We start from the raw sequence: 119387 nt of genomic DNA, 5'->3' as shown, positions 1-119387 counted from the left end.
GGAAGTTTATTTTTACAATAGCAGCGCAAGCTATGTAGGTGAACGGTAAACAAAATAAATGCGATCCCAAAGTCAAAGGCAAAAAGAAAAACAAAAACCCACAGCATACATATACATATACGTATGTTAATAATTGAGCATATTTAACACACAAACACATTTAAGCACGACTTTGCGCTAAATAAGCCTGTGAGCGAGCGAGAGGGCATGCCCGTTCCCGTTGCCCGACAGTTGAGAAATCAAATGCGAACAGCTGCCGCCGCGCAGTCGCTGTCGCGAGCACCTGTAGCCGTAACAGCGAGAACAACAACAACGCTGGCGTTAATGGCAACGTCTTCGTCTCCCATTGTTGACAGTTACGTTTGAAATGTTAAGAAAAACAGAAGCCGCAGCGGCACAAAATCCGATAAACTTGTTTTCAAACAACGGAAGAAACTGGCTGCAAAAAATAAGAAACATACAGCACTAAGCAGACAAATAGAAGCGATCAATTTAATAAGCCAAAAATTCATTCATACATACATATGTATGTATATATATATATGTAAAGCTGTGGTAGTGAAAAGTATATTTATGTATATAGACACTCTTAAATACAAACTAAGCATAAATATGAGTATGCACATATCTATAGTTTGTATTTAAGCGTATCTATTTGAAGACCTCGCACTGTACACAGTTATTTCAAATAGTCTCAGCAACGGTGCTTAGGCAGCTGGAAACGGGTATCCAGCCACTAGCACACACACACACCAACACAAACATGTTTACATTCTAATGCATCTTGGGCTGATTGGGTAGTGCGACCCTCTAATGAACGCTAGAAATTACCATTTGCTTGGCTTACATAGCGCTAGCTTTTTCTTATTGGCTTGCCTATTCCTTTTTATTCTATATTTACACTCAATGCTTCCAGCAATTGCCTTGAGAGCATCAGTCAGCGGCTGCGGCTGCGGCTGCGCCACTTCCACAGTCCACGAAAAAACATGATCGTGCCATATGTGTTGGCATAAACGAACAACGGACGAACAGCGGCAAAGAAGTTAAGGAAGACTTAAAATACGGTAATTCATGCTTTCTATCTGTACACTTTTCACTTTCTAGTCTAGGCAGCTTGCAGCTAAAAATAAAATACAGGCAGCCATAACAATAACACAGGCAATGACAATAAATTTGGAGACTTAATGCACATACATATACGTATAAGTCTACATACATACATATGTATATACTTACATACATATGTATGTGTGTGGGCTTGTAGAAGTTGCTGCTGTAGTTTTTGTTGTGTGGCTATATTGAGTGTTTTCATATTGCTTGAAATATCCAAGTGCGAAGGTGAGAAAATTAAAAAAAAAATTGGAAAGCAACGTATGTATGTATGTACATATGTATGTTTCTATTTGTGAAAAAATAATATTTCTTAAAGCAGCAAAAACAATAAACAGCAGCAAAAAGAAACAAGTCCACGTTTTTGGCATTTTTTTGTTTGTTTGTTTTTGTATTTATTTTAATTTTACTTTGAATAACTTATTTTGCCATTTGGCGCTTTCAGTCACACACACACACGCGCGCATGCTCAGCCGCAGCGAAGCCATTGACATTGAGCTGTCTCTGCTGGCGTCGCTGCCGACGCCGCTGCCGCTGCCACATTTGGCCGTTGCCATTTTGAATGAAACAAACGCGAAGCTTTGTGCGTTCTCTCTGTCTCTTTCGTTTGTTGATTTATATTGAATTTTAACCCAAAATGTACATGTCGTAGAGTGTGTATGTGTGTGCGTGTGTATGTGTGTTCGTTTTTATGGTCTTCAAACTGTAACGATCTTCGAATTTCGAACAAACGGAAATTGACAATGTTGTGATCTAAGCTCTGACTAGAGATGACACCAGAATCTAGGGACGTCAACTGTCTCTCTCTCCCTCTCTTTCGCTCTGCCGCTTTAAAAGGCCTTCCATCCGACGTTTAACTATTGCGCCTCAGGAAGCAAGCGCAATTTGAACTCCCCATTTTGGGCCCCTCAAATTTTTGTAGACTTTTTTGGTTCTTTACGACAAATCAAACAGAATGTCGTCTCTGCGTATGTGTGTGTGTGTGTGTGTCTGTGTGTTTATTGCAATTAAGACATCCGTTTGCATTTAGGCATATGACATTCGATTGATACACTGCAGGTGAACAGCTTTTCAACTATACTTGAGGTCGGCTTGCACTAATGGTTATTAATATGGAAATACAAATTGAATTTAGTTGCCTAAGGAGTTGGATTGAAAAACATAAAAATAAGTTAAGTTAGGTGTGAATCATTTAATGTTGAAATGTACACATGGAACTCGGAAACTAATAAAGCTACGTAATTAAAATTTGATATATACCATCTTTTATGTCTTAAAACCGAAAAATATTTAAAAAATTATAATAAGCATCAATTGTTGTTTAACTGTACCATTGAACTCAGGAACTATAGAAGCTGAAGGCTTGAAATTTGTTATAAAATGCATTAAATATCTATAAACCATAAATATATGACTCAATCTAAGAATCCAATAACCATCAGATCAAACAGTTCTTAATTTAAGGTGCCCATGGAATCGGCTGAAAATGGTTTGCACCTGAAAAATCGAAAAAAAATATATCATTTTAGATAGAGTTCAGCTTAACGCATAATAAACAAATTATAATTCATATCAAACAGCTATAAACTGTAGCGTTATTCAATTATGATGCAAATAAGGTATTGCTTAATAGATTCGCGAATTACTCAACTATAAAATATGGCCACTATATATAATGATAAGCCTCAGCTAATCACACCCATTGTATTGGCCCTCCATATGCATGGTTAATTTATTTCATTCGCTAATTATAATTATGGGCTTTATCTATTCAATAAAATATTGGCAAGAGAGCAAAAAAAAAATGGGAAAAATAAAACAAAGATAAGCCACTAACGGTACTGCAGGTGGAAGACTTTCACTTGCTAATCAGAATTTCGGTGAACGTGCGACAGAAATCGACGAAAAAGCATTTTCTATAATTTTGTTCAATTATTAGGCAAATTTTTGCGAAAGTCAAGTTTTTTTTACCGTTCGATCCGATGTGATCCGAACTGAGACAGCCATAGCTGTATATGTAGCTGTATTTGTATCTTTATCTGTGTATCTGTATCTGAAGCTGAATCTCAAATTGTAGTCAGCTGCAGTAAAAGGCGTCGCAAACGAGTTACGTCTGGAGATGTGCATCGAAACGAACGAACTCAACTCAACTCTCCTCAAACAGTTGAAGAGTTCAAAGAAACCGTTAAAACGCAATCAAACAAACACACACATAGAGAGAGAGGGAGAGCGAGAGAGAGAAGCACATGCATAGCGGAGAGGCTTGCTGGAGACTTGTTCGAGCTGCAGCTACCCTGTAACTGGGATCAATAGATCAATAGTTTAATATGATTATATAATTATATAAATGATTTGATCTATTCTAAGTGCATTCGCCTCTCAGTCAATCTCTCTGTCAGTCTGTCCATCCATCTCTCTCCTCCAATTTGTTTATTCATCTATCTGAAATTGTATATATGTATAGATATACCCATCATCATGGCTTCCTCGCATTTGCATATAAATAGGTATACCCATCTGCCACTTTGAATGGGTATGGAATATCATAAATGCGATTCATCCAAGCAAAGTAGCTTTACTCCATCCCCACGCCCACTTCCCTGTGATATAATCCACAGTTATGTAGTTCATTTGAGTCTTATGGAGCAGTTTCATGTGAAGGGCCTATAGAAATTGTATTAGCTGGAAAAACCTTAAAGCTAACAAGTGTTTCTTAGAGTCTCCCTGATATTGTTAACTATTCAGTAGAGCTCTAGACATTTATATCTATATTGTTCTAAAGGAACTTGATTTTAGGCCCCAAGTTAACGAAGTTTCAGTAAAATTCGTAATCTATGTGGCACGACTCATCGATAAGTCGATAACCACGCAACGGCTCTGAATCATGGGCGAGATTAGAAATACGTTTGACGATACCAGATAGGGGATATTTTTTTATAAATGTAGATGAGTTAAATGGAATTTATTCATTTGATGTTGGGGAATTTTCGAGAATTTGTGCAATGAGTTTTCTGGAGCGTGACGCCGCATTGCATTTCCATTTCCATTTTCATTTCCATTTCCATTGCGAGAAGAAAAAGAAGAAGATAAAGACGAAGAGAAACGAAGAGCTGAATGCGATCCATTCGCTGCATTATTCATGAGCCAAGCTGCAGCTGAAGAAGAAGCAGCAGTAGTCTCGACTATGGCCAAACCAATGCGTATGACTCATCCAAAATAACAGGAAAAAATCGTCTGTGAAGCAGACGGATTTTCCCCCAAATTTTTCAACAACAGTTGGGAAAGTGACACGTGCGCCTCTTTAGATATATATATGTGTGTGTATATATATAGTATTTGACTTGCCAAATACCCTGTAAAGAGGAGTGTGTGCCAATGGGCATAAGAAGCTGACAGTTCAAACGCAAGACTTGAACCTGAGAGGAAGAAAGATAGAGAAAGAGATGGAGAGGAGAGAGAGAGAGAAAGAGATGGAGAGGAAATAGAGAGAAGAGGAAAGAGCAAGAGAGAGAAAGAGAGAGAGAGAGATCATCATATACTATATATTTGACTACAGGATATTTCCTAGTCCGGCATGCCTTGCCACTCGTAGTATTCACAAAAAAAATTTTGGGTAATTTTTGGCGAGTTTTGGCAATAAAGAAAAAAAGCCTCAGTTGTTATGGTACATGCACATATGGTATAGGGGTGAACCACCCTACCTAGGCGCAGGCACATGGCACGCACGCAGGCTGCTTAGGGTGGTTGCGATGGGTAACGACAGTGAGAAGGGTCGCCGCAACCTTGAGCCGGCCTTTGTTTTCTTTTTTTCGTTTTTGGCCTAAACTCATTGACAATGCAGACAACGGGGTATATTGACTATGTGTGTATGAATGTAACAACAGGGGGAGTAGGAGGAGGCGCACAAGGAGAAGCAGGCAGCAGGTTCGGCAAAGTGAAGAAGGTTTCAAGCTAAAAAAGCTTGTATACGTTTCAAGTGTAGCATCTATCTAATTGCGAGGTGACTATGGAAAGCAGAGCATTAAAGAGTCGAGCATACCCGTCTCACATAACACTCTGAGTTGTCGTTCAGCTTGGGCTTGTCTGAGGGTTGAGGCCGCGCGTCGCAATGCACACCCTGTGCGTGCAGCGGCACAAATTGGGCCTGGGTTAACACAACATGCAAGCGACTCGATATCGTGGGCGTCGCAGAAACAACCACCACAAAGGAGCAGCACCGCTAGCACCAGCAGCGGCGGCACCACAAGCACAATGGACGAGAGGGTGGCTTGGATCGGCGATAATCAGCTGTTGTTGCAAATGGGCATAAGCCAAAGGCGAATCATCAATGAATAATGCAAGCCGCAGAGTAATGCACTATGTATGTATGTATATAAGTATATGCATATGTACATATGTATATGACTAATCGGGCCAAATGAAGTATTATCGCAAATATGGGCGCGTTCTTCAACATTTCGGCTGGATTCGGCGACAAAACATAATTATCGCAAAAGTATATATTCATATATATATATATATATATATATATATATATATATATATATATATATATATATATTAATACATATACATACGAATGTGATATATGGCTGCAATCGCTTTAAATAACAAACTCAAGTGGAGCGAGGCAAAAAGAAACGAGATATTAAAATCAGTTTCTGGAATACCCTAACAGAGCATACTTATATGGTGCATGCCGAGCTTATACATGTACAGCTTATAAATATAAATAAATTAATAATCGATTTAACACTTTAAATATCTGCGTATGAAATTATGCGTAAATAACAGTTTCGTCCTTTACATAAATAACAATTTCATTAGGATTTTAAATAAATAACAAATTAAAGGGTATTGCAACAGCGACTTGGTCAACGCATGATGCGCTTTCTTCTTGTTGCTTATTTTTCGTCAAGTATCGCGTGCAGGCGCGTCTATTGGCATATGATAAAAAAATAAGAATGAAACAAAGAGCAGACTCGATTGACTACGCAACTCTTTGATGGAAATGCACTCAAAGCAGACGATGGAGAGACGGTGACAGGGAGAGCAAGGCGCTGTTTGGTTTTGTCATGCGGGGCCTTGGCCCCGGGAGTGTTAATTTATGGCAGTTCAGAAGGGCGTGGCGCCTGCTTGGGCTGGGTCTGATTCTGAGTCTGGGAAGTGCTTCCGTTGCTGCCAAAAAAAAACAATAAGAAGAAGAATGAAATGAAATAAGAAAAGAAATAAACTGCAGCAGCAAAGGGTACAACATAAGAGATAATTGCTGCAATATGCGGGTGAGAGAGAGAGAGAGTGGCGAGCGGAAGGGAGTCGCTGTCACTGCAAAAACCACACGGGCACACACCTATATAAACATGCACACGAATACATACGTACATATGTACATACATAAGTCACCATATTATGAGTCATAAAAGGAATTGCAAAATACTTTTTTTTTATGGAACTGGCCCCACAACTGCTATGCAGGCAAACTCACCTGGAAACGTGTGTACATACATATGTGTGTGTGTGTTTGTGTAGTCTCTGGTTTCATTATTTATAAGCAAGTACTTCCAAGTACGCAGGTGTTTTCATATCGCAGAACTATTAAGCTGCTTATCAAAAAATACGAAATAGCTGCAAAAATAAAACCGTCTGGGTTAAAATATTGGTGCGCTTAATAAAATGCCAAACATTCCAAACATTAAGAGAGTCATTCAGCTTAAGCGAAAGGGCGACAGGGCGAGAGAGCGAGAAAGCTTTCTAGTTCTTAAGCTGTTGTGTGTGGGCTGCAGATTTATGATCCACACTCTCACAGGAAGCTCACATGCACGCTTACATGCAGACTAATTTGTGCGTATGCGTGTGCGTATGAATGCCTGTGCGTGTGTGTGCATGGGCGCTGATCAAAGAGACACTCGCTGCGGAAACGGAGGCGCATTAAAGAGGCCAAACACGTTCACAGCACTAAGAAAATAAAAAGGGAAAAGCTGCATACATTTATATACATGTATGTAAGCATGTATATATGTGTGTGTGAGTGTGTGTCCATACATAAGGTAAAGTCGAAGACCGGCAAAAATTACATTCACATCGTGAAATTCGTTAATATTCAATAGGGACAGCAGACGATGCGCGGCTCCAATAAGTCAGACGGCACACGAGAGCAAGAAGCAAGTGGGTGAAAGAGAGTGGAGGAGTGAGTGCTTGTGTGGTTTTAGGATATGCCGGCAGGTAGACGGCAATGTACATATATAAGCCATTTGCATAAAATATATGCATGCATGCATGTATATGTGTATATAAATATATGTGTGTTTGTTTAGTATACAATAATGAACAACTCAAAATGGACATGACAGGCGACAACGATTTAACTGAGGATGACTACGAGATTATGTACATGATTCGATGTATATATGTATGTATATATATAAATATACTTCGAACGCCTGTTGTGCACATACATAAATGGGTGTGTATTTTCCGGCGCTTTGGTAACCTGCGCTCACACCCACGCACAAAACAGGCAACAAATACATAAATATATATACTATAGATACATATTTACATATGTATGTATATATATATATATATGTAAATATATGTATATATAAAGTATAGACATGCATAGATAGAGTCATAGAGAGCAGGGCGCGGTAAGTTCAAGTTCAAATCTATTTGTATTATTTTTCTTGCCTTTTGAGCGTTTTCCGGTCTAGTCTCTTTTCATGCGGGTGCGGGTTTGTGTAAAAGTGTGGCCAACTATGCTGGCACATGTATGTGTGTATTCATGCTGGACTGGCCGCTGAGCGTAGCTAAAGCGCATGCGCCCACACTAGCGAGTGCTCTCGCTCTCTCTATGCTGAGTACTCTCGCGCTTAGAAAGAGCAGCTTACCAAAATGCAATGCCAAATATGGTTATAGTACGCTTGATGCATCAATCGGTCTCTTTTGTTCTGATTTACATTTTGCAACTCCCCTCCCCTCACCGCCATTGCAATAGAGTAGAGAGCTAATGATAGACAGTTGAAGCTCAGTTCAGCTGTTTGGCTCACAATTGAGTTGCGGTTGAGTGAGTGATAACTAAAGCGATGCTCAAGTGGAGGGGCTTGGTTGCCAAATGTGGACCATATGTGAATACATTCGTATGAACATAATGGGCTTTGATCAATTGTCCATATGGTCTTTGCCTCGCTCTAGTCTAGCCCCCGCCGCCTTTCTACCTCTCACTCTGGCCCCATCTGTTCATCTAACGCTACATTAAAAGTGAAAACCATTTGCGTTGTGTCTAAAAAAGGGCATGAACCATTTTTCACATCACAAAAAAGTCAAAATAAAACGAATGCAGAAAAAAAAAACAAACTAAAAGTTACACTAACAATGCCGCTAACTTTAACGGTATTGCAACCCAGCTGCGTGTGTATGTGTATACAGATGCTTAGCATATCTCTGTCTTTCTCTCTCTATCTCTTTACAGTTAGCATAAAATGCAGCTGTCAGTTTCAGTAAGTGTTTTTAGCATCCCATTTAAGCGCATGCGCACTCTCTCTACCTATCTATCCCTTTCACTCTCTCTCACTCACTGTCTCTCTCTCTGTCGTCTATGTAACGCTGCCTTTTGACAGCCGCTCTCTCGTGTAATGGCTAAGTGGGGTTGGCCAGCCTGAAATTCGCCGCAAATTTTGTGCCCAAATAGGGGCAATTTTTGGTGATAGGGGAAATGGATGACAAACAAAAAAAGGGATATTTTTTTGTTATTTTGAGCGTTGCTTACGCCTGCGCTCGCTCTCACCATTTTGCTTTTGCACTGCGCTGCACGTGCAATTTTTCACATGTGTTTGCTATGCCCTTTGCGCCATTGCGCTGACATTTGCCGGCCGTCTCTATAAATGTGGTGTGTGTCTGTGTGAGTGTGTGTATTTGTGTGTGTATGTGTCTTTGTATGCATGTCATTGTCATTGGTCTTAAGCATGCGAATTGTGAAGGTTATCAAGTGGTAAGCAATTTCTACAGTCTGCTCCTTTGCCGCTGCCAGAGAGCGTATTATATGTATGTGTGTATGTGTATGCATGTGTGTATATGTAGAGCGCTTTTTAATTATGTCATTTAGCTTAAGCAATAGATACAATTTGATTTGAATCGATTGATTTCGTCTTTGAGTCTGAGAAAGGGTGGGGCAGGGACTGAGAGAGTGCAATACAGTGCAGGTGCGAGGGAGACAGATAGCCATAGAATTATTTAGTCTTTCTTCAAGCTAGAACAAATAAAATAAAAATAAAAAATCTGAAACAAATAAAAAAAACCATGCCAAGCCAACAGGTGCTTCAATAAAGTCGAGAAAAACTAATTTGAGGCAATTTTCATGCTTGATTCAAGTTCAATTTTCCAATTTCAAGCACTCGTTGTCCTCGCAGCGATAACTATCGATTAGCGCGATAACGATAACAGCCAAACATATGAATACGACAAGCTAATTAGCTGGAGCGAAAGAGATAGCGAGCTATGTGCGATGTAAATGTCTAATGAAAAAAAGAACATAAGAAAAATCAACTTAAAATTATTTTTTATGTTTGCCTTTCAACAGAAATGATTTATTATACATAAATGTTTATAAATATGTGTATATATAAGTACTCTTTTATTTGTTTATGTTGCGTGATAAAAAAACAATATAAAAAAAAAACTAAATGGAAACGCATTATTGACGCAAAAGTTTTCTTCTTTTTTTTTACCCACGTAGTTGCCGGAGCAAATATCTGGCCATAATTTGATAAGGCTAGATAAACGAACCCTGGCTGGCAGTCAGACATACAGACATGCATACATATATATATATAGGTACTTTGATGTACGTATGTATGTATGTATGTGTTTTATTTGGCAGTTGTTTGGCTGTTTCTGCTTGAGCAACAAAACTGAGAAAAAGAAAAAACATATTCAAAAATTGATAAGAAAAAATAAATCGAAACATGAGATCATGCTTTCAAGCATATCTATAGGGCCTGAGACTTTATAAAAGCAAATTCATACATATTTAATATTGAAAGCTCTATATACATATATATAAATTTCTATGCATAGTATTTTATCATACATAATCTCAATCAATCTATATCCTTTAGCTTTTATATCTATAACTTAGTTCAACGTTTTTTAAAAGATATTTTATGTTTATTTTTTTATAAAAAAAAATATTATGAAAAATTAGTTTATTCATATACAAAAAATATATTAACCTTTTGTAAATTTTCAATAATATTTTTAAAATATTTTTAAATATTATTTTTAGTTTTTTATATATATTTTTTAATAGTATTGCTATTATTTGTTTTTAAAATTAAAATATTAATTTTTAATTTTAATATTTTGTATATATTTAAATATTTGGTTTACAATTAAAAAATAAAAATAGGAAATGCTATTTTTATTTTTAAATTCAAATATTATTTTTTTCTTATAATTTGTGTTAATATTTTTCCTATATGTTTATCTTTTTCATATATTTTTATTTATTTATATATTTTTATGATAAATTTAATTTTTATTAATTTTTTTTTCAATGTCTATATGTAACTCTAGCTACATCCAAAAGTTTTCTGCATATAAAAGGCTGACTTAAAATAATCTAATGAAATTTAAGTAAAACGGGTTCAGGCGAACGAGAAGTACCGAAAAGTCAACATGGGGATTACGTAGACGCTAAAATAGGCGAAAATGATATGATAGGAAATCTATGTATTACTGGGAAGTGTGTGACCAGTGGCCATCATAATTGGCATTGGCCATCTAATCGCAGGAGTCGATAAGATATGGGGTACGGCGGGCAGGAGGAGGGGAGGCGTGGTGGCCGGGTTGGGGCGCCTTGTAGTGGGGCTAAGTGTTGCCTAATCACATGAGCTTTTCATGGCAAAGTACCCAGCCATAAGGTGAGCTATAAAAAACGGAAACTGATTAGAAAAAACAGAACGAAAACCTATAACATTTGATAAGAGTCGATTTGCAGTGCTTGAGGCGCTACCTGGCTGGGTGTGCAGTGGGTACAACTTAGCCCTGACTCGACATGTGACACGATACAATAACAGCAACAACAACGAACATGGATTCGATACTCCAGGGGAACTTTCCATTTTCGTCTAACTGAGCGAACTGATCGAATATGCACTGTGCCATATATTATGGCCACGACTGTATCGTTTACTTTGGGCTAGACTGGGGCGAGCTTTGTCGCGCTGTCAAGGCGCAGCAACAAAGCTCGATGTCTTTACACTAACGGCGCAGCATTAGTGGGCATGCTTAGTGGAGACAACTTAAGACTGAATAAAATAGAGGAGCTTATTTGACATTTACAGTGCTGGCATAAATATTATTACTTTCAGTGCAGTAGGTATGCGTATGAATGTGTGAATATATGAATGTATGTATGTATGAATGTATCAATTTTTACGGGCTTTTAGTCCATCAGTGGTGAGCTGCTCTAAGTATATACACATATGTATGTCATATATAATCTACATATAGTATGTTATGGGTCACTAATCGATCAATATTTATCGATCCTAATCATTTTTTTCATTCTGTTAGGCTTACATAAGAAAAATACATTTTGTTTTTTTTTTATTTATTTTTTATTTTTATTTATTTTTTTTTTATATAATATATATAAGTTTTCCCAAGTGTTTTTTATATAGAATGGTTTTTGTTTTAGAGAAATTCGACATAAACATAAAATTTGAATATATATATATATATATATATATATATATATATATATATATATATATATATATATGTATTGTTTTATGAAATGCACGCATTGGAAGTTCCGAGCGCTTTTACCAATTTTATATATACACATACATATATATATATATATATATATATTTATATGTGGTAGGTGCTCTATTGCCAGATAATAAAGTAAATAGTACTACTGATCGAAAGTTCAGTCAGTGGAGCACCGAAAATCTATATATATATCTATATATATACAGATCGAATAGCAAGAATGTAAAGAATATAACTAAAATTATTTCTAAATATCTTTATTCCTCTCTTCCTCCCTCTCTCTCTCTCTCTCTTAAGTTCCTGCCCAGCAGTTGTTGCATATATAGAACTATATAGATGTATATCTGGTGTTCATAAAAATAGTAGTGCTGCACCGCACAAAACAAACAATGAAAAGAAAGCTCCGTTTTTGTATAGAATTTTTGCAACCAAAAAAAATATCTAAATTAAAAATAATATATGTTAATTTGAATATTCATTTCAAATTGTTTTCAAATATTGATTATCGCTAAGTTTTGTTTTGAGACTCAGTTGCTCTACTATTTTTATGAACAGAGCTCTATATATATGTATATATATATCTGCTTCTTCCTTCTCCTCCTTTTGATTTTCTTGGTTGATCAGCAAGACAAAAAAAAAAAAACAGTTGTGTATGTCTATATATGTCTGTATGTTCATATAGTTTTTAGTTGAATATTTGAACTGATTTTTTATTATTATTTATTTTTTTTGTGTTTATTTTTTGCTTACTTTAAGTGGTTTAATGGATATATAATGGAGCTGTTCTCTGTGGATTTGCATTCAGTATGATATATATATATATATATAAATATATATATATATATATATATATATATATATATATATATATATATATATATATATATTTTTTTTTTTTTTTTTGTTTTTGTATATGGATATGTTTCAATCGCAATTTATTTTGAATCGGAATGGAATTTTTAGTTTGTTTAAAAAAAACATTTGATTTAAAAAATTTTTTTTATAATTTTTTTTTTTGGTATTTATAGAAATATGAAATTTATAAAAAAATTTATGTTTTATTCTTACAAACAAAGAAGCTAAAAAAATTGAAATGAAAAAAAGGAAAATTATTGAGAAATAATTCATATAGTAAATTTATAATATATATATATATATATATATATATATATATATATATATATATATATATATATATATATATATATATATATATATATATATATATATATATATATATATATATATAGATAGTATATAGACATATATTTCTTATATTTATATATATATATATTTAGTATTTTAGTATTTTCTTAGCTTCTTCCCTTTTGTGTTTTGTGTTTTCTTCATTTATTATTTATTATTTTATTTTTATTTATTTTTTTATATTTATTTCTCGTTTAGATTTTAGTTTAAATATCACGGCATTCAGCTGAGGTCTGATCTGATCTATGTATTGTTTTAGATGTGCTTCGCTTTTTTCTTAATTTTCTTTATGGCTTTTTGCTATGCGTTTTATCAACAATTATTGATAGAATGACGAAAAAAAAAAACAAAAATGTTTTAATATTATAATAATATCGATGGAACCAATTGAACTGAACTAATTGAACTAATGCGATTCATTCATGACAATGAGACGAGCTGCGAATTGCCGCTTAATCCCAGGATTAATCAAATCTGCACAGCGAGCAACTCTGAAGCTTTCAGTGCGCTTTCGGAGCGGTTGCAAGCTTAGATCACTGGGTTGAAAATGTTGAACTAAAAGGAATTCTCAGTGTTTAGGTAAAAGCTTCAAGATGCCTTCAAATAGTTGACAAGTTTTTCATATAAAAACTTTAGTTCTTAGGCTTAGACTGACAGCTTTCGCACATAGCTTAAGAGTCTTCACTTGTCGACTAGCCGAAAGCTTTGCTGCTGAAGTGGCAGCGGAGCTTTGCAGAGTTTATATATATATCGAAAGCTTGCACAAGTTGTTGTTAGGTGCTAGCTGAGCTTTTAAATTGCAGAAGCTTCAAGCTTTGGGCTGTACTGGAATTCAATGGCTGATGACAGCTTGCAGGTGCTTGCCAGCTTAGTTAAGGATTGGCTTGTGAGCTTGTGATTAATCCGTGGCTTAAGTGATTCCAGCCTCGTCCCATTTGATACTTAAAATAATAAAATGATAAAACAAGCACCGAGCTAGGGCTGATTGTTGCTGTTGTTGTTGCTTTGTTGTTGTTGGTTTTTTTGGGAATTAAGAAGGTTTCTCGCTGGTCGGAGCTGCATTGGCGCCATCTGTTGTCGATTGCTTGAACAACTGCGTGCAGATGCGCCGCAAGTTGAAATTGTCACCGATCAGCGTGGCGTGCCGCATGAGACGCGTCGCCGATGGCCTTTGGATTAACTCTCACAAATTTGGCATGCCATCAGTGCCGCAGACTGGTTCACAGTTGGAACCGGAACTGGGACCATCCACTGTTACGGGCGCCGCACTCTCACTGAAATGCATCAGATTCGTCTCCATCATGAGGCCGTTGCTAAGGCTCAGCGGCGGCGACGACTGCGACGGCGGTCCTTCCATCGAGAGACGACTGTTGGTGCTGATGCTGCTCAGGCTGAGCTGATCGTCGAACACATCGATGTTCACCACTGTCGCCAGCTCGCCGTCGATGCCCACAGCGGCGGTGTTCAGCTGCGGCTTTGTCGCCAACAAGTTGCAGCCAGCAACAGTTGCTGCTGCTGCAGCTGCAACAGTTGCTCCTGCTGCTGCTGCTGCTGAAGTTGTTGTAGTTATTGTTGGCGGTGGCGGTGTTATGCTCATTGGTTCCGGTTCCGGTTCCGGTAGCGGATCTGGTTCCCTGTGCAGTGCGGTATTTGTATTAGCATTCGGATTGCCGCTCAGACGATTGGGCTTTGTCAACAATTTGTTGACGCTTATACGAGTTGTTGTTGTTAAAATGGTGTTGTTATTGTTGCTGCTGTTGTTGTTGTTTGCCAGTCCATCCATTTGATCAATGCCAAAGAAGTTGCCTGCGTAGAGAAAATAATATGTAAATAATATATTAAATTGTTGTAAAATATTATTAATTATTGTGTAAATTACTTAGTTTATGCGCAATTTGTTGTTACAATTTGATAGTTGCAACATAATTGTGGCCACATACCAAATTTCAGCTCTTTAGCTTTACTAGCGACTGAGTTCAATGGGTCTGTTGGGCGAAACTTTGCTATACAAGGAGACTAGAGACATATATTTGGCATCCTCGGAGTCTATGATATACATTAAGCCGGTCTCACTTCTCTCTGCTTAATTTCTTTACTAGAGATATGGATATTACTTGAGTTCTATATGATATAGTCATACTATCCGATTACAGGGTATTCCGAGAGACTTCCTATAGATATTTTCACATACACGCACACAGAAAAACGTTCCTTTTTATGGTAGTTTTAACTAAAATTGCATTTATTTAATTATACATATTTAATTTAATTAATTTTTAGTTGCTTTTTTGTTTTCGTTTTCCTTAATGTTTTTTTTTTTTTTGCTTTTTTCCCATCAGTTAAAAAATCATAAATACTGCAAGTTATATATACAGAAAACTATTTTTGTTTTTGTTGTTGTCCTTTTAAATTTGCTTGTTTTTTACATTATTTCAAAAGCTTTGCCAAAATGATCTTAACAATTGAAAATCAGAAAAACTTATTAGAAAAATACTAAAATAAAAAAAGTTTAAGTTAGATTTTTTCCTTTGCAATTGAAATAAATAAACAGAAGAAATATATATATAAAAAAAATAATATTAAGAAAATATATATTTATAATTTAAGCAAAGCGCCAAAAAAACGAGTTGAGTTTTGTTTTTGTTTAGTTGTTTTGAGAGCTTTTTGTTTGGGAGGAGTTTTTGTTGCAGTTTTGTGTGTTGTTGCTGTTGTTGTTGGCTGGCGTTATAGAAACTTAACGAAAGCAGAACTTATGCTCTGTACACAGCTGCAGTGAAACACTCGCAGCGTCTACAGCGTAGCTTTTATTGCGCTCAATTGCAGTGAAGAGAGCAGCGCAGCGCTTAGAAGAGAGCAAGGCAGCGCAGCTTTCTTTCCGCTCAAGTGCGATGAAGAGAGAGCACAACTGCGTAGCTCGCTAGGATCAAGTCTACAAAAGTAGTTGAGTTCGCACAGAGCATTTACATAGATTGTGGCATTGGACAGTGTTGTTGTAGTTTTTTCTTTTTCTTTTTTTTGCATACAGTATCTTAAGCAGGGTTGCTAGCAGTTAAATGTGTTTGTGTGTGTGTGAGCAAACGGTTTTTTTATACAAATTGTAATTCTCTTGCCAAATATTTTGTTTTTGTATGTATGTACATCATTAAAATTAGAGCTTTTTGAATTTTTTTTTGATTTTTTTTTCGTTTTGCATAATTCTCTTACATATTTATTTGTTTATGAATAGGTGTATATATATATTTATATATATGTTGAGTTTTTTTTTAATAGCTAATAATATAACTTTTGCACTTAAAAATGGTTAGCATACATTTTTTTGTCGGTTTTCTTTGTTTGTTTTTGTAAATTTAAACAAATTGCTACAAACGCGTTTTTTTTGTTGTCAATAATCACATAGTTTTTTTTTTGTGTAGTTTTAGTTTTTTATATAATTTTTTTTTTTGTAGAATTTTTGCACACTTAGAAATTGGGCTACATAAACATATGTATGTATGCATGTGAGTATGTAGTAGTAGAGAGATAGAGAGAGAGAGAGAGAGAGGGAGTTGTGTGCGGTTTTTGCTATTTACTTAGGCTCTATGAAGGTTGGGCTTGGGGTGGGCATAAGTGCAAGGAGCGTGTGTTTGTGTGTGTGTGTGTGTGTGTGTAACGCGAATGTTTGTTGCGCTATTTGACACTGCGCGGCAGCAGCGTTTGTTGCTCTGCCGGCAGCGACATCAGCTGCTGCGCCTGCTGCTGTTGTTCTTGTTGCTGCTGCTGCTGCTGCGGTTGGTGTTGCGTCGACTGCAACTGCGACTGCGGCTGTTGTCCGGCCATCTGTGGCGTTGCCGGATTGGCATATAGATGCCAGAGCACCACGAAACTGAACACGCACAACAAACATATTGCTAATTCTTATCTCTTGCGACGTTTCGTCTTCTTCTTTGTGGCACTCGGCTGGCCTGTGAGCTGCGCCACGCCCAATCCCAACGCTGTGCTGCCGACACTAGCTGCAGCCGCTGGCGTTGCCAGTGCGGCCAAATGTTGCGTTGTACCAGCAGCAGCAGCAGCATCGCTCGCCGCTGCCGTTGCAACAGTTGTTGCTGCAGCCGTTGTTGCAACAGTTGCACCACCACCCGCCGCAGCGGCTGCCGTTGTTGTTGCCGTTGCTGTTGCCGCCGTCTCCGCGCTGCTCTCCTCCGCCGACGATGTGGACGAAGACGTGGCCGCCTCAATAGCCGCTATCAAATTGATTTTATGCTCCAGCTTCTTGGTCTTCAGCTTGGCATGCGACGACGTGGTCAGGTTGCTGGCATAGATGATATTATCATCGGATGTGGTCGTCGGCACAGGACCTTCGCTGTCCGTGGTGGTGCCGGAGTGCGGCGCCGTAGCGCTGCTGCCAAAGTGTAGCAAGTCTTCCGGCAGTGTGGCAACATCAATATCAGCATCAGCATCAGCGTCAACATCATCATCATCAACATCATCAGCATCAGCATCATCCTCATCATCGTCAGCATCAGCCTCAGCATTGAGCAACTGCTGCTGCTGCTGCGATTCACACATGCTGATGCTGATCAATGGACGCAGTTCCTCATCATCTGCTGCTGCTGCTGCCGCTGCCGATTGCTGCTGCTGCTGCTGCTGCTTGGCGCGCTTGTGCTTCTTGCTCAGCTTTTTGGGCTCCTCCATGAGCAGCAGCTCCTCGGAGCCAGACGAACTGTTCGTGCTGCAGACGGACTTGTGCATCGCACTGGCCGCCTGCTCCTGGCCCGCCAGCAGCTGCAGCTGCGCGTACTCGTTCTCATAGTGCAGCGAGCCGCACAGCGCCAGTATCAGATTCTGTTCGGTGAAGCCGCGCGGCGGCGGCGTTATCTTGCGCGGCATTGCCCCAGCACTCTCCTGCAGCGGACTCTCAAAGTTGATGAGGCTCTCAGCAGTGGCGGCTGAGGCTGCTTTGGCAGCGTCTGCCTCGTCGTCGTCGAGCACCTGCAGCGGCGCCAGTGCCGGCAGCGGCGGCAACGTTTCCAGCAAAAAGTCATCAAAGTGACTCGGCGGCTCCTGCAGCGGCGTCAACAGGCCTGGCAGCAGCTTCTCGCCCTGCCGCTTGGCATTGAGGCTGGGTAAATCCGCTGCTGATGCCGTTATCGGCGGCGTCGTCGTCGTCGTTGTTGTTGCTGCTGCTGCTGTTGCTTGTGTTTGTTGTTTGTCGTGCGTTTTCCAGGCGCCGCTTGACTCCGGCATTAGCTCCAGCACCTTCACCTGGTAGCTCACGGTGTCCTTGTCCTTGTCCTTGTCCTTGCTCTTGGCTCCTTTGCCCTTGACCAGCTTCGCTTGCTCTGTTTGCTCGGGCTTCGACTCTGCCGCTTCCGCTTCCTCTTCCTCGTGCTGCTCCAGCTCCTGCTCCGTTTCCACATGCAGATTGAGTCCTTGTGCACTGGCACTGCTCAGCATTACGGCTGCTATCGCTGCTCGCTTGGCCAGCAGCCCGTCTGCATAGTCCAATTCCTGTTCCGTTTCCTCCTGGTCGCTTGTTGCCTGCTGCTCCCGTTCCAGTTCCCGTTCCTGTTTCTGTTTCTGTTCCTTGGCTTGCTTCGCCTTTAGCTCCTGCTCTGCCTTAAGCTGCGTCTGTCGCTTCAGCTCTGCCTCCTGCGCCTCCTTCTCCGCCTTCTCCTGCTGCCTGCGCTCTGCCTCCTGCTCGGCCTGCTTTTTGTCTTTCTTGTTGCTCTGTTGTTGTTGTTGTTGTTGCTGTTGTTGTTGTGCTGCTGCTTTGTTAGCCTTGTGCTTGGCCACTTTGGACTTTTTGTTGCTTGGTTGATTGGTTTTTAGGGACAGCGTCGAGCTAATCGATGTCTGCAGCTCGTCCTCGAGCTGCTGCTCATCCTCGCTGATGGCAGTTGTTGTTGTTGTTGTTGTTGCTGTTGTTATTGCTGTTGCTTTGGCAGTTGTTGTCGCTTTGTTATTGTTGTTGTTGTTGCCCTTGGCTGGCTTATTGAGATGGGAGAGCTCAGCGAAACGCTGAGCCTGCGCCGCATCCTCGGCCGCCGCCTGAGATTTCAATGATTTCTGCTGCTTCTCCTTCTGCGTGATAACCTCATCCATTTCCTTGGCTATCACGGGCACAATCAGCTTGTTGGCCAACACCACCGGCGGCTGTCCCTGTCCCATGCCCTGCCCGGCGCTCCGGCCCGTCTGCAGCTCCAGCTGCTCGCGCTGCAGCTGCTCTTCGTGACGCCGCTGCTCGGCCAGCTCGTCGCAGAATATGGCCACAACGGGTCGGAAGAACGCCTCGTCGCAGTTCTCATGGATGACACAGTCCTCGGCAGCCAGCTGGCCGACAACCTCGTCCAGCATATCCGTTTGCAGCTCGCCGCTGATGCCGGCATGCACGTCCGTGACGGTGCCCAAGGGATTTACAATTTTCTCGATGCGCGGCGCGGCAGATGGTGCGGCTGCTGCTGGCGTTGCCACTTTGGCATTTAGCTCGTAGCTGCAAATGTTGGGCAAGACGCTGGCCAATGCCGAGATGGCTGCAGCACTGTGTGGCAACTCCTGCATCGCCAGCATTGCTGTGCTCGACTCCTCCTCGTCGGCCTCGTGCTCGGCCAGGGCGTCGTAGTAGCAGACATTATCGCCAGCTGCTGCTGCTGTGCTTGCTGCAGCAGCAGCAGTGATTGCCGCTGTGGCAGCTGCAACAGTTGCTGCCTCAACAGCTGCAACATCTGGGCAAAGGAACGCGACGACGTTTACGGACAGCGCACAGAACAGAGAAGAGAAGAGAAGAAGAGAAAACAAATTATGAGAAAAGCGCATTTCGCATTTTGCATTTTGCCAAAAAGCCAAAGGCCAAAAAAAATTTTCTTTTGCTTTTTTTTTCATTTTTTTTTTGTTTTGTTTTTAATTTGAATAAATTTGATTTATAAATATCGAATCTGGTTTCTTTTTGGCTCTTGTTTTTAGTAAGCTTTACGTGTTAACAAAAATTATAGAAAAAAACGAAAAACAAGAAAAGTTAACTAGAAAATGCAAACGGCATAAAAAGAACGCTTTAAGCTAAATGCAAATGGTAAAAACAATTTTTTTTTTTATATTTTTAGTGAACAAATGTTTTGCTACGAAATTGAATTATATATATATTTATATATATATATATTTATATATTTTTGCAAAGGTTTTTACTAGTGTTTTTTTTAATGCAGTGAGTTTTTTAAGCGTATGGAAAATTATATATATATATATATAAATATATATAAAAAATATATTATATATATATTTATAAAAATAGAAATAAAAAGTTGTTTTTTTTTTTTAAAGTTATTTATATATTTTTTATGCATTTTTTTTTGTTATTAGTTTAACGAAATTAAATGGCTTTGGCTTTTTTTATTTAAAAGTTTTGATTTTAATTTTAATTGAAATTGAATATTTTGTTTAGCAAGTTCTTTCATGTGCTCTTTCTTCTCAACTGTTCTCTGTCTCTTTCTCTCCTTCACACTTTTGCATCTCCATCTCTCTTTCTCTCTGTCTTTCTCACTCTGTGTATCTAACGCTCTCTCTCTCTTTCTCTTTCACTCGTACGCTTAGATTTTGTTTCATTTTTCAAGCATTCCAAAAAAAGTAAAATGAGAAAAAGCCCAAAAATGTGAAACGCCTAAAGCAGGAGAAGTCGCTCAAGTAGAAGTAGAAGCAGAAGCAGAAGCAGAAGAAGAAGAAGCAGACCACGATGATGTGTAGAAGCAGAAGAAGAAGAAGCAGCAACACGAAGAATAATTGATAGATATTTATGTCGAAGTCATTTCTTATGTATGCAAAATTGCACTTGAAATGCTTGTGGTGGGAAGGGGGAGGGGTGGTTAAGTTAAGTTACTTGCTGAAAGCGCAATTGTTGTTATTGTCTTTGTCTGGCATATGCGTGAATTGGGCTCTCTTTCGCTTACAGTGGGCCCTGGCAAAGCGGCCTAAGCAACGGAATAGCAATTCAGAGAGAAATTGTGCAAATACAGTTTACAAGTAGATATAGTATATAAGCCAATTGCTGTGCGTGAGTGTGTGTGTGTGTGTGCTTGTGTGTGTCTGCAAAAGTTGACAAATTTTCAATTTTGATTAGCTTAAATTAAGTTTATATTATTAAAATGTTGTAAACTTTTTCGTTTCCTTCTTTATTTTATACAAATAGGTTTTATATATGGCAAATGTTGAAGGCAAAATTTAGGGTGACCATAGCTGCGCAAAACACCAGAAGAAAAGAAAAACAGCAACAACAACGACAGATACAGTAAACACTTGTAATGTAACAAATAATTATATTCAAATTATTAGATGAAAAAAAAAAACAAATTTTTATATAATAAAATTTTCTCTTTAATATCTAAAAGTTTGCATTAGCGAATGCTCACTGTTGCTAAGACTTTGGGTAGTTGAATTTATGGAATTTGGAACATAAATTCAATAGACGACACACACACACACACACACACAGGCACACACACACATACATGTGGAACCAATGAAATGACATGATATGCTAGGTGCATAGGGCTGATATCGGGTAGTATATATATGTATATGGGGAGATATATCTGTATATAGACTGTAATTGCAAACTGTTGCAAAAAGGATAAAAGATAAAAAAAGGTGAAACCAATGCCAATTTCGTGGTGTTTTTTTTTTGTTTTGTTTACGATTTTTGCCAATTTCAAATTTACATTTCTCATAAAGCGTTCAATAAACAATAAACAATAAACAATAAACAATAAACAATAAACAATAATAAAAAATAATTACAATAATATAATAGTAATACATTCAATGAAACAATCAATTTTAGAGGCAACGCTTATCAAAGAGGTAAAGCTTAGCTAGCGATAAACGATAACGATAACGATAACTATATTAATAATCGATTTTAGCAGAGCGCTCAAATGTAATATTTATAAATAGGAACATTACGCTATATATAACTCTTTATACGTTGTCAAAAAGAGTTACCAAATCGAATCACATTTGAACACGATATATATAAATATATATATGCTTGATAGTTGAGATTTAAATTACTATATAGACTTACCGGTCTCGCGACGCGCTGCCATCGTCGAGGGCGACTCGCGCATGGCATCGGCCAGATCCTCCTTGAGGCGCATGTCGCCGTGTCCGTAGTCCGAGTCCAAATGTCCATGTCGGAAGCGATCCATCAGCTTGGGGCTCTGCTCAATGCTGCCTGCAGCAGCGAGTGGTCAAGCACATTTGTAAATGAGAAAGAGTTTTCAATTTCTTCCCAGTTCAGAATCGCATTTCATTCACTTACTGTACGAACCGGACTCGATGAGCACCGGCACGCCGGCACGTGCCGTGGCGGCGACGCTGGCGCCACCAATCCCGACGCCAGCTGCGCCCAGCGGCATGTTCAGTGGACTGGAGCGCTCGACGGCGGCAATAATTGCACCACCGCCCGCTGCACCACAGCCAGCTGACGTCGAGGGCAACGTTGTGGCTGTCGTCTTGGTAACGCCTATCTCCACAGCCTCCGCATCCACGTGGTTCAAATTGGAGCTGCAGCAAAGCAAAGGTTAAAGCTTCAATGATACAATGAGAGCAGACGTGCTCTAGTCGAGAGTAAAGCTCTCAAATCTAAACAGAGTATTAGAAGAACTATAATCCCCACCCTGAGCTCGTTGATTCTACATATGCAGAATAGAGAAAAACCAGCAAAAGCCGAAAGTGCTCGACTAGCAGATACCGCGAGCCCAGCTTAGAGCTATGCTCTGCTGCTTGTTCACAATAAACTTTCATTCTAAATATAGAACGTCCTCAAAAATCGATAGTAAAAAGTTATCGAAACAACAACTCTTACAAGAACATATACTACAAAGATCCAGTCTAGACTGCCAGAGCTACTTCCGTCTGTTACCTCTGCACAGCTGCCTGATACCCTATATAATTTGTATTTGCCGAGAAATACGATCTATGAAGTGATAGCTTCGTCTAGGCTTGTCCCGCGACTCTTACCCGCTGGGCGTGTTGTAGTTTTTGAAAACAAACTGCGGTCCCATCCAGAGCCGACGATGGGGCCCGGCATGAGTGATAATTTCGACTTGGGCCAACCAGCTCTCAGGTCGTTCGTCGGGCTCATCGAAATGATGGGCGCTGTCCATGAGGAGGCTGGCATGGCGATCCTTGATCAGCCAATTGTCCAGCGCTAGCGGTGGTATAATTTCATGAGATCCATCCTTGCGTCGGCCCAGATTCCACTGCGCCTTGGCCTCCACCTCGAGCTCAATGGGCGTATCATCACAAATCTTCTCTTTGGCAACATCTGAAAGGGCAAAGGGCAAAACTCATGTTAGGAACTGTCTGAACTACGTCGAATGCAAGTCGGCAGCAACTCACTTGAGGCTAACTTCGTGTCCAGATCGTACTGTATGAGCGCCCCATGGCCGGCCATCACGAATAGCGAATCGACTGCCTTGCGCTGGACGCGATGCGGCGCCTCGCGCGTCGCCGTTGGCGGCTCCAGCAGCCAAGAGCGCGACTTGGCGAAGGTGGCACAAACGCTCAGCGGTTTGCCGCAATCATCCGACAGCGAGGACAAGCGTTGACGCTGATGGGAGCTAACGCCACTGCCACTGCTGCCGCCGATGCCAGAGCCAACGCCGCCGCCGCCACCGCCACCTGAACCGCTGCCCATTGTCGCACTGCCTGGCGGCGAGCCGAGCACAAATGGTTGGCGCAACTGCGCCAGCGGCTGAACAACAGTGGGTCGTGGGAATGGCGGCAATGTGGGATTATGGTACGGCTGCAGTGACTGCACAAACGTGGTGCTCTCCGAATGGGAGATGGGCGAACTGGAGCGTCCGTCGGCGCCCAGGCCGGCGCTGCGATGGAAACGCGACAGCTTGTTGACCACATGCAGCGAGGTGTGGGTGCGCACGCCCATGGCGCCGCCGTATGGCGTTATCGGGAAGACATGGGTGGTGCCGCGCAGCGTGGATACGGCCGCCCAACGGGAGTCTAGCGAGAAGGCAATATGCTGCACCTTAGCGCTGGTATCGCCGCGATGCAGCACATACAAATGATGCACTGCAGCCAGACTGGAGCCAACAGGATGGGGCTGGATGCGAAAGACATGGAAGTCGTGACCACGACGATCCGCTGTTAGCAACAGCATGCCAGAGCTGTCGAATTCCATGGCAACCAGCGCCTCGCTATGCGCCACAAAGTGGGCAACGATTGGATCACCCGTCGAGCCAAGCGGCGTGCCCGTCGTCGGGCTATAGTCCTTGATGGGATGCTAAAACAGGAAAGCGAGCTGAATGCCTTTCTGATATCGTGTATGGCAGCGTGCCTTGGACTTTACCTTCACATCTATAATGGTCACCACACCGGATTGCTTGCCATCGGCACCGCCTGTGGCCGAGTCGAAGCTGCTGCTCTTGGAGCTGTTGCCACTGCCGGCACTGGTGCCGGTCAAGCCGGCGGCCACCTGTTCACCCAGCTCTCGCAGACCCTTGCCAAAGGATTTGGCTGCATTTAGCACCGTCGCCGTATAGCTAGGGACTCCCTCCCCGTCGCATCCACCGCCGCTGCGCTTTGAGTGGAGCAGCTTGTGCTCCGCATACGCTAGCCAACGTGGTCCGAGCGCTATGGGATTGGGATTGATGCTAATGAAGAGAGACCGGGAATAAGGTTAAAGCATCCTTGAAGGAAAGAGATGTGAAAGCTCTAACTTACCCCGGACTGGGAAAGCAGGTGGTTATGGTTAGGCGATCCTCCAGAGTGCGGGCATCAAACACGGCCAGACGCTCGTGAAAGCTGATGACGACCGCCGAGCGATTGGCTTGAATGTCCAGCACCGGATTCTTGAATTTGATCGTCTTCACCTGGACGCCCGTTTTCAGCGAAACAAAGTTGACCGCACTGAAGTGGGAGGCGCCGGCGTGCGAGGGATTGCCCAAGCCGCCGCCTGTTAGCCCCGAGGAGCCGCCGCCACCAACTCCGCCGGAGTACTGACCACCAGAGATAAGATTGCTGGCTGCAGCGCTGCCGCCATCGACGAGGGCCACCAAAGGTCGCTTTTCGGCAAATGCATCCACTGGCTCGTCGGCGCGTCCGTTGTCATCGAGTGCGGTGTTAGCGGTCAGCGGCGTGGGCAGCACACGCAAAGCGGTAACGACACCATGGCGCCAGGACAACACCTCCACGGCCTCACCGTTGGCAGGTATTGCCCAGACCTGAACACCTAGGCCATAGCCGAGAATCAGAAGCAGTGGGGGTGCCGCATTGCCCTCTAGCTCCCAGTCGTCGCCAAAACGAGGATCGCTCACATCGGCGCTCGTCTCGAACCGGGCCCAGGTGATCGTGTCCTTGGGATCCTGCACCGGTTGATGAACCAGCGTTACATCGTTAATGAATCCGATGGCCGAGTCCAATATGGAGCGATCGCTGACTGTTTGTGGCGGCACCATTGCCGGCATGGACATACCTCCTCGCAGTCCGATGGTACCGCCTCCACCTCCGCCGCCGCCAGATGCATGATGATGAAGATGATGGCTGTGATGGCGGCGCGGCGAATCCGCGGACATTGTCTGTGTATGTGTGTATTTGCGACGGCTGTCGCCCGTCTCAGCTGTTTCGTTCAATCAAAGTGAGAGAGTAATTGTAGAGAGAGCGCGTCGTTGTCGCTCGCTCACTCGCTCGCTTAGCTGGAGGATGATGATGATGGGTGACGGAGACGGTGACAGGCTGTCTGTCTGTGTGCTGACTGCGCTGCCGCTGCGGCCTCTGCTCGTGTTTGTATGCGTTATTGCCCAGCTGTTGTCAACTGCAAAATAGAAAGCAAAAAAATAAATAAACAAACTGCAAGCACTCTCTCTATCTCTCTCTCGCTCTCATTTACGCTCTTAGCTTAATGCAATACACACAAACACAAATACTTTTCGTCTCTCCATTCGTTTTAGTCCGCTCTCGGTTACATTTCAATTCCATTTCGTTGCGTATATATGGCTTTTGCTTTGTCTCAATCAAATGCTTTTAATCTTTGCACACTCGTGTGCCAGGCCCTGCTCCTCCTTCGCCTACACCCGCTGTTCCCATCAGCACTACCCGCACCCCTTTTAAGTTTTATTAGCGCATTACGTGTTTTTTCTTTCAACTTTTTATTTTGCCTTGCACACACAAATGCGAGGGGGGCGACAGCGATTCCATGGGGCGTAAATTAAGTGCAATGAAACAAATATATGCATACACACATACATATAACTACAGTACACGCCACGCAATTGAACAAATGTATTAATTTTAATAAACAACGTCAATAGCCACTAGCGTAGGTAAAAAAATAATAAAATAAAACATTAAACAAAGAAACGGCAATCTAAGCAAATTGGTAAACAAATTTTTGTAACGTGCTTTTATTATTACTCTAATATATACATATGTATGCATGTATGTCAAGAGTACATATATATGCACGTTAAGCAACCCGTAGTTATCATCAGACCACAGCAGCAGAAACAGTGGAGCCAAAAGAAACGAAACAAGCACAAAGCAATAGCAACGGAAAAAAAAAAACACGAAAATGCAAAGACAAGCTTTGAGTGCGAGCGAGATGCAGCGAGCAACAGCTGTACGAAACGAATACCCAAATAGCAACATTATCCATTAACCCATATGCAGGCCAAGTGCATGTTTGTCACACGAATGATTTTCTTAATAGACAAGAGGTTAAAGGTTGTTTCAACAATTTGTAAACAATTTGCCAAATTGTTGCTGCCAGTTAAAAACTGTTTTGCTTATCGCTTCGCTAGCTTATCGTGCCGATAAAGTCGTTATTTTTTGTTACGAACAAAATATTCCATAGAAAGTCATTTAACCCATTTAGATGCACACGTGTAATAATTGCGTTTGCTTTTAAGAGCTGACACTTGTGTACATACATATGTATGTATACATACTGAAACAGATTGTTTGATAAGCTATTATGACGTATATATAAATATGAAATCATATAGTGTAAGAGCCAATCCCACAAGCCAAAGATCAACATTGTGAAATAATATATGCATATGCATGCACATATCTACATACAGATGTATGTATGTAGATATGCACACATATAAATTAAGACCGCGTAATAGGGCGCAATGAAATTTGAAGCAATTCAATAAATAAATTAATTGGTATATGACATGAAATACGTACTGCAAGATACGCTATTTTTACTTTTATTTATTTTAAAAAAATTTGAACTTTTTGTGCAAACTGGAAATATTTACTGTTATATATAAACATATAAATGATAATAAAATGTATATTTATTAAAATATTAACCAGTTTCTGGAACGGGTTCAACTTCTATACATGCAAACACAAACAGTTGGATTTTATAGGGTATGCAGCGCACGATATTCAACAGATATACAATTGCGCACAACAGTAGGGGTTAAAGTTAAGCGAAAAACTATTTTTATAAAGCGCATGACGCATTGCAAAGTTGATTTGAGTTTAAATGTGTTGTGGCTCTTTGTGTTTTAAGTAGCTGGAGAGGAGAGCGCGAGAGAGAGAGAGAGAGAAGAGTGAAGAAGTAGGAAGACTAGCACAGGGCACAAAACGTTGCATTCCTTAATTGACTTGCGCACACGCGCATCAGCAGCAACAATAGCGCTAGCAATGCCAACTAAAAGCAATGTCACGCACACATAAACAGCAGTGTGAAATATATGTGTGTATGTACGTGTGTTTAAGTGTAGCTGCATTCAACAGCAACAGTTACCTCTCTACACGACTCAACAAATCCCTCTATCCCCATATAGACCGCAACGCACATTGTCTTTGTTTTGACATAGGCAGCAAAATAAAAGCAACAACAAACGTTGACCGTTGTCTGCGAGCTTTTTGCTTTGTGTGCCACGGATGTGTGTGTGTATAAATTGGTGTGTCAATGTTAATAAGCTAGCTAGTCAGCAAGTTGAGCCAATGGTTCCGTTCGTTCGATTTCTTTGTGCACGCAAAATCAAACACATACACACATTCAGCAAAAAGCTTACTTGTTTATATATGTGTGTGTTATTGTTTATGCTGTTCATTGCCAAAGCCACTTGACAAAATCTACGCAAAGCGATTTTGGTAGACAAAGAAAATCACAACAAAACGCAATACACACACACACACACGCACACAAACGCAAACTTTTGTGAACAGGTGTTACTATAAATATACATGCACATAGCATTTCAAAAGCGCACGCAATTCTGTGGAAGTAGAAGAGAAAGAGAGAGAAAGTGAGTAAGGAGTGAGGCAGGACACAAATTGAGCAATATGCAGGGGCCTCATATCCAATTTGAAGTGGATTATGTGAACACTTGTTTTTAAAGGAGCTTTCGAATGCGTCATAGTACAATCAGCGAAATAATCGTCCAATTCATAATTGAAGAAAATTAGAAAAATGCAAGAAATTGAATGATCAATTATTAATGGGCAATTATCGATAATAAGAAAACATTTAAATTGATTATAGTTCAATATTATAAGTATTAATTAAAGGAAAGAATATAAAAGAAAACATCAACAGGTGCACAATCGTTTTCCAATCCATATATTAATATTCGTATAAAATTTTAATATTTTCATAAATCTATAAAAATGCTCAATTTAGAATTTAGAATTATTTTATAAATTTTACATATTTACCCTTCTCTTCCTACCCCTTCCTCTTTTCTTTGCAAATGACTTTCATTGCTTTTTCAGATCACGTACGAAACACACGAATATTAACTGAAAGCACAATAGGAAATGCGCTCAAGAGCTTTGCACTAATACATGCGCATATACACCACTACTAAAGCAAGCTGTTGCCAACTTATTTGTTTTAATTCATTTTTGTTGTGCCTCTTACTCACTTGTTTTGCACTCATTCTTTTCTCGTAAACATTCGCACTCACAAAAAAAATATTTGGCAAACATTTTGCGGTAAATTTCAAACAATTCTCAGCAAGTGCAAGCCAGAACAGGATGATGAAAGTAGGCAAGCGTTAGAGTGAGTGTGTTAGCATCTTAGGGTTTTGCAATTTTGTATACCAACAAAAAGTAAAATCCATTAAAATATATACAAAACCATAAACAATATAATTTAACAAAATGCTACAAAAATGGTCGCTGAACTGCGATTTGTGAAAAAATAAAAATAAATATAAATAAACGAAATACAATTATTGTGTCATTTGCAATGCATGTGCTGTCTGTCTTTATCATACCAATGCCTTCTTTTCTTCTTGTTCAATTGCTTTATTTTTAGTTGCTGCTGCTAATAATTTTTGGAAACAAAGAGACCCCCATAGCCCAAAAGCAATTATCAAAATAAGTAGAATCAGAGCACATAGAAGAAAAAACAAAAACAAAATGAAGTAACAACAACAAACACGCACACACATACCCCCGTCGGTCAGCTGCAACAAAATGTTGTTTTTATACTCTTTCTCCTTTTATCGCCTCTCTTTACACTAGCAAAGCGTCATGCACAGTGTTACAAAAGCATATGAATATAATAAGCTAAAGTAAACAAAATATTTATACGTTTTATATTTCATAAACTCCTATGTTATAAAAATATGTTAGTGATTGAGTTATAGATAAATAGCTCAATAAAATCAAATATATTATCACGATTAAATTGAATTAAAATTTAAATCAAATATGTATTTGCTTAAGAACTCAAACAATAAACTTATTCTATGATATTCATTTAAGTTAACTTCACAGTTTTTTAAAACTAGTTTATCAGTCTGGCTTTTAATTAAATGTATTCAATATTTACATATGTGTATATTTGTGTACCAATGTGCCAAAGTGTTTCATTATCAGTTCGTTTCATTTGGTTGCGTTTCGCTCTGTTGTCCGTTGTCTGTCTAACGCGCAGTGCTCGCTTATATATAAATATATACATGTATGTATGTATGTATATTTGCGTATCTGCGTGTATATCAGTGTGTTGATTGTATATGTGTGTATATATGTATATTTTTTGAAAGCACTGCGAATTTAAACAAAAAAAAAAACACAAAACACTCATTGCTATTACACGAATATAACGGATATATGTGACAAATACATTATGAAATCAAGTAATGCATATATATGCAAAATATACACGCACACGTCGCTTACATGGCTTTACTAAAAATGTAGAGGTGGGCCACACGTATACAAACAAACACATACATTCATATGCCTGTCTGTCTGTGTGTATTTGTGTGTACTTGAAAGAGTTTCGAAAAGCGAACAGATAAACAATAAACAAAAAAAATTGCATAAAAATAACAATTTGTTTTTCAATACAAATTTTAGTTTTTTTCCCATTTCATTTATTTCGCGCGTCAACAAAAAAGTTAAAAAATAAAAAGATATGAAAAATAGAAGAAACACAATAGCAACAACGGCAACAGTAAACTTACCACTTGACGCTGCTGCTTCTGCTGGCGTTGTTGTTACGACGTCAAGAAACAGTTGAGAATTGGTGGATAGCAGCAGCAGCAACAGCAGCAGCAGCAACAACAATGCGAGTCTGCTCGTTCCAGTTCCGCACGTTCCGCTGCTCAACTTTTTCTTTCGTGTTTTCGCTGCTTATAACTGAGGACACAGTGGAAGAAGCAGAGTAGAGCGCACAAAAACAAAAGCAACACAAACAAAAATCATATGTTTTCAGCTGTTGTTGCTATTGCTGCGTTGCTTTCTTCTTCTTGTTTTTATTGGTCTGTTTTGTTATTATTGTGTGTTTGAGCTATTTGCTGTTAATGTTGTTGTTGCAGTCGGCAGCAGCAGCAACAGTAAATTGATTTAGTTTTTATTTTTTGGCTGGCAACAAACAAATTGCGTCTTGCGTTCTTCTTTGAACTCTCCACCGCCAGCGACTGTTAACGCCCACACAAAGGCAAGCGCACGCACACAATACACACACACGCTGCAGCTGCAAACGCAAAGTCGAGCTTAGAAACAAACTTTCAAGTGCAAAGCTCCGAGTTTGTTTGAATTGTGTCAAAAAAAAAATGAATTACGAAAAAAAAGAACGACAACAGCCGTCGCTACTGTTGCTGTTGCTGTTGACGTCGCAGTCGTCGTTGCTGCTCTGGTTTGTTGTTGCTATTGCTGCTGCTGCCTCGCTCGCACCCACGCTTACCACTCACACTTACACACACGCACACAGCAGAGAGGCTGCTGACTGCGACGTCTGCGTCGTACGTTCTTTGCTGTTCGTATTCGTTTTTTGTTTTCTGTTTTCGATTCAGCTTCTGCCTCAGCTGCTGCTGCTGTTGTTGGTGTGTTGTTGTTGTATCTTGCTGTTGCTGCTGCTTCTTGCTAGCACACAAATTTACTGCGACATTAAAATTAAATCTCTGTTGCGTTCTTAATTTCTTTTGCTTTTAATTTTGCTCCACGGATTTGTATTTGTTTTCCATCAAGTGGTGTTGTTGTTGTTATTGCTGCTGCTGCTGCCTATTGCGCTTTTAATCGATTTCACTTTTTTCCTGCGTTTTTCTACTGCTGCTGCTGCCCGTGCAGCCAACTACTAACGCACAATAACAACAAAAAAAAAATTAGATCGAACAATAACAAAAAATATTTGTTTTTTCTATTATTTTTGGCTGTTGTTATTGAGCCAATTGCTTGGTTCTTTTTTATTAGTTATTTTATAATATTTTGCACACTTCCACACAAAATTGATTTGTGTTGTGTTGTTGTGGCGCTGTCGTCGTTGCTGTTGCTATTGCTCGAAACGCGTCCGCAGTGAATAGAGCTGTAAGCCTCTGGCCGAAATAATCGATTGCACCGATACTCGCTGTTGACTGCTCCTATCGATAAGGTGCTGCAACTTATCACGCAATTTGAATTCAAATGTTATTATTTCTTTGTTTAGTCAGCTTTGGGCTCATAAGTTTAAGTAACACAATGCTAAAAATATAAATTACTTCTTATTTTTCTCCTAAGACATATAAATGCAAAGCAATTTTACCCAAATCTTAAAATTTTATGCTAATTATTTACCACAAATATGTTATCGATAAGAACAAATATTTAAAAATGATCAAATTTGATTTTGTGTTTGAAAGTAGGCTAATATGTGTTTGATTCAATTTATAATTACCCATACGCATACTAAAGGATTCTTGCTTTCCTCTGGCAAGTAAAGTTTTTAAATAAATGTTATTTATTTTGTCTCAATCCGAAACTATCGCTTAAGTGCGCAAAAATGCGCAACTAACGCAGAAAACAGCCATTCCTGTTAGACAAGCTCTTAAATATTCGTACTTGCTTATAAAACTACATTAATAATATAGTATTATAAATAAATAATGGAATATAAATCTAATTTCTTATGTCATTGCACTTCAAAGAGTTATTACCTTAGCCCAGACCTTAAAACAGCTGATTAATACAAACTCATATGTTAGAGTATTTAAATACCCTCATCACACTTAATTTGCAGCAAAGATTTTTTAGTGCTGGAAAATACTGTAATAGTAAATGCGCGCTAAATTGCAAAGTATTTGAAAGAAGAAGAAATTTGACTAGCAAATTAAGCTGTTAAAACTAAAATATATTAGTAAATAACATTATTTAATTCATTTAAATGAACGTACGTTTTTTATTTATACACAAAATTTGTGTAAAATTGATACCGTTTAGTCGAAAAGCATCCATTCAAAAAGTGTTATACGAGCGCCAAAAATGGGCAACACTTTCCAAAGGACTCTCAGTGCTAATAACAGAGAGCGGGCCAAAGAGCCTGGCTCTTTGCTGAGTGTCTCAATGTTAAGCTAACACTAACAGTGTGGCCTAAGTGCCAACAGATGTTATTATCCTCTAACAGCTGTAAAGCAGGATGTTCCCAATTCCGTTTGTGTCCTTAAGATAATTTAATTACATTTTGCTAAGTTAGTACATGGCAAAAACACCACTAATTGCTTAAATTAAAATTGCATTTGAAATGTTTAACCAAAACAGCAGTTGATGCTAAGCAATTGGTAATAGTTAACTAGCGGCGCGCATTGTAAGCAATGCACACCACTGTGCGTTGCCGTAAACGAGAACATGGCCGATAAACAAGCATTCTGATTGGGTTTGTTGTCCATGCGTTCTCATTGCTAGTTTGACGGCGTAAGAGTTAACGTCAGTAGGCAGCAAGACGTAAACGAAGATGGTTGTGTTTTTGTTGTTACGTGAACGTTGATTTATTTATGCATCATAATAATAATTTTTTTGCAATTTTTTTTTCTGTGTGTACGTGTGCGAAACAACAATCGTAACAACTATAAAAAAAAAAATTAATAAAAAATATATAAATTATTAATATATATGTTTATGTAAAGTGTGCGGTAATATTTATAGAAAATTACAAAAGATAATAAAATACGACAACTACAATTACAACAACAACAACAACAACAACAACAACAAAGGGTAGCCCATGCGGCTGACACCAAAACAACGTAAATATACTTGTCTTTTTTTTTGTCGGCATTTTGTTGTAAAACATTGAACATGCTCGTTCTTGTTATGGTTTTCCGTTATTTTCTCTTCTCTTCTCATTTTTTTTTGGTTTTGTGGTTTGTTTTTGTTTGCTTTGCGCGGCGAATTGGCATTTGGTGCATTTGACACTCCAATTAAGAATTTTGTGTAGTTTGGGCAATGCCAATTAGCATTTTTGTTGGTGTTGGTGCGCTTATAAGAATGAAAAATATAACAAAGCGGTGCAAAATAATACGATAAAAAAAAAGCGAAACGTAGCAAGAAGCAGAAAAGCCGCAACGCTGACGTTGACATCCACAGAGAATCAGCCAGAGAGCGTCAGCGAGAGAGCGTGAGAGTAGTATGCGTATGTGTGTGCCGTATGTGAATGTAAAGTATGCATGTGTGTGTGGTAGAACGTGGTAGCTGCCAGCAGCCTAATAAGAATAAGTTAACAAACTGACGACGTGTGTTCAGGTTCGTGTGAGACCGAGCGAGATACGGAGAGGCGACTGGGGTATAAGGGGAAGCAGGACGCGCGCGCGCTCTCTTTGTCTTTGCATGCACTTTACTCTCGCGTGCCCGCTCTTTTGGGCTCTGTTACGCGCTGACTTTCATTGATTTTTCCACTTTGTCATAGTGGACACTATTGGGAGAACGGGGCATAGGGCGCGAGGAAGGTGTGTTTCTGTGTGTGTGTGTGTGTGTGTAAGGCGACCAAGGTGAATTGTGGAAGAGCCTGGAGCGCAACTGAAAGAGCGAGACTCGCAATGCTAAGGAAAACAAAGGAAAAAACATTAGCACTGTGTGTGTGTATGCGTGTGTGTGCTTGCAATTAACAATTCATCGTTGGAGGTTATGTTAGGCCATCGTGTAAATAACTTCTATTTGAATTTGAGCAATTTGTTGTTGCCGTTTTGCTTGCGCAATTTGGTTAAAACCACATTTTTTGTATATTTTTTGATTGTTATTCGAAAAGCGCGAGCGAAGCAACCACCGAAACAGAACGAAAAGGTACAAGCGCCGCTTTTAGCCACCACCACCAACAACAACTACGACGTATAACAGCAAAGAGCAGCAACAACAATAACAGCAACAGAGAGCCAGAGAGCCAGAGAGCCAGTGAGAACGCGTCTAAGAGAGCGAGAGCAAGAGAACGCGCGTAAAGTGCAAACCCAATGGCAAAGTTGTTGGGCCAAGAAAAATAACCAACAACAATATATATATGTATATATACAACTACAAAAGTAGTTGTTATATATATATATATATATATATATATATATATATATATATATATATATATATATATATATATATATATATATATATATATAAATATAACAACTACTTTTGTATAAAAAATGTTACGTTAATGCATAGGCTCTAATTAGTATACCTAAACAATTTGCAGTCCAATTCGAATTTACAGATAACATTCATTTATTTATCACATTTGCTTTTGGTGTGGCTGCCATGTTGAGATAAACGCTTAGATAACAAATTGATAGCGGCTCTACACGCGTTTTTTTATTATCTTTTTTGAGTTTTGAGAGCGTGATCTCTACACAAATACATTTGCGTTGTTGTGTAATGCATATGAGAATTGCCAATTGGCAACATGCATGCTCCAATTGGGCATGCATCACCTGAACTGCTGTGACGTTCCGACTTCAATTGCTCTCTTTCTCCCTCGCTCTCTTTTGTCCTCTCTCGCTGCCATTCTCTTGCTCGTTTCATTTATCTTGTTGCCCACCCCCTCGCGTGCACGGCCACATTGCAAAGAAGGGGGCCCAAAACCGGCCGCTTACGTGTCGCGTTAGCGTAAGCGCACTTCATTTACGTAGCGTGCTGCGTTAATTACGTTTGATAGCGCTACTGTCGTTCGACCCGTCAACGTCAACTTCAACGTCATCGACGTCGACGTCGACGGCACTGCTACCAACCAACTACCGCAAAATGTGCCACGCCGGTTTTTTTCATTTTCATTTTTTTATTATGGTTTTAACGGCACTACACATTTATTTCATTCAGATTGGCAATAGGTAGCACACCTATTGGCATATATTACTAGAATAAGCATTAATGTGTATGAAGAAGAAACCTGGTAAAATGTCGCAGAGTTATTTTCCTCTAACAAATAAAAGGCGTTGATTCTTGTTCCTCTTATTTCCTGTAGAAAATACTTCAAAGTTCTAATTGCCAGGTAAAAAATCTTTAAAAAACTCTCCAAAAGAAGTCAGAAAACTCTTTTCGATAGACGACTCCATTGTTTACCTTTGCATTAGCAAAGGTGAAGAAAACGTTCAAGAGAAAAAAGGTTCGACGGGAATTATATGCAGCTGTGTTCATAAAAATAGTATTGCGACTGAGCACTAAATGTTCTACAACAAAATTGAATGATAATCACAATATTTTGACAACTTAATTGAAACGTATGAAGAATAAAATATTTTTAATTTATTATTATTTTTTTTTAACTTACATTTCTATGAGCAGCTGATTTATTTTTTATTTTTGAACGAAATAATAGCCTTACAATTTTTATGAACACAAGTGTATATATTACGGTATTATTATTGAACTGTATACAGTTATAAAAAGTATAGTTAGTTAGATATAGAAAGAGTACACTTGCAAACACAAAGAATTATATCAGTTGGTAAACTCCGCATGTGGTTTAGAGTACTCCCTTTATCTAAGATACTATAAAAGTTCTTCTTTTAAAAATCTTCGACTTTGACATATATTTAAAGATTATATAATTATACTTATTAGTTAGTTATTGAATATTTCCCAATCTATAGGAAACTAAAAAAATTCTTTTGAAAATACTTTCGATTGTTCAATTTCTTAAAAGTATTCCTGTGCCATAAAATCTTGGTATATACACATATAGAGAAATATTGTTATATATGATTTACTGGCATAATATTGTTCCAAAAATAATTTAAAATTCTTAACAAAATTACCGCCTAGGCATTGTGAGTCTTGAGAAGTGTTCTAAAAGTCTCTTATTCAGCGATTATCTATATATATATATATAGGTATATGTATGTATATAGCCCTATGCAACTTTTACTGCTGATGCGTGACGAATTGTTTTTATATTCTGCTTCTTCTTTTTCTTCTGTTTTATATATGCCGAGTACAATTGCATGAGTCAAACCCTAAGATATTACGAGCGCAGACATCAAAAAAGTAAATAAACTAGCAAAAGGGCGAAAGAGAGACAGACAGACTAGAATGAGAGTGGGATAGAATAGAGACATACTATCTGACAATTGAAAATAAAAGTTCTTGTTAAGCATTCTTTTTACTCTATTTCCCTAAGTTTCCAGGAAAAGAAAAGAAAAACTTTCAGGATGGAAGTTTTAAATGAAATGAAAGCGTGAAAAGTAATTTTAAATATATAGCAATATGTATATAAATAAACAAATGAATATATATTGTATTATATATATTTTTTTATATGCACTGATCCTTATTTTATTTTTTTAATAATTTATTATAATAAATATAATGAAATATTTCGATAAATAACTTGGAAACATAATTGTAGAGATAGAGAGAGAAAGAAAGAAAGATAGAGAGAGATAAGGTAGATATAGACAGATACAGAGAGAGAGAGAGAGAGAGAGAGAGAGAGAGAGAGAGAGAGAGAGAGAGAGAGAGAGAGAGAGAGAGAGAGAGAGAGAGAGAGAGAGAGAGAGAGAGAGAGAGAGAGAGAGAGAGATAGATAGTCTAGGGCACAAATATGAATATTCATTTATTTATTTTTTTTGCCATAAGTATAATATAATATTTAGCTGCTTTTTCTTTTATTTCTATATTTTAATTTTCATATTTTCGATTGTTTTTTTTTTATTTTACTCACAAATTTTTTGTTTTAGTTTCGTTCTTTTATATTTTATTATTTTTAGTAACACAAATTATAATGTTTTGTGTTTTTGTTATATTTTTCGTTTCCTCTGTTTTATTTTTATTTTAGTGTTTAATTTTATTTCTAAAATTTAAGATTGAATTGTATTAGTGTTTGTTTATTTTTGTTTTCAATATTTGTAATTCTATTTTTTATATCATTTTCAATATATTCCAATTTTTGTATTTTATTTATTCCAATTTTTATATATTTGCTTTATAAATTTTTTTATTATTTTTTATTTATTTTTAATATTATATTATTATTTTTATGCATAAATATATAACTAAATATATTCTGTTCCCTCTTGGCCATCGTAAGAGTTGCGCTAACCTGCATTTGCACCGTTTCAACATTCCCATTTAGAAACTCTTATATAAAATAATAATTTTATATGAAATTTCCATAGCGAGCATTTTATGTTGAATGTCATTTTGCCTTTACACATATTATAAATATTAAATTTACATACATAAAAGTATTTGATTAATTTTTGCATTTCTGTATTTTTTCTCTTTTCCTCTTTTCCGAATGTCTGCAACAATAAAAACCCATCCAAAAATCCACAAAAAAAAACCAAAACAAAAACAAACTAAAAATTAAAATTAAAAAAGTGTGCAATTATATAAAATATTTCAAAGTTTAATTTAAAAAAATACGAAATAAATGTAACAACAAAAGCGACTCAATATGAGCGCCAACAGCGGCTGCCAAAACGACAACAACAACAAAAACAACAACAAAAACAAATGTGCAAAATCTAAAAATAAAAAATAAATCAAAATTCTCCAAAAATATTACAAAATTCAAGCAAATTTTTATTTTGTCTCCTTCCCGATTGAAAAAATCGTTGTTTGTGTTTTTCTCTCTATAGATCTAAATATATATATATATATATATAGATATATCTAGAGATATATCCACGCACATATATATATATATATAAATATATGTATGTATGTATGTGTGTGTGCATTCGTGTCTTGCTGTGCGTGAGTGTGTGCGTCCATAGCTGTCCCCTGTGAATTCCATCCATCCAGTCTACACACATATAGTTATATATATATGTGTATATGTATGCCTGTATATTTATATAACTCGATCTGAACGATTGACGTCAACAACTAATTAATGCCACACTTTTGTATGCGTCTATCGAACAATCGACGCTCGAACTGAAACAAAACAATCGATATCGATAACAACAATTGCATCAACAAATCAACAATCGACTCGTTACAAAATGGCGGACATCATGCGTCCGCCGTTCAGCGACATTAAGCGGCCCGACGAAATCGTCAGAATGACAACCGCCGATAATCTGAAATTTGCCGTCCTCATCGGCCTCATCGAGGTCGGCCAGGTGACCAATCGGGAGGTGGTCAACACTGTTTTACATTTGGTAAGTACCCGAAATTTATTTTCATTATTATAAAATATCAGTAATCGGTAACACATAAGTCGATAACAATCGACTTGCAATAGTTATACACATAAAAGAGGTGAGCTCTGCAATAACAATCGATCACATATATGATTCGATAACATCCACTGCTCATTGATTATCTCATGCTTTCAAATCATATTCAATTACGATAAGTTATCGAAAATGAATAACAAAACTGTTATCATTGCGTTTATATACAAAGAATAAACTGTCGATAACTGATAATTGTTATTCGAAATCTATTCGATAAACGATAACAAGCCAACCCATTCCTATTGGTTGTCATTGCATACCAAATATTTGAGTACATATGTATATCGATAACAGTATGCTATCGGCATTGAGAGTTGTTAAAGGAGAAGTATTCGATAACATTTCGGATTCGAACAGAATTAAACTACAAAATGGGAATTTTGACATAATGTTTATGACTTTCGGTTGAAATTCACAATTTCCACAACATTTGCTATTTGTAAACAACAATTTTGCGAAATGAAAGCCACAAAATAAATATTTACACTTGAAGTTAATTAAAAGAGGATTTTGTGAAGAATTTTGCATTTGGCTGCATCTGGTAGAATCTTTCCTAGATGGGCTCATTTAGTTAATTGTTATTTGACACTTGCCAGAACTTCTGGGCCCGAACTACACCTGCCCATAGATGACGCCACATGGGGCATGGCAAAATTGCTAGTTTCAAACAAAATCTGTTTGCCATACCCTGTAAATGGGACGAGAGTGGTGAATAGAGGGTATATTGATGTGTGGTTGAGCAGGGAAAAGCTATGCCAATAGTTAAGCTTGATTAGTATAGAGATTCGGTGTGATTCTTGCTATATCCAATTGAGCTTAGATGTTATCGATTAATATCGATTGCACATCTGAAAGATATTAAGACTAAAGGTATATCGAAATATTACAAAAATATTTATAGTTATATATATTCTATTTATAAGTATTCAATAATTTAGCAAGATCGATATATATCGATTGTCAAGTGTGGTTATTATTGCAAATCTTGAAAACCAAATTTGGTTTAGTTGAATTAACTCAGCTCCCAGCTTAAGCTTATTTTTCATGTGTGGCAAATATTTTGTAAAAATATCGATAAATATTGTTTCGGTCATTTGAAAAATGCTCGATAAATATCAATGGTTTGTTTTGCTTTTGTTTTTAGATTTTCGCCTTATTTAAAAATAATAAACGAGTTTTAAGTTTTTATAAAGTATCGATAAATATCGATTAGCAGTCTAAGTGTATTTAACAGACAATGGGAAAAAAAGTAACTTGCTTTATGATTCTGTTAAAGTAAAGTAAGTCGCAAGCAGCTTATAGGGCATCTTCTAGTCTGGCATACTCTACAGCTTGCTCATATGACTTTTTTTTTGTTGCCTTGCGCAAATCTGTGCAGCCAAAAATCTTTAGCACAAGACAGCGCAATTTCATTAGACAGCCTGACAAAATGGCGTCTAAATGCTGCACACACACCAGCACACACCAGCACACACACACACACACTAACACTCAGGCAAATAGACGCCGCTTTCATTAGCACAAAATTAACATTTTGTGAAAGCCGCAGAGCGAAACATCTTCATGTTTGCAAGGGAGGCTGACTAGAGACTAAAGGTAAGGCTAAGGCATTGCCTACCTGTGTCTGTATATACATGTGTATGTATGTATATGTGTGTGTGTGTGTGTGTGTGTGTTTGTTGTTGTGCCGGCGATTAGATCAAAGGCCAGCAGCTTGCTCTACCCTTAGAAGACAATATGCCTGCATACATATTGTATTATTACACGACATTATTATTATTATTAGAGAAGATTTTCAAATTTACATTTTTTTTTTGGATGTGTGTGTGTGTGTGTGTGCTGGATCCTGTGTTGGTGCCTTAATGAAAACACGACACCGTCGCTCATCATTACGAGATTCTGTCGAGATTTTCAACGAGCAGGCAAAAGAAAGTAGAAAAAAAAACCTGACTGACTGACGTCTGCTTGACAGGTGTGGGTATGTGAGTGAGTGTGTGTATGTGTGTGTGGGTGTCTGTGTGTGCATGAAATTGAAAAGAAATTGAATTGAAGTTCTTTGGCGTCGTCGTAGTCGCTATTTATTGATAAGATAAGCAACTGGCAACAGCAAAACGATAGCTCAAGTGAGATAGACAGAGAGAGGGAGAGAGCGAGCGAGGAGAAAGCGGCTGCGAGAAAGAGCTAGCTATATGCTCACTAGATAACGCCACATAGATATGTACACATATACATGCATATATATATATATATATATAACATATAATATATTTTATACGATTATACGGCCTGGCAATCTGATAAGCGTAACCCACACAGCCAAAAAAAAGCAGAAAAGCGCTGACGTGTTCAAATGCCGTTAAAGAACCATATATATATATATAAATATCATGAATATAAACACCCACACCCAGCCACACACACACACACACATTGAAAATGTGTCAAAAAGTTAAAATGACAGCTAAGTATATCTTAAGCCAAATGAACATCAATTGCTTTGGCTACGTGGCATGGTCTAAGACGCGCAAAGCCGGTTAATACGCTTTATATAAATATAAATATATGTATATATATATATACCAAAACTTGTACTAAAAATTGCTTAACTTTAGTTAAGCTTATTGTAGCTAATTTAAAGGCAAACACTTCTAATTTATATATTTCAATTTCTCAAATTTCTGATTTTTTTTCATTTTTAATCTATCATAAGCTTAAGATATAGCCAAGCGATTTGGCCAGTTTTCATATATTTCATAATAGCCACAATAAGCAGTAACTGCAGCAAGTTTCATTAGTCTAGCTCCACAGCCAGCTCAGTTCGTAGAGAACATCTGATGCGGGGGGAGTCATGCCAAGCATTTTTAATGTTTTATATGAAAAGTCACTAAATGTGGGTTACTAAGTGTTGTTCAGCCCCCTTTTGTTAGTTTTTTATCATTACTTTTAATGGATGGGGCCAGATAGTGTGTAATATAATCAATAGCTTTTATGATAGATGTCATTAGGCATTTGTTTTGCTGCTTTCCCAGCTGGCGTAATCTCTCTCAGTTATTTAAACGATAGCATTAAAACGTTGCCCATGTTGCATTATCGTGCACATGTTGGACCGAATAACAAGTAAAAGTTCTTAAGTGGACAGTAGCCGACTCTGATATACCCTGAACCTATTGGAAACTGAAGGGAGATGCAAGACAGACGATAACTATAAAGTATCTGTACAATATGCAAATGTTTTCAAAAAGTCATCAAAATTTAAATACTAGAGCATAAATTTGGGGGCAGAGCGTAAACATTTACTCGATAGATATCTAAATTCCCGCATTTTGCATAAAAGGATGCATAAAAATTTCTAAATGCAGTCATTAAAATTATATATGTATATATGTCTATATAGATGCCTATCGCAGTGTGCGTGTGTGTTTATTTGCTTGTATGTAATAGCAAAAACAAACAAGAGCGAGAGAGAGAGAGTGAGAGAGAGAGACAGAGAGCGGCAGAGCAAGGGAGAGACATAGCCGGATCCATTGCATAAGCAAACAAATTGAAAATTTTTGGACGCCTTTTTGTTGACTACATTTTGCAATTGCTTTTCAAAATTTTCATTGTTGTTGTCTTTGGTTGTTTGCTGTTGTTGTTGTTGTCGATTTGCATTAAGCGTTTATTTTTAGTAGGCAACAATTTTTAGCTAACGACAAAGACGAAAGGCAAATCGATTAAAGGCTTTGGTCCTTAGCACGTGACACGGCTTTCCGCTCTGAAAGTGGATAAAGGACCTGGAGTTGGGCGGCTGTGCCCTGGACTTAGGGGTTAGCCAGTGGAGGTTAAGGGTGGGCGGGCCAAGCGTTACCGCCCCCCGCCCCAATTCAACGCAGCCCAAACCATGTGCCACATGGCAAATGACCATAATTGAGCTGTATAACAAGACCCAATGACCGATTAAGCGAGAGAAACAGAGAGAGATAGAGATAGAGATAGAGAGAGGGACAGAAAGGCAGTAAGCGGGGCTGCTGAGGGAGTGTGAGGGCGCGTCTATGAATCAATCAACAGCAACAGCGCTGCGAGGAGTTGGAGATTGGAATCAATTTGCATTAAGAGAACAACAAGAAAATGGAAAAGCAGCAAATGCTCTAAGAAGCTGACAGACAGACAGAAGGAGACAGCGAGAGCGCGAGTGCGGGTGGGCGGTAGGTAGTGGGTGACGTGTAAACAAAAGTAAGCATGAGAAGTAAAGAACGCACAGATTTCTTCAGTCGAATGTAAATACTCAAACCCTTGACAATCAATCAAGCACGACAAGCTCTTGACAAGTGAAAACTAGGGTATCTGTGAGTCAATATTTCTATGCGTACTTATACTTCATAGCTTATGCTGAACAGAATAAAAAATTGAGCAACTAAAATTTCGTAAATTGTACAGGGTATTGCAGAAGTCGAGCTTTGATTTGTTGCCATATTTTATAGCATACTTAGGAGCATGTTATATAGTTGGTGGACAATGTACAGGGTATCTAAGTGTAACCCAAGCTAAGCCAATTACTTGCCAAGATTTTAGCAGCGACCCACATAGTCCTATTAACGCTTATTTAGTTAAATTTGCTACCCTCAACGCCGCAGCTAAAGCTTTGAGAGAGAGCAAGAGAGGCAGATAAAGATAGAGATAGAGAGAGAGGGAGAGAAATGCAAACATATTTAGCTAATTTTACTTAATTTAATTAACGTGCTTTGCCACGCAATGTCCGCAACAAAGCTGACGTCGACGTAGACGTCGACAGCGACGCTGATATCGCTGCCGTTGCCAGTCAGCTGTTCAAGTGCCCGAAGGAAATAATAAAAATGTGCCTTATTGTTGGCATCCTGAGAGTGAGAGAGATGGACTGGAGGGAAAGGAAATTTGGTCTCAAAGCAACCAAATGCCAAAGTCATGAGTGAAAAAACGCACACCGAAAGAGAAACAGTGAGAGAGTGTGAGAGTGAGCGAGCGAGCGAAGGGAAGTTTTTTAGGCTCGTAAAAAGTGAAATGTTAAGGAATAACAAAACAAAAAGAGAAATGAAGGAAAGAACAACAGCAACAACAAAGAGAACAGACCAAACGACTCCAAATGCAACCAGAAAACGCGCTGCGATATATTCGCGAAAAAAAAAACGATACGAAATCAAACAAAAACACAAATAATGCCAAAAATATAAAAGGACAACAACAACAACAGCAAATTACATTAATGCTAAAGCCAAACGAAAGCATGCGTGTGTGCGTGATGTGTGTGTGTGTGATACTGCTGCTGCTGATGCCGCTGCTTCTTCTTCAGCTACTTTAACAACCCTAAATGAAAAATTAAACAGCAACAAAACGTGGACGACGCCAATGTTGGCGTCAGCCTGTCCCATCCTAACGGTCCCTTCCACGTCTCCTCTTCCTCCTACTCTTTCGTTGATTTCGCGTTTTCTAGCTTCTGGAATGGAATGGAATGGAATCGAATCGAATTTGTTGCGGCTGCCTTCGCGTACTTTTGCCGCCGGCTACAAATACAACGGCAAATATAGTCGCACAGTGGTGCATAATCTATTGAAATGACAGTAATAACAGTTTTTCACTGTATGATGTTAATATACATCGCTGTTAGTTAACATTAAATTCTATAAATCTATATTTATTTATAAAGCTAACAGGAAGTTAACTTAACATAATGAGGGAATTTACATGTAAACGTAGTTCTTTTTCTATATATAACAAATTTTCATTTATAAGCTGTTTGATAGCCGACAAATTGTTCTTGAACCATTGTGGCCACGTAGATCGTGTAGCATAACTCGAAATTCAGTTGCCAGGCTCGTGTTCATTGCTAAGGGTGCGGCGGGTGTGTGGCTAAACGGTGCTGGCGCCGCAAGGGCTACGGGTAGATGGTGGGCAAGCGTGGTGGGGTGGGGGCAGTGGTGGTTAGGGGGCGTGAAGTGGGTGTGTGGTTGGTGGTGTGACGTTAGCTTAGCCATAGTGGGAACAGTAGCAGCAGCAGCATCAGCATCAGCAGAAGACACGACAACCGCAAGAGATTTAACGACCAATAAAGGAACAACGCAATGTTGTTTAAGGATGCTGCAAGGGATACGTAGGCGGTATGGCAACGCCGGACACGCGTTATGTGTAACCGGTAGCCATTTCAACGGCACTTTGATTGCCACTGAGGCCGGTTAGCGGTAGTGTGCGTGCGTGTTTGTGTGAGGGGCGTAACCCATTTATGGGCATTGCGACATTACGTGGCAAGCGGATGAAAACTTTGACTGCCTCCTGACTGTGTCCCGCCTGCCAGCCTGACTGCTTGTCTCTTCTTCTTCTTCTTCTTCTTTGACTGGTCGCAAGTCTGGCAACTTCATTAACATCATTATCGGAGGCAGCTCAGCTTAAATCAACCCCCTGTTAACCCTAGATAACGCGCCGTGCACTGGACAAAACTGCATTTTACAAATGTAAATTTTTGTCTTTATTTTATTCATTTCCGTGAAACCCAAAATAAAACCAACAAAAAAAAAGTCGTAAGACAAAAGAAAAACCCGTCGAGTTGTTGGTGGAGCGGCGGCGAGGGGTTCGTTTTTTCCCGCTTTTATTGCGCTTAATGGTCACAGCTGCGCGGGGCGTGTAACGGCAAATTACATTGACGACAAATGCCGGAGCAGCAAAATGTGCTCTAGGGCGGGCATGCCCAATAGCACAGACACCCTGTCGTGGGACTGCTAGTAATGGGAAAAATAGATAAATTTAGAATTTTGATTCAATTTTCTATTTGCTTTATCTTTCTAGTCTCCAATCTCTAGCCAACCTCTAATCGCCAATCTCTAGCTTATACTTTAGCAATTCTACTGTCTAGCTTTCATTCTTCCATACCTTCATTCTCTACACTTTCTTTGATCTCTATCTACACTGTCTCTACACTCTATCTCTACTCTCTACATTCTTTCTATACTCTACTCTCTCTCTACTTTCTCTACTATCTGCACTCTTTCTAATATGTCTACTCTCTCCACTCTCGACATTCTCTCCATTCTCTCCATTCTTTTCACTCTCTACACTCTTTACATTCTCTTCATTCTCCGCTCTTTACGTTATCTACACTCTCTCAGCTAACTCTACTCTCTACACTCTCTCTATTCTCTTCACTCTCTCCGTTCTGTCCACTCTATCCACTCTCTACACTCTTTACTTCCTCCTTACAGGGTATCAAAATGTTAAAGCATAAAAAAAATCAAAACAAATAAAATAAAATAAAAAAAAATCAATAAAATTGAATTGAAGGCAAAGCAAGAAGAAGCAGAAGAAGAAGCGCCAAACGTTTTTTATGACTGGCACTTGCTGCTGCTGTTTGGAGAGTGAGAGAGCCGAAGAAGAGGACGGAACCAGCTGTAGGGGTTGGCGGCTTCTGAGTGGGTGCCAGTCCTGCCGGCTGGACAGAAGCTGTTTGAAGTGAAATCTGTTTTAATTCTCGCTGCTTGACGGATTTTTATTTATTTATGCGACTGAACATAAAAAAAAAAAACAAATAATACAAAACAATATATAAGGCGGGATAGATTATATATATATATAAATATATATATATATATATAAATATATATATATATATAAATAAATATATATATATATATAAGATATACTGTGAATGTTTTTTAAATGAATTGTTGCCTTTGGATGAGTGCTTAAAAAACTTTTACGCTTAGATACAGTTATATATACCTGATATTTCTATACTGGTATGCTATATAGCTATTAGTTCTTGTAGTTCCGTTTTTAACTATAATTTAGAGCAGATTAGATCGAAGTACTATGCCATATAATTGTTATAAGCAGGATGAATCATATTGAATTATCAGTTAGCAAAGGATCGAACTCTATATAGCTACTGTATAGGAAAGCTTGAAAGTAAGTTAAGTTAACTTTTAAGAAATAGCATCTAAATCATATAAAATCTGATTACAAATATGAAGAATCGGCTGTATATAGAAATATATATATATATATATATATATATATATATATATATATATATATATATATATATATATATATATATATATATATATATATATATATATACATATATATATATATATATATATATATATGTATATCTGAGTTGCTTGACTTATTTATTTATGTGACGCTAGGTGGGCGCTGCGTGGGTTACATTTAGAGCACAGGCGTTGACAAACGCCAAGGTCAATAGTAAACCAATTTACTTTTGTTGTTGTTGTCAACGCCTTTTGCCCAAGATTTCTTGCACCTCTCTCTTTGTCTCTCCCTCTCTCTTTCTCCCACTCTGTGTGTGCTATTGCTCTTGCTGTCTCTGGCCTTTGTCCTTATACTGGTTGTCTTCGTTACGCTGTGCGCGTTAATCCGCACGCCCAGCGTTTTGGCCCTGTCGATACGCAAGGGTTGTCAGCAACCCCCATCAAAAACAAAAACCGTTCCACATATATATATATATATATATATATATATATATATATTTGGAGATATATATGTATGCCTACCCTTATGTGGCGCATCAGCAGCTTCTGCTGAAAACATTTGACAACTGTTCGGGCATTAGCTGTCATTTTGGCGCCATATATAGAACTAGGAGGTAGAGCTACCCACTGCTCCCCTTGCCTTGAATAACCAGACAAGCAGAAAATACAAAAAAAGTAAGCAAACTTTTAGCTTTAACTTGATTCGATGATTGGGTCAACAGTTCCTATGTCGCAGGCCCCACGTACCCCCTCTGGCCGCTACGTAAGCTGCAGATTAGTCGGGCATGCAAACAGAATAAGTAATGCAAAATCCATTGGGATAGCGAGAAATGATTTTTACTCTTCTTCTTCGCGCTTCGTTATCTTGTTTTTTGTTTTTCTTCTCGAGAGTTATGTGTTGCAATTGAACAGCTGACGGCCTCACATGGACATTGAGGACAATCTATCTTATGTATTAATCAAATAAATTGTTGGCTTATAATAATCTATTCTCATATAAAGTGTTATCGTTTATCGATGGCTCAGCCTAATCGTTGTTTAAGTTCGTTAGGAAGAGCTCAAGTCATATGATAAAGCATATCGATAATTATCGACACATACGATTACCTATCGATTCAACTCGATAACTATTGATATAATTCGATAACTATAGGCAAAAAACAATATATGTAAGTGTAAATATTTGTATATGTTATATTAATCCTATCGACACTAATCGAAACGATCGATATTGTTATCGATAGTTCAGTTCTATCGACATTCAAACATTGCTTGTCATAATATAAATGGTCTGTTTATATAAATGGTTCTGAGTAAAATCTCTTGCAAATCAGCTGTCGATAAACACACTTATCGATAGTCTTACAATAAACGATATCTTGCTATGCTACGTAAAATATGAAGTCTTTATATATGCGTATGTAAATTGTGTGCCATTTGAGCTCTCGCTTAAGCTCTAGCGAAATCATCGAATCGATTGTTTTTCTATCGATTGCCCTGAATATTAAATCATGTGCTTCTTGCTAGCTGCGAGCAGCTCTATTAAACGATGGGAAACACATGTCACGCTGTGTGTATTTTGCAGTCCTTCTGTTTTGCTAATGAGTATTGTAATTCGCAATATTAAATAATTAATTGATTAATGTAGTGCGTGTGCGTGTGTGTGAGGGTCATAAATCGCAAATGTGATTCAGAATCTTTGGCTGTGGCAACGTTGTAAATGAAATTGGTTAAAGGACATCGAGAAATCTAATTGATTATGCAATAGTCATTCATTTTACGACACTTTTGCTGACGAGTGGCCAGGCATGAAGAGCATCCAAGTTGCAGCAGTCTCAGCTGAGTGGGAGACAGACAGAGGGTGAGAGAGAGAGAGAGAGGGGGGCGCCACTTCTAAGCATTGCGGGCTGAGGACAAGGACATGTCGCTTGTACTCTGATGGCATTTCAAATAAAAATGCGAACATAAATGCGAAACTGCCTGCGATTGAGCGCAAATAAAAGCGAAAAAAATCTCACCAATTGAGTGAGTGCGGAAAATGCTGGGAAAATGCTCTAGAAAACTCCAGAGAGTTCAAAAAAAAAAAATGAGGATAACAGCCAAACGGGGCTGAGGAGCTGCGGACGCTTTGCCATTTGCGTTTTGGCTTCAAATTGCTTTTGGCCAGGATTTAATGATGACACACAGTCGTCCACGTACGCGCCCTCGACCTCGCCCATAAAGACCCTCCACCCATTAAAAAGCAAATATTTAGCTGTATATAAAGATATATATATATAACATTTATATATCTGATATTTATGGGATATATTTGTGTGGCATTTGACCCAAAGTTCGCTGCGTGCACAAATTTTGATTTAAGGCCATTTCGTGTCAGTTGCTCTTCCAGTTGCAGTTCCCGTTGCGGAACTAGTTCCAGTTCCAGTTCCAGTGCCAAATCTATTCACGCTTTTAGTTTTCTACTTATCATGTGTCCGGTTAATTGCTTAGAATTGGTTAACACACACTGAATAGTTCCAGTTGCGGAACTAGTTCCAGTTCCAGTTCCATTTTCAGTTTCAGTTCCAGTTGAGATCTTTCAAATCTTTTACAAAACTTGATTTTTCAGTTTTAGTTGCTCATCAGTTCAGTTTTACTCGGAATTAGTTCCAGATCCAGTTAAAAAACAGCTGCCATTTGAATCTAACTTCAAATAAGATATTTGCTAGTGATGAGCTAGTTGAACAAGTTCTTCTTCCGTTTTTTGTAGCAATCCTTGGTTTGACATTGATTTAGCTTCATATTTAACTGCAGCTCTAGTTACAGTTCCAGGTTCATGTTAACTAGTTATTAACTCCAAATTATTTTCTAGTTCCACTTCGTTCACCAGTTTCAAGCTGTTTCAAACAGCTCCAGTTCCAGTTACAGTACAGTTTCAGTTCCAGTTCCAGTTCCAGTTCCAGTTCCAGTTCTGGTTCCAGTTCCGGTTCCAGTTCCAGTTCCAGTTCCAGTTCCAGTTCCAGTTCCAGTTCCAGTTCCAGTTCCAGTTCCAGTTCCAGTTCCAGTTTCAATTTAAGGACCACTCAATTCTTCTGTTTTCTTGCTTAATTCATGACATAGCAAGTTTTTGCTTCAAGTGTCAGTTCCGATTCCGATTTCGATTCCGGTTTCAGCCTCTGCTCCTCATCTAGATTCGTTTCAACCGCATGCATAATTCAGTTAGTTCTGTGTTATTTATGATTTATTTCAGTGCTCACAAAGTTTGGCTAAACAAGTGACCAAAATATCCAAAAGGCCAAAGCAGAACACGAAAAGAAAAAACAAAAGCAACAACAAAAACAACGTGTAAAAAGGTTTGCAGTTCGCGTAGTTCAGTCTGGATGGGTCAGCAACTGTAACGAGGTTGAAGGGTAATCAATATGTGCGCTGCTTTAACGTGCTTACTACACACACACACACACACACACACGCTCAGAGTAAATGAAACGTAACTAACGCCCGCTGCATGTAAATGGAATAAACATCATTTATAAACTGAAATAAAGACGGGGAGAAAAAATAAAGAGAGAAAAACTCGGAAGAAGAAGAAAAAGGGGATATGGAACTAAATAGTAGTTGTTAGTAGCCGCAGCTTTGAATGCCCTTCAATCAAGCCACTGAATGCATTGAATGCTGCACACAGTTTTGTTGAACTTCTCACTCAGCTTCTTTCTCTTTGCTGGTTGCGTTTGCATCTATGTTGCTCTTTCCACTTCAGTTTTGTCCTCAATGCTGCTCTTCCTTTAACTTCTTGTTTGTTTGCACTAAGTGTGCTCACTTTTGATGCCATCTCTTGGCTGCACTTATCTCTCGATTGCATACTTAATTCAAAAGGTTTTTTAAAGCTTATTTATCTGATTTTAGCTTGGGGTTTATTGATAGGTTTTGCTTAACTTTACTTTTTTTCTCGCTTCAGGTTCAAATTTCTCACTAATCACTTCTTCGCATTCTTTTCTTTTATATATTCTCTCAGTTTGTATCTTAACTTCTTTCATCGCTTCTCACTTCTAATTCTGAAGTGCCTTCTTCATTTTTTCTTTCAGTTTGCAGTCTAACTTCTTTGCTCGCTTCTTGCTTCTTTCGACATTAACTTTGTTTTGTCTTCTGTCTCGCTCGCTTCTCGCTCTTCCCTTCAGTTGCTGCTTGCTTCTCCTTTGGCTTCTTCCATACATGGCCCCTAAATGAACCCATTTTAAACTTGTCTAATATTTATATAACAATATTGTTAATGCTTGTCGCTTGATTATGTCATCCCAGCTCTGGCTTATGGACATTTCATGAAGTGAAAGTGGGTGGTAATTAAAATTCTAAATACTCCATCGGGCACGCAGTAACAAAGCACATAACAAAATGCTCTTTAACAAGGTCATCAAAAAGGGGGCATCACACAGTATATATGATGTATACTATATAGTCTAGTACAGTTTCTAGTCATCTAGTCATCTGTCTCTGTCGCACAACGCTTTAACTCATGTGGCTCCGAATGATATTTTAGGGCCATGTCTGTATTCCCATTTATAATTTATACAACTTTAATGAACAACATTAATATGCGAAATATGACTGGGTTGAGTTTTAGGGAAGTTTTCCCCAGCTAATACCTTTTTTTTCACCAATTTGTATACTCGTCTAGCCAGTGGAAAGAGAGTATATTCTAGAGACTAGAGATATGGCATGGAAAAGAAGGTTGCCTTTACAGTTAAATTGGCTTTCATATAATATTGCGGTAGTTCCATACGGATAGTTCTACTATCTATAACAAGTTTCTATAATCGCTCATGAGCGAGTATTATGCAGTCGCACGAAGCCCCACTGCAATGCTTTCACATAGTTTTTTTGCATAAAGCTCGAGTCGACTTTGGGGATAACATTGTAAATTTAATAATAATCCCGTAGATTCATGGAGTGAGAGGCATTACGTAGAGGACGCCTCCTGTTTGGCAAAAGTGTTGGGATTTTGTGTCGTTAAAACAAAACTAATTTGGTATAAAATCAAATATGAATGCACAAACTTTTCGCATATAATATTATTTGAGTGGCTTTAATGCTTACAAATTTTTATAATGCTTGTTTGCTTCGTGTTGGATTGTCGCACTGAAACTTTCGGGACTAGCGGCTAGATATGTAGATATACATATATATATATAAATATATATATTCTATATGCATATATCTCTATATGTATGCGTGGATAGAACAAATTGCGGAGCGCTTGACAGTTGAACTGGCAACAGTCAAAACTTTCACAAACATTTAATAAGTTTTCAGTTCAGAAGCATTTATACAATTGAAAGCGCAGTGAGTTCACGTGTTGAACGTTTACGAATAAAACCAAAAGAGAGAGGGAGAAAGAGTGTGAGAGAGAGAGAGATGCCGCAGAAGCAGTGTGAAAAACCTATCAGAGAGAAATAGCGAAAGAAATAGATATGAAGATGAGATAAAAAAATAGAATGAGATAAAAAAAAAACGGGAAAGACAGAGATGGAAAAGTGGATTGAGAGACAGAGTGAGTAAGTGAGAGAGAAACAGAAAGAGTGAAGGATTCAGAGAAATAATGATGGATAGATAGAGACAGAGAGAGATGAAGAGTGAGGGATGTAGAAAGAGATGCGAACAGATCGTTGTAAAGACAGTGAGAGAAAGAGACAGCAAGCAAGACAGAGAAAAACACAAAGCACAGAGAGAGAGAGAGAGAGAGAGAGAGAGAGAAAGAGAGAGAGAGATGGATGGCTGAAAAGGTAGATGAATATCAATGCTTATGGAGCTAAAGTCCTAAATGCGCTATAGAGTCTAAGACAATACGCTGCAACTAAATAAATAAAAAAAAAAAAAATAAAAAAAAAAATAGTATCGCATATGATTCAAGTTGCATCAGTTCTACTCAACACTGACAATGACATTTAAAGCAGTTTAAAGTCACCTTCAAGGATCCACTCGAACACTAGTTTTAGCACCCTTTGCTTCTCTTGGGCTGCTTGACGCTTACTTAATGACAGCTTAGATTAATTCATCATCAATTATGCAATTCAAAAGACATTAGGGTCTGAGCTGACAAATAACACTGATTGACCAGTTTTGCGAAGGAGCTCGATAGCGGATTTGCGAAATGCTTCAATTACAATCGAAAGGGGAGGAAGGGAACAATCGGCTCTTAATTAGCTGCCAATTACTTTCGTTTGTTTGAGCTGTCAAATCCAGACGCAGTCGCATCACATTCAAATATGCCAAATATTATAAAATATTTCAATAATTGTGGCTTTAAGGCGCAACAACGTACAACGGCCCTTTGGTTAGTTAATATTCTGTTGTAGCCTTTTTGCCTGTCAAATGCATTTATCAACCCGGCCAACCAGGCCCCAACCGGGCCGCAGCTCGGGCGGGACTCTTGCGAACCAGCCCCATTTAATAATATCAAAATAAATATCAAAATTATTTGGGACTGGGCGATGGGCGCAGTAAATGTCGTGTGTGTGTGTGTGGGGGTGTGTGTGTGGGGGGGTGTGTGCGTGTGTCCTTGGCTAGCTTTGGCTTGGGTTAAAATACTCTATGAAATGGGTTTGCATAGGTCCTAGGCAACATTGCAATGAAGTAAGTTTACTTTCTAATATTTAACATTATCAAGCACTTTATATATATATATATATATATATATATATATATATATATATATATATATATATATATATATATATATATATATTCTCGATCTATAACTTGATGCTTATAGATTGTTAAAATTTTTAAAATTTTCTTCCATTTGTAGTTGTCAATGAAAGTTTAGTTTTAATATATTTATTTATATTAAAATATATATATTTATTTATTTATTTATATATAGGTATGTCAAAGTATATGAATATGATAGGGCATTTGATAGCTGTATAAAGCGTATCTATTTGGTTGGGTTATGCTGCTAGCGGCCAGGGTCTGGCAAGGATACTATGTTGTCAGTTTATGCACACCAATTCTATACGCACACACGCGCACACACACACAACGTTTGACAATCAATATATCCGCTGTACATTTCCGTTTGTCCAACATGGCGCTGCTGCGTCGTGTTGTCAGCTGGCCACATGAACAGCAACAACAACAACAACAACAGTGATAAAAAAGGTGTGTGTGCTGCCTGATGTCCATTGTTGCCATGTCCATGTCGAAGGCCTCGTTCCCGTTCCCTTTTTTTTTTTTTTGTTGTCAGCCTCGCCTCAAGGGGTTGCTGCCCAATACAGCTGCCCGCTGGCCGGCAAAGGGCGCGTTCGCAAAGTGAACTTCGAGAGTTGGGCATGTTTGGTTGGGGCACGGTGTGAAGGGGTTGCGAGCTTTGGCTGTTGCTGGTCACACGTCTATATTAAGTTTATATACATGCAGATTTATATTGTATATACACACACACACACAGACAGACAGAGGGGCTGAGAGTCCTGTTGCGGAGCAGTAATTAATAACTAAAATTGAGTTTTTGTTGCTCTGGCAGTTTGTTTGCTGGCTTGTTATCGATATAAACGTCTGTCGATGGCCAGCTTTACAGGGGAAAAGCAAATGATTTCGATTAATCATTTCAATATTTTACTATATTATTTCAATTTTGAGTCGCCAATGAAGCGGAATAGGCTTTAAGGCTTTGTTCCGCTTGATCTTAAAGCTTGTCAAAGCTAAGCCCAGCCTCAAGTGTCACACTTAAGCGAAAGCTATCAATTAAGTGTATCTGACAGTCGAACGAGCGCAGTTACACACGCTGTCAGCTAACTAAATTGTTTTTCAAATGCAATTCCCTTGCACCAGTTGTTATTGTTGTTGTTGCTGTTGTTGTTGTTGCTTGTGGTTGGCAACTCATTTACGCTTTATCCTTTTACGAACGCCAACGTCAATGTCATGTTGGCTGTTGCCGTTGCTGCTGCCGCTTGTTTTTAGTTGATGTTGTGGTTGTTCTTTTTGCATCAACGCTTTGCCAATTACAACAACAACAACTGTCACGCCGTAAGAGATAACAGCAATATGAAGTGATCGACTTAAAGCTGCCCTGCAATCAGCTGTGATTTGTATTACGGATCAAGTCGCTATACAAACGAAAAATCATCAAGTCAAAACCTAAATCAGCTCAAGTCTATATACTATTTATTTTGGGCTTAGTAATGTTATCGATAACTTGTATTGGTCATATGTAAAATATATCGATATTTATCAAGGATAATTGAACCATTGATATGTACACGTTTATAATTTCAAAGACAGAAAACAATACCTATTCGAGCTAAAAAATAGTTTTGACAAATCGATATTTATCGATTTCAGAAAAAAACATAATAAAAAATAATTATACTTGAAGGGTAGAGCATAAAAAAACTTTTTCAATCACAAAAATGAATTGTTCTCTAAAATCGATATTTATCGATTTTCTCGTATTGAAAAATGCAACTTTTTATTATTAATATAGAATTAAAGTTATCAGCTGAGCTGCTGATGTTCCTATACAAAATATATATATAGCCCAGAAATAGTAAAACAAAAAATCGATATTTATCGATTAATGGCAAATGCTTGTACGTACAGCCAGAGTCAAAAAAACTCCATAATTTTGCCTGCCTGTATTAAATGGCATATAGAATAATAATATAGGTAATATTAATCGATTTCAAGAAAATTTCTATCGATAACGTTACTAGATCAACAGCACTATTGGCTATAGGGTATATGGGAAATGAAAGCATTTGCTTTTATTTTTGTTGCCCACGTTATTTGAGCTTTTTTCCATTGTCTCGTCGCATTGTTGTGGCTGTTTTTTCTAAGCGCCCGCTTCACTGGCTTGCAATAGCCATTGCGTTGGCCTTTGCTTGAACCTGGGCCTGGACGTGGACATGAATGTGGACATGGACGAGGACATGGATGTGGATGTGGACATGGACGTGGACATGGACGTGGACGTGGGCATGGACATGGACATTGACTAGGACTTGGTCCAGTTCTGGTCATGTCCTGGCCAGCTTCTGTCTGGCTGGCGGTTCAGCTGTCAGCTTTTGTATCTGTTGCATTTGCGGTGCGCTTAACGGATTCGTAATTGTTGTTGCCCGTTGACTATTTGCTGCTTTCAAGCTTGGCCAGCGGGCATGGCCTTGTGCGGCATGCCAGCACTCCCTCCATCATATTTGCCATTGTGTTTGTCATCTTTGAAGAGCTTCAACTGTCTCAGTGAGAACTTTAAATGGAATTGTGATATAAATAAATAAACGCATCAGTCTCTAAAGCTTTTCGATGTCTTAAATATATTTCAATTTCAGTTTAGAGACTTTCTGACAAGAACAGGTCAAACATGTTTCATTTATGATTTATCGAAAACTTTTCAACTTTGCCGTATTTAAGTTTGCGCTCAACTTCACGCCCAACTACATTGACTGTGCTTTTCATTTGCTGGATTTATGTTTAGAGACAAAAAAAAATGTAATAATTTAACCACATGATAAAGTGCTTGTTAACTTTCAGAGTATAGTGATGAAAACACAAAAAAATACTTTGACAACCACTTAAAATAGCTGTCAAGTTTGATTGAAATTTATATATTTATGAAATTGATGCACGAAATAATTGGGCAAATATTGAAAAACTGCTTGTCAAGTTTGACAGGAACATCAAAAGAAATAGAAAAAATAACAATAAAAGCTTTTGAGTAAATTTGAACTTTAATTGATAAAAAATTGACGACTGCAAGGCAATTGTTAAAGTGCTTGTTAAACTTAATTATTAAAAAAAATTATTTAAAAAAAGAACAAAAAATTTGAATTACTTTATTAAAATTCCTGGTAATAAGTATGATTCGGCGAAGTGACAAAATGAAGAAGAAAATAGTGGGAGAAAGAGAAGGAAAAAGAGTGAGAAAGGCAATATGGATTAAGGAAAAGTAGATGAGCAGATATAAATCACAATTTAATTGAAATTTTCTTGGAATTGGCACAAGCATTTGCGATACTCCCTAGCCCTGGCATAAATGACACGCCCACGCCCCCACACACACACACACATGTACAGTGAGACACTCACTTGGCAGTGCGAACTGCTTTGGGTTGAACTTTAACCGCTGACAGCTGTCGTTTGTTGAACCGCTGAACTGCTCAACCACCGAACCACCGAACCAGTGCTGAGCCATCGAAGCGCCACGCTTAAAGTTTCACACTGGAAGCTAATTATAATGAAAATATTGTTAAGCAAAAAGGTCGTCAGACGCTGCGTTGTTAATTACAAAGTTTTTCGACTCGGACGCAACTAGAACAAATTACTTACAAGGCCACTAAGGGCGCGGGTGGGCAGCGGAGGGGAGGGTAGGCTATGCTTGTGGCCAAGGGGTGTGCCAATAGTAGTTGCAACAGCTGCCATCAGATGGCGCTGGCAAACAAACAAACAAAGGGAAAATAATAAAAATTTGTTAAAATGTTGTGCCATAGTTTTTCGTGTGAAGAAAAGTGAGGAGGGGCGTGGCGCGGCCGGCTGTGGCTGGGGCTGTGGAAAAGCGTAGGTGTGGCATTGTGGCTGTTGCTTTTACTTTGTGTAGCAACAGAGTTTGAAGTGTGTGTGTGAATGACATCATGCTGTGTGTGTGCGTGTGTGTTTGTTTGGTAGCCACCGTAAAATGTTGATTGATTTATTTAGGAATTTCGAGCTGTAGCTCAAACAGATTTTACACAACTTCGAACATTGATTATTGTGTTGGCTCAATTGAAAAGTTGTAAACTTGTGTGCGGGTGTGTGTGTGTCAAATATAGCTAAAATGTTGTTAACAATTATCTTTGTGGCCGTACAACTTTGCAAAGCAGTTATTTGGCAGCGCAGCTAGTAGCAAGAGCTAACACATCAGCTTGAAGTTCATTTGACAGCTGAAGTATTTTTGTGAAGCAACTTTGAATTCTCTAAAGAAATGCTTCCAGCAATCACTTAATTGGGCATATGATATATATGAAATGATAATGATATGAATTAATCGAATCAATCCTAAAAGCAATAAACTAATTAAAATTTATCTTTTTTCTTCTCATTTTAGGTAAGTTCTGTTAGCGCTATAATAATGATGTATGGAAAACTAATCAAATAGAGTTTTACAACACTACAATTTCTACTCTTCCGCTGTGAGCTGCATAACATATGTATAGTTAGGGTATTTACTAGTCGAGCAAATACCAAATATTCATATTTACAATGTTATTTAGTAATTGATTCAGTTAGGGTATATACAAGTCAGTCAGTAAATGTGTTTTAGCTAGAACATAGTAACTAATACGGATTCAGTTAGGGTATATGCTAGTCAGGCAGTTGCTATGTTTCAGCTAGAGTTTTGTTATACATACTAATTCAGTTAGGGTATTTGCTAGTCAGGCAATTCATATGCTTAAGCTAGAGTTTCGTTATACATATTAATTTAGTTAGGGTATATGCTAGTCAGGCAATGTCAATGTATTTGCTTTGTTTTTTTATATGAACATTGCTCTCGAAGCTAAGCTCATTATAATTATCCAATCAATGTGCCGAGTATGAGAGAGAAATGCAACGGATATACAACAATGCCTAAACAGCAGAGCTAGAGTGAGGCGTAGGACATACAAGAAGCAGAAGCGACTGTCGAGTGGCCAAAGAGCAGACAAAAGCCACTTTGGACAGCTGTGGATAAAGTTACTTGGCCCACGGCTGATTTATTTACTCAAAACAAAGAAAGAAAGAAACAGAGAAGCAAGAAAAAAGCCAAAGAAATCAGCCAGAATAATAATAACAACAACTTAAGGGTGTGCCCGCGGTGTGGGTGCGAGGGGAGTCATAATAATACGTAATAATGAAGAGGTCGCTCGGCAAAAAGGACAAGCGGTGCGAGCGGTTGTCGAACAGGAAACGGAAGTGAGCTCAACAAGCAATGGCCAAGCGGAAAGACAAAATGAAACAGAAAGTATGCATTGCCAGCACAACAGTTGGATAGAAAGAGAGAGAGAGATGGAGAGAGGGAGGGAGAGAGGGATTGAGGGACGTTGCTTGAGCAGAAGCTGAGGCATAATGCCAGCCAAGTTCTGGCCTGGCAAAAGTTCTCAGGTAATTATGGCCTAAAAGCGCCATTTTTTCTGCTCTGCCGCACACACGCAAACACACACACACACACACACACACACACATACTTAGCATGCGTCTCGCTCGCTCTCTTTCTCTTTGTGTTTATTGACACACGCACGAGACGCGCAACTTTTGCGAGTTGTTGCTGCTGTTTTTGTTGTTGTTGTTGTTGTTTCTGCTATACTTAATGTAATTAGACTAAATTGCTTTTTAAGTGCGTCAAGGCAGCAAAAAGTTACAACAACAATAAGAAAATTGCCCCGTGACAGACAACAAATGATGTGAGCGCGAAAAGAAAACATAAGAAATTTTTGCACTGCCTTTAGTTTACAGGTATCAAGCCCAGACACACACAGGTAAACTCTCTCTCTCTCTCCACATATATATATATATATATTTAATACACACACAAGCGCCACAGCAGCATAAAGTAAAACTGCTTCAGGCTAAAGCGCGCGACTAAATGTTACCCTGTAACAAAGCTGTTACATACAAAGGCAACACACACACACACACATGTGCTTCTGTTAGCAACAGGCAGTAGGAAACACTTGCCTAAGGAAATTTGCAAAGATCTGGCTACCTTTGGACCATATTCAGCGACTCAACGCATATCGATATTTATCGGTTTACTTAAAGAACAAACAAATTAACTTTTTTCAAAGTAACGTAAGTTTAAATTTAAAAGATTAAAAACTAAGATAAGAGCGATATAAATCGATAACAATTAGTATAACTATCGATCTAAAAGATTGAAAAGTAAGCTAAGAGCGATATTAATCGATAACAATTAGTGTAACTATCGTTGTTTTAAATAAGCTAAGCAGGATAGTTAATCGATAAATAAACATTCAAATAAGCATCGATAACTATCGATATTTATTGTAAGCTTCTAGCTTCCGGTGATACCCGATTGTTACACTTAGCATGGGTAGCGGGCATAAAAACAATTGGATGAATAAGTACAGCAAGAGCAACAGCCAGCGAGTTGCAAGTTGTTCAAACAAAAGTTACATTGTCAAGTCTCTTAAAATGAAGGAATGACTGTCTAACACAAATTCGCCGAGTTCCATTGTGTTTGGCTCAGACAAAGCCCAAGTTGGAGTCAGAGTTAGAGTTCGAGTTCGAGTCAGTGTAGGAGAAAGAAACTTCTAAAGTATCTCTTTATGAGTGGTTATAGAAAACACCAGCTACACTAAGCGAAAGTATAAGAAACAACAAAAAAGAAAAGTGCGAAAGGGAGAAAAGAAAAACAATCTGTAAAATATCAGAGCCGAACTAGAGAGCAGCGACCATTTAAGCTCACTTAGATGATAGATGATAGATGATATATGATAGATGATAGATGATAGATGATAGATGATAGATGATAGATGATAGATGATAGATGATAGATGATAGATGATAGATGATAGATGATAGATGATAGATGATAGATGATAGATGATAGATGATAGATGATAGATGATAGATGATAGATGATAGATGATAGATGATAGATGATAGATGATAGATGATAGATGATAGATGATAGATGATAGATGATAGATGATAGATGATAGATGATAGATGATAGATGATAGATGATAGATGATAGATGATAGATGATAGATGATAGATGATAGATGATAGATGATAGATGATAGATGATAGATGATAGATGATAGATGATAGATGATAGATGATAGATGATAGATGATAGATGATAGATGATAGATGATAGATGATAGATGATAGATGATAGATGATAGATGATAGATGATAGATGATAGATGATAGATGATAGATGATAGATGATAGATGATAGATGATAGATGATAGATGATAGATGATAGATGATAGATGATAGATGATAGATGATAGATGATAGATGATAGATGATAGATGATAGATGATAGATGATAGATGATAGATGATAGATGATAGATGATAGATGATAGATGATAGATGATAGATGATAGATGATAGATGATAGATGATAGATGATAGATGATAGATGATAGATGATAGACGAAAGATGATCTACATTCTAGCTGATATATATATATATATCTACCATCTACTTAAGCCAAGCAGCATAGCCTTAGAAATCAGATGGAATGAACATATTTATTACATAATTGCCTTAGTAACCGGCGCTAAATAGGAACCCATATAAATATCTGCCTGCCACATTATCTCTTTGTATTGATTGATAATGAGATTTTGCCGTAAAAAACAATTTACAACCTTAGTTGTAGCTGGTTGATTAGAGACGAATTGTGATTGGGCCCAATTGAAAAGGATACCTTGAAAATGCGATATGAAAGAAGGCCTGCACGACTCTTATATGCCGGAATGAAATGTTCAATGGAATTCACAGAGACGGCGCACACACACACACACACAGTCCCTGCCCGCCATTGACTGCTCGCCTTGAAGTATGCAACATTTTTGTTCGTTGTTGTTGCACGTTCTTGTTGCGTTTTTATGTGATTTACAGTAAATTGCCAAATGGGTTTCAGCAAAGGAAAAAGAGAGCGAAAACAATGGGAAAGGGAAATGAAAACTGGCAAATAAATCAAATGAAATTTGCTGCGACGCTTAAAGTCCTCAAACAGCCGCCCACACACGGCCACATATCGCAGCTCAAAATGCCTCGCCGCTGCTTAAAAAGTCCACAAGTCAGTTGAGCCAAAAGGAAAACAAAAACTGCGAGTGTGGGCGTATATATATATATGTATCTATAGAATTTTCTTTGACAACACAAAACGCTAAATAAATAAGAATCGCACACACACAGCTGCTGCCGCTGCTGCTGCTGCTGCCACTCTGCGTGTGTGTGTGAATAATTTGCTGCTGTTGACCTGCTGTAAATAAAAAATTATAACAAATTCAATTACCAAATATGTTTTATGAGTCTCGTTTTTTCTTCTGGCTTCAGCCTTGTTGCCATACACAACTACACCTACACACACGCACACACATATGTGTTGGCATCAGATATAGCCTAAAATATGCTCGCAGCTAAACGAATTTCACTATTTATGGCCCACGGCAAAAAGAAAATGTTAAATAAATATTGAAATTGAATTATGTCTGAAATAAACCTTTTAATGCCCTATACAAAAGCAAGGCCAAAGGGGTATATAGCTTTGCAGACAACTTTTATTTTATAACTTTAGTTTTATGCTGATCTTTAGATACTCTAGAAATTCGTTTAGCTTTAGCTCGTATTCTGTGCTTTAACACAAAATGGAAATCTAATAAATATTATTCTCAGCTATAGGCTAACATTAGTTTAGCAGATCTATAGAACTATACAAAATATATACATTCAAATTCTTAACAGTGCGTTCCGAACTGTCTATTGAGTATGGAGCGCATGTAATATAATGAAAGACTAACTTTGGGAGCGAGTATATATGGGATATACGTACAGGGAAGGCAGGAATTTATTTTGGGTCAAGACCCATTCGGTCTTGAGGGTGTTGTCGTCTGAGTCTTTTGCTTTGTGCTGCAGTACTTAGACGCCTAGCTAGATTGTGTGGTTGACAATCTAATCTCTCGAGGCCACACCATCTGGATCTGATCTCTAATGTTTGTTAAGGTCTCGTTCAATATTCCGCAAAGGCCAGAAGGCTAGAAGGCGCATGTGTATTCTGAGCCTGTGTTAGACATTTTACTCACTTTAAAGAAATAGCTCGAACTCTTAGGGCACCATTTGGCATAGTTTTCGAGTTACGTAAGACGCGACAATTGTTGCAATTACTTATTTATACATGAATTCGGTGCTTCATTTTCCACTTTATGCTTCAGTTGCTAACCAATTTGGAATTGCAAATTTTATTTCAAGATTTGCATATTTCCCTCATATATACCATCATATATACATATATATATATATATATAAATTTATATATGTATTTGTCTTATGAGACATCGAATTTTCTTTTCTTTTGGGCTAATACAGTTAGCAACTTTTGATTCGACTAAATTTACGCCCCCCCAAGACACGGCCTTTTGGTTGACATTTCTCGTGACATGCTTTTTTTGCCTTCTTGTATATAAATTCATTTCTTCTTTTGCTTCTTGCCATAATGTGCTTCACTTCGCTAATGATAATGATTATGATAATGATAATGACTGTGCGCTTGCCGCAAAAATGTTCGACAAAAAAAAAAAGCGAAAATTTTCTTGTTACGCAAAAACAGGCCCGAGGGCTAAGCTTCAGTTAGCAGAAAACTTTCGCTGTTTCATCTGACGGCTGGTGGGGCTTCCACAACGTATGCAAATCAAAGTGTTGTGCAATTTTAATGAGCCCCCAGAACAAAAAAGAGGACGAAGACGAAACCCACATACAGCCACACGAAACTTGTGTAAAATGTGCGGCAGCCAGAAAGAAAAAAAAGTTTGCTTCCTCCCCCCAAAATATGCAACGTTTCTTTCTGCTTTTTATCGATGCAAATCAAATGAGCCAAAAGCAACTTCAAATCTCTACTCGATGCTTGAATACTCTTGCACAACGATATTAAAGTCGTTAACTTAGATAAGGTCACAGATAAGATATAGTAATTATATCAGATCCATAGCTCTCTCTAAGTTGCTTAATAATCATCAATCAATCAACACACACTCGTCCAGCAATCATTCAAGCAGCAAAAAACAGTGGATGTATAGTCAATCATCAGTCAATCTTTAATCAATCATCAATCAGCACTTATTTCCAATGTATTTATAATCATTCATCAATCAATTTTAAATCAATCACTCGCTCAGCAATAAATTATCAATCAATTTGTATTCAATCATCAATCAATCTTCAATCAATCAGCATTTCACCATTAATTAATCATCAATCAATCATCAATCAGGTCTTCAACATCCAAAAATGAATCAATTATCAATCAGTCATCAATCAATTAACAATAAGACATCAATCAATCACAAAGCATCAGCAATCAATCAGTAGTGAATCTTTAATCAATCACTAAACAAGCATTAGTCAATCATAAGTCAACAATCAGTAAAATGTCATCAATCACTTAATCAATTAAACATCAATCAATCATAAAACATTCAGCAATCAATCATAATTGAAACAGCAAATTCAATTTCGGGTATTCTATAGAGTGCATTCGGTTCTGTTTGGGAGGATATGCCAAGGTCTAGCTTTACATAGTGAAAATCCCATAAGCTACATACTATATAGCTACGTAATTCTTATATAGTTCATGTAGATGTCGGGCATTAAGTCCCAATTGGATTCTATTCAATCAATGGATAATATCGTCTAGCACTCCGTAAGGGCATTGCCTAGCTAGACAGTTGAGGCTGCAAGTGTCAGTGGGCTGCTTATCCGCTGCTGAGCTCACACACTCACACACACACACACACACCCACACACACTCACACACTCGCACACACACACTCTTAGCCAAAAAAAAGTCGCAAATATAAAAACGAAGGCGAACTAAAAACTTTTGCGAGCTTTGATGGCAAATCGAAGGAGCAACTCAAGAGGGCGCTCAAGTGGGCGTGGCTATGAATGGTTGTGTGAGCAGCAGCAGCAGCAGCAGCCAAGCGATTTGCATATAAATGATTACGGAAATAAAAAAGGAAGTTGAAATAGACAGAGAGCGGCAAAGTTGTCGAGTCGTCGGCGTCGTAGTCCTCATCGTCGTTGGTCCACGTTTTTGGCTCAAGTGCTGGCGCTGGATTCTGGTTTCCTGGCGCACTATTTGGCGTTGCCAAAAGTAAGTTGTCAGCTAGCTGGTTGCCTGGCCAACCAGTTGCCAGTCATCACTTGGCCCTGGCTCTCTGAATTGCTGCAGCTCTTAGCTCGCATCCTGGCAGTGGCAATGGCAATGCCAATGCCAATGTCCTGGCGCTCGCCATTTGCCAAAAGCGCATACATTTTCGCAACATTACTCAAATGAGGGAGACAGAGGCAGAAAGAGAGAGAGAAAGAGAGGGGGAGGAGGAGGGCGAGTGCTAGTAGCTGTGGCTTAAAATTTTATTCATCTTTACAAAAGGCAAAAAAAAAATTTTCTTAAAGAAAAAAAAAAGGTGGAAAAACTGACAAAGATTCCAAAATTTTACGTTCAACTTAAGTTGCAAGAACTTGCGTAAAACTTTCAATCCGGATTTTCACCAAAAAATTATCTTGATGAATTCCTTGCGGCAAATTGTGCAACATTTCGAAATGCAGAAGTTGTGGCATGAACTGGAAGCCGTCTCATAGTCGGCAAAACTTCCTTTAAATGTATTATCATCAACTGCAGTTTATCTAAAATACATACACATCTCAGGCTTGAAAGTCTGATGTGCTCAAAGTTGACTCTCCCCATCGATCAACGAACTCAAGTAACTCGAGTCTTTATTGTCTAAAATGGGCAGATTTTGTGCTATAGTGTTTGGGATGGATGTATATCTTAAGTGGAATAATATAGTCAAAGTATTGACTGTCTGCTATGTAAGGAGTTGTAGATGTAGCTGGAGGGAAGGTCTAAGCGGATATTAAATAGATTAAGACCCGGTCAGTTCTTGGTAATGCCTGAGTCTTATTGTAGTTAGCTCCAGTACCCAGACGCCTAGCTAGACTTGGCTCTCTAGATACTTATTGGTCACTTCTTGGATTCTGCTCTCCAAAGAAGTCATTTCATGTTTAGCTATAATTGCCAGAGCTGGCGGGAAAAGAGCCAAGTGGGAAAGAGTCTCTCCCGTCCACGAGTTGCTCAAATTAAACATAATATTTCCTTAATGTAAACAATATATTTTCCTTGCGCATTAATAACGACTCTATTTGTCTACATGGCATCTGTTTTTCCAATTTTCTTTTTGCTTTTGTTTTTGCTTTCCTTTTGCATATTTGTTTAACCCATATTTTTGGCAGATTGAAGGCAATTGCCGAAAATTGGCCGAAAATCAGAGCTCATTGCCATTGACGCTATCTATCTATGATAGCTGACTCTCTCTACCGCTCTCTGTCTGCCTCAATTTCCTTTTGTAAGCGCCTTAAGCCCAAATCCGATGAAAATGTAAATATTTGATTTCTGTCGAAACACACAGAAAAATTGTGCACAGAAATATTTATTACAAATTAATTGATCAAATGTATCTGAAATCACTTTAGCTGCCACAAATGCCTGAGCTAATAAATTTCATAACCAAATATATATATTTTTATATTTAATATATATATATATATATATATATATATTTGCGCAGATAAATCAGGCGAAGATGTCGTTTGCTTTGGTTTCAAAACCAAAACAAAAAGCAACAAGCAGTGGGCGACAGAGAGAGTGGGAGGGGCAGATAGAGAGAGAGAGAGAGATAGAGATCGGGTAGACCGATAGCTGTAACACCCACTTACTGGCAGCCCTTAACCTAGCCCTATGGCTGGGACTCCTCTGGCGCTGTGCCGCCCCAGCAAAGGAAAACAATTGCAAAAACAAACAAATGACATTGATGAATGATGCACGAATGATGAATCGATTCAGAGCGGAGCGCCGTGGAATGATGCCGCTTGACGTGGCCAATGAATGGGTCCGTTTGTCTCGAGATTTTCTTTGGCTCTAGATAGCAGCAGCCGAACCACCCGAACCACCCAAACTGCGCTGAATCTGAGACGCGGCGAGCGGCTTGAATTGATAATGAGACGCGTTGGCGTTGCCGTTGCCATTGCCGTTGCCTTTTTGCTTTGGTCGTAGTCTTAATTAATTTTCTGCCACGCCCACTAATTAAACAATTTCTTTTTTTTTCCGAACTGCTGTTGCTGAAGAAAAATGGCCAACTGCTCGATTGGTAGCTGTAAAGCAGCAACTTTTGGCCAACAAAACTTTAACTTATTTCAAATGTGGCAAATGACGATTTTGTTGAACCCCTCAGTCGATGCGCCTCTACAGTGGCGCCCCTTGGCTATTATTTTGACCAGCCGTTTTGGGTGGTGCCGTCTGCCGGCTGACGTATTGTTGCCACAACAGCTCAGCTCCGCTCAGCCCAGCTCAGCTCGGTGCCGGCGCAGGCGAACTTTTAATTACCAAGCAGCAGGCGACGGCGACAGAAGTAAAAGTAGAAAAGTAGAAGCTGAAGAAGTAGAAGTAGAAGTAGAAGTAGAAGCTCAGCCTTTCAATTACGCTCGTGAAGCATGGCCAGCGGCCACAGCCATCACCCCGACCAATCTTCAACTCTCACCTCAACCACTCACGACTTTTTGGCCAGTTCCTCTTGATGTTGTTGTTGTCGTTTGCGGACAAAGTTATTGCGAAATGTGGCACGGCGAAAAGGTGAAAAGGCGACTCGCCCGTCAACAAAAGAGATGAAAACCAGTTACCAGTTGCTAGTTGCCGAGGCACATGGCCCAAGTTTTTTGCTTCGACTTGGCAGCCCTGACAACTCTGTCAAAAAACCAAAAAAAATAAATAGGAGCAATACAATTGAATAGCACTGACTGCGTGATGCTCGCTCAGGTAGAGATAGAGATAGAGATAGAGATAGAGATAGAGATAGAGATAGAGATAGAGATAGAGATAGAGATAGAGATAGAGATAGAGATAGAGATAGAGATAGAGATAGAGATAGAGATAGAGATAGAGAGAGATAGAGAGATAGAGATAGAGATAGAGATAGAGATAGAGATAGAGATAGAGATAGAGATAGAGATAGAGATAGAGATAGAGATAGAGATAGAGATAGAGATAGAGATAGAGATAGAGATAGAGATAGAGATAGAGATAGAGATAGAGATAGAGATAGAGATAGAGATAGAGATAGAGATAGAGATAGAGATAGAGATAGAGATAGAGATTAGAGATAGAGATAGAGATAGAGATAGAGATAGAGATAGAGATAGAGATAGAGATAGAGATAGAGATAGAGATAGAGATAGAGATAGAGATCGAGATAGAGATAGAGATAGAGATAGAGATCGAGATAGAGATAGAGATGAGATAGAGATAGAGATAGAGATAGAGATAGAGATAGAGATAGAGATAGAGATAGAGATAGAGATAGAGATAGAGATAGAGATAGAGATAGAGATAGAGATAGAGATAGAGATAGAGATAGAGATAGAGATAGAGATAGAGATAGCGCGCTCGCGCTCGCGCTCGCGCTCGACGCTCGCGCTCGCGCTCGCGCTCGCGCTAGCGCTCGCGCTCGCGCTCGCGCTCCTACGCGCTCGCGCTCGCGCTCTCGCTCGCGCTCGCGCTCGCGCTCGCGCTCGCGCTCGCGCTCGCGCTCGCGCTCGCGCTCGCGCTCGCGCTCGCGCTCGCGCTCGCGCTCGCGCTCGACGCTCGCGCTCGCGCTCGCGCTCGCGCTCGCGCTCGCGCTCGCGCTCGCGCTCGCCGCTCGCGCTCGCGCTCGCGCTCGCGCTCGCGCTCGCGCTCGCGCTCGCGCTCGCGCTCGCTACGCGCGCGCTCGCGCTCGCTCGCGCTCGCGCTCGCGCTCGCGCTCGCTCTCGCGCTCGCGCTCTCGGCCGCTCGCGCTCCGCGCTCGCGCTCGCGCTCGAGCTCGCGCTCGCGCTCGCGCTCGCGCTCGCGCTCGCGCTCGCGCTCGCGCTCGCGCTCGCGCTCGCGCTCGCGCTCTCGCTCGATGATAGAGATAGAGATAGAGATAGAGATAGAGATAGAGATAGAGATAGAGATAGAGATAGAGATAGAGATAGAGATAGAGATAGAGATGCAAAGTTACAGAGATATAGATAATCTAGCTCTGCATTTATCTATCTCTATCTCGGCTTTATCAACTCCCTCGCTGTTCACAAACGAACAGCTTCAGCATGCACCGCCAATATACCCATTTTGTGCTCATGAGCGAGCATTGAAGGCAAAGAAAGCTGACTCCGGCGCCCAGCGGCCCATGAATTCAAAATGAGACGCTCAAGTGGCCCCAAAATTGTATTTTCAGCGTTTTTATTTGCGCAAAATTAGCCCTGGCTCGCCCCCAACCAGACGAGTGCCGCCGCCGTAACTGACAAAAAAAAGAGAGAGAGAGAGAAATTGAGAGAAAGGGAGACTGTCGTATTGCTGCTGCTGCTACTGCTGCTGCTCAAATTCAATACAAAAGCGCAGCGACTAGCCGCCATTTTGCCTGCATACAGATCATAAGACAAAAACAAAATGGAGCAGGCGAGGGTAGTTGGGTGGGGAGTAGAGGGGGGGGGAGGGATGGGTAGAAAATAGAGTTAGGAGATTGGAGCGTGCTGAATACCCTCGCAGACATGAAACAGTTGTACCGTAAATTCACGTTTCGTAGACCGCACACACAATTACGCTCCTCGTGCAGCTCAATTTTGTACCGATTGTGCCCTAAGGCAGCTACAGTGGAGCTGCGCTAACTTAAAAGATTTCGAGTAATGGCTGCAGCTGGACATATGAAGATATAGACTGATAAACTGATCCCTGTCTAAAACCTTTGTCAGACAGCCAAAGCAGCAATGGCTACAATACTGAGATCAGAACTGTTTAACAGATCTTCAAATATCATATATGTATATATATATATATATATATATAAATATATATATATATATTATATAAATAATATACATTTTAATTAACGTATATATTTATATATATATGTATATATATATTCACAACCGAATAGAGTTTTATTATAAAAATATACAGCCGATGCAGCAGTTTAATATCGATAAATATATCTGATATATATATATACATGCACACATACGAATATATATGTAAGCACGTAAATGCATATGCGGCGTAGACCACGCCGGACACGGGCCAAGTTTTTCGGCTACCGAAAAGTCAAGCAGTGCCAGCAAATTGGAAATTTTATGCCGTAGTTTTTCCGGGGCTCTTAAAACGGCTACGTGAGAGGGCGCTGTGCAGAATGGGGGCTGGGGGCAGGGGGCGTGCCAGCCGCGGGGCGGTTAGTTCTGCTCGTAATATAACGAAAATAACGAACTTTATGCCTTGTCTCTGTGTGTGTGAGTGTCTCGTGTCTGTGTTTGTGTGCCGCAGATAAGCTGCAAAGGATGCTGACGCGCATGAAGGATGAGCACTTAGTCTGCCACGTCGCGGCCTTCCCTCTTCACTGTCCGACAAATAAAAAAAGAAGAAAAAAATAAGTTTTCGCAATGGGATTACGATAGTCGAAATGCACTTACTACTTATATTGCTTAACGATTTTTCGTCTTATTTTTACCTAAAGGGCTTCTCCGGCAATGCGCAAGGAAATTAGTTGGCCTTAGCGGTAAATTTGTCAAGATGTTAAATGTCTTGCATAACTGTTAAGTGGACTCCATTGGCGCCTAGGCTGGATGAACAAATAATTCGCTTGCTTAACAGCTCTGGAATATATAGTGTTAACAGCTCTGGAATACATAGTGTTAACAGCTCTGGAATACATAGTGTTAACAGCTCTGGAATACATAGTGTTAACAGCTGCAAGCTAGTGAAATGTTCAGTTATTTATATCAGTCAAAGAACTTTTTGGAGCTTTTCTTAAAAATATTAACAGAGTAACATAGCAATCTGTGCAGACTTTAAAGAGTTTGCAAGTTCAGGCCAAGTTATTATTGTAGCTTTACGCACTTGAACAGTTTCTTAGAGTGTGTTCTTAACATAGAGTTAACATAGCTATTATGTAAAGGCCAAATGTTAACAGCAAGACTTTTGAAACTCTGCAGAGAATCAAGTATCATAATTCAATATTCTAGCAAACCATTTTTGCTTTTACAACACTACCAAACTTGGCAAGTGTTGCAGAACGTCTGAGAAAAGTCAAACAACTTGAGCGTTGAGCGTATGCCAGCCCGAAACATGTGCTCAGTTATGTGAGCGAACATTCCATTTAAGTTTCGTGTATGTTGCTTTCGTTTGCTATGACTTGGCTTGGACTGTCCGTCTGTTATGTTGGCTTGATTTGAGGCTCGTTTTGGTCATGTTGCCTTGCGTTTGTTTATTCCTTTCGTTAGCCTTGTGTTTCTTATAAATTATTAAAAACGCACCGACCTCTGGCCCATAAAGTTTCTGACTTTTCGACTTTCGGCTGGTGGCTTTAAACCGTCTGCCCGGCCACTACTGCTCGATGTTACCCAGTCGCAAGCCCAAAGAGAAAAAATACGGAAGGAAAAACCCTTAAGACGCAGCTAGCATAACAAAAGGATTCGTTCTATTGAAACTCGACTGTCGTTTGCGGCTGAGCACGAAGCTGTTGCCAAATTTAAAGGTGTTACATAAATATTTTATAGATTTTATCCGAATTTACCCCCAGCTCTGCTGATACTATGATTAATAAGGTTTGGCCTATGTATGATGGGGAGGCGGAGACGAACGCCGAGTCGAGGGTTCATTTTTATGATTGAACTATGTTTCAATATTTGTTATCGATAAACGATAAAAATGTGCTAAAATATTCAAGTTAATCAGGCTGAACAAACGCCTGACTACAAGCAGCGAGGTCATATGCCATATTTATATAGTTCGACTTGTGCCTGAACTTTTATGTATCCAGTTATGGTTGACTGAAGTTGTAGAATATTGGGCTAAAAAGTGAGAGAGAGCGAGGGAGATATCCAGATAGAGAGAGAGAGAGGGAAATAGGGAGAAAAATTTGAATTTTATATAAATTTTTGTCTAATTTATTTCAATTTTTGACTTATATAACTTGGTTCATTTGAACTAGTTCATGTCTCATTTAGCCTGCACAGAACTAGTTCGAATGTTCATATGTACATTTACAAGAACGAGCTTTAAATACGTAACTGCTATAGCATAAGTTAACAACTGATCTTAATGGCTTGGCTTGAGCTAGTTCGTATGAGCAAGCTCATGTGAGCTACTTGAAAATATTTAGTATATACTTCGTTGGAAGGTTAAGAGCTTAGTGAGCTATAATAGCCCATTTTTAGCTCAGCTGAACTAGTTCATATATAATTGCTCTCCTATAGAACTAGTTCTAATATGCATTTTTAGTTGTGCACATATTTGTTGAACATTTTATCTTAATGGCTTGGCTGGAGCTAGTTCGTATGAGCAAGTTCATGAGAACTATTTGAAAATATTTAGTATATACTTCGTTGGAAGGTTAAGAGCTTAGCCCATTTTTAGCTCAGCTGAACTAGTTCATATATAAAAGCTCTCCTATAGAACTAGTTCTAATATGCATTGTTAGTTGTACACATATTTGTTGAACATTTTATCTTAATGGCTTGGCTTGAGCTAGTTCGTATGAGCAAGTTCATGTGAACTATTTGAAAATACTACTCTTCCATGCTTCGTCTGAGCTCAGAGCGCTATTATAACCACCTTAGCATGCCCACTACAAATTGAACTAATACTCCACTCTAGCCAGCTCAGTGCTGCCTGGAAAGCTGATTGGATTTAAGGCTTTGCCATTGACGTTAATTAATGCTCTTTAGCTTCGGTTGCAACCATTTTTGGAATGCCAACAACTTGATAGTTCTTTCTATTCGTTTAGCTCAAAAATGTGTGAACTTTTGGGAATTCTGTCTGGCATTTCCAACCGAGTGGCAACACTTTATGCACTCTTGCCGCATTTAAAGCTCTGGGGCTCAAGTCCTTTTTAGACAAAACAAACCGCAAAAACAAAAGGAAAAACGACAACAACAAAAAACAAAACGGAGGAAATAAAGAAGCGCAAGAGGAAGAAAATAAACAAAACAAACCAAAAACAAATACGTACAAAATATTTGCCAGCATATTTTGTGCCACAGTGAAGAACGCAAGTGGCCCAAACTCTGGCCAGAGAGTGTGGCAATTGTATTAACAGAGTCCGAGCAAAATGCTTTTGGATGCAGCTCACAAATTGTTGGCCATGCTTCAATTTAATGCAACAACAAAAAAATATATATGCAAAAAGTAGCAAAATTTAACTCCGGCTCTCGCTCGGCTCGGCTTCTACTTTGTTATTATCTTGCGCTTTGTTCGTCGGCTCTGGCTCTGGCTCTGGCTCCGGCTCCGGCTCTTGTGTTAGCTGAAGATGTTGCCTCTGGCAGAAGCCAGAACAACAACAACAACAACAGCAACAGCAGCAGCGACAGCTACTCGACAATGGACGTCACCGTTTCCTGCTCGCTCAACTAGCCAACTAGCCAACATGCCACATGCCCCACACAGCCCCCTTCGCCCCTCTGCCCGCCCATCTATTGGGCAGCTTCCTGTATTGCATTGGATTTTTCATAAAGCTTATGCATTTTGTATGCGATCCAAACGGAAGCAGCTGTGTGCTGCAAACCCAAAAACTAAACCGCATCAAAAAAAAAAAAAAGAATAGAATAGAAGGAAAACAACAGCAAAACTGAGCCGTCACTGAGCCACTCGCCCACGAACCACTCTGATCCGCCGTGAACCGTTCCGTATCCAAAATCGCACCATGCATAGCTAACGAGTCCACCGAAAGAAAGCAAATAAAACTGCAGACATCAACTGAACACGAAGTTTTTCAAATAGTTTATAGCCACATATAGATATATCGATATATATATATATATATATATATATATATATATATATATACATATATATATTTGGGGCTGTCTACACTGCGCCAAAAGCTAGTTACATATTCATAGGAAAAGTTTGACAAGTCAAAAATTCGTTTGAATAGATTTCAAAGCAATTTCCACTCAACTGACTTCACGAATATTTGAGTTTTATCTATTGATATACATATGCTATATATATGCGAGTGAGATATATATATATATATATATATATATATATATATATATATATAAATATATAAATTTTCTGCAATTTTTATCTGGCATTTTCTGGCAACCTTTTGTGTGGCAACAACGATTAAAACAGTTATTTCTTGTTGCAAATTGTCAACTCTTCTCTATATATTCATATATCTATCTATATAACTATATCTCAGCTAAAAGCATTGCATTGTCTTTTAGCCATGTGGCAACTCTATAAGTCTGTTGGCATTTTTTGCTAGCTGAAAGCCTTCAAGCTGGGAACTCAAACTAGGTTTGCTTCTTGCTCTAAGCATTGCTGCTTTAAAAAATGAATTTTTCTAATATTTTTTTTAAGAAAAACTTTTTATTTCAAGACATTTTTTGTTTATATTTTACTTTTTTTTTTTGCTGTGTTTTCATGTTTTTTATATGCTTGCGAAATAGTCAATAAGGAAATCGCATAGGAGGATTTTATTCTCTTTTTAAAGGCAAGCTGGATTGAGCATTTGGGGCTGGTGTTTGGGTGGGGGCAGGCGGGATTTGGGGCTTGACTGTGTGCAGTGGGTGGCTTTTGGCGAGTCAAAATCAAAGTTTTGTTTTCGCAACTGATCCGAACGTAGGAGTATTGCAAAACCTTTGACTAACAACTTTGTCATACGTATTGTATTCGTAATGTGTGTGTGTGTGTGTGTGTGTGTGTGTGTGTGCAAGTGTGTCTACGTGTGTGTGTGCTGTAAAGCTGCTGCCTTTAGTTTAGAACATTTATTGCTTGCATTGTTGCGGTCGTTGTTGTTGTTGCCGTTGGCGCTTGGCCATTGTTTGTTGTATTTGGGAACGTTCAATATACTCACACAGCATAGGAGAGACCAAAAAATATGAAGACAAAGAAGAAGAACAGGAAGCAGCAGCAGCAGCAGCAGAGATTTCGTCGTGCTGCCAACATGCCCTTGGCAGTGAGAGGTGAGAGGCGAGAAGCGAGAGGCTGAGCTTTGCTTGCGCTTGGATTGGATATGAATGTATAAGTTGAAAAACATATTTTCAATTACATTGCCACCAACTTATGCAAATGGCAGCTGGCTCCCTCTGCCTCTGTCCCCATTGGTTACATAACAATTGCAATAACCACAACTAGTTGCAATATGTGTTGGCCGAACATATATATATATATATATATATATATATATATATATATATATATATATATATTTAGTTATATCAAGAGCTGAAGACCGCATGTCTTGCAGCTGATTCACAAAAAAAGAGCTTAAAGTGAGAAAGAAAGATAGAGAGAGAGAGAGAGAGAGAAAAAGAGAGAAATAATAAGAGAAAAACTGTTAGAGAAAAATATATTCTTGAACTCTGTAATGGCTATAGATATTCTTATATTAAAGCTGAACTTGCATTCATGAGAATTGCAGAGTAAGGCTTTCATTAAATATAACTTTTTACTAATTCTTCTTCAATTCTTAATTTTTCTATTCTCTTTTCAGGTAAGTTCTCAACTTTATCTTGTTAAGTCCTCGATAAAATGTAAGTGGATCTATGTAGTTTCCTCTCTAATTGATCAAGTTTATCATGCATATATATATATATCTGTGTCGCAATTTTGTTAGGAGCAGCCAAGAGGGCAAAGATTCGCGCAATTAGCTCAGTTTGATTGAAACCTGAAATGGCTAACTAGAGCTGAACTAGGCGCTCAATCGGGTGTGCTCAGCCACGTGATTCCCTGCTCGGAACTTTGCTCATTTGAGCTTGAGCTGCATGTTACCAGCAGCTGCAACAAACTATGCTACCCTCTTTGCCATCAATTGCGGGGTATCAAAAAGTGAAATTAGTCATTTTGGCAACTGGCGAAGCGAACAGAAAACTGTATAAAATGTGTGTGTGGATGGTGTGAAAAGGAATACATGCATATATGGGCTAGCGGCATGGCTGAGCTTGTTAACGATTGTTGGCTGGCTGCAAGCGAGTGGGACGGGCGAGGGTGTTGGCTGGTGACAACGGCTGTTGCACATTTACCACACATGGACTCGAAACGGTACTTGGCCAGCTCCATTGTATTTGCCATTGAACACGCACATTGAATGGGTGTTACTTGTGGCACGCTCTGGCCATGTGTGTGCCAGTGTGTGGCAGTGTGTGCCAGTGTGTGGCAGTGTGTGGCAGTGTGTGTGTGTGCACAATAAACTCTCCCACACACACATAGCAACAGCTCGACATGTGTGGCAAATGGGCGAAAGGCGCTTTTGTTGCTGTAATTGTTGCCATCGAGCCTTGTTGAACAAAAGGTGACACACACACACAAGCACACACACGCACACCCAAGTCTGCAACATGGTCACGCCCGCTTCAATGTATTAAATTGCAGACATATTAACGCCTAGCCTGCGCTGCAGCTACCCGCAGACTTTCAAATTATTATGCGCCTTCTCTCTCACTCTGCTGCTCTCGCTCTCTTTCAATTAAGCCATGCGAATTCAAAAATTTGATTGTTTGATTCTTGTTTGAACGTGCGAAATACGCAAAAATAGAATTTGGCAGGCGAAATCGCGCTTGCTGCAATGCCGCCAGCGGCTGTCGATCATTTACTGTTTGTTAAATGCTGAAAAAGCTGAGCTTTTCGCACAAAGCAAAGGCAATTAGTCAATCAAGCGATCAATGCTCGTCAGGGGGAAACTGATTGGCAGCGACACACAAAATATTAACACTATATAAATTTATATATATTTTGAATATCTATAAAATATGTGAAAAATTGATTTTCCAACGAAAATGCAACAAGAAATTTTATTATGAGCTTTTAAGTTGGGCAACATCAAAATTTAGTTAGCTAAATCGAATCAAGACTGTAATAAAGTTAGCACAAAACTTATTGAAAACTTATAGCACAGCATATGGCACACACACACACACACACACACACACACATGTATATGCAAGCGCCTTGGAAATTTTTGACTTGCATGTTGATTCGTGACGGTTCTCTGCTTGCTGCATGGGCATTACAAACTAAGTCTTTTCGAGTGCTGCTGAGCCTCAATTGTGGCGGCTGCTGAATGTGGTGCATGTAAGTCAACACACTTGTGTGTGTGTGTGTGTGTGTGTGTGTGCTGTAAATAGAAAAATGAGGTCAATAACAGGTAGATTATCAAATAAGCATTTGGCGAGTGGCACAGCTGTAAGGGTGTGTGGGTGGCAGCACGGATTGGGTGTAGCATTAAGCTGCTAGGCAACAGCATATTTGCCACAAGCCCAACCAAACGGCACACCCACACACACGCACACACATTGAACTTGTGCTAGAAATCCACATTTTGCGAGCATGCTCAAGACGTCATCGGCTGTCTATCTATGTGTGTGTGCGTGTGTGAATATATTTGGGCAAGTGGCTGGGCTTATGTTGCTGGCAATCAACGGCTTGTCCGCCCTCCCACTATGCTCCCCGCCCACTACTAAATACCTATGCCCCGCCCGCGCACCATGAGTGAAGGTCAATTTATCGCCTAATGACGGCGAACAATGACAGGCGAAGCAAAGCGTTTTGAAGCGTTCTATGCAGCAGCATGCTTCATCATGCCACATACACATGCCACACATGCCACACATGTGCCAGGGCTATACATGCTGCAAGCTCCTCCGCAACCACAATCCCGCTCTGGCCCGCTTTCAGCATCGAGAGATGGCCGATTGGCCCTGGGATTTTGCGGTTCTCAGCTTGGAGTTTCGGTTTCTTTCCTCAGTTTTGCTGTTGTTGCTTTTGCTTTTGTTTCTGTTTCGGGGGCCTTTCGACAGCTTTCGATTTAAGTGGCGGCCAGACATCCATTTTGGCTACTTGGGCTCAAATTTAGCGCACATTTGGTTTGATTTATCTGCCTAATATGCTCCGCTTGGCACGAGGCAGAGACTGAATGGCAGAGAGAAAGAGACAAGGATTTAGGTGTGACTGCTGTTCGAGCAAATGCAATTATATTCGAAATTCGATTAGAGCTCGGTTGGGTTGTTCGTTTCAAGGAACAGTTAGAGATACGTTAGACACATATCCTGTATGGACATAGATATGATTGACTTCTTTTTTGAGTGTATTCATCTCAATGAATACTTACAGCATGTGTGTATTCATAGATTATTTGAGTATGTATGAGTGGTACTCACGAGTGCACGAGTGAGTGTATTTATGAGTGTATTCACATGAGGGCATTTTATGAATATGTATGAGTGCTATTCACGAGTGCATTCATAGATTGTTTGAGTATATTCGTAAATTGTTTGAGTCTATTCATGAGTGTATTCACATGAGTGCATTTTATGAGTATGTATGAGTGGTATTCACGAGTGCATTCATAGATTGTTTGAGTATATTCGTAAATTGTTTGAGTCTATTCATGAGTGAATTTACATATTATTCAAATATATTCATAAATTATTTAAAGTATATTCATGAATGTATTCATGCATTGTTGGAGTATATTCATAAAGTTTTAGAGCATATTCATAATTTGTATGAGTATATTCATGAGTATATTCACAATTTGCTTGAGCATATCAATGAGTGTATTCAAAAATGGTGTGAGTATATTCATAAGTGAATTCATTTATTATGCTAGCCAGCTTAAAATTGAATGAGTGTACTCCATAGATATTATTCATATTCATATTACAAAGTTTTTTTATGTTGATTTGAATAGCATGAATATAATCATGAGTGTATTCACTCAACCAAATAGAAAATGACGTAACATTTAAGAAATGGAATATAACTTTAAATTGCCAGTGTGTTAGCATGCCCAATTGAATTTGACTTATTCAATTATTCATTTGTAACGAATATAAATGCACTCAAAGTCAACAGCAAAGAGCTTCGTCTGCCTTCAGACTCAAATTAACTTGTTAAAGCTACTGCATTGTAATAAACAGTTGCCACCGAGCTTTTCATTTGAGGACCCACTGCAGGCCGACTCAGACACGAACACTCACGCAGAGACACACACACTCACACACATGCACCCGTGAATGCTGTTCGCATTCGGTTCACATGGCAGCAAACATAACCATAACCAAGTTAGCAACATCCTTGTTCCGGCTATAGAAATGCGTTAAAGCAAACTGAATTGCCATGGAATTTGGCTTTCACCCCCTTTTTTTTGGCCTTTCCTACTTTTTTTTTGTAGGTTGTTTTGTTTTGTGCTTGGACTAGGTGAGGGATCTAAATAGCACCTGCTGACCGAGTCGACTGACTGAATGAATGAAGTCAGGCGCGGAGCAGCTCGAAGAAGTTCTGTGCTGCCAAAAGCAAACACAGTAAACTGACAGAGCAAACACTGAAACTTCCAACCGAAAGAGATCGACAGAGAGAGCGAGAAAGAGAGAGAGAGAGAGGGAGCTAAAAAGAAAACTTATTGCTTGGCAAAGCGTGAAATGTTTACGAGCGACTGACGATGGTGACTCGAGAGGCAGCCTCGTAAAAAGATTTGTGCTTCTGTGTGCCTAGCGCAAATCTTATCCTCTTTACTAACTTCCCATCTCAACTCTGCCTACCCTGTCTGCCTCTGCCTCTGCCACTGCCACTGCTACTTCCTCTCTCTCTCTCTCTCTCTCTCGCTCGCTCTGTCTATGTCGCGCGCGCTCTGTAACTGCTTAATCGTCCTGTCTCTGTTTTGCTTAGCATTTTGCGCGCACTGTGCACAATTGTAAAGAAAATGTTATTAAGGATTTTCTATTATATAACAAAAAGGCGCACTAAAGACGCACACACACACACGAACACCCATACACACATACACACTCATTCTGAAAACGAGACGGCGCTAGAGCAAAACGCAGAGACAGTCGCCATTATTTTGGGTTGAGACGCATTAAGCACTTGACATATACACAGTTTTGTAGAAAGCAGCACACTGCGAGAACAATATCAAGAAATATAATACAAAATATTGAGTTAGCAAATAATTAAACGTTTTTTTTCATTTTTATATTCTTTGAATTTCATTTAAGTTTTGATAAAAAAAATCTATTTTTTTTTAAATATAACAATATTGAAAAAAAAATTCAAATGAAAAACTTTTCTGTACTGCAAATTTTTTTTAAGTCGAATTTAATTTTTTGAAAGTTTCCATATTTTATGATTGATATGTTAATAAAAGTTGCTGAATAGAATTATTTAATATGAATTTGAATATGATCTATGCTTCCAAGCTGGGGCTTCAACAAGAGCTTGATGCGCTTTCCAAGTCTCGTTTCTTATAGCCCAAACCCAATTTAATACCAGCTGTTGTCATAATATAGTCAACTCTTCTTTATGGAATTGAAAAATATATGTGTAAATAATGTACATAAAATCGTAATATATATTATATATATGCACTTTTATTGAAATTATTTTTCACAAATTTGGAGCTAAAGAAAAAAGTGTTAATAATTTTTGGATTTTTGAAATTTTTTGTTACTTTGCTTTTTTTGCCGTGGACTTATAATTTATATAGACAAATCTTGCACAATAAATATATATAGATATATATATATATACATATTTATATACATATATATATTTATAGTTATATTTATATATATATATGTATTGCTGCATCTTGGCAGCATCATTATAAACGTGCGTGTTGGTTTTTACTTTTTGGCTAAGGACTTTCATCTGCTTAGGTTTTCAATGCCTGTCGCCAAGTCTTGGGCGATGACGCGTTTCAGCCATGTGTAAAATGTGTAAGTGTGTGTAGGTGGCTGTATGTATGTGTATGTGTGTGTAGGTGTGTGCGCGTATGTATATATGCTCAAGGTTCAGCTGCAAACATTAGTCAACTGAACCCAAAATGAGCGAGCAACAAAAGCAAGAAGCAAGCGAGTGGATGGCCAAGTGAATAAGTGAGTGGGTGTGTGTGAGTGTATGAATAAATAAATGAATGACTGACTGACTAACTGACTGCCTCACTGACTGACTGACTGACGGCAATGCATATTATTATATACAGCAGCCAGATCGTCAGCGTAAGCAGGTCCTGATGTTGACGTGCCTGAATGCACTTTTCTTTGCGTGCAAATGTTTTGATGCTGCAGGTGAGTGTGAGTGCAGCAGGTGTGTGAGTGTGCGAATAGGTGTACGTAGAGTGTATTGTACAGTGGTATAGTTGACACAGCATATAACTATTAGGATTATTATCTTGACATTAGCTTTAGCTGAGCAAAGCATTCAGTTTGAGTTTATAACTTTTCACTTGACTTTCACTTGTTCCGGTGGATTCGCAATTTCAGTGATATTTACTCAATGTATAAACTATGAATATTTGGATTAATATTTGGTTGGTTTGACTGGCGTGAAAATCAAAATTTGTCACAATAGAAAGTTTTCTAGAAGTCTTCCTCAGACGAGAGGGCTTACTAAAATCGATAGATCTATATATATATATATATATATTATATATATATATATTATATATATATATATTATATATATATATATTATATATATATATAAATGCCTGTGCTAGTCATTGCCACTGTATGTTATAGCTGTTGTTCACTGTGCTGCAGCAAACAGCTTGTTAAAAACATGATTTTTATGCCCTGAAACCCATTGAAAATGAGCATGCAGGGTATAATGTGGTTGTAAAAATGTTTGTAATGGGCATTGTAAGGGCGAACAAGACGATGAGCTGAGTAGATCTAGCCTGTCTTGTTTGTTGGTGAACTAAAAAAGCTGAGAAAGTTGACATTTTTACTTATATTTTCGATTACTCCTCCTTTTAATCGATAAAAATCGATATTTTTACTTGGTATTTCAAGCATACCTTGAAGAGGCCCCAAAGTCTACATATAGCTAATGCCTGTACACAAGAATCTTATAATGACCTCTAACTAGAGCTGTTATTTGAGCTCTAGTTAGAGGTCAGGGTATTTTCTAGTCGAGCACAGCCGACTAGAGCACATTTACTTGTGTTTTCTGTTTTTGTTTTTATTGCGCTCTTTTGGAACAATGTCAGCCATTTTGTTTGCTTTTGTGGCGCCTCTGCAGCAACCCAGTGGCGCCTCAAAGTATGCAAGGCTGCAGCAGTGGCGTTAACAGTGCCAGCTGAGCTGAAAGACAAGAGCAACTGGCACAGAGACGCAATGCTCCGCAGTTGGGGCTAAATGCGTATCGCATTCAGCTTGTGCAATTGGATGTAAGTGCGCCAAGTCTTTCTCTCTCTGTGTATGTGTGTGTGTGTGAGTGTGCGTTAAAGCGTTGCAGTGTGTTGTGTGATTTACGCGCTCGCATTACGCATACGCCGCATCAGCCGCACTTGAATTGATTATTTAACTTGCGGCTGCTGCAGCTGCCACTGTTGCTGCTGCTGCTGTTTATACTGTGATTGCTGTTGCTACATATACAGTGATATCTCCATCAAGCGAACAGCTTCATTTGAGTAAACTCGATCAACGTGATTTTCACTGTATTTTTAGATCAAACGTTTCCAACGTTTACGTTTATTGTTTATTGTTTCTAGTTGATGTTAGATTCGGTGGCCATTGCTGCAGTAATTTCCTATACTTGGAACATTACTGTTACTGTTACTGTTACTGTTGCTGTTAATGTTACTGTTACTATTACTGTTACAGCTAAAGACCTGTTAAATCAGTGTTAAACCAAGTACAGCATGCAGTAGCTGCTGCAGTTGTTTCCTATTGTTGTTAAAGGCTGTTGCTGCAACTGCAACTGCGACTGCGACTGATATTGCAACTGCTGTTTGGAGTTAATGCCATGCAATCTCGTCGCGCAATTTGGTGCGCTCTGATTGAAAAGCGAAACTAGGTGGCAGCCAGGCAGTCGGCGTTGTCGTGCTGGTCGTGTTTGTCCTTGCTAGCTGGCTTGGCATCGACTTCCCCAACCAGCAGCGGCGCCCAACTAAATTGCTTTTGAGTGTTGTTTGTTGTGCTTGAAGATTTACTGCTTTGTTGGTTTTCCATTTAATTTCTTTTCACATTAGACACGCGCACAGTCGACTTGCTATCTTATGTATGTCTGCGCGTGTGTCCAGCTTCCTTACATGCCCACATGCACACACAGACAGACACACACACACACAGTGCTTTGACATTTTCAAATGTTAGTTAATGGCTTAGCCCGTTCGCTCGCCAAAAAGCTCATTATTATTATATAGCAGTTGGCTCCCAATTTCGCCCACTGCACACAATTTCACACGTGATTTATATGATGACATCGGAGCCCATTTGCAATTTATAGCCGATGTATATACTACCTGAGCTGTGCGCTGTGGGCCTCGCCCTCTCTTTATTAGATTAATGCGGGTTTTTGGTTAAGCGCCTTAAGCCCTGTTAGCGGTTTGCCAGCCAAGCAATTAGCAGCGAGCGCAATTGAACACTTGAATTCCTCTTCAAATAAACGTATATTCGTGCCTTTTTCTCCTTCTCACTCTGCCTCTCTGCTTCCATCTTTCTATATGTATTTGGTTTAGTTATTACATAATTGAAGACTTGATATTAAAGCAATAATTTGTAGGACTTGTTGTCTGTTATCTTGAAGGCATGTGAATTGTATAATGATTAGTTCATTAGGAAAAAATTATGTAAAAGCTGTGTGTGTGTGCATACGTATGAGAAAGAGATAATGAGAATAAAAGGGAGAAAGAGAGGGGCACAGTGAGAAAAGGAAAGGGGGATGCTGTGTGAAAAAACAGAGGGTGAGGGCGAAAAGACAGAGGAGAGATAGCAGAGAGAGGAGAAAGGAGAGAGGAGAGAGGAGAGGAGGTAATAGAGAGAGAGGAGAGAATAGAGAGAGAGGAGAAAGGAGAGAGAGTAGAGAGAAGATGAAAGAGAGGAGAGAAGAGAGGAGAGAAGAGAGGAGAGAGAAGAGAGAGAGAGAAGAAGAGAGAAGAAGAGAGAGAGAAGAGATAGAGAGAGAGAAGAGAGAGAGAAGAGAGAGAGAAGAGGGAGAGAGAGAGAGAGAAGAGAGATAAAAGAGAGATAAAAGAGAGAGAAGAAAGAGAGAAGAGAGAAGAGAGAAGAGAGAAGAGTGAAGAGTGAAGTGAGAGTGAAGAGTGAAGAGTGAAGAGTGAAGAGTGAAGAGTTGAAGAGTGAAGAGTGAAGAGTGAAGAGTGAAGAGGTGAAGAGTGAAAGAGTTAAGATTGAAGAGTGAAGAGTGGAAGGAGGAAGAGTGAAGAGTGAAGAGTGAAGAGTGGAAGATTGAAGATTGAAAGAGTGAAGAGTGAAAGAGTGAAGAGTGAAGAGTGAAGAGTGAAGAGTGTGAAGAGTGAAGAGTGAAGAGTGAAGAGTGAAGAGTGAAGAGTGAAGAGTGAAGATAGAAGACAGAAGACAGAAGAGAGAAGAGCGAAGAGAAAACAGAGAAAACAGAGAAGACAGAAGAGCGAAGAGAAGAGCGAAGAGAGAAGAGAGAAGAGCGAAGAGCGAAGAGAAAAGAGGGAAGAGCGAGGAGAAAAGAGAGAAGGGAGAAAGGAGAAGAGAAGAGAGAGGATAGATGAGAGATTATGAGAAGGTGAGAGATGATGAGAGATGAAAGATAAGAGAAGGATTGAGAGGAGACATGAGATGAGAGATGAGGCGAGAGATGATGAGAGATGATGAGAGATGAGAGGAGATATGAGAGATGAAAGGAGAGATGAGAGATATCACGTATATTCAGAGATTTTATTAAGATGAAATTACTTCCGAGCCGAGAGAAGACTGTCAAGCTTAGGTTGAGTTGAGTGCTCTTCCGTCAATATCTAGCCAATAATGTCGTAGCCAATTAGTTTCCGGACTCTCGCTCCATTCACTATCAAATAAATCATAAATTATGGAAATGACTTGGAATTAGTTTAACAGTTTAACAGAGTTCTATATGCAGGGGAACTTTTTCTTGCAAGCACTTGACTTTGTTTCTCTATTTCACAGCTGCTCTGCAGCAATTATAGGCAGCTTTGTTTCGCCTCGGTCTCAAACACTCAAACACTTTTATCAGTTTATCACCTGCTGTTGGCATGCTCTTTGCAGTGCATTTTTTTGCTAGCCAAGCTGATTGGCATTTCTTTTTGTTGTCGCTTTGCCGTGTCGCAGTTAGCACGGCTTTAATCGATGTGCCTGGTGGCCAACACCTTGGGCAAACAACAAGTTGCCACTGTCTGCAGCAGCACCTGTCCCACCTGCCAGATGTCGGCTAACAGCTGTGAGGCATTTCGCCTGCAGAGCTGTCTCTTTGCCTTTTTGTGCACATTTTTTGTGTTTTCCTTTTGTAAATTAGTTGCACGGCAAAGTAAATAATTAAAAAAGTTACACAAATTACTTAAGAAGGCGTCGTTGCTGGCAGCGCACGCCCACACAGACGACCCAGCCAGGCCAGGCAGCAGGCTCGAATCAGGTCTCAGGCATTAAGCAATTTTTTGTTCCTGTTTGTGCTGTGGTTGTAATTAAATGATGTTTATTAAACTCGCGTTGTCATTCAAGCGCTTTGCTGTTCTTGTTGTTGTTGTTTTTGATACTATCCACGTTGTCGTAGTTGTTGTTGTCACTTGCATAAACAAACAAACAAACGCTTAAGTTGTCGACGTCATCAACAGCAGCAGCAGCAGCAGCAGCAGCAGCATTTGTTGTCGTTGTTGTTGTTGCTGCGCACTTTGTGCGCACTTTAAAGTTGAACCAGCGCAACAAAAATACAAAACTAAACAAACTTAAGCTATAACGACTAGCCAAATACCCTGTTGTAGCAGCTACTCATGGACAATTCTAAGCCAACTCAATTTGCTTTCACATCTGCAATTGCAACTACGCCTAGTGTTGTAAAATGTTGAAATTAAGTATTTCTGGCTTGTTACAGAATTATACTAAAATAAAAAAAAACAGTGTTGTATAACAAGCATGTTAATGTTAATAAACAACATGTTTGACATCATTTAGAATATTCAATTCAAAGTGTTTATTTGTTAGTTATATTTGCATTCAATTTTATGGCTGACATTTGTGTTGAATACGAGAAATACTAAAACCAGTGTTGTACAGTGCCAGTTAAAGTACTATATATCAAGAATCATGTGCTGCTTACAGTCATAGAAGGCGGCAATTGTCAGTCGAGTATATGTTAAGTAAATTTTATTTAAAAACAATTAAAAACAGTGTTGGCTAATGCGGCATTAAACTTTGAAAACTATTTTTCTATGGCTTGGCTCTCGATCCAAACCTTAAAAATGCTGTACTCACTATAAAATTTTACCTATTTAAATGCAAGTGTTGCAAAAGTGCTTGTTATGGTCTTAATAATCTAAGCCAGTGTTGGTTAACTTCATTGTTTTGACTAAATCAGGCTATTAGCAGAAGCCGTATATATTTAACTTAACTAAGTTTTGGCCTCAGCATTTAAATGGCCGCGCTTTAAGGCCATGAGTTCAGGCTGACGCCGCCAGTGTTGTACAAGGCCAATGTAAGAGCTTGTAGACCAAATATGCTGACGCTTGTTTTAAAGGTCGCTAAGAGCTGACCGCATTGTTACATACCTTTTGCCAGTGTTGGCTAAGGGGAAAAATGCCAACATGACAAAAAGAAAAATGAAATCAAAGCGCCAAAAACACAGCAACACACACTCACACACACACTCGCAGCAACACGCACACACACAGAAAACCACAAAAATGCCGCCAATGACTTTGACTTGGCATTGTTGTTGGCTCTCTCTCCCTCTCTCTCTCTCTCTCTCGTTCGCTGCTATTGCTGATGTTGTTGCTGTCAAAGGCTTGCCAAAATTTACAACAATAACAACAACAACAACAACAACGCCTAACGGGCTTTGGTTAGCGCAAAACGCCTAGCATGGCTGGCGAAAGGGGTTCGTGGTTCTCGGCTCGGGGCTTGGAGTTTGAGTTGGCTGGGGTCGGCGGTGGGATCAGAGTTGTTGTCTGCGCGTATTTTGGGTTTTTTGTTGAGCACTGCCACGGGCACTGGCAACACATCCGCTTGCCCTTGCGGCACTTCCTGTCGTTTCCTTCCGCTGGCACACACTTACCCTTCCAGCTGCCGCCACACTTCAGGCATCCCACCCATAAACCTCTATCACCTTCGCAGCGCCCTTTCCCCGCTCCCCTTTCGCAGTGTGCCCCGCGTGTACCAAAAAACACGCATACCCAAACGCCAAACGCCGTCAGTTTATCTAACACGCACTCCAACTGCGCGTCTCTAATATGGCGCAACATTGTCTCTCTCTCTGTGTGTGTGTGTGTGTGTGTGTGTGTGTGCGGGCCAGCAGCAACAATAGCAAACAACAATAGGGAACAATGCGAAAAAGGCTGGCCCCATCAAGCTTTTGGAGGGGGATGACATAGATCGAGGATAGATGCAAAAAGGTTGCCCCAACAAGAAAAAATACGTAAATTAACAAAACCTGCCGCCAATCATGACTGCGGGACTGACTACGTAAAGTTCTTGTTGTTGTTGTTGTTGTTGTTGTTGCTGCTTGCCTGACTAAGCATTTTGGTAGCTGAAGCTAGAATACACTTCCTTCACCTTGAGCAGCGCACAGGAAGCGATGGAGAGCCATGCGAACTGGGCTTAAGCTATCATTTTTGGTCACGGGTTCAAATCGCAAGGAGTAAAAGATATAGAATGGGTTGGATAGATAAACGGGTTGGAAGATAGTTAGTTCGAAAGATTAATGGGGAGATAGGTAAGTGAGAGATGGAGATAGATATAGATAGAGATAAGTAGATAAGCAGAAAAAAGAAGGAAATAATGATTGGATAGGTAAATAAATAGATTAATAGATTGTTAGACTGAACGATTGATGGATTGATAGATAGATAGATGGATGGGTAGATATATTGATAGATTGATAAATATATATTGATGGAAAGATGGGTAGATAGATTGATAGATTTATATATTGATAGATTGATAGATTAATAGATTGATAGATTGATAGATAGATAGATAGATGGGTAGATAGATTGATATATTTATATATTGATAGATTGGCAGATAGATGGATATATTGATAGATTGATAGATAGATAGATAGATAGATTAATAGATTGATAGTCTGAAAGATTAATAGATTGATAGATAGATAGATAGATGGGTAGATAGATTGATAGATTTATATATTGATAGATTGGCAGATAGATGGATAGATATATTGATAGATTGATAGATAAATATATTTACTGATTGATTGAAGGATGGAAAAATTAATTGATAGATAGATAGACAGATAAATAGATGGAAAGCCAGATAGATTAGATATGTAGCAATATAGATGGATTATGAAGTGCAACCGAGAGCTATAAATGGATAAACAGATTCAGTTATGATATGACCGATAAAGGTAAACAAATTTGTATAGACTGAAAAAAATACAAAAAAAGCAATGTAGAACAGTAAGATGGGTAGTGAGATAAATAGTTGAAATGAAAAAGAAAAATAATTATATATGCTTAGATGTATAGATAGAGAACTATACAAAAAGGGATAGATGAATACAGAGATAGAGAGGTAAATACCATGAGATAGATATATAGATAGAGGGGTAAATACCCTTCTGGATGTAACTATACCTAATGCACCTTAACTTTCAGACTTGCCTCCTAGGCAGAAGGATAGATAGTTACGTATCAAATTTCCCGCCTTCAACTCTGCTTAAACTACTGCTCATATCAAATCTCGCTAAGCGTCTTCACTTCGTTCCTCTTGGTATTAGGTATTTAATTACGCTCAATATCTCAGCTGTTTCTCAGCTTTAAGGCTTTTAAAGGCTTCTCTGATTCTATTCACTTTCGTGCCGCGCTTAAATCTTTGCCGCCTTCTATTTGCCGCGACGAGACATTCTCTATCTGGGGATTCTGGCACATTTCTCAGCACATTTGTGTTGTTAACCTTCATGAACAGTCACTCGATAAGCTCACTCGATTAGCTAAAACTGTTGTTGCATCACCGCAATAAAGTGGATTTTGCGTAAAGTGCAACAAGCTGCCGCTGCTGTTGGAAAAATAAATAAAAAAAAAAACAGAGGGAAAAAGTGGGAAAAAATGAACATTTTCCATGCAGCAACAAGCGAAATTGCCGCAAGCGATCAGCTGCACACACACACGCGGAAAGCTGTTGCAACGTCAGCGTTTTGTCACGCTCTGCAGTTGCTGCCACTGCAAATTGTTGTAGATTTGTATGTGCCACAAGCCCTTTTTGCGCTTTGTTGAATTTATAAATCATATCAAGTGTTGCCTTGACAAGCATTCACAGCGTCATACTTTTTAGATAAGTTGCACCATTACCGCTTCGAGCGTGGCAATTTGCTCAGCTCAACTGTTTTCTTTGGAAAATGTTTTGCTTAGCGTAGTTATGGCTATTTCTAGCTGCCTTTCGTATTGATAGGTTCAAGTTTCTCGCTAATTAAAGTTTCTAGTTGAATAGTTGCAGTTGCCTTTGACCTTTTGCCTTTGAGTTTGGCTCATTTCAACTTCAGCCAAGCCATTTAAAGCCTCTTGCTGTAGTGATAACTTGTTGCCGAGTTCGACTAATTGCAGCTTCTCGCCAAATAGATAAGTTACTCCGTGAGTTAGTCTCTCCCTTTGCACTACAACTTTTATATTTGATAATTCAAGTTAAGTCACTTAAAGCTTCTTTCTAATTTCATAACTTGTTGCTCAGTTGAACCAGTTAAAGTTTCTCGCTGCATAGATAAGCTTAGGTATTATTTGTGCTGCGGTTGAGCTCGACATTGGCTTTGACTTTGATAAAACTTTCAGTTCAGCTACTTAAAGTTTCTTACCTTTTAGATAAGTTGCGTTTTATGTGAACAAATTACGAATTGTATAGAAAAGTTATGAATTAACAATACAAATATGAAGAAATTCAAGTTTTTCAGCTTACAGCTTCTGCTGATAAGCTAGAGCTCAGAGTGAAAGCAAATATAGCGCGCTTCTTAGATAAGTTGTCTAACTGCATTTGATCAAAGAGCTCGTATTGTTTTATCTTAAAGCGGTTTCGTTTAGTTTCTAAGGGTATTTGAGTTTGGCAACAGTTGCTGACAGTTTCTCTTTTATGTGGTCTTCCTTTTGCTGCTTTTGCTTCCTTTTCATTTTCATTTTCGCTCGTTTCTTTCCTTTGTGTGCGCTGCTTTGACAGACGCCTCTCTAAACAAGCGCGCGAGCTCACACAAGCAAAGGAATAGGGCCTGCAAATTGAAAAGCGTACTTTGTGTGTGTGTGTGGGTGTAGTTGTGTGTGCGTGTGCGTGGGTGGGTGCGTGGGCGATTGCGTGTGCAGGAAAATTAGTTCAGCCAATGGGGCGCATTTTTGAAATTCATAAACTTACCGGTTACGTGGGTTACCCCGCTTTGTGTTAAACAGTCGTTATGTGTATACACATATATTTGTATATACGTGTGTGTGTGTGTGTGTGTGCGTGTGCTTGTATTGTTGCATGCTAAGTATGTGTTAATATGTAGTTGACTCTGCGAACCAATTTAATTGGCCTGTCTGGCCCATCTCTGGCCCCTGTGCACACAGAGTCAGCACGCGCAAAATGAGAGGAAAAAAAAACAACAATAGAAGAAGAAGAGAAGAAAATTACTGAAAATGTAACCAAACAGAGCGCAATCAACTTCATGCCTATGAATTAATGACGCGCACAACGCTGCGTATGAGTAATGCGACCATATGCTCTGCCTCGCTCTACCTCGCCCTCTGTACCTCTCGCTGTCATAGGAAACAGTCAAGAAAGTCCATACTCGCCTTGATGATGATTAAATACCCTTGTATACATAAGAGCGTTATGGAATAGCTTCATTTCCCAGAGACTGTTCCCATAGGAACCATATAATATTGTAGTCCAATTAGATACGATTTTTGGTAGGTTTGTCAGTCGTAGAACGAAACACGTAACGCAATTGCTGAATTTTATTTAAGTTATTTTGGGGAAAAAAGGGACACAATTCGATACAAAGAAAAACTTTTGTTATGATATAGCATAACGGTATAATATATATGCACAGTTACGATATAATTGTTTGCATAGATCACAAAAAAACATCAGTTGATACTGGATTACGATGTAAAATATGGATGAGAGATAGAATTATTGTATAGATCCAAGTAACTTTCATTTAATATACGATAAAGGGTTACGATATAAAATATATTAATTTACGATATGAGTGAGAGACAGAATGCTAGTATCGAAGAAAGCCTTATTAGATATACGATATATAATTGCGATATACGATATAGATTACGATATAAGTGAGAGATAAAAATATTGTATAGATCGAAGCAACCTTCATTAGATATACGATAAAGGGTTATAAGTGGGAGACAGAATGCTAGTATCGAAGAAAGTCTTATTAGATATAGATATAGATCGAAGCAACCTTCATTAGATATACGATAAAGAGTTGCGAATAAATCAGAGATACAATACTATTATAGATATATATACGATACAAACCTACGATATAAGACATAAGACAAAATTTGTGCATAGAACGCGACAGTATTATATCGTAACCAGTGTTAATGCTGATCTGGAATGTATATGCCACACACATCTTGACAATATTGCTTAAGCCTAATAAAGGGTATTCACTGTAGCTGAATTGTGGCAAATGGTGTGGCAACGCCTTGACAAAGCGTGAAGAAATTTCACATTTGTTCAGCAAAAAAAAAAAAAACTGAAAAAAAAGGAGTGAAGTAAATTAACTGCGAAGTGCAGCTGAAAGGAAAAAACCAATTAAGCAAATTGGAAAATTGAGTGCAAAGCCGATTGTGCAATACTCTACTGTGCGCAGTGGCTGACGCTCCAGCTGTAAGTCAGTTGGGAGTGGCCGAAGAAGGTGGAACTCTGGCAACGGCTCTCAAACTGCAACCAGCTTGAAGCATGTTGCGCTGCAGGCTCAATCAAATATAGGAGAATATACATTTGTATATATATAAAAATATTTTTATTTATAATTTAGTTAATTGCTGTGTAGGCAACTACAGTTAAAGTGTATTCGAAAACTACAATACAGTAAGCACAAATGTATATAGAAACAATATACAAATTGATGCTTGACTGCATTCACTAAATGCATTTAGCTATGCCATCCAGCTGGCGTTGCCGGGAATTTGATTGATTTTGCAATTTCTATTTGCCGTCTTAATTAGATTGAGAAATGCAATTATTTATTGTAAAATACGAGAACTAATACATTTGCCAATTGATTCGAGTTCATATTCAACTCAGCTCCATAGTGACTCCCCCTCCCACAATGTGTTCAATGTGGACTGGAGTGAAACCAATCGTTCATGAGTTGTTCATAATCTTATTAAGCATTGGCACTGAACATTTAATCAGTTCTTACCTAAGCTAGAAGAATATGTATATATATATATATATATATAACTGTAATTTTACATAATGCTTTGCTTCAATTGGAAATTGCATTCCACTGTCAAGCGAAAAATTGATTTTTTTCTTGCATAATTTCTAATGTGCTTATATTTACTAAAATATGTGTTATTTATGTACTATTTTAGCAAGGTATAGTCCAGTATATTAGGGTATTTACTATGCACAGTAAGTTATTATGCTCGATAGAAAGTATATTGGCTGAGAAAGAGAATTGAGCTGAGAACTATATATAGACCGTATTTAGATATAAAGATGTATAATGTTAGCAGTAGTTGTTTTAGTAGTAGTACTAATACTAATAGCAGTAGCAATAGTAGAAGCAGAAATAATAGTAGTAGTTATAATAGTAGTATGAACAGTTGTAGTAATAATATTAGTAGTACCAATAGAGTGTATAGTAGTAGCAGTAATAGTAGTAGCAATAGTAGTAGTAGTAATAATATTAGTAGTAATAGTAGTAGCAGTAATAGTAGTAGCAATAATATTAGTAGTAATAGTAGTAGCAGTAATAGTAGTAGCAATAGTAGTAGCAGTAATAGTAGTAGCAATAGTAGTAGCAGTAATAGTAGTAGCAATAGTAGTAGTAGTAATAATATTAGTAGTAATAGTAGTAGCATTAATAGTGCTAGTAGTAGAAGCTGCTTATATATATTCCATGTGGTAGACATTCATTTGTGAGCCAGAAGTTATCGCCGCGCTCTTATCGGCTGACACAAGAAAATCTCCCGTCCATTTGCAGCCTTGAGTTGTAGTCAAACAAAATTGAATATCTGAAGAAGCTGTTGAAGTCTTTTGGAGGCTTGCATTTCTGAGTGGCGCAAGTTGCTTGAAAACTAGTTGAGAACTGTTTCGACTGCCCAGCAGAATAAAGCAATTGTCAATATAATCGAAATGTGTTTTCATTATTGCATATAAAAGGCAATTCTCGCATAATATGGCATATGTAAAAATATAATTTATAATTATCAATGGTCTCTCATTAAAAGATTTTTTATTTTAATCAAAGCTGAAATATGGAAATATAAATGGAAATTGCTTCCCTTTGATCAACTGAAGAGCTGCCAATCAGTATTATAGTGCTTTAACCATATACCATATGCTCGATAGTAAGAGTTGAGAAGGGGGTGGGAGAGAGCGGCAGTGTGAGTGTGATTTCAATGCATGAAATTACATTCACACAGATATGCAATCATAATGGCATAATAAATACGTTGCAAACACTTCATTAATACCTTACAAACAAACACACAGACACACACACACACACACACACATACATATATATATATATATATATATATATACACATTTCATTGATAGCTCTGTATTGTAGAGTAAAGTTTTCGCAAAAGTAAAAATGCAATTTTCAGTCTATACAATTTCATTCATGCAACTCAATCACACACGCACACACACTCGCGCGCACACCTGGCGTTACTTTAATGATAAAAGTTTGCTCAGGTGACTTGCGACCGCAGGTAACTTATAAATAAATATAAATGCATTATCATTAAATGTGCTTCCCGCAGAGTGACTCTCCACCTCCATGGTCACTTTGCATAACAAATTCATTTGAATTATGTACTCCAGCTGCTTCAATGTCTGACAATAAACGATTCATTTATGCTCTCCCTCAATTTGTTGGCTCTCCATTTGAATGTGCAACGATTCCCGTTGTCTCCAAGTTTGTCTAGCTTCAAATTTGACTTAGGTTCAGTCGGCCACACAGGCTTATTTGACAACTGATAGTTACTTTTTGTTGAGTTTGTCGTGCCATTTCATGTGTAAGTTGTTGAAATTTCTTATTAAAATAATAAACTTAATTAGAAATACATTGGTTGAAGGCCTAAAATGCATCGGAATCAACTGCATCCCAGTTAAATATAGCTGCGTTCATAAAAATAGTAGTGCGACTGAGCATCAAACGTTGTGCAACGCAATTTTGTGTTAAGCACAATATTTAAAAAAAAAGTGAAACTCATATTAAGATTGATATATTTTGTTTTTAATTTTTTAAAAATTAATTTACAGTTATTTATTTATTTTATTATTTTATTTATTTTTCAACTTAAACGATATTCAATGCAACTTTCTAAACTCGTCAAAAATAAATGAATTCTGTTTGTTTTTCTTCAAGCCACTGGCTTACGTTTTATATAGTGCACTATAAATATATATACACTTATATTTATGCTTTATGTTTATATATATATATATAGCCTTAAAGCTCTCCAAGCTAACTTTTGCTGGAGCATCTGTGACTAACTGCCAATTATTTATAATCCCTTTTTGGGCTCTAAACATATCTCCGGTTGCCTACACCGTAAAAAACTTCATGAATATAGTCCCTAAATGTCACTTTAAACATTTGAATATTGCAATATTTCCGAAATGTCAAAACATAAATATATGTTTTATAATCAATTTACAGGCGCAAAGTTGTTCACATCATTTTCAGAATAATAAAAAATGGCTTGTGCCAAAATAAACTAAAATTTGCATAACACACATACACTGAAATAAACAGCTGTGTGTGTGCGTGTGTTTACCCGTTTTCTGTGCTCTGTTTGTTTTAGCCAACGGAAATTTATTGATACTCAACGAATAAAAAACAAAACACATGGAATGGGAAAGGAGCAAAAAAGTGAAGCACAAGTGCTCTAGGTGGCAATGCCCAACTAGTACACTACCCTGTGCACAGTGCCATCGATTATTTATCGATATGTTATCGATATTGCTAAATGATTAGCTCAGGCTGAGCAGGCATATCTATAAACATATACACGTACAGCCGAGCATACCCTCTTGTGCAGCTCATCTACAGGGTATACACAGCACAATATCAACAATAAGAAATGCCTTCTGCAAAAAACTGCGACAATATTTGGCTCCGCGCGAAACAGCGCACAGGTGGGACAGCCAAATATGGCTTTGAGGTGAGCGACGATTGGGTGACGGGTGGTGCGGAGGGCGTGTGTGTGTGAACGCGACCACGGACACGGGCACGGGCGTGGCTAACGCTATTTTATGGCCGAGAGTCGCAATTGTGTGCGTTAAAGCATTTGTCAACAAAACGTTGGCAATTTAACAATTTGAGCGCAGCGCCCGTTGACTTTCATCTGCTGCTTCTTTCTCCTGCTTCTTTTTTTTATAGTTCTTGATTTTATTTACTATTTGCTCATGTGTTTAGCTGGCATTTCGGGCGGCAGCGGTGGGTGGCTGGCGCTAACTGTAAACTGTGCTCGCTGCGCCCCTTGTTGTTGCTTAAGAAATTGGCTTTATTTTTATTGGCATTCAAGCAGGTGACTCGCTTGCTCTGCCAGTTCACCTGCCCTCACATTGCCACTCCCTACAGCTCTCTCCCCGCCTACCTCTCTGTCGCCTTTTTCGGTTGTCGCCTCGCGTCGATTGCGACAACTTCGTTATGCTGTTTTATTTTGTCGTTGCCTGCTCCACGATATATACATATATATACATATATATATATCTATGTATACATGTATATGTATATGTATGTATATATATATATATATAAACACAGGAAAAAAACTTTATTTCCTCTCGCAGTGAAGTCTTTCCATTTTCATTTTCCGCTCGCTCCTTGGGCGTGTGTATTTGCTCACGTAATTCCCTAATTAAATACTTAAATTGTAATTGCTTTCGAACATTTCATGACACCATCTCTGCCATAGTAGCAGAAATCCAGTTGCCGCCTTCTGTCTCTGCCGTTATGTGGCTCCAGCTACGGCTACGGCTACGGCTACGGCTGCGGCTCTGGCTCAACTTGGGTCCGGGCATCATTAAAACGCGCACAGGTAGCACCAGGTAGCACACAGACACCCAGGGACATATGCTATATGGCTTGTTATACACATGGCATATACGTAGTTACATCTTAATGATGCAGCCCACATACAGACAGGCTGATGGAGTGAGTGTATTTTATATGGCTTCAGTTTGCAGCGACAAATAATAAGTATAAAAAACATTCAAGCGAGAAGATATAACTTTACTCTGCCATAGATTAAATGCTCTATATGTAAGATATATAATCTTGATGGCTAAAAGATTTAGTTCGATAAGCAGTTGTTATCGATACATTGTAAAATTTACTTTGTATATACATAATTAACTGATTAAAACTCAATATTGCTTGCTTTGATTGCCATATTGCGTATATGCAATGTTCGATAACGTGTTATTAGGCTCGTGGCCTCAAAAGCATTTTTATCTATAGCTAAACAGAATCCAAGCGCTATACCGATAAGTTGATTAGCGTACAAAAACAGAATTGTGTGCTAAAATCACTTATATATCGATAACTTATCGATAATTGAGATTAAAATGTTATATAGAAACAGTTTGCATTTGAATTTGCAATTAAGTCTAACATATCGATAATTATATCGATGGAAAATTGATTCTTAATAATCGATTATGAATCGATATAACTGTACATGATTTATTGGCTAGTAAACGAGATACAACTCAAGAAATTTTAAATCTTTGCTCGATTTTTAGATAACTTTATCGATATAAAATCGATTTGTTTGAATACCATTAAGCATATGTCGTTAGGCTCAACAAATCGATGTATAAATCGATAGTTATGCCTGCCTATGGTGGTTACCTCTAACTCGCTAACGATTCGATTGCATTATCTCACCTACTTTGTCTGCCTTTATCGCGCGTTCTCTCTCTCTCTCTCTCTCTTACTCTCGCTCTTCCTCCCTCTCACTCTCTCCTGCCTTGCTTTGGCTTGCAATGCACGTTAAGCTATATAAGTCATCACTTTAATTTAATTGTGCGCAGCTAAGCTGGCCGCACTTACGACCTGCCGAGACACGCCCCCTACCGTAATACGCCCCAATCATACACACACACACATACACACGGCGGTTGCACGTGGCTTTTGTATTGTACATATGCTGGCCATGTTCTGGCCATGTTCCGGCCACGTTTTTATGTGCTTTTAAGTGCGCAATTAAAGGTCAATTGCAGTCGAAGGTGGCCCAGAAGTATGCTATAAACTCGCACACTCATACACAGGCACTGAAGCTGGCTTCTAATTGATATCTGAACTGTTTGCTTTTTTACTCTTTGAGTCTCTCGTCAGAGCTCTAGCAGCAGGCGTCTGTTGACTCAATATAAACTTACATAAAGAAAATTTAATAAAATAACCAGGCAGCTTTCAAAACAATCAAAATTGATCGTGATTATACATACATACTTACACAAATACATACATACACAGACACACACACACTGGATACAAATGGGCACCAAAATGTCTACACGCATCCGTTGCATGTCGTTATGGTAGATCAAGGCATACAATCGGATAGCTTCAGCCATAGCAATACCATTCGCAGTATTGACGACAATCACGATGAGAATAAGATAACCAAATCCATTGCGAAGAAGCACGACCTGGCCCAGGACCGAAAGGAGGCGGAGGTCGAAAGCTTTGCAGCAACCGAGGCCGTCTCTAATCCGAGCAGCACACGCGCTGTAATACATTATCCAATTCATTTGCTCGAATTCAAAGCGGGTCGCATGGATGTGCATGACAAGCATGTGAAGCCCGATCTACGACATGGCATGATCTATCTGTTCACCGATATCCGGCAGCACATTCACTTCTGCTGGAAAGATCGCCATTCGGTCAATCCAGAGCTGGACATTATCACTGATCCGGGACACCTCGAATTTAAGCGCGTCGATTCGTGTAAAACGGGCCGCATCTATGTGCTAAAATATCGGAAAGCTGTTAATCGATACTTCTTCTGGATGCAGGACCCACATCATGAGCTCGACACGATCATCTGCGCGCGTGTCAATGAACTGCTCCTATCCGGCAAGACATTGGTCGAGTACCGTATAGAGAGCCGTCGAAAATAACAACTCAAGTCACACTCTTATTGGAATATAGGGATGAGCATAGCATTTAACAAATCTGCTGAAGATGGCTGTTGAAATGTGCAATAAAAAATCTGCTGAGGCAATGTGACTATCAACTTGATCAATTATCGATTTGTAACTCTTAGATATATATCGATAACTAATCAAGTAGTTAGCCCGCTAGCAGAAATTAATCAAAATTGTATCTTAAATTTGTGCTAAAAAACTTAATGCTCGACCGAGAAAGTTTTTGTTTGATGCATATTCAAAAAATGCAAGTCAAAACTTTTTGCCCATGGGAAAACTTTTTGAAGCTTCAACTACAAATTTCTTTTGCTTTTTTTTTTTTTTTTTTTAAGAAACGAACATTTCTGTTGTCCTTAAAACTATGTTAGCGAGACAGAGAGCGAGAGCGAGAGAGTGAGCAAAAATTGCAATAACTGCCTGATAGCTCACTCACTCTGCCCCTTGCTGCTGCCCGCGAGTCTCGCCAAGCGCAAAAGAAGTTACGAAGATAAATGAGATGGCATAAGTTAGACGACAAGTCGAGCAGAGGACGTGCAAAGCAGCAACCGACTAAAAAATAAAACACTTAAAACTGATATAAAAGACACCAAATGGCAGCATCAAAAAAAAACCCCTGTTGAAGGGAATACCAGACTCAAAGATATCTCATAAAAGAGTGGAGCAGTTATATAGCTTTAAGTTAAGTTAAATTGTCAGGTGCGATTACGTTTCACTTAAAATATATATATTTTTTTTTTATTTTAATGGTGAGTTCTTTAGCTTAAGCTGCATGGGAATTACAAATATGTACAACGGGCAGCTGTACTAAATCTTTTCCTATTCGATTTTTTATGCTTCATAGGACTTTTCGTGGTATTCGCAACTTGAACTCACTCAAAAATTCTTCAGCTTAAGCTCCAAAGAGCTGTTATATCAAATATTTTCTCTTTTGCTGTTAGAGATTCCGAGTTCAATGGGTTAGTTTATGCTTTATAGCGCTCTCCCTGGTACTCGCAACTTGAACTCACTCAAAAATTCTTCAGCTTAAGCTCCAAAGAGCTCATATATCAAATATTTTCTCTTTTGCTTGTAGAGATCCCGAGTTCATTGGGTTAGTTTATGCTTTATAGCGCTCTCCCTAGTACTTGCAACTTGAACTTAGTCAAAATTCTTTAGCTTAAGCTCCAAAGAGCTCATATATCAAATATTTTCTCTTTTGCTTGTAGAGATCCCGAGTTCATTGGGTTAGTTTATGCTTTAAAGGCCCCTTACAGCTGTGTCGGTAGCACCTGCTGCCATTGGGTATTGATGGCTACAGGGTATACTCATATAAAAAGGGAATTTCTCGTACTGAAATTGTAAAATAGTTGTAAAGTGCACGTAAGCCAAAGGGTTCTGGGCATAAAGCGAGGGGCTAAGTGTGGCGGGAGCTAAGGGGCGTGGCATGAGCCCAGGCATGCGACAGCAGCAGAGGAAAAAATTTCAGTTTTTGGTATTTTCTTCTTTTTTTGGTATTTTTCGTTTGTTTGTTCTTGTTTGCTGCAGTTTTTTGCCTGCATCATTTGCGCGCGCTTTTTGCGCTTTGCTTTCAATTGGTTTTTGGCTTTCGTTGTTGTTTTTGCTTTTATTGTTTTCTTTTATATGGTGGCAAAATGAAACTAAGTGAGTGGAAGTTTTTGTTGAGGTGGTCCTAGCGGGCAAGCCGGGGCACGATGAGCGTCGTTGGTGAAGTCGGCGCTGTCTAAAGTGCTGGAAAATGCGAAAATGCGCGCCAAACTAAACAAACAAAAATTTTCGAGCATGCCCCAAAAAGACAAAAAAAAAGCAACAAGAGTCGAGTACGTTGAAATTGTTGCATAATGAAAGGGCATGAAGTGCACACACAGACACACGCACACACACAGACACAGATATAGACACAGTTACCGATACACACATGTGGGCGTGTGTGTGTGTGATGTGCGTGTGCATGTTTCATTGCTTTGGGGCGTTTTCTCTGTCATTTACAACTTTGGCAAATTTAAACGCATTATTAGTTGTAATTGACTGTGTGTGTGTGTGTGTGCGTGTGTTTGTGTGTGCGTGTGTGTCGGCAGCGTCTGCTCAGCTCAGCCTGGGCAAGTTTTGGCAAATGCCTCATGCAGATATTTGAAGCGTTCAGCATTTGGCCAAGTGCCAAATGTTGCAGTTGGGCCTAATTGAAGCCCAATTGCATGCAATGTGGGCGTTGGGCGTGGCACTCAATCAATCAGTCTCGCCTCGACTCGACTCAGGCCATGAGCTGCTGCAATAGCTCAAATAGCTATTAGTTGAGGTTTGATTGCATCTTTGACTGCTTCTTGGCTCATTAAAATGAACCAGTTCTTTTGTGACTTCGAACTGGTTAGCTTGAAGTCTGTGGCTGACTTTCTACCAGAATAGTCAAGCATTTTGAGTGGGTTTTCTGGTCACAACTCCAATATCAAACTTCACTCTGCTGCTGACCAAGCGAGCCTGTTGCCATTCTCGATAGTTATCGATAACATGAAACTGTTAGTGTTGTTGTATTGTTTGTAGTATTGAAGTAGATTTTGCTGCTTAACTCAGGCAGTCACTTGCCATACATCACGGCATGGGTGCAGCCACAAAATAAAATTAGAAATATAAATAAAAAATTCTCTAATTTTTTTTTTTTGCTTTATTGCCATTTTCTTTCTTACTCCGTTTAATTTTTAATATATGTAGATCTATTAGTAAGCTCTATAGAAATGAACTAGTTCAGTTGGCTAGTTCTTGTGAGTGCATTGGCCTCTCGTTAGAGCAGCCAAACTTTAGTTGATTAGCAGCTCGACTCAGCACTTGCATTCGAAATGGCTTTTCGCACGCGCTCAGCTTTGCTACAAGCTATTTCTTTTCTCACATTCAATTCCCCTCAGTAGCAATTTGCTAAGCTGGCATTAGCCAAGCAGCGTCTAACATAATGTGGCCAAAAGTGAAGCAGCAAGCGGAACAGACATAACAGTTATGCTGCACTCTCTCTCCCTCTCTCTCTCTCTCTTTCAGCTTAATACTCTCACTACATACCAGTAATATATAGAAGATGTGCTATTAAAATTACTTAAAAGCAGCCAACAATAAAAGGGGCTTGAAAGCAGCTTAAATATGCCGATTATTGATGCTGAATACAGCAGCAGCAACAACAGCAACAGCAACAACAATTGCTGCCTGTGTGAAGGATATGTTGACACGACTCCTTAGCACGCAACTCACATACCCGCACCAGAGTTCTGATCCTCCTTCTGCTCTGGCATTTGCCCCCTCAGATGATGATGCTGCTGCTGCTGCTGCTGCTGCTGCTGCTGTTATGCGTGTTGCATACTAATTTCAAAAATTTGCCATTACATTTGTAGTTCGCACTGCGTCCTGTTCGTATTGCTTTGCCTCCGCACTTGCTTTGCCTGTTGGCCAGCACGCATTACTTGCAATTGGTACAAATGTAGTTTGGCTCTGTTTTCAGCTTGATAATCAACAGCAGCAGCAGCCACAGCAACAGCAACAGCAACACAAATCCAACAAATTGTTGGCATTTATTTCTAGTCAATGGTGAGGCAAAAGTGTCTTAACTACATCTAACTTACACACGAACATACACACATACACACACACACAAACATACACGCACACATAGCTAGCTGTTGCTGCTGCTGCTGCTGCTGCTGCTGCTGCTGCTGCATTTGAAGATCAAAGTAAAATTTTCATACGCAGGCAGTGCAAATAAAACTTTTTGGCCAAAAGGCTTGCTGTCAGCGCCACGCCCATGCATACGCCCACCTACGCCTACTCAATCCATCGCCCATTCACTCGCTTCACCAGCAAGTTCTACGCCCTTGAGTTAATTGCCAAGTATTTGAGTTGCCAACATAACTAAAAAACTTGCAAGAGAAAATAAATTAAGAAATTTTATTTTAATTCCACACAGCGAACGACAACAACAACAGCAGCAAGATGATGAAGTAGAAGAAGAAGAAGAGGATGTTGGTGGAAACGTGTGATAAATAAAACCTTAATTACGAGCTGTTGAATAGCTTGATAATAGTTGCGATTTAATTGGCGAAGACTGGTGCTTCTTGGGGAACTTAAGGTAAATTGAGTGGGGCAGCCAGTGCAACGTAAAGGATGCGAAATAAGGAGCCAACTTAATGGAAATTTAAGGAAAATTCAATGAGAATTTGTAAGTGCAGACTCGAACTGCGAAGAGAGATAGAAAATAAATTGAGTTGAGCAGCCAGTAAAACGTTTGAGGTAATGGAAGAATGACAACAATTAAAGGATTGCAAACTTTAACGGTTTAATTGTTTGAGAACAGCGCGAAAATTTAGTAGCAGTGGAGGATGCATAGAATAACTCAAAAAAAGCAGCCAGTGAAACGTTTAAGAATATGAAAAATGTGGGAAAAAACTAAACTGCAGTTATGAAAAGTTGGAAGAAGAAAGTGGAAATTATGGAAAATAAGGAAGAAAGAGATAGAGAGAGAGACATAGAAAACCAAAGAGAAAGATTAAGATAGATAAAGGGAGATAAAGAGAGATAGAGAAAAGAGAGAGAGAGAAAGGGAAAGAGAAAGAAAGAGTTGGACAGAGACGGAGACGAACAGAGCTGTAAAGTGAGATTAGAAGTTTCGAAGTTCTAGAGGCAAGACGATAGCCATATTTGAGGAGAGACGAAAAGAGACAGAGCTGCTGGCTGGAGAAGAAATTTATAATACTCATATATAATATGAAAGGAAAATCAATTGAGAGAGCAGAGAATATTTGTGAGTTAGCGGCACATAAGCTGGGCAGTCACGTAGCTGACAGTGGGCGAACGCGTTCAGAAACGCCATGGCTGACAGACTTTCTAATGCCCGTATTACAAAGCTAAGAGGTCTGTAAAGAAAAGTATTCCAGCTGCGCTCAAGGGACCTTTGCACAGCTTAGCGCAGCGACGGAAACCTTTAAATTTGTCAACCTCACACCCACACCCACACACGCACACACACACATACATGGAGGCAATGCTAAGCGCATGTCATAATTGTCAATGTCAAGTGCGCTTTGGTTGCCCAGCAGCTTAGAACAGGCCTCAAGACGACAGCTGACCCCAGCTGGGCAGAGCGACAAATTATGTATATACATAAATATGTATATATAGTGTATGTATACGGATATTAAATCTAGTTTCCGGCAAGCGGAAGTGCGCCATCTTTAAAGGCATAAAGAACGGAGAGAGAGAGAAAAATGATTTTTGATTTGTTAGCCAGTGGACTTGACATTGTCGCATAGAGGAAGCGTCACTAGCCCCCAAGCATGTGCCATCAAATGAGAGATAAGAAAAGAGAGAAAGAGCGAGACTTGAGCAAACATTTGCAGCAGTCAGACATGTGTGTGTGTGTGTATCGGCTGGGGCTGTCAGTGCAGGCGCCGCAAAGTATGCAATTGCTGCAAAAACAGTTTGCCAAAAAGGCCAAACGTCTGACTGGCTGGTTCGCTGGCTCGCTGGCTTGCTGGCTGGCGTCCTGTTGCCGCCTTGTGCTATCCATTACCAGCCCTTGCCTTTGCCTTGCCCCGCACCGCCCTGCCCATAGCGCTCATCCGCATCCGTATCCTGGCCTAGTTCGCATTTAAGCATTGCGCCGGGCAATAATTCAGGCGTCCGGGTGCAAAGTCGCATAAAAATCAAATAAAAGTGCCAAAAAAAAAAAAAAATGAAGAAAAAAAATAAAACAGAAAATTGCTCTGTGCAAATACTATAATAATAAAAAGTTAGCTTCTAGCTTGCTCTCATTACCTCATCCAGCCCTTCTCTGGCTGTCCTCTAATGTGCTGCATAGATAAGCGAGCCAGAGTTAACCCAGTTGCTGCTTTTTGGCGCAATGAATAAATTTTCGCTTGGTTTTCGTGTCGCATTTTTCAATTCTCAGCAGTTGGACAGCCAAACTTTAGCAACAATAATAAAATTTATTGGTATTGCAATTGTCGGCAATGCTCAACGGAGCAATACCTTTCAGCTTGATCCGTCTCAGAGTTTCCTCGAGAAAGAAATTTTAATTCAAATTGAAATTCAGCTATATATATATAGTCCAAGCGAACTGTATACCAGGTTTGGGTTCAATCGGACTCGACTACAATTGGTAGAGATTTAAGGATCTCGGTGTATGTAGTGCGACTTTTGAAGTCTTTCGCCTCATGCCTCTTAGCTAGAGAGCATTGAAAAGTTTTAAGCAACAAACAGAACAGCTAAGCAAACATAACAAACAATATTGCTGGCTAACGATACTTTGCCAGAGCTAAAATTGATAAACGTAATTAATTAAAATTCGGAAGTGTGCGAAACGCAGCGCAACGCAATGCTTTGCTCGCCTTTGCCATTGCCATTGCCATTGAGTTGGCATCAAAGTTGATTCCATATTTCACGGCATTCGGGATTATGGATTATGACAGCCGACAAACGTGCCAGCCGCCAGCCGCCAGACGGCAGCCAGGGGACTGGCCAAACAAATCCCAACAAATAGGTCGACCAAGTGTGGGCAAGAGCTCAGCTTAACTCTAGCAGCCCCAAAAGAGAGAAAGAGAAAAGCGAACAAAATGTGCAGAAAAAAAAACGAATGAAAATTTATTTTAAAAAAAATTTAATGAAAATCTGCAAAGTTATGGCAGCAAATTTTGTGGAAAATATCTTATGCTAGATAATAAATCAGTTTGTTTTTAGTTTATGGTTTCATTTGTTTCAACTTTTCTTAAAATATGAGCATAATTGTGGCAACTCTTTGTAATTCTCAATTGGCTTAACACAGGCAGAAGTGATGAGAGAGAGGGGGAGTAGTGGGTGGTATGATGACTGGCATAACATAAAAGTTATATAAACTTATTCAAAGTATAATTAGTTAAAAAGCTTTATATGACGTAAAGTGAGACCTATCGAATTATCGAGAAGACTATCGAAACCGGCTTGGATAAAATTTAATATATACATACTTTAGCGATAAATACATCGATAAAACATTGTGCATATGTCGATAATTGTAGAGTATAACTGGAAAAAAATTGAGATAATAGCTATCGATAGTTATACTAAAATTAACGATAGCTACAATCGATATCGATAAATTCAGAAGCTTAATTAGCTCTTCTAGCTGTTTGATCAGCCGTGGGACAAGCCGCTTACTTATGAATACACTTAAGCTGCATATGGTGGGACAGAAGGGATGACTGCTGATGATGGAAGGAAGGTCCTGGGAAGTGGTCTGTAGTGTTGAGCATGACACAAGAGCATTTAACAAATTAAAATAGTGACCAGAACGATGCGATTACGACGATAATAAAGCTGATGATGCCATTGCGCCTCATCATGATGTTGATGATGATGACGATGACGATGATGGGGACAAAGAGTTGTTGCTGCCTGCAGCTGGAGTTGTTGTCGAAAATGAGCAGAGCTGAATTGCAGCGCAAGCCAGAGCTGACACGCACAATAGGATATATAACATTTACTAATAAATTTCATATTTATGTACGGACATTGCCGGTGACCGCAGGGCCAGAGCGAGATCGGGATATGGCGACAAGCGGACAGCAGGGCGCACAGCGGAGCTGTGACCCGGACTTGGACGCGGACACAGACACGGATACGGACGCAGACCCGGAACCCAAAGAGCACTGAAAATCAACGTGAAATTGCAGCGAGTGTGTGCTATACGAGTGTGTGTGTGTGTGTGTGTTTGGGTGTGTGTGTGCGCGTGGCAATGGGACAAAACAGTGCGGTTGGCAATGCAAACAGCAGGGCTGGCCAAATGGAGAAGCAGCAGCAGCGCCGCTTGAAATCACAGCAGGACATAAAAAGGATGCGTGGCAATAAAAATAAGCGAAAGCAAACAAACAAACAAACACAGAGACAGACAGACAGACGGACAGTCAGACAGAGAGACAGACAGACAGACAGACAGATTCAGTGACAGGATGCAGGACGTAGCTCAACAGCGAGGGACGAAGGCGTAGGCGTGGGTAGACGCGGGGTAGACGCTGCCAGGGCCAGGTCACAATTTGCTGTCTGGCTGAGTGCATTGCTCCGCTCGAGTCGTTGCCAGAGCAGCGGGCAGCAGGAGGCAGCTCTGTCATTGGGGAGCAAGTATAAATATTCTTCAGCGCACACAAGTCAATTAGTTTAAAGCAGAAAGGAATTCCAAGCGTATCACAATATCCAGTTTTCCTCATATCCATTTGCCTATATAAACAACTATATAAATATATATATTTAAGCAGCGAGAGCTGACAAACTGTTTGCATCGCTGATTGCTCATCGAAAGGCAGCTCAAAGGCAGCTCAGCTAGCTATACTATAAAATTAAGTTCCGATTGCAATTGCTGAAAATAGATATCCGAAATATCTGGGCATGTTTCGAGGGGAATTCGAAATTTTGAAAGTTTGACAAATTTTTTAAAAATATTTAATTGAAGTCTGAATATATAGAAATCTTAAATAAAATTTATTTTTAATACTAAGAAATATTTTTATAAGTTCTTTAACACATTTTGTAACTAAAATTTATTAATTTTCATAGTTTCAAAAATATAAAAATTTGTTCAAAATTTATTTTCTAGAGTTTGAAAATTTATTTTCTCTTCTTTTACCTTCACAAAATATATTTTAAATTGTATTTGAGTGGATGGAGCTGAACAAAAAATTTTATATTCTACATGAATCGTAAATATTAAAAAACATTATAATAATAATAATTTTTGAAAAGCTTGCTTAAATTGGATTTAAATTGTTGTTGTAGCATTTAACAGAATTTCCGCGATTTCATGGAAATGTGGAAAACTACAACCTGGGCTGAGGGGGCCTTAAACATACGCGTTTCATATCTAAATGGGCATCGGTAAAATTTAAACTCCAGCAAATGGCTGCAGTGAGAGACTAAAACAATAATTGGAAACGACAAAATGAAACCATATCGAAAATGGTTTCATTTCAAAAATAAATTATCAGATTTGACACAATAATAATTATAATGCGATGGGTGTAGAAACCACACACGTGGGCACACACCCACGCACAACCAAACATACGCCCGCATAGCAAATCGCAATTGCATTAAATTTGTGGTCGTTATGCATATGTATCACCTTTTACATATCAGCGCAAATTATCCATAAACGTTTGCAATAAAACACAAAGTGATAAATATTAAATTACATTCTTATCATATCGAATTGCAATTAAATTATAATTATAAGCTACATTTTGCACTGACTAGAAGCAGACTAAGCTGTAAGCTTTTAGTTTTATTCACTCTATGCGTAGTTCTAATAGGTAGTACACAGCAACGACGGGCCTAGAAAGTTTTGGTGCTTTTCAGTGAAATCTAGAACTTTTCGTTTAGCTTCTAAGTGGACTCAAAATCAGATTTGTTTCGTTCATCATTGCTGTTAAGCTTCAGTTACTTGAGTAGTTATTTTTTCTTGACTCCGGGTATCACCTAGTCGTGCACTCCCGCCCACTGTTATTTTTTATGTTTTGTTCACGCGCAAGTAATTGAAATATTTTTTTAATATTCATTTATTAAAGTCATTTGATGCTATTAAATGTGACAGCTGTAAAGTGTTGGCAATTGTCCAAACTCATAATGAGCCAAATAAATATTGAAATCATAAATAAAGAGCGAATTAAAACAAATAAAACAAAGCTGTTAATGTGTCGTCGTTCAGTTTGTTTAATTTTGCAGTAAATTAAAATCGGAAAGACACAAAAAAAAAAGAAACATTTAATTAAACAATTTCATAATTTGTTGACAGAGTTTTGCTATGTCAAAGGGAACTTGAAATTATTGTTTTTTTTTGCTTCCTTTCATAAACTTCAAAATTAATTGATATTTGAATATTATTCACAGTTAATTATGTATTCGAGCCGAAATTGGTTTCAATTTAAGAGCGGCATAAAATAGCTGTGCTGTGCCAAGTCTTTGCATGAAAGTTTGAGTAAAAAAAGGATTAAAACTAATTAAAATTTAGATGCAAACTTAGTCGGGAAGCCATTAGAAATCGATCAAGATTTGACTAAGTTATGAGAGCTTAAACCAAAGAAAGTTTGGAACTTTGAGGTCTGCATTGGAACTTTACCTCTTTGCATAACTTGAATTTTATTGATAGAATTTTTTTATTGTAATTGAAATGATTTTTTTATATATAAAATAATCTGAAAAAAAAAGACTTAATTTAGGGAATTAAGGAAATGACTTTGCCTTGTATTTTATTTTAGTCTAACGATTTCCCCTTGTGCTTTGGCAACTACAGGCATCAAGCTACCATAGTTATGCCCTGCTAATTTGATCAGAAATGGGCAGCTATAAGAAAAGCTATACAACAATTAAGCTTCACTGCAGCCCGAGCGCAGCCGCTGCGTCGACTGTGCGGTCAGCAGAGCGCGTATCATCGTTTGGCATCGCAACTCATTGTTACTTTATGAATAACTCATATGCCGTTCATCACACCTTAGCTAAGTGCGTGCGTCTGCAACGAGACCAGATTAAGACGCTGTGCCTTAATCCATTGCCATCCGATTGCACGCAGAGCTGGGCATTAGGTCGGCTTGGTTTATAATGCGTAAGTGCATGTCCTCAAACCTCAATAATTATCTAAGCACATTGATATAACTGTTTATTTGTGTGCTTATCCGGCAACTGTTGCGACCAGAGCCATCGATTGCTGGGCAATTTTAGCCAGGCCTCAGCACACCTCTGCCTTAGTGATTATATGTATTTTCAGTTGACCTCACAATTTGCACGCAATTTGCAAAGCCGACATATTCAACATTCGTCATATGTATTTCAATTATTAATTGAGGCACTGGCACACACACACACACACACACACACAGTGACAGAGATAGACACATAGTCATGCATGTGTTCTTATGGGATATTTGCCTAGGCAACAAAATTGGCTTTGCTCGAGCAGAGCTTGAGAAACTAACAGAGTTTGGCAGGCCGTGCAAGTGGAGAGCAGGGTTGTCAAGTGTTTGCGAAAGCCAAACTTAAGCTCTAAGCACTTGACATTTCACGCTTCATGGCAATGTCAATCGAGTCCACAAATTCCCAATGCCCACGATGACTATTTACTTATTTTTGGTTTCGGTCTGGGACTTGGGACTCTGAACAGATTCTTGATTAAACATTTGTGTTATGATATAAATACCTCTCTATATCTATGTGTGTGTGTGTGTGTATGTGCTTAGTGTAGGTGTACTTACATTTCGCTTTGATTGCTATTTACCGCCTGACTGCATCCTTTTAGCCCTGCAGTTTTGATCCTTTAATAGAATATTTAATTTTAATTACAAACATTTGATTTCCCACTTCAACCAGCGCTGTCACCGACGCTACTCTCTATCAAGAGAGATAGAGTGAGAGGCAGCGAGACTTAGGGGGAGAGGGACAGCATGTGACTTTAAAAATGCATGACATATGTCGCTCTCGCCATATACAGAATTTGCGCTGAATGGCAGGCGAATTGAATGCGTGTCTGGCTGAATGCAGGCATAAGCCCAGCCCGCCCAAGCTGTGGAACTAAGCGCGACGTCGAGACGACAGGAGCAAGTACTATATATGCTTTTGTTAATGCCCAGACTGGAGCGCTGACAGCGTCTTGAGTCCTTCCAACGAGGGTCTCCTTACAGCGCTGAGAGGGCACGCACTACGCAGACAGCATTTAAAGCAATTTCCTATTATAATTCGCAATTGGTTTACGGTTGGGATACAATTTAAGGTGCCGCCTAGCTGGATGATGTGCCTATCGGTATGCATATATTGGTACTGGATAGATATGTGTATTGATATGTGTCTATCGATAACCAGTGAGAATGCTCACAGTTACGTATATCTCACGACAATTTCTACATATCTATGCCTATCGATATACGTTCAGCGACAACCAGCAAAGCCTTGAATCGTTCTCTGTCAAAAAATATTCACAAAGTTTTCAAATATAGGCCATTCAACTGATTCTAATTATCGATAAATTCATATTTTCCTACTTTTATTTACTTATCGACTGGTATTTGTAAAAATTCACCTATCGAACTATGCAGATCAAGGCAATAATTAAAGAATTATTGGCTGGAGAGAACTGCTTTCTAATAATGTATGCCTATCGATATCTAAATTTAGATTCATGACCAAGTATAATGATTGCGTATCGATAATTCAATATTATGTGTAGTTATCGATGCGTGTATATCGATAACTTTATGCAAGCTCAAAATGTGTCCTTATCGATAATTATTTGCACGTTGTAGAGAATGTATAAAGGATGTTCCAGTATCGATAACAGATATTTAATTCGATGTGTGTACACAGTATCAGTATGTATTTATAAAAAGCTATCGATAAATGGATAGATAAGTATCAATATCTATTTAGACATAGATATCGATAATGCATATTGATATCTATCGATTTAAGTCAATCGATAATGTTTGAGCTACTGAATAAACGAGACTAGACATTGAGCGACCCTCGCGAATTTACAAGGCTGACGTGCCACATGCAGCTGCCACATGCAGCGCTGGCTGCTTGCTATGCTTATTTGCGGATGCTCGCATGTTGCACTTTATGTGCCATGCCTGTGGGATGATGAGCTCTGCGTATGTTGACTGAGCTGCAACAGCAGCCGAGAGAGCTTAGGGCTGCTCCTATATGAAGGACTACGCAATCCTTTGTCCCATGCCACAGCGATTGAAGAGTCATAGCAATGACCTTAGCTGCACTTGGCTGCTTTTGCAGCAGCAAGAAATCGACCTCAGCATAAAGTATAAAATATGTAAAATACGAAAAACATGTCTAATAATGATTCTTCTTCTTCCTCCATTGCTCTCTTTGCAGGTGAGTAGACGTATGCGTATTTGGCATATTCAATTCCCAAACATCGCTCTCATGTGCACATGTACCCACTCCCATATAGTTGGTAAGTAGTCTAGCAGGGTTGGGATGGGCACTAAGCTCATCCAATAAAACACACACAGACGCTCGCTGGCACACACACTGGCACACCTGTGCACCACCAGTCACATTGACAGCCCATCGATTTTGCAGTCAAAGTCGGAAGTTAAAGTTTGAATACGATACTTCTCGCTCTCTTCTCGATTCTTTTGCGTTAAGTTCTGCGTTTGCCGGTCGCGTTCCATTTGCCAATGTGGAGCACGTACTCAATCTTCTGGCTTGTCAAACTTCCCAATGTTTGCAGCCAAAATATCAAAAAGAAAGAAAAAATATAGAAATAAATAGGAATTTTGTTTGATGTTGCTCTCAATTGTGGGCGGCTGCAGTTGCTTATGTGACTGCTGCTGCTAGTGACGGGTTCTGGGTTTAGCAAATGTCAGCTTGTCTTGTATATTGATATACAAGTATGTTATATACATTTGTATACACAGGCACACACACACACGCATTACACCACATACGGCTACTTACCAAAATAGATTCGAGTTGTGGGTTTGTGCGCTGCTGTGCAACACGTGCTGTTGATATTACATGAAAAACAACGATGATATCATACTGTTATCGATTGGTTATCGAAGGCATTGATTGTCATATTGTTGAGTAACTTTTGGCGGAGTTGAATTTGCATTGGAATTGGCAGCAAACATAGCAGAAAGAGGAGTTGCACAGCTCTCAGTTCTAAGAGCAGCATTTACCATGAAGTAGCGTAGCTTAAAGTAGATGATAAGACCATGATAAAGTTAAAAAGCAATCTGAGGTGCTTGAACATTTTACCAGCAGCATTTAGCATGAGGTAGCGAATGGTAAACTAAGAGCTGCTCTGTTCATAACGAATGCTAAACTAGATGATCAAATAATGCATGCAAATACAGATAAAATTCAGTCTACATTGTAAATGTTACCAGCAGCATTTACCATGAGCTAATAAATTGTTAACCAGATGCATTAAATTAAAGATCAAATCCCATTAGTGTTAACAAACTTTGTGATAAACTCTACCTAGCTTTAAATAGATCAACAGTTGCCAGCACAATTTATCATAAGAATGCGAATGGTAAGCTAGATGGTAAAATAATGCATTAAAGTAGAGAATAAATTCAATAACAGCCATCAAACTTGTAGCAGAAAGCTGTCTAGCTGTAACTTAAGTAACTGGACCTTAAATCTTAGCAGCAGCATTTGCCATGTGTTAGAAAAGGGTAAACTTAATGCTTAAACAATAAAGACTAACAATATATTGAAATATGAGCAAAATAGTTGAAAACACAGACAGTACATGCTCGTGTCACGCGTACGGCGGAAATAGTATTAAATTCATATGATTCTATTAGTAAAACAAACAAAAGCAAAAGCACAGGCACACACACTCTTAACATACCAGGACATGCACACACACTCAGCTCTACATACATATTTATATACATGTATATATATATATATAGAAATATATATGTGTATTTCTATTTATATATATAGAGTATTGTGTATACATATCCAGCCACTCACGTACCTCTTGAGCTCTTACTCAGCATCGTTTGCTCGGCTCTCTGTGCCATAACGAAATTACGAAGTTCCTAACTAAACAAGTTGCCAATACATAATAATGCACACAGTCCAACCAACAATGGGGCTGGGCTGGGCTGAGCTGGGACAGATGCGGATGGATGGCTAGAGTAAGCCAGGAGGAGCTTTTTTATTCGTAGCTGGACAAAAGAGACGTCAGCCGTTCCATTTGACTGATGTGTATGGTCACTAGCTGCCTCCCCTCTCTCTCTCTCTCTCTGTCTCTCTTTCTCTGCCTCTGTCTCTGTCTCACTGCAAACATGGCATTTGCAATGCTTTTTACAGCCGAGTTGCTCTAATAATTCAAATACACAATAAATAAACGTGCATCGGACTGCATTCAGCTATAAATGGAATACTGAGCACTTAGGCTCAGCTCCTGAGACGTTTGCGAATGCCAAAGGGAATGCGTTAAAAAAAAAACATCGAACCACATGTATACTTGCCTGGGTCAGAGTACTACAAAGCTGAGCTGCGAAGTGGGCACTAGGCGACTAGACGAGTATATTTCTAATTGCGAATCAATTCGTACTGCCAAGTATGAGTACTATGAGTACGCGTTCAATGGGCCTAGCTTTGCCTAAAAGTACTCATTAGAAAAGCTGGTTTATTAACTTCAAGTAGCTTCAACTCGAGCTCCAGATGCCCAAGTTCCTCGTATTTTCCTTTGAATACGTCAATTGGTTGCCTAGAAAATTGGCAAAGCTTACAACGACCAGCCTTGGGTCCTCTAAATATTGAGCTAATTTTTTATGTACGCCCACTTTGGGCATAGCAAAGCAGTACAAATAACTATGTCTTTCATGGCTTGAGCACTACAATCACCAAGTTATGCATTTGGAATACTGTTGACCTATTCTATTGGCCCATATAAATGATTTACTCTGATTAGTTGGCAAAACATCGATTTTTGAATTGCCTGCAACGCTTCGCTATATATAAACTAGCTCTACGATAGTGGACTCCATATAAATATGAAGGCTGTGGCAGAAGACTAAGACTAAGACTAAGACTAAGACTAAGACTAAGACTAAGACTAAGACTAAGACTAAGACTAAGACTAAGACTAAGACTAAGACTAAGACTAAGACTAAGACTAAGACTAAGACTAAGACTAAGACTAAGACTAAGACTAAGACTAAGACTAAGACTAAGACTAAGACTAAGACTAAGACTAAGACTAAGACTAAGACTAAGACTAAGACTAAGACTAAGACTAAGACTAAGACTAAGACTAAGACTAAGACTAAGACTAAGACTAAGACTAAGACTAGACTAAGACTAAGACTAAGACTAAGACTAAGACTAAGACTAAGACTAAGACTAGACTAAGACTAAGACTAAGACTAAGACTAAGACTAAGACTAAGACTAAGACTAAGACTAAGACTAAGACTAAGACTAAGACTAAGACTAAGACTAAGACTAAGACTAAGACTAAGACTAAGACTAAGACTAAGACTAAGACTAAGACTAAGACTAAGACTAAGACTAAGACTAAGACTAAGACTAAGACTAAGACTAAGACTAAGACTAAGACTAAGACTAAGACTAAGACTAAGACTAAGACTAAGACTAAGACTAAGACTAAGACTAAGACTAAGACTAAGACTAAGACTAAGACTAAGACTAAGACTAAGACTAAGACTAAGACTAAGACTAAGACTAAGACTAAGACTAAGACTAAGACTAAGACTAAGACTAAGACTAAGACTAAGACTAAGACTAAGACTAAGACTAAGACTAAGACTAAGACTAAGACTAAGACTAAGACTAAGACTAAGACTAAGACTAAGACTAAGACTAAGACTAAGACTAAGACTAAGACTAAGACTAAGACTAAGACTAAGACTAAGACTAAGACTAAGACTAAGACTAAGACTAAGACTAAGACTAAGACTAAGACTAAGACTAAGACTAAGACTAAGACTAAGACTAAGACTAAGACTAAGACTAAGACTAAGACTAAGACTAAGACTAAGACTAAGATTATGACTAAGACTAAGACAAAGACTAACAAAGCAAAGCAGTGCTCAGAGTTCGCGGTATCTGCTAGTCGGGCACTCCCTATTAGTTTCTCATTTGATATACTCGAGAATATGCCTTTGGTGCTTGCATATGCTAGTCTATATAATGTGGGAACTTGTTTTATATATTATACAGATATATATATCTATATTTATATATATTTAGCACTGCTCGTGTAATCACATTTGATGACTATTATTATGGCAATTACTTTGAAGTTTTTGGTACATAATTTATCATGTGAACATCTGCATATGTTGATACTCAGTGTTCTAGTTTCCCATTTCCCATTTCCCATTCGCCGTACGCCGTTTGCCGGCGCCCAGTTTCAGTTTTCCTTCGTCAGCTTTCAATTTTTTTTTGGCTGCTTGTCGTTGTTGCGCCGGGCTTATCAATTTGTTATTGGCTGGTAAACCTTTTAGCCGGGACATGTGCACAAATTTCCATTGTTTGGCTGTCGTAATTGAAAATTGATAAACGAAATACGATTTTGCATTTTGCACTGGCTGGTCGATCCCAAACCGTCAAAATAATTGTACTCAATACAAAGTCAATGCCCAAAAAGTGTTGCCTTCAACATGAATGTCTATTAAGATGACATTAACCCAGTTGCCAACTTTTAATGGTAAAAACTTTTTCTTTTCTTGGCTTATTGTTGTTGTTGTTGTTTTTTTTTAACTTCATTTGACGAAATAACATTTTTGTGATGAAATTTTATAGACTTTATCCAGACGAACTTTGGCGCTATATGCGCTTAGCCCGACTGACATTCATCTGCCATGTTCACTTTGTTGTTTAGTATTTTTCGCAGTATTTCTTAAATACTTTTCAAGAAAATTTACAAAATTCTCTAAGATTTCGATATGCAATTGCCACGATCTGTCTTAGTTTGATCTTTGACCTAAGGTTTTCCCTAATCCTCTGGTAACTTCTAAATGTTTTTCGAAGTATTTTTTAATTACTTTTCTTATGACATTCGAACATTTTGAAGTGCAATTGCCACGATCTGCCTCAGTTTTATCTTTAACTTCGGGTTTTCCCTAATCTCTCGATGTCGTCTGTTGAATTTAAATAAATTCTTGCCTGCAGCTTAATCAAACTGGGCTCGATTTCTGCTGGCACTCAGTTTATTATTTATGTTTAGTAATTATCGCTTATCTTTATGTTACTTTATGTTACCCTTGAGCTCGTTCGATTGCGACATGTTCAATATTTTAATTGAACGCGGGCTAATTAATTAATTGAAGTGAAATGAGCAATTGTTGCCGTTGCCTTTGCCTTTGCCTTTGCCTTTGCCTTTGCCTTTGCCTTTGGCTTTGCCTTTGTTGTTGCTGCTTTTTTGCAATTTGTTTCGTTGTCGTTCGATTTGCTTATGCTGCAATTTTCATTGTATTTATCCTTGCCCCGGCTTTAAGTGTGTTGGGGCACTAGCTGCACGCTGGGGGCGTGGTCGTCGAGGGCCCAGCGGCAACAGCAGCAGCAGCCCATGTGCCACAAACAGCAACAACGGCAACAATGGGCATAGCCTGACTAACTGGCTGGCTTTGGCTGGTGTCTCAGCTGTGACACAACCTTGAGTCACGAAAAAAGTAGAAAAACACCCACTTGCCACACACACACACACAGAGACACACACATACTCAAGGCTTGTATGTAAATTTCATATGCCTGCTCTGCATGCGCCTTCGGGTGGTTATTGATTTTTGTTGTTTTTCTATTTTTTTTTTTTGCCTTCTTCTTGCCCTTTGTTGTTGTTGTGCGCGCGCGCTTAAGCATTATTGTTATTATAATAAAATCAGCAACAACAATAGCGACAGAAGCTAGCTAGCCTGATACCCTATGCACATCGATATATCGATATGTTTCAATAAATATCGCGTGCGAATGCCAAGCAACTTGAGGTGCAGCTAATGCAACAAATCGATAAATATCGATGTGGAGAGCATAGATAGTTAGTTGCTGTAAGGCTAGATGCTTCACTGTGCGAAATGAAGCTGAGTTCGGATAGGTGTATATCGATATTCCTCCGCTGCATGACTTAAAGATATTCTTTGACTTTAAACATGCTGCCTGGAGTATATATACATATATATATATATACATATATATATATGTAATAACTACAATTGAGAGTCTTTGTAAAATAAACCTAAACACACACCGACACACACACCCACATCTTATATCTCTTTCATCCTCTAGCTACCTCGCACTCTCCTGCGCTCTCTGTGTGCTAGCTGACCCTCTGTCATTTATTACATATTTGTATTAATTTAGTTAAAGCTGCAGCCTGGCTACATGGATGCCAGGGTTATGGGGGCAGGCAGCTCATTAAAGCGGTCGTGCCTGGGCGCGCGTACAAGTTGTAATTTCAATAACTTAGTTTGCCAGTGGCCCGGGACGCTGAGGCGCTTTATCGCACTGCCAGCCTCGAGGTCCTTGCCATGTAGTTTGCCTCGTTTTGCTCCAATTTTCAAAGCATTATGCTTATGAGAATTTATGTTATGGCCAGACATGTGTGCACACACACACACACACACACACACACACACAGGAGCCTGCTGGCCTGCTGGCATGTCCTGTCTGGTCTGCTCTGGCTGCCTCTTACACTTGCCACAGCCTGCGGCCTAGTTTGCCGCAGCTTCGCGCGCTTCTGCAATTAGTTGAGCATGATATAAATGTTGCCCTGTTTTGCTATGTTGCCATGAATTGCCTTTGCACTTTTACCAGCTCATTTGCCGCGATTTACCTAGCTACACACGCACACCCACACACACACACACTTGTAGCTGCAGCTGTGTGTGTGTGCGTGTGTTGGAGCTAATGAAGTCGCCAAGATTGGCAGCAACTTTGTTTAGCTTCCAGTGCTGTTGCCAGCACAGATACCAGATAAGAACAAGTAACAGCGACTGTTTCGACTGGCATATACCCTGTTAGTGATTGAATGTCCTTAGGGTATAGCACTTGATATGTGTGCATAGCTGCAGGCAGGCAAACGTTGCTGCTGATGCTGCTTTATGTATGCCGATATGCCTCCTGCTCAACAACAACGAGAACATGATACCCTGGGCAAACTGGCCGAAGTTAGTAACGCAGAGTTAATACTCTACTTAAAGGTATTTGATGCGTTTAGCTTACTTGAGGCAAGTTATTGACTAGTCGAGCCCTGTTATAGAACTTTGCCACCTTCTCTTACAGAGCAAAGCTAACAACTCTGTCTGCCATCGTGGCGACTGGAGCATTTTTTCTTTTCACAGATTGGCCATGGCCTCGTTAGGCTCAATTAGCCATGGTTAGGGTATGCGCACGCTGTATCGGAGTGCACTTAATTAATTATGTGATTTGTAGTCCTATCTCTTGTGGCAGATACATTAACCAAACCAATTGCTGTACCTGGGCCGTCCATCCAACCGTGCAACGCCGCCTCCTGCATGGCCATTTCTGTTGTCTCGCTGTCTCACTGTCTGCTGTCTGCTGTCTGCTGTCTGCTGCCTAGTTGCAAGTCGACAACAATAAGTTTTCAGCTGATTTCCAATACGGCCTGCTGGGCATACAAATGTTTATCTTGTTGCTTTCTTGTTACTGGCTGCTATGGCTGCAGTGTTCTCCGATTGATTTCAAGTCAAAGTCAAGGATGAAATCGAGCTCTGCATAATTGAAACTGGAAACTTTGTTTGCCCCAATGCTAACGATACTCATTCAATTCATTTTCTATAACGTTAGTAGATTCTCATAGCAATCATTTCGGACGACAGCTGACAAATTGTGGCTCATTAGGGCTGAGCTCATTGGGAACATTGGGCCAAAGTTGCTATATATATAATAAAATAAAGTGTCTTAAAGTACTTGAATGTGCTAAAAAAGCTGTGCAAAGTCTATTTAAAGCTTTCGATCAATTGGAAATAGTCTTAAATGTGCTTTTAAAGCTTCTTAAATGAACTTTTGTAAGGACTAATAGCTAAGCTGATTGAAATATAGATCTGTATAAGCTTTAATTCGCTTTTATTTCAAGTACTTAAATTTTAAGGCCATTAAAATCAAATGAAGTGAGGTTTTCTGACAGCTTTCCAATTATCGAATCCATATTCCATAAATATTTCATCCATATACATGTATATAACTATGTAGTCGAGCTTAATTGACCCAGTTAAGTGCTAAGCTTACACTCGACTGCACCTTCACTTTGTTTTACTATATATATATCTATATAGATGGCTTCATTGATATTTAATATGTCTGCTCGAATAAAAGTGCTTCACACTTTGGCTTTGACCCAGGAAAAAAACAAATTAAATAAAAACAATAAATAAACACTTAAGTATTCAAATGAATTTAATAAACGAAACTTCAACAGGCCAAAGTGGGAAATGAGAGATGAGAGATGAGAAATGAAATTGACATCAAATTGAAATGGAAATTGAAATTGAAATTGAATTCATTTATTCATTTTTATAAGGATTCAGCTTCCACAAACAGCTCAAACTTCAAGTTCAGTTGTCATGGCTGCTTGAATTCTTCTCTTAAAGTTTGCGACTTTTTCTCTTTTGCTTGCCGCTGCGTTGCGAAGCCTTTTTGTGTCGCAGCGCACTCATATTACCCACTCGTTGGCCTTGCGTCAAAGGTATTCCAATTTTGTGATTATGCGCGCGTCACCTGAATAGCACTGGAATCTGATTCCTTCAAAACATATATTTTTTACTAGCATCAATCTGTTTTGCTTGCCTCCGTCCTCCCTGCTCCAACTCCTCCTCTCTGTCTCCATGTCTTTTGCTGTCTGTGTGAAATAGCA

At 39.0% G+C, this 119387-nt stretch overlaps 2 protein-coding genes across 2 annotated transcripts; one reads left to right on the top strand and one right to left on the bottom strand.

Annotated features, from left to right (window-relative positions):
* Positions 1 to 13285: 13285 nt before the first annotated feature.
* Positions 13286 to 30791, bottom strand: LOC111597374 (breast carcinoma-amplified sequence 3 homolog). The gene is made up of 8 exons (XM_023312032.2): positions 30519 to 30791; positions 24802 to 25891; positions 24428 to 24731; positions 23461 to 24361; positions 23080 to 23386; positions 22379 to 22623; positions 22142 to 22291; positions 13286 to 14898 (listed from the first exon to the last, which is right to left on the bottom strand). Exons 2-8 carry the CDS (start codon positions 25650 to 25652, stop codon positions 14276 to 14278), a joined length of 3381 nt encoding a protein of 1126 aa, XP_023167800.2. The 5' UTR covers positions 25653 to 25891; positions 30519 to 30791; the 3' UTR covers positions 13286 to 14275.
* Positions 30792 to 38433: 7642 nt separating this feature from the next.
* On the top strand, positions 38434 to 110981 carry LOC115482852 (neurobeachin-like). The gene is made up of 2 exons (XM_030223096.1): positions 38434 to 38894; positions 110892 to 110981. The coding sequence occupies exons 1-2, from the start codon at positions 38736 to 38738 to the stop codon at positions 110979 to 110981; spliced, it is 249 nt and encodes an 82-aa protein (XP_030078956.1). The 5' UTR covers positions 38434 to 38735.
* Positions 110982 to 119387: the final 8406 nt, after the last annotated feature.

Source organism: Drosophila hydei, unplaced genomic scaffold (assembly GCF_003285905.1).
Source record: "Drosophila hydei strain 15085-1641.00,03,60 unplaced genomic scaffold, DhydRS2 tig00000131-arrow-arrow-pilon, whole genome shotgun sequence".
Taxonomy (NCBI): Eukaryota; Metazoa; Arthropoda; class Insecta; order Diptera; family Drosophilidae; genus Drosophila; species Drosophila hydei.
This window is presented reverse-complemented; position numbering and strand designations above follow the sequence as displayed.

Bases quoted from the DNA above. Each gene is read 5' to 3' on its own strand.
- LOC115482852 (XM_030223096.1), top strand. From the start codon at position 38,736: ATGGCGGACATCATGCGTCCGCCGTTCAGCGACATTAAGCGGCCCGAC. The intron at 38,895-110,891 runs GTAAGTACCCGA...CTCTCTTTGCAG, and splicing joins TCAACACTGTTTTACATTTG to GTGAGTAGACGTATGCGTAT.
- LOC111597374 (XM_023312032.2), bottom strand. From the start codon at position 25,652: ATGTCCGCGGATTCGCCGCGCCGCCATCACAGCCATCATCTTCATCAT. The intron at 24,732-24,801 runs GTAAGTTAGAGC...TCTCTTCATTAG, and splicing joins ACCTGCTTTCCCAGTCCGGG to CATCAATCCCAATCCCATAG. The intron at 14,899-22,141 runs GTAAGTCTATAT...TTCTCTACGCAG, and splicing joins GGCAGCGCGTCGCGAGACCG to GCAACTTCTTTGGCATTGAT.